General features: G+C 38.4%; 17 protein-coding genes and 1 long non-coding RNA gene across 22 annotated transcripts; 11 read left to right on the forward strand and 7 right to left on the reverse strand.

The window, feature by feature from the left end:
• Positions 1-3,740: 3,740 nt before the first annotated feature.
• LOC103437767 (protein EDS1L-like) lies at positions 3,741-6,498 on the forward strand. The gene is made up of 3 exons (XM_008376268.4): positions 3,741-4,141; positions 4,614-5,366; positions 5,489-6,498. Exons 1-3 carry the CDS (start codon positions 3,776-3,778, stop codon positions 6,215-6,217), a joined length of 1,848 nt encoding a protein of 615 aa, XP_008374490.3. The 5' UTR covers positions 3,741-3,775; the 3' UTR covers positions 6,218-6,498.
• A 3,767-nt stretch (positions 6,499-10,265) lies between these two features.
• On the forward strand, positions 10,266-12,919 carry LOC103437766 (protein EDS1L-like). The gene is made up of 3 exons (XM_070823821.1): positions 10,266-10,777; positions 11,217-11,969; positions 12,049-12,919. Exons 1-3 carry the CDS (start codon positions 10,409-10,411, stop codon positions 12,775-12,777), a joined length of 1,851 nt encoding a protein of 616 aa, XP_070679922.1. The 5' UTR covers positions 10,266-10,408; the 3' UTR covers positions 12,778-12,919.
• A 502-nt stretch (positions 12,920-13,421) lies between these two features.
• On the reverse strand, positions 13,422-14,253 carry LOC139197126 (uncharacterized). The gene is made up of 3 exons (XR_011582253.1): positions 14,117-14,253; positions 13,959-14,016; positions 13,422-13,850 (listed from the first exon to the last, which is right to left on the reverse strand). It is a non-coding gene; the product is annotated as an uncharacterized lncRNA (long non-coding RNA).
• A 91-nt stretch (positions 14,254-14,344) lies between these two features.
• LOC103437765 (uncharacterized) lies at positions 14,345-16,050 on the reverse strand. The gene is made up of 3 exons (XM_008376265.4): positions 15,813-16,050; positions 15,633-15,696; positions 14,345-15,494 (listed from the first exon to the last, which is right to left on the reverse strand). Exons 1-3 carry the CDS (start codon positions 15,891-15,893, stop codon positions 14,617-14,619), a joined length of 1,023 nt encoding a protein of 340 aa, XP_008374487.3. The 5' UTR covers positions 15,894-16,050; the 3' UTR covers positions 14,345-14,616.
• A 13,289-nt stretch (positions 16,051-29,339) lies between these two features.
• Positions 29,340-32,659, forward strand: LOC103437770 (TORTIFOLIA1-like protein 3). The gene is made up of 4 exons (XM_008376271.4): positions 29,340-30,556; positions 30,669-30,777; positions 30,922-31,493; positions 31,706-32,659. Exons 1-4 carry the CDS (start codon positions 29,774-29,776, stop codon positions 32,105-32,107), a joined length of 1,866 nt encoding a protein of 621 aa, XP_008374493.3. The 5' UTR covers positions 29,340-29,773; the 3' UTR covers positions 32,108-32,659.
• A 1,320-nt stretch (positions 32,660-33,979) lies between these two features.
• Positions 33,980-37,176, reverse strand: LOC103437769 (uncharacterized). Its single transcript, XM_008376270.4, has 4 exons — positions 36,999-37,176; positions 36,705-36,881; positions 35,133-36,359; positions 33,980-34,250 (listed from the first exon to the last, which is right to left on the reverse strand). Exons 1-4 carry the CDS (start codon positions 37,011-37,013, stop codon positions 34,215-34,217), a joined length of 1,455 nt encoding a protein of 484 aa, XP_008374492.3. The 5' UTR covers positions 37,014-37,176; the 3' UTR covers positions 33,980-34,214.
• Positions 37,177-37,460: 284 nt separating this feature from the next.
• LOC103437768 (pentatricopeptide repeat-containing protein At1g74850, chloroplastic) lies at positions 37,461-41,467 on the forward strand. The gene is made up of 4 exons (XM_008376269.4): positions 37,461-39,475; positions 40,026-40,340; positions 40,423-40,530; positions 40,785-41,467. Exons 1-4 carry the CDS (start codon positions 37,608-37,610, stop codon positions 41,122-41,124), a joined length of 2,631 nt encoding a protein of 876 aa, XP_008374491.3. The 5' UTR covers positions 37,461-37,607; the 3' UTR covers positions 41,125-41,467.
• A 10,424-nt stretch (positions 41,468-51,891) lies between these two features.
• MYBR9 (transcription factor MYB1R1-like) lies at positions 51,892-53,910 on the forward strand. The gene is given in 3 exon segments (NM_001294074.1): positions 51,892-52,262; positions 52,593-52,801; positions 53,296-53,910. Coding segments are annotated over 3 exon segments (903 nt in total). The 5' UTR covers positions 51,892-52,000; the 3' UTR covers positions 53,728-53,910.
• A 2,218-nt stretch (positions 53,911-56,128) lies between these two features.
• LOC103437772 (serine/threonine-protein kinase AtPK1/AtPK6-like) lies at positions 56,129-58,901 on the reverse strand. The gene is made up of 6 exons (XM_008376273.4): positions 58,035-58,901; positions 57,472-57,554; positions 57,255-57,375; positions 56,970-57,143; positions 56,695-56,802; positions 56,129-56,596 (listed from the first exon to the last, which is right to left on the reverse strand). The coding sequence occupies exons 1-6, from the start codon at positions 58,671-58,673 to the stop codon at positions 56,312-56,314; spliced, it is 1,410 nt and encodes a 469-aa protein (XP_008374495.4). The 5' UTR covers positions 58,674-58,901; the 3' UTR covers positions 56,129-56,311.
• A 1,027-nt stretch (positions 58,902-59,928) lies between these two features.
• Positions 59,929-71,101, reverse strand: LOC103437773 (transportin MOS14). 2 transcript variants are annotated; one of them, XM_008376275.4, is made up of 26 exons: positions 70,808-71,101; positions 69,599-69,676; positions 69,368-69,430; positions 69,153-69,200; positions 68,920-69,066; positions 68,443-68,574; positions 68,283-68,323; positions 67,594-67,685; positions 66,656-66,783; positions 66,131-66,206; positions 65,880-66,000; positions 65,700-65,802; positions 65,121-65,202; positions 64,000-64,082; positions 63,545-63,661; positions 63,383-63,434; positions 63,100-63,255; positions 62,861-62,984; positions 62,687-62,768; positions 62,445-62,608; positions 62,290-62,344; positions 61,927-62,046; positions 61,732-61,824; positions 61,493-61,638; positions 60,858-61,035; positions 59,929-60,737 (listed from the first exon to the last, which is right to left on the reverse strand). In XM_008376275.4, exons 1-26 carry the CDS (start codon positions 70,928-70,930, stop codon positions 60,459-60,461), a joined length of 2,883 nt encoding a protein of 960 aa, XP_008374497.3. In that variant the 5' UTR covers positions 70,931-71,101; the 3' UTR covers positions 59,929-60,458. The 2 variants fall into 2 exon arrangements, with proteins under 2 accessions (XP_008374497.3, XP_008374496.3); XM_008376274.4 differs by having other exon boundaries at positions 62,445-62,768; positions 70,808-71,084.
• Positions 71,102-71,779: 678 nt separating this feature from the next.
• On the forward strand, positions 71,780-76,229 carry LOC103437775 (polynucleotide 5'-hydroxyl-kinase NOL9-like). Its single transcript, XM_008376276.4, has 9 exons — positions 71,780-72,078; positions 72,356-72,453; positions 72,597-72,630; positions 73,238-73,407; positions 73,696-73,879; positions 74,317-74,497; positions 74,767-74,866; positions 75,178-75,305; positions 75,906-76,229. Exons 1-9 carry the CDS (start codon positions 71,891-71,893, stop codon positions 75,957-75,959), a joined length of 1,137 nt encoding a protein of 378 aa, XP_008374498.3. The 5' UTR covers positions 71,780-71,890; the 3' UTR covers positions 75,960-76,229.
• Positions 76,230-77,597: 1,368 nt separating this feature from the next.
• Positions 77,598-80,429, forward strand: LOC103437776 (probable myosin-binding protein 5). Of its 4 annotated transcripts, none has more exons than XM_070823823.1 (4): positions 77,868-78,774; positions 78,930-79,706; positions 79,821-80,083; positions 80,191-80,429. In XM_070823823.1, the coding sequence occupies exons 1-3, from the start codon at positions 78,012-78,014 to the stop codon at positions 80,051-80,053; spliced, it is 1,773 nt and encodes a 590-aa protein (XP_070679924.1). In that variant the 5' UTR covers positions 77,868-78,011; the 3' UTR covers positions 80,054-80,083; positions 80,191-80,429. The 4 variants fall into 4 exon arrangements, with proteins under 4 accessions (XP_008374499.3, XP_070679924.1, XP_070679925.1 ...); XM_070823824.1 differs by having other exon boundaries at positions 80,195-80,429; XM_008376277.4 differs by having other exon boundaries at positions 77,598-78,774; positions 79,821-80,429.
• Positions 80,430-80,542: 113 nt separating this feature from the next.
• LOC103437777 (serine/threonine-protein phosphatase PP2A catalytic subunit) lies at positions 80,543-83,770 on the reverse strand. The gene is made up of 6 exons (XM_008376278.4): positions 83,306-83,770; positions 82,460-82,574; positions 82,073-82,181; positions 81,909-81,986; positions 81,034-81,225; positions 80,543-80,953 (listed from the first exon to the last, which is right to left on the reverse strand). Exons 1-6 carry the CDS (start codon positions 83,556-83,558, stop codon positions 80,780-80,782), a joined length of 921 nt encoding a protein of 306 aa, XP_008374500.1. The 5' UTR covers positions 83,559-83,770; the 3' UTR covers positions 80,543-80,779.
• Positions 83,771-90,030: 6,260 nt separating this feature from the next.
• Positions 90,031-92,787, forward strand: LOC103437782 (5-formyltetrahydrofolate cyclo-ligase, mitochondrial-like). Its single transcript, XM_008376284.4, has 8 exons — positions 90,031-90,395; positions 90,486-90,626; positions 90,746-90,910; positions 91,596-91,637; positions 91,752-91,797; positions 92,000-92,070; positions 92,201-92,327; positions 92,410-92,787. The coding sequence occupies exons 1-8, from the start codon at positions 90,122-90,124 to the stop codon at positions 92,420-92,422; spliced, it is 879 nt and encodes a 292-aa protein (XP_008374506.3). The 5' UTR covers positions 90,031-90,121; the 3' UTR covers positions 92,423-92,787.
• Positions 92,788-93,860: 1,073 nt separating this feature from the next.
• LOC103428340 (protein TPLATE) lies at positions 93,861-100,926 on the forward strand. The gene is made up of 7 exons (XM_008366447.4): positions 93,861-95,185; positions 95,296-95,892; positions 96,877-97,238; positions 97,841-98,144; positions 98,259-98,381; positions 98,957-99,409; positions 99,804-100,926. Exons 1-7 carry the CDS (start codon positions 94,061-94,063, stop codon positions 100,347-100,349), a joined length of 3,510 nt encoding a protein of 1,169 aa, XP_008364669.4. The 5' UTR covers positions 93,861-94,060; the 3' UTR covers positions 100,350-100,926.
• A 707-nt stretch (positions 100,927-101,633) lies between these two features.
• LOC103428339 (coatomer subunit beta'-1-like) lies at positions 101,634-104,126 on the forward strand. Its single transcript, XM_070823822.1, has 9 exons — positions 101,634-101,747; positions 102,096-102,116; positions 102,239-102,300; positions 102,504-102,595; positions 102,698-103,023; positions 103,118-103,249; positions 103,335-103,483; positions 103,583-103,651; positions 103,759-104,126. Exons 1-9 carry the CDS (start codon positions 101,745-101,747, stop codon positions 103,826-103,828), a joined length of 924 nt encoding a protein of 307 aa, XP_070679923.1. The 5' UTR covers positions 101,634-101,744; the 3' UTR covers positions 103,829-104,126.
• Positions 104,127-115,878: 11,752 nt separating this feature from the next.
• Positions 115,879-118,334, forward strand: LOC103409739 (coatomer subunit beta'-1-like). The gene is made up of 9 exons (XM_008348532.3): positions 115,879-115,975; positions 116,313-116,333; positions 116,445-116,506; positions 116,709-116,800; positions 116,903-117,228; positions 117,313-117,444; positions 117,542-117,690; positions 117,791-117,859; positions 117,967-118,334. Exons 1-9 carry the CDS (start codon positions 115,973-115,975, stop codon positions 118,034-118,036), a joined length of 924 nt encoding a protein of 307 aa, XP_008346754.3. The 5' UTR covers positions 115,879-115,972; the 3' UTR covers positions 118,037-118,334.
• Positions 118,335-118,468: 134 nt separating this feature from the next.
• On the reverse strand, positions 118,469-121,649 carry LOC103437779 (transcription factor BHLH089-like). Its single transcript, XM_008376281.4, has 6 exons — positions 121,028-121,649; positions 120,372-120,578; positions 120,118-120,183; positions 119,804-119,872; positions 119,627-119,704; positions 118,469-118,875 (listed from the first exon to the last, which is right to left on the reverse strand). Exons 1-6 carry the CDS (start codon positions 121,370-121,372, stop codon positions 118,747-118,749), a joined length of 894 nt encoding a protein of 297 aa, XP_008374503.4. The 5' UTR covers positions 121,373-121,649; the 3' UTR covers positions 118,469-118,746.
• Positions 121,650-124,619: the final 2,970 nt, after the last annotated feature.

The following is a 124,619-nucleotide window of genomic DNA, read 5'->3' on the forward strand; positions in this document are numbered from 1 at the left end:
AAATCAAATGACACAACCGAAAAAACACTTCTCAGCCACCAAAACCCAACGAGCAAGACAAACAAACCAAATACAAAGCAATAGGAGTGTATTTTCGTCCGTTTACTGTTAGTGAAATGTTATTCATACCATGTCTTTGTACTGCATTTTCATACCATCTTAGGTGACATTTGATGTGGACAGCCACATCATTTGAATTAATTAGATTTTTAAATTTAGTTCATTATTTAATAAACTAATAATTAAGAAAAACTAGTTAATTAAATGATGATTGTGATACACGATGAGTCTTTCTCCTTCATATCCTTGGGTTTTGCAAATTTTTCAAATGATGTAGTTATCTACATCCGATACCACCTTAGGTGATATAGAAATATGGTATAAAAGCATGCTATGAATATCATTACTTGGCCTTAAATATTTGGACTTGATGATGATGGACAGGTGGACATAAGAGCTAGTGAGAGAGAGTTAATGAGAAAAATAATAGGAAACCTAATGAAAAGAGTTTGAAAACTTTGAGTTTTGATGATAAGGATAAAATAAAATGTAAAATGAATAGTATTAGGATTGACATTTTAGTGTAAAAATGTGATTTTTCGTTAAAATAAATAGTACCGGAAGTTTTTCGTTAAAGTTCCTAAAAATAATTATATATAACAACAAAACAATTACTAGTTGTTTTACCCCATGGATAAACAAATTGGTTTTTGGACGAAGAAATGATAAACAAATAGGCTGCAGGACCAAAAGAAATGATTAAAGTTGTCAAGAGTTAAACCCGGCCACATCGTTTGTGGCACCGAAAAAGATAAAAAAATGACAAAGAAATTGGTTGTAGGGAAGAAATGATTAAAAAATGTGCGTTGGGTTTAAAAACCAAAGAACCACACGTGATGGACAGGTAGATAGAAAGGGTAAATCCGGTATATTACTATACAAAAATGGAAAAATTACACTGCCAAGTCTAACATGAGGGGCAATTTAGTCAATTCACTGTTTATAAACAGCCACGCTCTCGCAGAACTATGACCATCCCCAATGTTGGGCTAAAAGCCAAATATTTTAGGCCGGAAAATTTAGCTTTTAACTCAGAAACAGTTTTTCTGCTCCAACCGTTATAGCCTAAAATTTTAGCCCGGAATTATTAAAGAATGAATTTAGGCTATTTTTTTTTGTTAAATTAATTTTTTTTAAAATAAATAAATATGTAAACTATCGTAAATTAATTTTATGAACATTTTAATCTAAAAAAATTTAAATTCCGATCAATATTGAAAAATTTAAATTCCGATTTCTAGGCTAAATTTCGGAGGGGAATCTGGCATTGGTATAGCATTTAGCATTTAGCCCAAATTTTTCCCTTGGGTTGGAGTGGGTTTGGGGGGGGGGGGGGATTTTGGGGGATAATTTGGCTTTTAGCCCACCATTAGAGTTGGTCTAACAGTGCTATTCTACTGAGTTTTAGGGCTGGTTTGGTATTGCTGCTGTGTTTTGAAAAAAAACTGCTTCTGCCGTGCTGTGACAATAAGCTCATTTTTGCTGCTTAACGTTTTTAGTTTTTTTTTTCACCCAAAATTGTGGAAATAAGCTGTTTTTAAGTGTTTATCAAACATATTTTTGAGTTCATCTTTTTTTATACCCATTTTTTATAAAAGCATATCAGTACCAAACCAGTACGTAGTACATATAAATAATGTGCGGGGTTGTATCACGGCTTTACTGCAATTAGTCGTAAAACCGATACTAGACTTTTACATTCTTCAACAATTAGAACTAAATAAAAATAGAATTAGAGAAATACTAAATCGTCAAAAAAAAATTCTTATATAAACCATGCTTAAGTGCCTCTTCAGTAGTTCTTTGGGGTTCCATTTAATTAAAAGTTTGTAATTAGTTTTATTTCTGTAGAACAAAAAACAAAAGTCGTTGGTCTCTGACTCCTACTATTCATTCGGGCTCAATTTCTCAAAAAATTCCCATGAAAAGCACAAACATTTCCTTCAAAGACGAGGAAAGAGAACATTCACAGAAAATGGAAGGAAAAGACCCTGCAGCAAGCAACAAAAAACAAAGCAGTTTAATTTTCACCAATGGCAGGAATATTTACTGCAGAATATTCCAACCCTTAAGAGTTAATTAGGACATTAAACAAAAACTAACTTTTAGGATAGTTCCTAGAAGTTTAGAGAAATGCTAAAGAGAGACTCTCAAAAGTTTATGATCTTTCTGTCACCTCATGTTTTTGGTACAATATTTTAAACTGTCGGGATGGAATTGAGAGTTGATAGAGAGTATGAAAAGTCTGACTTTGAGATAATTTCTTTAGCATTTATTCTCTCAAAGTAGGAGACTCTGTCATCTCATGATTTTGACATACTGCTTTATAATATTAGTACAAAAATTAATGTTAAACTGTAATATGATGGGAAGTCCATAAAAAATCTCACTTTGGGAGTCTTCTTAGCATTTCTCCAAGTCTCCCAAAGTCAATAAACCGCATCGACCAAAGTTTAACAAAAAGGGATTGTTTAATGACAATAAAAAAAAAGAAAATTAAACAAATAGGTTTGAAAACTTTGAGTTTTAACGATAAAGACAAAATAAAGGTTAAACTGAATAGTACCAGGATTGACTTTTTAGTGTAAAAATGTGGTTTTTCGTTAAAATGAACAGTACCGAGAGCTTTTCGTTAAAGTTCCCTAAAAAAACAAAGTAGTTTCATTTGCACCAATAGCGGGAATATTTCCTGCAAAATATTCCAACCCTTAAAAGTTCATTAGGATATTAAACAAAAACTAATCACTTCTAGGACGGTTCCTAGAAGTTTAGAGAAATGCTAAAGAGACTCTTAAAAGTGAGACTCTCTATAAAAATTTATATCATTTCATATTTTTAACATAATATTTTATAATATTAATACGAAAATTAACATAAAACTATGATGGGACAAAGAGTTTATAGAAAATCTCATTCAACATTTTTTTGAGTCTCCCAAAGCCGATAAACTGCGTCAACCAAGTCAATAAAAAAGGAAATGTTTAAAGGAAAATTAATGAAAATGATTTAAAAACTTTGAGTTTTAATGATAAAGACAAAATAAAGGGTAAAGTGAATAGTACCAGATTTGACTTTTTAGTGTAAAAATGTGGTTTTTCATTAAAGTAAACAGTACTGTGGGCTTTTCGTTAAAACTCCCAATGTTTAATGACAATAAAAAAAACAAAGCAGTTTAATTTTCACCAATAGCAGGAGTAGTCCCTGCAAAATCCTCCCAACCTAAAAAGTTGATTAGGACATTAAACAAAAATGAATCACGTTTAGGATAGGTCCTAGAAATTGTGGTTGCTTACAGTACAAGAATAAAAAATTTAAGCCGCGTAAAACAAAGTCAATAAAAAAAGAATATTTTAACGACGTCACTCATTATTATTGTTTGATAATAATTATCTTCACTTGTAATTGAGAGTCTTAGGTTCGATTATTGTCAAAGACGGATTTGAATCATATTATTACTAACCATTATGAAACTTAACCAACTCTTGCACGATTGCATCCACTTAGTAGAGATAATATCGTTTGTTTAAAAGAAAATTTTTAATGACAATAGTGCCCATTATTATACACCCAAAAATCAGCACAAGCCTAAAGTCTTGGTCAATCTTCAAGGGCATTCTTGTAATTTGAGTCCACCCTGCATTCTCCAGCTTTCCTATAAAAGCAGCAGCATCTGCAACAAGAAACATACCAAAAACAACAAATTAAATTCAGAAAAATGGGAAGTGAAAGGCTTGGAGAGATGCTGGATATAGGGGAGGAGACTATCAAGAAAAGCTGCTCTCTTGCCTTGGAGGCACACAAATTCCCAGGTGAACCGTTTCTTGTGGAGAACTCTGCTGCAGGATCATCAGATGTTGTTATCAGCTTTCCTGCAGGAACTTGGTCTGTGGAGAGTTTGTTTTCTGGAGAAAGTGATTTTGGAGAAGCAAAAGTCGATCTCGAACTCTTTCCTTCCTTGAAAAGTGTTGGGAACTATGATCCAGCAAAGCCAGAAGAGATAGACTTTGCAATTGCAACTATCAACCAAGCATTCGTTGACAAAGTTAAACAAATATTGGACAATTCCCAGCTGAAAGTCAAGGTACTGTTTAAAATTTGAATACATTTGGCAATTGTTTAAAATTTGAATTGCCATAATGCTATTAGATATTGTTTCTGTGTTACGGTGTAGGCAATTATAGTTTTTGGACGTGCTTTTAATTTAATGCTATTAGATATTGTTTTGGTGAAAATGTTATTAGAACCTATCTTTAGTAAAAATACAACTGAATTCTAAAAAAACATTTAAAAAAAACATTTAAAGTGCTTCTTGTAAGAAGCATGTAACTGTGCTTCTTTGCAGAAAGCACTTCAAGTGTTTTTGAAACCTAAAACTATTTTTTCTAAAAGCACCTTCAATCATTTTAAAAGTACAAATCGACAAAGTTAAATTAACAGACCGGATTTAGGTTGAGCATATTACAGCAAAATTTGAGGCATATAAATGCGATGTGCTGTAGGCCAATTCAATTGTAATTCGTGTTGTCATCACTCTTAAATCTTAATTTTCTCAGGTGCAAGAGGCTATCACTGCAAAGAAGAGAATAATATTTACTGGCCACTCTACCGGCGGTGCAATTGCTGCGTTTGTCACAATCTGGTTCTTAGAAAATTGCTCGAAAGAAATCAGTGGATCTTTCTTCTGTGTGACTTTCGGATCTCCCCTTATTGGTGACCACATTATTTCTCATGCTCTTAGGAGAGAAAATTGGTCTGAATACTTCATACATTTTGTCATGAGATATGACATTGTCCCTCGGATTTTGCTTGCTCCTCTGTCATCCATTCGACAAGAATTCGAGAAAATCCTCCCCTTCTTCGATCCAAGTTCCTCTGAGTACATGAGTCAACCAATTGGATCATCCCAGGCGGCCTTGGATCTGTTTACAAAGGTGATGAGCAGTGCATCATCTGTTGCAAGCAGTGCCGCCTCTAAACTGATGGGGAGTCCAAATCTACTACTCGAAACTGTAACGAAGTTCATTAACCTAAGCCCTTACAAACCTTTTGGCACTTACATTTTCTGTACCGGGAATGGGAAACTGGTTGTCTTGAAAAACCCTGAAGCTGTGTTGCAACTCTTGTTCTTTACTTGTCAATTAAACAACGAAACTGAAAGGGTAACAATCGCCTGTAAATGCTTGAACCAGCACTTGGGATACTATGATGAACTTGAAGGTAGCTTGGACATGCAGAGTGTGACTTGTGACGATAACTTAGAAATGCTCAACTTAGCGTCAGATGGTATCTTTGATGACCTTGGCCTGGTAAGTACTTTTTTTCCTTTACAAATGTACTTAAAAATAAAAACGAAATGGTTATCACACAAGCCCTATTATTGTATCTGGGGTCTGTAACGTGTTCTGATATTTTTCTTGTAATATTGCAGAGTGCAAGAGCTAGACAATGTGTTCGCGCAGCAGGTGTATTCCAGAAGCACAAACAAGAAAACAAGGTCAAATTTGATTTAAAAAAGGGAAAAATGGAGGAAGAAATGAAAAACCTAAGAGCCTACCAAGGCTCGAACGAGGACAATAGGGGATACTATGATGCGTTCAAGCTTCAAGAGGTGAAGAGAGATTTCGAAGCGAACGTGAGTAGGCTTGAACTTGCAGCCATATGGGATGAGATTACTGAAATGCTGAAAAAATATGATCTTCCTGATGAATTTGAGGCTATGTCAGACTGGGTAAAGCTTGGAACTGAATTTCGCCACCTTGTCGAGCCTCTTGACATTGCTAACTTCTACAGGCACGGAAAGGGAAATGAGACTGGAGTCTATATGAAGAGAGGCAGACCAAAGCGTTACAAATACACACAAAGATGGCTCGAGCACGAAAAAAAACTGCCAGTAGGTTCCCGGGGGGAATCCTGCTTTTGGGCAGAGTTGGAGGAGTTGCACGCACTTTCTGACAACCTCCAGGCAGTGAACAAGGAGAAAAAGAGAGTCTTGGACCTTCAGGAACAAGTAGGGAAATGGATTGTGGATGGGGTTCTCAGCAAGGATGTCTTGAAGTCGTCCACCCTCCAGGCGTGGTGGAGCAAACTCCCCGTTGGCCTCAAAACGGAAACTATTTCAGGACTTATGAATGGTGCAGGAAATATGCAAGTGGGGTAGTACTAATTAGTAATTGAGTGATAATAAGGGGGCAGAGCTAGGGTTAGCACCATAGCCACTGGTCAGACTGCCTGCCTCCGGCTCTGCACCCAAGTTTGAATCCCCTCTCCGCGGTTTTACTGTTTGTTGTGTGTGTTTTGTTGTGTCTGTGTTTTGTTTTGGTATGGTTTTGGTTTCAAGTGCCGTTTTCGTTTGTAAAGGTTTTGGTTCCAGATATGCAATGACTGTTAAGCAAAAATAACATCTATACTTTTCTTAAGGGAACCAGGATGGTCGCAAAATCACTCGTGTTGAAGTTGTGTGGCTCGATACATGCCATGAACATATATGGCCATAAAAACAAAAACAATGCCTTCTCTCTAGCCCTATTTCGCAGTAAATTTCCAAATCAACCGAGCAAACACAATTTCCTGCAAAGTAAGAAAGAAGAAACTTTCAACGAAGTGGAAGGCCCGTCAACCAAGTCTTTAAATATTAAGAAAACATTTTCTTCTAGTCTTCTTTAAATATTAACAAAACATTTTCTTCTAATCTTCTTTAAATATTAAGAAAACATCTTTTGGAATACATCCTAGAAGGTTTGGTTGACTTATAGGCAGGGCGGATGCATATATGGACCTGGGTGGTCTCGGGACCACCCCGAAGTTTGAAGAAGCGCCTGTGAAGACCTCTAAGGATCACCCAACGGTTTGGACAGGTGGTGGAGGAGAGAAGATTTAAACCAAGAAGAAAGATCTAATTTAGACGAAGATGAGCACAAGGAAGACCACCATAGCTATGCTGTTCTTGGACCTTAGTTCCATAGAAGAAGAAAGACTCCCTCTCCATTTCCCTAGTGATCAACACCCCCCTTTTTTTTAATTGTTATCCAATTAAGTTGTGCCGCCTAACATTTTAATTAATAAAAATATGGTGTATTACTCAACAAATACTTTTTATCAAATTTATTTGACTTCTGAAGAATATTTTGCAAAGTATTACAAACTCTTAGTCACTTGAACTTTCATCTTATACCACCAAATTTACTAAATACTAAAGCAAAAATTCAGATATTTTATTTTAGGGTGTTATATGTTAAATAATAAATTTAAATTCTAAAAAATATAGTTTTTTTAGTGTAAGTGTATATGATCTCTACGCGCATAGGATTGCTCACCAAACAACGTTATGCATTTGCCCTGGCACCAATCTGCCTCTTAGACAGATTTGATTACTCCAATCAACAGCCTGTCGCCGGCAGTCTGCCTCACCCTCTGTATCAGCTGCGGGCGTGTTACCTTGTTCGAAACAAAGTGATAATGTTGTCATGAATCATGAAGTTTCCACTCCAGTGTCTACCTCCTTGCAGCTCGATTGCTTTGAGCCCGGCGCCACCATTTCTGCCTTCCCCAAAATCGCACGGCACAGCAAGATGTGCTTCAGCCCATTTCCATCCACAGCCGACCACAATGCCCTACACAAATGTTCAATACAATCCACCAATTTATCGATAAAGATGAAACGTTTCGATTTTAAAGATGTCGAACCTTGGCATTCTTGGTTCTCTGTATCCGCAACTCCTTGAGAAATTAGTACAAAACAGGACGCTAGTCATATATGAACCTGTTCTTACCAGTAAGAACACGTTCATTAGTAAAGCTGAAAATTTACACGTGTTCTTATCGGTAAGAACATGTTCATTTATAGAGCTGAAAAATTTACAATTGTTATTACCGGTAAGAACACGTATAAATTTTCAGCTCAATTAGAGAACGTGTTATTACCAGTAAGAAGACGTTCATATATAACTAGCGTCCTGTTTTGTAATAATTTCTAAAAAAATTAATTTTAGGCCTCGGGGTCTACTCCTTACTAGATTCTCTTTATCAGCTGAATGTAGGGTATGATATGTCTTGACAAGCCATGACCTGTCTTGACACGCTAACCCTCCACTAGCATGTTGAGTGTGTTAGTTCATGTGGAGATGATGAAGAAGCTTGTCCCTCGTTTGACGGTTAAGAGGGCTTCAGAACCAAAGTTCGTGCTTGTTCTAGGCATGCATATAAGGGTTGGTGCTATATGTTTGGTCCTTCCTAACCCCATGGCACGTCGAAAGCGAGTTCAAGTGGCAGCAACGAAGTTTCTTGGTCCCCGTTGAACTCTTCGGTTGACCCTGTTGCCTCGTTTACGATGGGCTCGTGCGAGCACAATGTGGGATACTACGACGCGTTCAAGCTTCAAAAGCACAGGAAAGATTTCGACGCGAATGTGACAAGGCTTGTGCTTGCAGGCATATGGGATGAGATAACTGATATGCTGAAAAAATATGATCTTCCTGATGAAATTGAGGCTATATCAGATTGAGTAGAGCTGGGAACTGAATATCGCCACCTTGCCGAGCCTCTTGAAATTGCTAACTTCTAAAGGCACGCAAAGGGAGAAGACACCGGAGTCTACATGGAGAGAGGCAGGCCAAAGCGTTACAAATACACACAAAGATGGCTCGAGCACGAAAAAAACTGCCAGCACCCCAGGCGAATCCTGCTTTTGGGGAGAGTTGGAGGAGTTGCACAATCTTTCTGGCAACGACCAGGAACACCAGGCAGTGAACAAGGAGAAAAAGAGAGCGTTGACAAGTAGGAAAATGGATTGAGGACAGGGTTCTCGGCAAGGATGTGTTGAAGTCGTCCACGGTCGACCTTCAAGGCATGGTGGAGCGAACTCCCTGATGACCACAAAACTGAAACTATTTCGGGACTTATGAATGGTTCAGGAAATATGCAAGTGCAGTAGTACCAATTAAGTGATAATATTGGGGTCAGACCTGGGTGTAGTGCCGTAGCCATTGCCATTGACGGTGTGCCAAGTGAGGTATATATGCTATGTCAACCAAAGAGTTTACCACGATGACTATTGGTTATATGTGGCAATTGTCATATCACGTTGTACATGAATGTGGTAAAAAATTATGATTTGTCTAGCATTTTCTTTTTAGATATTTTTTTCCAGTACTCACAAGCATTCACGTTTTTCTTGAACTTTGGGTGTCGTCGATGAGATTTAGCATTGACTTTTAATCCACCTAAGCCTGTAACGTAACTTGTAACGGTCAGACTCTCCTTCCTATGAAAGTGGCCCCCATGTTACAGAACGAAACGTTCCTCTGCCTGGCTCCGGCTCTTCATCCAAGTTTGAATTCACTCTCTACAGTTTTAGTGTTTTGCTTTGGTATAGTTTTGGTTACAACTTACAAGTACAGTTTTCATTTGTAATAGTTTTGGTTCCACACATGCTATATGAATGTTCAGCACAAATAACATCTATATATACTTTTCTTAAGGGAACCAGAATGGTCACAAAAATATGACAACAAAATGCAACTGTTGAGGTTGTGTGGCTCGATACAAGCTAGTGAGCATGACAATTCATTGCATAAATACCACAATAATTTACACGCCAAAAAAAAACGGAAAGAGCACTAAATCCACAATAAAAACAAAAACAATGTCTCCATTCTAGCTCTATTTTTCAGTAAATTTCCAAATCAACAGAGCAAACACAATTTCCTGCAAAGTGAGAAGAAACTTTCGACGAAAGTGGAAGGCAAGGACCTTGCATTGCAGTACTAAGAAAACATTTTCTTCTAGTCTTCTTTTTTGTTTTTTTGTCGTCAACTTCTAGTATTCTTTAAATATTAAGAAAACATTTTTTGGAATAACCAGGAAACTTACATGTGAAGTACATCAAATTCAAGCCTCGTCGTCAGCCAAGGTCAAGCATTACTTGTTTAATGACAATTAATAAACAGTTGATAGGAATATCCCAACCACGTCAATCATACGCTTGGAAGACCATGTCATCTTTACACCTACTTGCAACCAAGCGGGCCACTAATGAACTCAAATAAAGGTGCGTCCTCCTTTGTTGTGTGTGGGAGCGCAGATGACGTATATCATAAAGAAAGTTGAAGTTTTATTATAAAACTACTTGGTAATGTAAAAATAGTACAGTAATTCATACTTTGAATAGTCGTCTGCTGAAAAGTAAAAACAAGAATTCCAACCAAAACAAAACAGGAAGCCCAAGTCTTGGTCAAGACTTGAGGGCATCCTTATAATTTTCCCCACCATTCCATCCCGCCACCCCTTTAAAGCAAGACCCAAATCAAATCATCAAAAACGAGAAAGAAAAAAAATACCATAATTTAGAAAAATGGGAAGTGAAAGGCTTGGAGAGAAGTTGAAAATAAGCGAGGAGCTTATCAAGAAAAGCTGCTCTCTTGCCTTCAAAGCACACAAATCCCCAGATGATCTGTTTCATGTGGAGAAATCTGCTTCTGGATCATCAGATGTTGTTTTCAGCTTCCCAGGATCTTGGTCTGTGGATAGTTGGGCTTCTGGAGAAAGTGCTTTTGGGGAAAAAACGATCCAACTTTCACTCTTTCCTTCCCTGAAAAGCATAGGTTATTATGATGAAGCTGCAGGACCTGGTGGGCACCAAGATTTTGCAATTGCAAGTTTCAACCAAGCCTTTTTGCAGAAGTTTGAACATGTATTGCAGAATTCCCAGCTTAAAAATAAGGTATCAATTTGTTATTGTTATTCATTTGCTATAGTTGCTAATTGTAAATTTTTAATTTTGCCACATAAACATTATATGTAAAAGAATGTAAAGTACTACGTCGAATATAAGCGAGTGTATTCACAATAAAAATATATAAGTGCTAAAACTGATACGGACTTTTCATGTATAAACACTTGATAGCGTTACACTTCAAATCCAATACTTCAGAAAAACTGTCTACTGCATGGAGATTTTTCCTCCCGATGTGCTATTTAAGTGATTTTGTATATAAAGTATAGTTTTCAGAGCAATTTTCCTAGTTTACTAAACTAATAACGCTCTGACATTTTGTAATAAAACCCGACACCTATTGGCTATGCCTTAGTACGCACAAATATAATGTGTTGTGGGATGTTAATTAGTAACTCAGGTGGTCTTTCATTCCTAATTCTCCCAGGTGCAAGAGGCTGTCAATGAAAAGAAGAGAATAGTATTTACCGGCCACTCTACAGGCGGCGCAACTGCCGTGCTTGCCACAATCTGGTGCTTGGAAAATTACCCGAAACAAAGCAATGAAACATTTTTCTGTGTGACTTTCGGGTCTCCCCTTATTGGTAACCATATTATTTCCCATGCTCTTAGGAGAGAAAATTGGTCTCAATACTTCATACATTTTGTCATGAGATATGACATTATCCCTCGGATTCTGCTCGCTCCGCTCTCTTCGATTCAACATGAATTCGAGAGGATCCTTCCCTTCTTCGACCCAAATTCCCCCGCCTATGCGAGTGAGTCGATTGGATCATCCCCGGAAGCCTTCTATTTGTTTAGAAATGTGATGAGAAATGCAGCATCTCTTACAACTCATGCTGCCTCCAAACTACAAGGGAGCACCAACCTATTACTCGAAACTGTGAAAAAGTTCGTTAAGCTAAGCCCGTACAAACCTTTCGGAACTTACATTTTTTGCACCGGCAACGGGAAACTGGTTGTCATGAAAAACCCTGAAGCTGTGCTGCAACTCTTGTTCTACTCGTGTCAATTGAGCAGCGAAAGTGAAGGGGCAAGGATCGTGCTCAAATGCTTAAACGAGCATTTGGCCTACGAAAATGAGCTTGAAGGCAGCTTGGAAATGCAGTGTGTGACTTATGATGATAACCTAGAAACGCTCCCCTTAGCCTCAGATGGTTTCTTTGATGACCTTGGCTTGGTAAGTACTTTTATCGTTTCGATAATATTACATCGCTTCTTTTCAAAATTGTACGTTCTAACTTTGTCTAAAATCGCAGAGCGAAAAGGCTAGATTATGCCTTCGCGCAGCGGGAGAATTCGAGAAGCAAAAACGAAGAAACCAGGAGAAAGTTGGTTCAAAAATGGAGATGATCACGAAACATTTGAAAATAATTGAAGACTACAGGGCCTTATGCGAGCACACTGTCGGATATTACGACGCCTTCAAAATTCATAAAAACAAGACAGATTTCGTTGCTAATTTGAGCAGGATTGAGCTAACAGGTATATGGGATGAGATCATCGAAATGTTCAAAAGATACGACCTCCCCGATGAACTGGAGGCTAAGAAAGAGTGGATAAACCTTGGAACTAGGTTTCGCCGCCTTGTCGAGCCTCTCGATGTTGCTAACTACTACAGGCACTCATTGGACGAAGATACCGGAACCTATATGAAGAAAGGCAGGCCAACGCGCCACAAATGGACGCAGAGATGGCTCGAGTTCGAACAGAAACTGCAAACTGGTTCATGCACGGAGTCCTGCTTCTGGGCAGATGTGGAGGAGTTGCACAAGCTTTCCGGCAACTTTGCGGCGGTATACGAGGAAAGGGAGAGAGTTTTGAGAGTTCAGGAGCAAGTAGGGCAATGGATTCAGGACGGGGTGATCGGTAAGGATGTGTTGCTCAAGTCGTCCACCTTCGAGGAATGGTGGAGCAAACTCCCCGCTGACCTAAAAACAGAAACCATTTCGCAACTTGTGAATGGTTTAGGAAATGTACAAGCGTAGCAGCATGGTGGTGCGCGAATTTGGTTCCAACAAGTAGGAACCGAGAATAAGTTGTAGAGTCGTCTTTCATTGTGTATGTCAAAATCTACGCCAGCTCCTGTAACCCTTAAAGAATAACAGCAAAACCTGGATTTTTCGTGGATTCGTTCGTTTTCAAGATCAATCGCGAAATATAGAACTTGACACAATCCGTTCCGACGTACTCGAGATCAAACTAAAAGATTTACACAGAACGGCGCAACAGGATTCAATCTTATCATACACCCTACACCGGCACGTTAAATTTGCTCGAGTGTGCTACAAATCACTTCCAGATAATACATTAAATGTTCCGAACGAATAACATGTCCAAGACAACCAGAAGGGTCACAAAATAACATTAGTTTGCTGGACTGTCGGGAGCTTTTATAAATGGCTTCCCTACTGTACATGCACAAGAGAGATCAGTATAGTTCGCTACAACGCGTTTTCAACACATGGAGGGAGTGCACGAAAGAACATCAACATTACTAATCAAGGTCATAGTCGAAGAGAAGAAACACATAAAGGAAATCCTACTAATCACCATAAGAAATACGAATTCTAAAACGTAACAGTAAGTATCAAGCCATGAATAGTTTCGTTACGCGCAGAAGGCAGAATGATGTATACAAAGTTACAAACCATTCCATATATGAAGAAATGCAAGTGAAACAGTTGAGTTTAATTTCCTTGCTAAGGCTGCTTGAGAAACAACACAGAATCCATGCATACAGTCAAAGTTAAACAGTGATAGGAACACGAAAAGCCAAGAAAAGCACAAGGACATCCAAGTGACCGGAGTCATTATCTCCGGGTTCCTGAGGGATAAAAAGATACCCTCTGTATTTTTTTTGTCGAAAGAGATAAGGATAACTAGTACTAAATCAAATGCAACATAAGTCTAATACCTTCATGCCTTAAACATTTGACTAATCCATAAATAGAAGTTGAAAAGGTGCATAGCCCTCGACAGAGGGGTTAACACCCTCGACGATGGTACCAACACCGTCCTGAGCAAGGAAAGCTCCTAGGTTCCCTCTTGAAATTGTACCCTATTCTCTCACATGAAACAAGTTACCAGCACAAAATAATTGTAGATTAGGGTTTGCTAATATCCATGTTAACCTTAAAAGACTGATGCCCATGTACAGAAATCTTACCCAGACGAAGCTCCACATGAAAATTCTACACACCATAACCTTAGAAGACTAAGATCCCCTACATTAGCAGTATAAACAGTTAAGTGTGTAACATTGTTCTCAGAAGTTAAACAAAAATATTAATGGACCACAAACAAGATCCGAAATTTCTAGATTACCATGACTTAACAGCTGAGATTAATGAAAGAGACCTCGCGTTTGAATCCAAATCCAGCCATAGAGATGTACAATTATGAAGAAACTATAGAGTTTAAACCATTAGGAACAACTCATCCGGGATACGGATGCCGTCTACACCATTAATTAGAAATGAAAATAAACCAAAACTAAAATACGACAATCAAATACTACATAAATTAGGAAAAATTAAACTAAAAGTAGCAGCATACCAGAGAATAATTGATTCATGTATTGAATTTCTATACCACCTTATATATTCACATAAGAACACTGAGTCACCGAGCTCTCTAAATCAGCAAATGCACCATACAGATAAGAACCAACTCAAAATAGAAGCAGGTCAATTCCGGGCGCTCAAAACCCTATATACCCACATCTAACTAGCGAAATCAAATTCTAACACTGTAAAACACACAAAACCGAGGACATGAAAAACCAGAGACCAGCATACATAACTCACGAAAAGCAGAAGCTCTCCTTAAGACCTTGTGATCATGCTACAAGAACGAGGCAGCTGAAATGTGAGACTTCCTCCATGCACACTTGTCTCTGCCTCAACAGGCTCATGCTCGTATGGCTTCCTGCAGCCGGGACAGCGGCCATCCTCCTCCAGAATCCTATTGTGGCAGAAAAGGCAGAGCCGGAATCCGCACAAGCAAGGCAAAAAGCTCGTGTCCGTGAAATCCAAATCTTCATAGCATATAGGACACGAGGATGGCACGGCAACACCATTATAGGCCCAAGGAACACCACCACAACTGTAATTTTTCCGGTTTGAATTCGGCAAGCTAAGCTGCTTAGCCAAATTGGGCAGACTCTGAGGCCGAAAAGCATCGTCAGGCCTCCAAGCATGGCCATTCCCCCAAGCTTTAGGGATAGCTCTGCCGCACTGAGGGTTCAAATTCTCAACCCCATCAGACCCAATAGTCGTTTCCTGAGGAGAAACCATTTGAGCAATTGGATCATGCTCTGGGGGCGATTCTGGACATGGGATTTTCGGCTTCTCATCCGCAGCTAAGGCGTCAGCCACCGCTTCCCAATCGTCCAAGCAACCATCGTCACCACCACCTTCCTCATCCTCTGTGATATTACCAGAGCAACAGCCACCGCTGCTACTACTGCTGCTAGTAAATGTAGTCTCGGAATAGTTGCTGCCCAAGACACTACTTGTCAAACTGGTCGGACTGTTCGACTCCAAATCGCTGTCATGGTGATGGTGATGGTGGATCGATCCGTCAATCTGTCCACCTCTGGGCCTCATCCCCAGATTACCAAATGAACGGTTGTGATTCCGCTCTTTTCCCGCTTTAACGACGCCGTTCAGTTCCTCCTTGCAATCCTTGTTCTTCACAGCGCCTAAATCGCACCAAATCCAATCAATCAAATGCCAAAAACAATAAATTTTTACAGAAAACCCCACAAACCTCCGAAATTTAACGACATATTCAATCGCAAAGCAAATTAAATGTATAGATTATAAGATCGCATGCACACCTTGAGAAAGCCATTGCTCCCGACGAACATCGAGCTTGCACTGCTTCAATTTGGCAGACCTGGCCTGAAAAATCCCCAAATAAATCAACCAAATCGTCAAAAATCAATCAAGAAACAAACTTTCGCACCTAGAATCTCAAGAAAACTAAAAAAAGAGGGAATTAAAATTTGAAATCTCACCCTCTTCTTCTTCCCCAAATCCCTGCCGCCGCTGTTCGGGGCTGCATGGACGGAGGCGCTGGTAATTGCATCGGAAAGCATTGTTCCTTTCTCAACGGACGGATTCAAAATTCCAAAGATTCACAGAAAAACCCTAAAATTTGGTAAAAATCTTCGAGAGATTGAGAGAGGGAGAGAACAAGATGGATAACGGAAAATCGTAAACTTCTCTGCTCCGCTCGACCCTTTGTGCTTCTAGAAACGTCTGGGTGAGTTACATTTATATAGCTGTTTATTCACGTAAATGCCCCTGCATTTTATATAATTTTCGGGCTTGTCCCGTTGAGGTTCACAGAATTTTGATTCTTTTTTAGGGGATTATTTATGTACGGAAAGGGTTATTTTGTAAAGTGCTTTTAACGAAAAAAAGTGCATGATTCCGGTTCACGGAGACTTTAAATCCGATACGCCGTCGTTTCAGGTTTTGATTCTCTAGGACTTTTTATCTTCTGAATAATTAAAAAAAATGGTAAGTTACATAGCACATAGGTCTATTACAACCTTATACAACAACTTTAAAACATTTCACTTTCATACATCTAGTACAATTTTATTTCAAAATAACACCTCCGTTAGATTTTCCATCCATTGATCCGTTAAGCGCTGACGTGACTGTCACATTTGTGACACATGGCTGCCATCCATATGCCACGTGGCAAAAAAAATTAATTTAATTTTTTTAAAACCTGAATAGTCTCCGAAAAAAAAAAAACTTAAAACCCAGAACCATCTCCCCCCCCCCGCGCACTCACTTCCCTCTCCTGCACCCCACCCACCCACCCTCCCTCCCTCCCTCCCTCCCTCCCTCCCTCCTCTCTCCACCCACCCTCCCTCTCTCTCTACAAGGTGGCTGCATAGGCAGCCATGCGCTGCACTCTCCGACCACTCTCATGTTTCCACGCGTCTCCTTCAAGGTTCGCAGATTTTGGCAGATTTTCTTTTCAACTTTCATAGCTCATTCCGAGCTTGATTCTCAACCAAATTTGATGATTCAAAAGTCGATTTGAAGTTAGGAATGTAGGGGACAAGACCATACCAGTTTCAAGGGCCATACACCATCGGAGATGGCCGGAAAAATCCTTTGAAAGTGGCCCAACGACCAAGGTTCTAAACTTCCAAAATTTCTGGGGAATCTCCCTCGAGGCATATCTGCACCTAAACACTACCAAACATATATTCAGGGTTTTGAACAGCAGCAGATCATTGCTAAGGTCCAATGGAAGGAAGAACAACACTTACCCAGATCGAAAAGCCAAGAAATCTCACCGGAGGGCTGCTATGTTTATGTGTCTTTCTGTGCAGTGGAAAGATGGTAAAGTAGAGGAAGGATATAAGAGGGAGAGATGATAGGACATGGTGGTGTGATTTCGAGGGTTTGGAGGGCGTGGATGTTGTTTTGGTGGTGAAGGCAAGGGGGACGGATAGAGGGTGGAGGAATTAGGGTGCATATGTGGTTTTGGTGGTGAAGGGAGGGGGGACGAGGGGATGTGAGGAGGAGGGCGCCATTTTTATGGGTGTGAATTCTTCTGGGCGTCGGCTGTGGAGAGGGAAGGGAGGGTGGGTATGGTGCAGGAGAGGGAGGTGAGTCGGGGGGGGGTATGGGTTCTAGGTTTCTGGGTTTTTAAGTTTTTTTTTTTTTTTTTTTTTTTTTTTTTTTTTTGAGAATGTTTAGGTTTTAAAAAAAAATTAAAAAATATTGTTTTTTGCCACATGGCACATGGGTGGCAGCCACGTGGCACAAATGTGGCAGCCACATCAGCATTTACCGGATCAATAGATGGAAAATGTAACGGAGGTACTATATTGAAATAAAATAGTACTATGAAAGTGAAATGTTTTAAAGGTGTTGTATAGGGTTGTAATAGACTTCAAACCTGAGGGGCTACTATGTAATTTACCCTTACAAAAATATTGGTGCACGAACGTAAAAATAAATTCCATATGAGATACTCTAAATTACACATTAACATCTATAACCTTCTTAATTTATTTTTAAAAATTAAAAAAAATTAAATTAAATTAACATCGGTTGGCTCGAGTTGGAGTTGGAAGTGATCAACAATTCTTGTGGTTTGAAGACCCCCTGATTTACTTAGGGACATTTTGATTGATGAAAGTTTGTAATTTCTTTGGTTTTCATTTGTATTATCATGTGAGGATAGTCTTCTCATGTTGTGCGGGATGCTCTTTCTCCTTCGACCTAGTTGAAAGGTCCGGCAAGGTTTTATCGAGGCTCATAAAGCACATTATCCTCAGTTTGTACGTTTTCTATTCCGTTGCAATGAATATTAATTTAGAATTTTGTGTTAACTAATTTACTTTGGGTCCAAGTATACTTGGTGCCCAAGGTTTACAAACTCTATCTATAATATTATTTGTAATATGTTTAAGCTGTATAATTAAATTGATTAGAATTTTGTCTATTATTCTTATTTTTCATCATTCAGGTTGAATCCTTATTATACGAATCCTAAAAAAATGCTGATTTCACTTAGTGAGATAAGCCCTAGTTGTTATTGTTATTGTTGTATTCTTATTTTAACGACAATATCCATAGGAGAATCAATGTGATTAAGAAAGCGTGTTCGATAGCTATCTTTGCACAATTTGACCGCATCTTTGAAATTCATTGTATCGAGTATTTCATATCCCGGCAAATTTGTAATAAATAGTAATTTTACACTCGTTTTCTCATTTTGCACTTTTTTCTTGTTTAAGTTGTATTTCCATGGTAAGACTTACGGTTTGCTTAATGGGCTGCAATGCAAGTAATAATTTTACGCTTGTTTTTTCTTTCTACACTTTCTTCTCGTTTTGGACGCATTTTCATGATTGCTCAAAGTTCAGCATGAAAAAGGTTTTAAAAAAAAAAAAATTTTGCATGACAATTAACATGAATGCACGTCGTTGTTTAGGGTTTATAGAAGTTCAAGATGGTGACGTGAATTCAAATACCTAATGAAACTCAACTCCTTACAAATTTCTACTTTCTTCTGACTATTTGAATTGGATTAGGACAGAAGTAGAATTAACATAAAGACAATTGTCAAATATATATTTATATTACTACCACTCTTATCTTCCATCATAAAATGCATGCATTAATTGCTTATTTAATTCAAAATTTTAACTTGTTAGGGTATAAATAAATATTATGTGGTTGGTGTGGTATCTACGTGTTTCATACTATAAGTTTATTTATTGTTCATACGATGACAGCCAATATAATAAGTTCATATTTATTTGATGACCGCTTTTTAACCAATATGGTTGTTTGAGATTGACATAGATTCTCAATTTAGTTCTTCACAATGAAAATCGATATAAGTGGTTTCTGAGTTTGTTTATCATGAATTATTTTGGTCATTTCATGAAAAAAACTATCAATATATTTGTTAAATTGTCACATGAATGATCAGGTGACCACCTTTTTAAGGGTTTTTTTTTTTTTTTACCAAATCAACTATTCCACTTAACAAGAATATTTACATATTTTTCATGAAATGACCAAAATGATTTACGGTGGACAAATTGAAGGACCACTTCTATCGATTTTCATTGTCAGGGACTAAAGTAAAGAATTATACCAATTTTAGAGACAGTTTTGACTAAAAAGTCATTTGATGACACATAGTGTGACAATAAACTTATGTTGGTTTAGTTATATTATTGGGAAATATTTAATTTGATCGTTGCTATCAATTGTTGATCAAGATTCATCAAGATATGCTTCTTCAGACTCATTGACATATCTACATAAAAAGTCGATGATATTCTTATTTCTTTGATGTTCTTAATCAACTAGGTTGCCATGAGGGCAAGATGCTAGACAAAATGCTTCGTAAATGGTTCAGGAAATGTACAAGCGTAGCAGCACGGTGGTGCGCGAATTTAGTTCCAACAAGTAGGAACTGAGAATAAGATGTAGAGTCGTCTTCATTGTGTATGTCAAAATGTTTGCCAGTTCCTGTAACCCTTACAGAGTAACAGCAAAACCTGGATTTTTCGTGGATTTGTTCGTTTTCAAGATCAATCGCGAAATATAGAACTTGACACACCCCGTTCCGACGTACTCGAGATCAAACTAAAAAGATTTACACAGAACGGCACAACAGGATTCAATCTTATCATACATCCTACACCGGCACGTTAAATTTGCTTGAGTGTGCTACAAATCACTTCCAGATAATACATTAAATGTTCCGAACGAATAACATGTCTAAGACAACCAGAAGGGTCACAAAATAACATTAGTTTGCTGGACTGTCGGGAGCTTTTATAAATGGCTTCCCTACTGTACGTGCACAAGAGAGATCAGTATAGTTCGCTACGACGCGTTTTCAACACATGGAGGGAGTGCACAAAAGAACATCAACATTACTAATCAAGGTCATGGTCGAAGAGAAGAAACACATAACGCAAATCCTACTAATCATCATAAGAATTACGAATTCTAAAACGTAACAGTAAGTATCAAGCCATGAATACTTAATGTCTGATTATTTAATTGTTTATTTGTTACTTAATGTCGCTTTTTAGTGCTATCATGTCAGATTTTCATGTCGCTTAAAAGCGACGTAAGGGACGATGTCGCTTTTAAGCGACGCTGTTTTTTATTTTTAATTTATATTACTTTACTTCTTGGTGGCGGATTAAGAGGAATAAGCGACGTCATTACCCTTTTGTGACGGTAGTATTGGTGTCCGTAACTCTATCCGACATTGTGTGATTTAATGTCGATTTTTTACCAAATATCCGACATTAACTAGTGTTTCTTGTCGGTTTTAAAACGCCAGTGATATCCCCTTTTGTAGTAGTGGCCATGAATAGTTTGTAATTTCAGATGATATTCTTATTTCTTTGATGTTCTTAATCAACTAGGTTGCCATGAGGGCAAGATGCTAGACAAAATGCTTCGTAAAACTGGAACTAACCACATGTTGTACGTGCACATTTCATGCATCAAACCAATTATACAGAAGATCAACATTTCATTAAAATATATGTACACATATCTTTGATGCATGTATATTTGGATATGATTTGACGATCTAATGAGATGACGTCTAAACTCTTAAAGCTATATTTAAGTGATGATTAAGAAGATGATTAGTCAAAATTATAGTACTAAACCAACCTTAAAAGTTAAAACCCATCACCATATATATTGACGTCACACCATGTGGAATTCCACCCCTATCAATCATATATGTAGTGAAGATGTCGAACACGATATATAATATTGACGTCGATCAAAATATTTAAGATTCCAAAAAATACGTTGCCTAAAAAAATATTTATAAATATGCATAAATATCGAGGGAAAAAATGAAGGAATCGGCTTTTTGCTTTGAGATAGTCTTTGACTAGCAGGCAGGCATATAGCCATATTGTTTTTTCCAATTCAAGAAATCGAGCTGTTGGTAGCTGCGGCATAATCGTGTGTTAATTAATATGCATTGCAACGTGAACAAAATTTCAGAGCAAATTTAAAATTTGTATATGACCTCCCATCGTGTTTAGAATTCGTTCCTTAACTTAATAAAACATGTAGCATTGATCTTTGCTGTCAACTTTCATAAAATAACTGTTAGTTTGATGATGTGTCATCCATGTAGGTCCCACATAACCAAAATCTTTCACCATCCAAACGATAGAATAGTGATATTCTTCTTCACTTGTAAGTGATAAGTTTTAGTTCGATTCTCACTACGACGAATTGAAACTGAATTATTGTGGTTAGTTTACTGTAAGGCTTAACACACTTTTCACTCAATAATACAAATAATATCGTATGTGTAAAAAAAAAAACAAAAAAAAAAGACCTTTTGGAATTCAATCAATAACAAAGTTACAAAAAATGGCCTAAATTCATTGCTCTACTCCAATTGGACAAAAAAAAAAGGCTCTGCTCCAAAAGAAAAAAATTATATGCTTAATCTTCATGGAGATGCAGGTCCTGCAGGGCATGCCAGTGCTTATTGGCTCTAATGGTCATGTACCAGGCCACTTATTTTCAGCTCCATCAACTAAAACAAGTTTAGGTTCCATTCTAATACATGCAAGATGTTCATTCAGTTTTTAATGTAGAATCACATTCTCAATGCACGCTAACAAGGTGCATCATTATCTTAACGCATAAGCAACATATATTGAGTGACGTGAGAACACATAGGTTATTGAGCTCAACACGTGAACTTAAATGTTTCACTTTAAAACATATTGGCACTAGGAGAGCGGCTAAACTCCTTACAAGCACATGCAGTGCAACGTCTTTCAACATCAACACGATGACTATGAATAAAGAGTGTAAGTCAATGCAAACATTACAATTTGTAATTCAATACCTGAATAAATAGAAATTAAATTGATCATTGGGAAATTTAAACCAGTAAACAATCGTTGTTCATAAGTAAACCATCCAATACAAATCCAGTCATTTGTGGTAGATTTTGGCTTCATTGTTGGACATTTCTTTCAGTCTATAGCTTTCGACTGAAATCTTGTGGTAGGAAGCTGTAAAACTCGTCGAGAAGATCACGATCCTGAAGAAGAAGGGTCACCTGCAACAATATTCAGCAACAGTTTCAATAATATGTTGTTTTTTTTCAGTCAATTTATGACTTACGTGTGTGTGTGTGTGTATACGGGTTGCTTGTTATGTCGTATGAATAAGAACCTCGTTTAGCAAAAGGTTTGTAACTTAAGTAATTAAGAGTGACTCACATAATTAAGAGTGATTGTGAACATATATTCATAGATGTGTGTTCAAAATCTCCATTTCTAATATATGTACAAAAATAATAACAATAATACTAACCTCGTCCACTACTTTGGACATGTCTATCTTCTTGGCCCGAAACTCATTCAGAATATGCAAGAACAACTCGTATTTTTGCTCATCTCGTTTCTGCAAAAGGAAATACGTAGAAAAACAAATGGAAAAAAAAAATTAAAACCATATATAGTTCGTGTCAAAATAAAAAATAAATAAAAAACAACACTTGCAAATTTGTTGCTCTGAAACGTTGTACCTTGACATTATTTACTAAATTTAACGCGTCTTCAAAGTTGGCCTCATAAAGCCAAACGGGTCTTGCAACCATCTTCTATTTTTTTTTTTCTTTTTCAGCAAGAAGCTGTCCAAAACTAAAATGCTCATAAAAACCAACAAATTAGGGTTTACGCAAGGAAAAAAACTTGCTCAAAAAAATATCGAGAAATTACTCGGAGGGTCATATGTAAAAGTTTACAAGCATTTTTTTATATATATTTAAAAAAAAAAAAGAAAAGAAGGGCAACTCTATTTTAGTAAGCAGTTGGAGGACATGTACGAAGGACAACTCGAATTTTCAAGGGGGCATCACCCAAGTCATTTAAGAGACTCATTGGAGTTTGGACGATCAGTTGAGAGTACTCGTCAATTGACCCTCTTGTCCCTTGATAGGTCTGACACTGAACCAAGTAATAATGCAAAATATGTAAAATATATTACCAACGGTGAGTTTCATATGAATCTCACACCAATCAACGATTTATTCATGACCCGTGGATTAAAAATTATGACAGGGTTGAAATTTGTTAATTTGATTATAGTTGTTCTACAAACGATTAAATACAAAGAAAAAGGAAGAAAAAAAAAGTAACAAATCGAATCGAAAACTCATTCAGATATGCAATTTCTAGGGCATGATGATATGGTTGAAAAGTGAGCATACTAATTACCTCAGTTTAAACTCGAAGCACCAGTGCTGAACGAATATTGAAGATCGCGTTTAAATAGGGCGAGACACTCTTAATGTGTTCAAGTTTGACACAAATTCCTTGTTTAGCGAAACACTAATCTATTTAAATTAGACTAATTAGTTTGATTAGAACACTGTTTTTGCAGTGGCGTGAGTTTTTGTTACCCCAATCTTTATCGGCCAAACTGTTTGATTCCTATACAATAACAAAGTTTATGGTGATAAGAGTCATACTAACTCAGGAGATAAATATATAACTCAAAATAAATATTAATTAAAAATTTAAACTCACATGTACTTATTGCAAACTTTTCGACTACTGTGTGAGTTTACAACAACAATAATACAATCTTATCTCATTATTTAGAATTTGTTGTACAAATTTTAAAACGTGACTGGGCTCGGTTTTGCACGAAGTCTTCCGTTTGTGACTAGCGCTTGCCATGCTAAGAGCATAAATCGGGCCAAGATTAAACAAGGTTTTTGGACTTGCCACAACAAAAACCCAATTAGTCCCGCAACTAAGAAAGTAGAATTATTGATTAAATCTTCTTGATGCTACTGGAGCTCTTACGAACAATGCTTAGCTACATAATAATGAGTAGGAACTCTAACTTAACAATTTTTGTCTCTGATTTATAAAATTTCGTGCCTATAATAGGAATTATTCATATTATAAATCACTATGCAAAGATCATTCTTGCAAAAGTTGAATATAAAATAAGATCGTTTAGTCAATTAATTATATATATAGACGGTTTGTAATGCTTTTACTATTTTTATCCATCTGTTTTTACATAGTTCACTGACTAAATGAGCTTTGAGCATTCACTATACTAAGAAAAAGTGGGCTGGACTTATTTTAAAGATTTGCATTGGGCTAAAACTTAAGCAAGTTTTCGAAATATTTGGATGGGCAAATTATTGAGGGCCCAAAAAACAATTCTTGGGTGTCCATAAAATCAGCACCAAAGGAAGAATGAAACCGTCCCTGTCCTATTTAGTTCACCTTTCCATTTCAAATCTAACCACAAAATTATGTTGCCAACCAGCTAACAAGTTCAAGGCAATTTTCAGGTGTATGCATCTCATTGCGTGGGGTTCTATGACTGGTTAGATCCGATGTTGAAGGCCTAAAGTTAGGGAACTTCAAGTTTGGACTACCATATCCAACAATCTTGTGGTCCTCAATATGGTTGACCATGGCCTAAACCCAAATTACAAAAATGATAACATCAAAGTATAAACATCAAAGTTTTGGGGTAAAAATAATGTTTAGACTGGCGAGCCTAGTAGCGTAGGCTTATAACTGAGTAAGATATTAAAGTGATTGGTGATAGAGCCTTGGTCAAGTGAGGCATGGTGTTTTAATTATGTTCATTGCTGTTGCGAAGTCACTTTAAGCTCGTCCTAAACCACTCAGGTTAGTAGGGACGTCCCACCCACTATGAGTGGGGTAGCAAACAAAAATAATGTTTAGACCTAATACGATTATACAAACCACAAATTTAGGTGAGATTGTTGAATTTAGTCGCTCATGTACTGTTTTATCATATGAGTATGAATTATGCTAGAGTTGGTCTCTCACACATTGTTTTATCAAATGAGTGAGATTGTTAAAATTAATAATCCACGCACTGTTTTATCTGATATTTTGTATAGTAAATCAAATAAGTAGGTCTAATTAAACCCCAAAAAATGTGAAGAAATGAAGACTCTAGGATTGTGCCAAGGACATTTTGTTCTTTCTTTTAATTCATTCTCTTTGAAAGCCAAAGGCCACCACCTAATTGTCCTTTTCCTTTGCATGTGGAATTATGAGGTGTGATGAATCCGATGATAGCCTTATTTTAAAAGCACATTACAGAAACAAGTTATGAATGATAACCACAACAGTGATTCAATAGTTAAGGACGAACTTTATACCTATATTTCATACGGTATATTTTGCGTTCGATTCCTGCGTTGTGAATCACAAGATGGTGGCTAGAGGAAAACTGAAATACCTTTATGAATCTTCTCAGTCCCTAAAAAAGTGCTTTGACGAAACCACCAATTGATTCCTTTATAAAAAGAAACAAATTGTGAATGATGAAAGATGATACATCATATATAGGATACAATAATTTATAATTTTAATGGCTATAATGCCACTCAAGATAATTTTGAGTCCACATCCCATGTGGTATGATGACCTTGGAACATGCACATTGCACACCTATAAGTTCAATCAAAGTCTTGTCTATAATTCTAAGTCACCCACCTATATATTAAAGCAAAAGGATATATACTACAACAAAATTCCCAAAACTTAGATATTACGATATTATAAATTCTCACACTCTATGTGAAAGAGTTAAGAAAGAAGTAGAAGGTTTTTAGGAAAAAGAATTCATACATAAGTCATCGTTATGTTAATTTTTGTTATTTTATCTTCTTCAAGTCATTCGATAACCAGAAATTTAAAATAATGTGTGAAAGGGTAAAAACGACGTGTGAATAGCACAACGCGGCATCAAAATCCTAATGATCATAAGATTGACTATATATATTAATGTGTCCAATTAATCTACATGAAAAATAAGAAAAATTTTCACGTGAAAAACAAGCATGGCAGCATGCAGTACTCTAACCAAAAGAATGTTTTGTTCTTGGCAGTATCTGCCGCATTCTCTGTATATGGTTTGTATACACACAACTTGGGGCTTCCCAACATATCTGAACTCGTTGTGCTCCACCCTTCTTCACTTAATGCCAAGATAGATGCCAACAATCAATATTCACTTTAATTCTTCAACAACTTTTGGCAAAAATTAATTCCGAAATCAACTTTTCTCTTTTGCTTCATGACCCAACTCCAACGACGCTCCAAAAAATTACTCTTTTCCTTCATAAATTGACTCTAGCAAGCCCTAATAAGTGAATTGACACATGCTTGAACTTGTTATCCTCCACCCTTCTTCACTTAATTAATGTTAAGATAGATGCCAGCAATCAATATTCACTTTAATTCTTCAACAACTTTTGGCAAAAATTAGTTCTGAAATCAACTTTTCCCTTTCGCTTCATGACCCAACTCCAACGACGCTAAAAAAAATTTCCCTTTTCCTTCGTAAATTGAATCTAGCGAGCCCTAATAAGTGGATTGACAACAATATTCCTCTCTGTGAGAGGCACGTGACATGTTTTAACTAAAATGAATGGAAAGTAACATATGTCGTAAATTTCAACGGTTAAAAGAGTCAAAGTAGTTAAAAATTAAAATTGAAAGTTCAAGTGGTACTAGCGTGCATGCTTTCAAGTTCAGGTGATACTTGTGTAAATTCCCATACATATAACATATATATATACACACACATATACATATACATATATTATAATATATTACTACTTGAATACTTAAACCGCATATTTATGTTTTGAGCTTAGAAACTTCATGTTATTTGTCGCGCTACGTACAAAGCAAATTGCACATGGCCTGCACCCTGCAAATAGAATTCACTGAATTGAGTCAAGACCCAAGTTCTCGTTCTCTGCATGAGAGACATATGGATGAGTTTTGTGCATCAACAGTCAAGACATTAGAAAACACGTTAAGGTATGGTGCGTTGTCCTTGTCGTCCCTCCAATCATACATTCAATTTTGCTTGTATGGCACCTTTTATATAAGATGAAAACTTGATTAACTCGGTTTCATGCATCAGTCGTGTATGTGTCGTGCACACACTGACACACACCTGGTGCATAAAGTCGAGATAAGACAATTCTTCTACATGTATAAATGCTTGTTTAGAGTTTATTGAAGGCTGAAATTCAAATGTCATTGTGTTGGTTTCTGTTTGTGACTCTAGCAAGAGTGATTATTGATTACAGACTCGTTTAGAGGTGCTTTTAACAAACTGAAAGCTTTTTAGCGAAAATATTTTTTTGTTCTAAAATCACTTCAATTGTTTCCCGCAAAAAATACGTAACTTTTACAAGTCTGTATCAATTTTCTTCTTCCTTGTCCACAATCATTGCCGTTCATCCAGTTGAAGTAATGAGTTCTTTTGCTTCAGAAACCATTTAGCTTTCCCATGAAAGGGTTAACTGGTTAAGACGTTAAGTAGGCAGGTAGGTGAGGAGAGAGGTTGAAAGGTTGAGACCGCTATTTTATTGTACGGTTCGAAAGCACACATTTCTTGGCCCACAATTATTTACAAATTGCATTTCTGATTTGATTTTGTTGGTCCACTAATTGTTGTCAAGCACCATAAATATAACAACCAATATTACGATTAATGGTATTCTTATCTATATTATCTATATTATATATATATATATATTATTAAGAGAACCCTCCTTGTCAAAAATTTCCCCTTTTTTTTTTCAAATTTACCCATACTTTTGATACACAATATTTACATAAGGATGACAAAATAAGAAAAAAAGGAGAAAACATTGACAAGGAGGCTTCTCTTAATTGTATAAAAAAAATGCACTTATTAAGAGAAATTGTTCACACACACAAAGTGTGTGCTCTTTGCTAGTTTACTTATAAATGAGAGATGTTAGGTTCATCTCATATGAATAACAAAGATGTATAACATTGTGATGACTAGTCCATTGTGTGACGTAACCTAATTCAACTTCTTTTAAAGTAGAATATCGTTGTATAAAAAATACCAAAACTATAGAAATTATAGCTATAATGCATTTGTGAGTTTTTCGACCTCTGAAAAGATGGATTGACGTGACGAAACCACTAACTGACCCCTTTTTGAAAATAAGAAATCAATACGTTCTTATTATTTGATGCACAAGGCCTGAAATTTTATAATTTTGTATATATTCTCATGCTAATACGCTATCCTATCGGATCTTTAATTAGTTCAACCTCTCTCTTATTTTTATTAGGTGCAACAAATAAAGGATTAATCTAAAATTTCGATTAATTAATTAATTAGTTCTTAAACATGATCAAGTAAACCAAACTCTCCGTTAACCACTATGCACTCCGTTATGATTTAGTTGAATCGCATGCACTACCAGAAAATTCGCCTCAAGTAGTTATCATTTTTTAACAGTAAAAATTGTCGGCAGTGCACAGTGACTTTGGCATAATTAACCCCGGCAAATGTCACGTGACCACCTTAATGCCAGGCCCAAAATTAACCCGCCATCTACCGCCGGTTTATGATTAGTCACGTGCTCTCTTGTCCCCAAATTTACTTCTCACCCGTCTCCCGGACCACCGTGGTCCTTCCACCTGAAATCCCTCCCATTCTTAAAAGTTCCCCAATTGGACCAATCAGCATCTAACAACGATGTCGGGCTCACGTGTACTCATCCTCATACAATCGTGAATTTCGGTCTACAATCTCGTAACATGTTTACTCGTTTTGAATGACATTTTATCAATCGAAACACCAGCATTAATGTTTTAGTGTGCGTATATAATTCGTAATATAATATTCGATCCCCGACTTAAATACCAGATTGACTCAGAGATATAGTCGATTGCATTCCCATTCTTTGTCTTCTATATTCATGACTTCCCTAAAAATATAATGTTGGATAAATAAATAAATGAGGCTTACAATACAATTCCTAATCTAAATCTCAATCACTGAATCAGATACTAGATTGATTTGGAGATATCGTCAATTGCATTCTCGTTTTTTGTCCTCTACAATTATGACTTCTCTGAAAAACAGAATGCTGGATAAAAAAATAAATAAATAAAAAACACTCATAATACAATACGTAATCTAATACCCGATTCCAAAATTAAATATTAGATTGATTGGGAGATATAGTCAAGTGCATTCCTATATTCATGGCTTCTCGATTCGATTCCCATGTTCCAAGTAAACATTCTAATCAAGGGTGATTTGGTAATCCAGCAAGGTTTAATGACTAAACATCCTAGAGTGAAGTAAAAAACTGGTAATTAACGAATAACGACTGCCTCCCTGACCGAAACGACACCGTAGCGATTACCCGCCTCAAAAGTTCCGTACACCGACTCCTCTTCACTTTCGGTTTAAAAGCACAGAGCCTCGAACCACCTTTCTCTCTAAACACACACCGACCGAACCACCGTCAGCTCCTCCGGCAATGCTGCTGGACATTCCGGAAGCTCCGCCGCCGGACTCGTAAACTCAACCCGACTCCACCAAAACCGCTCCATCTAAAATGCCTCCCGCCCACAACCTCAAGCACCGGGTCTTCACCTGCCTGAATAAGCTCTCCGACCGTGACACTCATTCCCTCGCAGCTTCCGAGCTCGAATCCATCGCCCGGACCCTCGAACCGACATCCGTACCCGTTTTTCTCTCTTGCATCCAGTCCACCGACGCCTCCGACAAGTCTCCGGTACGCCGACAATGCGTCCACCTCGTCACCGTCCTCTCTGAAACTCACGGCGACTCGCTGTCCCCGTACCTCTCCAAAATGCTCACCAGCATTACCAAGCGGCTCCGCGACCCGGACTCGGCGGTCCGATCCGCCTGCCAAAACGCCGTCGCTTCCCTCTCCTGCCACGTCACCAAGCCCTCTTCTTTCGGCTCGTTTCTGAAGCCGCTAACCGACGCGCTTTTCACGGAGCAGGACCCGAACTCGCAGATCGGGTTGGCCCTCTGCCTGGCGTCGGGCATCGACGCCGCGCCCGACCCGGAACCCGCGAAGCTGGCGAGGCTGCTACCGAGGCTCGAGAAGCTGATAAAGTGCGACGGATATAAGGCGAAGCCGGCGGTGCTGACGTTGATCGGGTCCGTGATCGCGTCGGGCGGGGCGACCGGTCACGGTGTTTTGAGGAGCTTGGTTCCTTGCCTCGTCGCGTTCCTAAGCAGCGAGGACTGGGCCGCGAGGAAGGCCGCGGCGAAAGCGCTTGCCAAGCTGGCGGTTGTGGAGAGAGAGACGTTGTCGGAGTTCAAAGCTGGGTCCTTAAGAACGTTCGAGAATCGGAAGTTTGATAAGGTAAATTTTAATTATTTTGTGTTAATTGACAAATTTAATTAATTATCGAGTTTTTAGCGTAATTAAATTTGTTTAACTGTTAATGTGGGTGATTTGGAATGGTGTGTGATAGGTGAAGAGTGTTAGGGAGGTTATGAGTCAGATGATGGAGGCTTGGAAGAAGATTCCCGATCTCTCCGACGAGGCTTCCCCACCGCCGCGATCAAATGCTTCTTCCAAAGGTATTACTAGATTCGAATCATTGATTAATTGATCTTGGTTTTATGCAAATTCATTGGATTAGTAGGTTTTCTAGTCTTTCAAATGATTTTATTTGATGTTCTTCTGTTTTTCGATATTGGTTTCGGGCTCTTTGATGGATCCAGAGAATGCAAGTGATGGTGATGGACGCCATCCGGTTAGGTCTAGAAACAGCGATACTCCTGGTTCCGGAGCTACTCAATTGAAGAAGAAAGCTAACTCGGCTAGCAGATCAACTCCGCCTCAGAGTTCTTATGCTACCACTGCTAGGAAGACAAGTACTTTGAAGAGTAAGGACAAGAAGGCGAATCCAGGGATGTTAGGGAAACCAGACGGTAAGAAGCCTTCAGATTGGGAAGCTGAGATTAGTGCGCTTGGCGCTCCCTCATCGGCTGGGGCCTTTGATGGCGGTTTTAAGGAGACGGATGTGAATATCCCAGAAAGGAGGATCAATGGGAACACAAAACGGGCCTTGTTCCGTAGGAGTTCTGAAAACAAAGTGCACAAATTTGGTGGGTCAAGGTCAGGATCTCGTGTGGCTCCGTATCATGAGGAGAGGACAGAATCTACCGTTGTTGTCAGTAATGTTACCGAGGATAATCATAAGAACAACAGAGAATGCGAGGATTTATCACGAATCCGCAATCAACTTCTTCAGATTGAAAAGCAGCAGTCCAGCTTACTTGATCTCGTGCAGGTTTGTTCCCACTGCCTGAAAATCGAGTTTACTCTTAAGTAATTTGTTTTATTTTCCTTGATAATTGCAGCTCATAATGTGCCTATATTATGATTAATCTGTTGTTAAGAAGAAGTATAATCAACTCTTGAATCGAAACTACGGTGAGTTTGTAGTGCATTTTGATGTAGGGCTGCTGCTAATCATTTTCTTCGTTTCACTTCTTACATTAGAAATTCATGGGCAACTCGCAAACTGGAATGCGTTCCTTGGAGACTCGTGTACAACGGCTAGAGCTAGCACTGGATGGGATCTCATATGATTTGGCTTTGTCAAGTGGAAGGATGACCAAAGTCAACTCACGCCGCAGCTCGTGTTGCCTGCTACCCGGTGCTGATTTTTGGAGTTCCAAGTTCTGGAGGAAAACAGAAGGCAGGTACTCAACGCCAGGGCTTCCTAATTCCAGGGGCATTGCACCGGCAGGAGCCATGCGCTACAGAGCAGATGACGGTGGCAATGCTGAAGCATTGGAGAACCTTAGGTTTCGGCTCCAGGATAGGAGTGGGTTCATTGTAAACCCTTTGGCAGAGATTCGGAGTGACTCAAGGCGTATATCAGATGCCACACGTCACTAGCGAGTTGGATTCAGAGGTACCGTACAAGATTTTCATCACATTTTCGATGTTATTTTCGTAGTATTTGGATCGTTGGCCTGGTTGCTATCAATAGATGCGATATGATCAAGGCAAATCCGAAGGTTTGTGCTATGTTATTGCCTTCTCGGTTAGCAGCCTCCTGCAAAATCACCGGCGATAGTAGACGAAGATACGAAAGGGAATATTTTGTGTTCTCTTCATTTCCTGCACCTCTCGTTGTTCTTTGTAGTAAGATTTCAAGGGAGCGTGATTTATCACCAAACGCCATTTTTCTTGGTGGTTGGTGCAGAGAATGTATTATGTACAGAGGGGTCGTAGAGTAAGAGAAATCTTTCAGTCTGCTGAGAACACGGTCCAGTATACTAGGTGTTTTGACACTTGGTATACCGGACTCTATTCCCAGTACACTGAAAAATCTCTCATAGTGTAGGGTTTTCATTCCTTTTAAGTTGTAGCTTTCTTACTGATCATTACTTGCTCTGAAAGAGTTAAAAGATGCAATGATGAAGATGAATTCTATACTCTCTGAAATGGCTGTTTGTTTCGGCGTGCGACTCGACCCGACCCATTCAAGCTTGATCTACAAGTAAAGCAATGCAATAATTAAGCATGTTTAAAAGTACTTGCAACATCATGTTGTTCCTTTAAAAGGGCAGGTATATGAAAATTTTCTAGAATGTGTCGGCCCATAGCATGGACCGGATTCAATGGTTAAGGATTCAACGGTCATGGAATCTCGATGCATGTTATGGGTCGGTCCATTCTAGACAAACTCAAGCACACGAAATGGGGAATTTTGAAAAATAATCAAAATTGGATTCAACATAGAATTATAACCGTCTTTTATAATCATAAAAAAATTGATATGAAAGTATTAATATACCGTAAAATGAGGTTTTCTAGAAGAACCAAAAACTAAAATTAAAATGAGACTCCGGTGTCTTTTGTGGCAACTGTCAAGTATGCTGGAAAGAGACAGAGTCGGAATTTGGGGATGCAAGAATTGTAGGAAGTGGAAAAAACCACGGTGCCTACTGCGACACTCCTGGTTTTTTCACGGTTAAGAGCAAATGAAAAAGTGACTTTCTCAATTATTAAAAGTATATTAGTACTTTCATCTCGACTTTTGATTATAATTATGATAAACTAATTTTGATAATTTTTCCAAATTTTCCTACAAAATGCTGTGGCTATGTTACCAAAGGAACTCAATGATTTCACAATTCAGGATAATAATTTAATAAATCTAAAAAAAAACAAATACATATTAAGGGGCTTGCTCAGCAGCAGCAGCAGCACCCTCTTTTGTCGATTTTCTGCAGAGAAAATGAAACTCTCAGTTAGGGAGCTATAAGGTGGTGACGCCGAGCCCCGCCGTGAACGCCTTGAATGCCCAATCCCCTGCCTTGCTCGCTATCCCCATCTCTCCCCCTCCGCTACTTTTCGGTATCGTCTGTGCGTGAGTGCGAGGCGCGCAAGCTCCTCGTCCTACTACTTAAGGGTTTGTTTGGAATCGGTTTTGGAACGACTAAAAGTGTTTTATGATAATAAAAGCGCTTTTGACTTTAACTGAAAAAATATAAATATTTATGCATTGTGAAAATGATTTTAGGAGAAGCACCTTATGATCTTCCTTGGGAAAATCCGAGCTTTTTAAATTGCTACGTGTTTAGAATAAAAACACTTCTAGCTGAAACGCTTATGAACAGAAGTGCTTCCAACATAAAAAGCCTTTAAGGCTTTGTAAAAATGCTATAATCTGTTGACAACCGTTTGGTGTATAGGTGAATTATGTATGTCCTAAGCTGCTCGGGTTAGTAAGCCACCGTTGCATTGTGGATGCATAGCAAATGAGTAAGAGAGGAGGTAAATCCCAATTATATAAAAAAAAAACCAATGATTTTACCTTCAATTATATATATATATGGTAAATGTTACTAGTAACTCAGGAATCTACACTTGTTCGTCGACAATGGATCTTTCCATCCATTCTTCTAAGTCTTTGTTGCAGAGGAAGATGATCTGGTTTTGTTTCTAACTCGACGTCAAAATCCTCGCCGTTGGCATGCAAAGTCCACCGATATCTCTATTGCCACCACTTCTTCTCCGACAAAGATATAAGCTGTGCAACAGAAAATGCAGGAGGCATCAGTAAGTAAAATTCTTCAGATGTTCTCATCCAATTTCAAAACAATTATTCAAAGCTACAAGATCCTCAGTCCGTTTACGCCGTCTACTAAACAAAGAAAACCTCAGGCTGAGCATTTATCAACTGTGAGAAGATATTAGGGATAAACCGAAAACAAGGTGAAAGTCACGTAGGCAACCTAACAAGGTGAAATAAAGGGTGGACGACTAGATAAGGACAATGCCATCGGAGATCCAAAAAAAGGTCGGAGGCAAATCTCTTCGAGGCATCTGAACTTCAGTGGAACAAACAAACAAGACGGACAAGTGTGATGCACTAACAGATGATCTTCGAGCATCGGAAAAACATGACAAAGAAAACTTATAGGAGATTCGTCATGGTAATTGATCATTAATGAAGGATATTAATCTCTTGGTGAATATTTTGAATCTTAATAACACATATAGGTTGATCTCTAAAACAGGGTGCATATACGACAGCACTTTTGGGGTTGTGAACAAGTTAACCGACGATCTTACACAACTACGGTCATTGGCATCTTATTCCAGGATATTGATATGGCAACGCCACACAGCATTCAACATCTAACCAGCTTGAGTTTGGCTCTAATACACAATAGCTTCAGGGTAACACAGGCATACTTAATCTTTTCGGGAAGAACAGAAGACAAACTAGGCAAGCATTCAGATTGACCTTCTCAGTATTCAGCATTGACAATTGGATTTTGCATAACTTTACTAATTCGACCTGTAGTTTTCGTGTCAAATAATGTAAGCCAGAGGTGACACAAGCACACATGCATGGAAAAAAACACACATGACAAGAAGTAAACACTAATATTATGATTATCCCTACCTGACGAGCAACCTGTGCTAGTCGTCGACTGTCCCGAGATGATTTGAGCAACAAGCTTGACTTCTGTGGCTCTAGAGAACCATTTTGTTCCTCGACTGTCTTCCTTTCCAAAGTGTCATTGTGAAGAAGGGACTTGCTTTCAGGGTTGTTTAGCGTGCCCTTCTTGCGCTTTCTGCAGAATGTATATTTGAGAAACTTATTGTTTTCAGGTTGACTAGTAGTGCCATCATCTAAATTGGATACTTTCGTATTTGACTTATGTAACGGATAATCTTTCTCAACATCTCTTTTGCATGCCAGAACCGCCAGACTCTCGGCAGAGACACATTCCTGCCCGGTCAATCTGGATTCTTCAACAAACGTTGTTGCCTTCTGACCACTATCATTTTCAGTAACATTAGCACATTCGGACCATGTACTCATTTCAGTTGTATCTGAGGGCAGTTTTGGGATTGAAATGGATGATGTGACTTTATGAATTTCATCTTCAGACTTCTTTGAAGCATTATCTGTGAGAACACTGCTATTGAGTGACGAAGCAGAAGTTCTAGAGCACGAGAAATCAGATACTTGGCGCATTTCCATCAACTGATGAGGATCAAGATACCTGCATGAGGGAGCTTTGCTTCTCCTAAATCTAGCTGCTCTCTTTCTCTTCTTCTGGAAGGACCTAAAGGCAGGTGCTTGAATATGGCTACCATCTGCCTGCATCACTTTAAGTTCTTTTGGGTTCTCCTCTACCCCATTTGTATCATCACCATTCGGTTTAGGGGTTTTACGCAGATGTTCATCATCTCCTCTGATGATTGTTACATTCTTCCCATCATCAACAAGTCCGGAAAGAGAGAATTTTTCATCCAACAGGTTGCTTTCAAATGCACGAATTCTCTGAGTGCATCCATTTCTGTATAACTCAGGCTCTTTACTTCTCACTACTAGCGAGGCGAAATCAGGATTACAAACACAGTAATTATCCTTAAGAGAATCATACGTCCCATTCGAAATTGAATTCAATTGCGATGTTATTGACCCTCGAGCAGCAGTATTACCCTGTAAATTTTGCTCATCCGACTGTCTTGGATTGCTTCTCGCCTTCTCCAGTTGAGCCTGCACTTCACTCAACTCTTCCCTAAGCTCCTTCACTATATCCTCAGCTTCCTGCAGCTGGGCTTCGAGCTCGTCAATCTTTTCTTGTTGACTCAAAGACATCGTCTTTGCCTTGTCATCCTGAACACACGGCGAAATCAATCAAACCCTCGATTAATTTCATCAGTAAATTAACAACAAGCATGTCTTTTTCTCCAAGAAATCCCCTTTCAAATGAAAACATAATATAACAAGAAATCTAACCCGTAACCAAACAACAACTGATCATACGTCGTTGAGAAAAACACAACCTTAACCAAACAACAATTCACACTAACTCACTTCACAAAAACACAACTTTGACCAATCCCAACTGCAAAATCCACGTTACTCGATCAACATAAAATCAAGAACGGTCAAACCCGACATCCAAACAGACCAAAAATAAGCAATCCCATAGTCCCCATTTGAGACAAAACATGTTACCTTGGAATCCAACATTTGTTTGAGCCTGAGAAGCATCCGAAAGGCCTCGTCTTTCGCCGAAAAGAGCTCCCTCTGAAACCGCAGAGCTTTCCTCTCCGACACCACAATTCGCGACGCCGCCTCTTTCGCCGTGTCGAGGATTATCTCGGCGTACGCCTTCTTCAGCGCCGTCAATTTCTGATACCAAACCCAGAACCCAACAAACATAAATCAAACGAAATCCGACACCAAACCGAACGCATACAAGATCATAGAACCAAAAAAAGAAAAGGTAGTTAGTTCCGAAATTACAACCTCGGACTCGCCCATTTCCGTCAATGCATACACTCCCGACGCCGCCGCTGGCTTAAAACGAAGTCGTTTGCGAGTCCTGAGTAAAAACAAGGAAGAAGAAGAAGAAGACGCGGAGGTTTTTCTGTTTGCCCCCTCGCTTCGCAGCAGCTGTCCGTTGCGAACTGAATGTCTTTACCATATTACCAATTTGCCCTCGTTACCCTCCTTGAATTGCGGTGTTTGCCACGACCCCTCGGTGCGGTTTTTTTCGTTAGTCGCATTTTTCAGTTGCGACCTTTGAGGTTTGTGGGTCCCGCGCTATGGTTTCGGTCCCACTAGTGGTGACGTGGACGTCTAGTAGGCGCGAACGTGGAGATCGGACACGTGGCTGAATGACAGGCATTTGGGCTTGTTGTGGGAAAACATAACTGGTTTAAATTTGACCCGACCCACTAACTTACCCGCCTTCTTCCCCGTATTATCCACAACCAATTCCACGTGTCCTTCTTCAAGCTCAGTCTTTCCCACCCGCTCTCCTCGTCTGCTATCTCCGGTAACCTTCTCGAGAAAATTCGCAGAGAAAAATCCAATCCGAAGCTCCGAAAGGCTCATGTGAGCCTAATTACCGAAATGTCCTTCTCCCCCACGCTCTCCATTTCCAGCTCTTCGCCTATATCCGCCTCAGTTTACAAAATTAACCCCAAGTCCCACCAGCTCACTGTCGTCACCAAAGCCCCGGACTCGTCCGTGCACCGGAGATTCTTATCCGTCCGCCATAACTTCCTCTCCGGCGACCGTCGGCTGGCGTTCTCTGCCAGGGCGAAGCCGAAGGATCTCATCCTCGGGAACCCGTCGGTGACGCTGGAGAAGGGGAAGTACAGCTACGACGTCGAGACCCTAATTAACAAACTCAGTAGCCTCCCTCCGCGCGGAAGCATCGCTCGGTGCCTCGACATTTTCAAGAACAAGCTGTCGCTGAACGATTTCGCTTTGGTGTTCAAGGAGTTCGCCGCGCGCGGTGATTGGCAGCGGTCGCTCCGCCTCTTCAAGTATATGCAGCGCCAGATATGGTGCAAGCCGAACGAGCACATATACACGATAATGATCAGCTTGCTCGGCCGCGAGGGGCTGCTGGATAAGTGCACCGAGGTGTTCGACGAAATGCCTAGCCAGGGCGTGGTCCGCAGCGTCTTCAGCTACACCGCATTGATCAATGCCTACGGGCGTAACGGTCAGTACGAAACCTCCCTTGAACTTCTTGGTAGAATGAAGAAGGATAAGGTTTCGCCGAGTATTTTGACTTATAATACTGTGCTCAATGCTTGTGCAAGAGGTGGGTTGGATTGGGAAGGATTGTTAGGATTGTTTGCCGAAATGCGGCACGAAGGAATACTGCCGGACCTTGTTACTTATAATACTTTGCTTAGTGCTTGTGCTGGTAGAGGATTAGGTGATGAGGCGGAGATGGTGTTCAGGACTATGAATGAGGGTGGGATTGTTCCGGATATAACCACGTATCGTTACCTTGTTGAAACTTTTGGTAAATTGGACAAGCTCGAGAGAGTCTCGGAGCTTCTTAAAGAGATGGAAGCTGGAGGGAATTTGCCTGATATTACGTCATATAATGTGTTACTAGAGGCATATGCACAATTGGGGTCGATTAGAGAGTCAATGGGTGTGTTTAGGCAGATGCAGGCAGCAGGGTGTATGCCAAATGCCGCCACTTACAGTATTTTGTTGAATCTGTACGGGAGTCATGGAAGGTATGATGATGTTCGGGAGCTTTTTCTTGAGATGAAAGTGAGCAATACAGTGCCAGATGCAGCTACGTATAACATTCTCATACAAGTGTTTGGGGAGGGTGGGTATTTTAAGGAGGTAGTGACTTTGTTTCATGATATGGTGGAGGAGAAAATCGAGCCCAATATGGAGACGTATGAAGGGTTGATATATGCTTGTGGAAAGGGAGGACTCCATGAGGATTCCAAGAAAATTTTACTTCACATGCACGAGAATGGAATAGTGCCTAGTACCAAGGCCTATACAGGGGTTATTGAAGCATATGGGCAAGCGGCATTGTATGACGAAGCTCTTGTTGCCTTCAACATAATGAATGAAGTGGGAAGCAAACCATCAGTTGAAAGCTACAACTCGCTGATACATGCATTTGCAAGAGGCGGATTATACAGGGAGACTGAAGCAGTCTTGTTGATAACAGGCGAGGCTGGTGTTGCCAGGAATGTCCATACAGTCAATGGCATGATAGAAGCTTTTAGGCAAGGAGGTCAATTTGAAGAAGCTATCAAGGCATACGTTGAGATGGAAAAGACAAGATGCGAACCTGATGAGTGGACCCTTGAGGCAGTTTTAAGCGTTTACTGCGTTGCAGGTCTTGTTAATGAGTGTGAGGAGCACTTCCAAGAGATTAAAGCCTCAGGAATATTACCCAGTGTCATGTGCTACTGCATGATGCTTGCTGTTTATGCGAGGAGTGACAGGTCAGTATTCACGCAATAGTTTCACAATATTTTGCTTTTGTTTGTTAAATTAAACCATCCATTTTAAGTTAATGGATAAGATGTGTATTTGCTAAAAGAAGTGGCAGTAAGGGATTTCGGATTACTGAATTTCAGTAACTAACGTACCAGTCTTAAGTTCTTAATCTATGGTAGGTTAGTATCGAAAAGTCAGTCTTCCTAAGTTCTTAATTATTAAAGAATCCATGTTATATTGGTAGCTTGCACTGCTTCAGACAATACATCCTTTACATTCTCTATCCCAGAATCTTACACCTAAGAGGACTGGCAATAAATATGTCCAGTATGGCCTCTGCAACCTTAAAGCTCAACCCGTCATTCTCCATTCACTACATTGTTAATCTTATAGCCTTTAGCAACCGGTCACTGGAGATTTTCAAATCAATTCTACTTGGATTGCTTTTGAAGCTTGCATAAGTATCGTTGGTCCATGGGATTTTGAAACTTTTACAGAAACAAAGTTTATTTGTTTGTCTTGTTATGTCTTACCGTTTAGGCTCCTTGCTTTCAGGTGGGATGATGCCTATGAGTTGCTGAATGAGATGCTTACAAACAGGCAATCAAATATTCATCAAGTGATTGGGCAGATGATCAAGGGAGACTACGATGATGACTCTAACTGGCAGATGGTAGAATATGTTTTTGACAAATTAAAATCTGAGGGATGCGGGTTGGGAATGAGGTTCTACAACACTCTACTGGAAGCACTTTGGTGGCTGGGTCAGAAACAAAGAGCTGTGCGAGTTCTTAATGAAGCAACACAGCGGGGGCTTTTTCCTGAACTTTTTCGTAAAAATAAACTTGTGGCGTCTGTTGATGTGCACAGGTATTGGAGAATTTGTCTCTTTCTAGCCATGTTCTTTCTCTTACTTAGCTTCATTTCAGTCTTGACGTTGACCATTTTGCAGGATGTGGCAAGGTGGTGCATATACAGCAATGTCACTTTGGCTAAACAATATGTATGAGATGTTCCTCAATGGCGAGGATCTACCCCATCTTGCAACTGTCGTCGTAGTGTAAGCTGCTCTTTCCTTTGTACAATTTCTTTTCTGATGTTCTTCTTCTAAAAGCCTACTTGATCAAAACTTGCTTAGGGATTATATGACCTGGGTTGGCTAGGATTTATATGGTCTAGGTAGGTGAGAATAAAAAAACGTGAAAGGCTATATTTAGGAATTACAAATCGAATTTAGGGGTTTTGTAACTTTGTCATTGGTATTGCATACTTCACCTTGTCTGACTACGGGTGATGTGTTTTTTATTTGATCAGACGAGGGAAGATGGAGAAAAGCTCCATATCACAAGAACTACCGATTGCAAAGGCTGCTTATACATTTCTGCAGGATAATATGCCAGCGTCCTTTTCTTTCCCAAAATGGAACAATGGTCGAATACTCTGCCAGCGCCCTCAGCTCAAGCGGATTCTATCAAGCATTGAACCATCCACAGAGGGGTCCGAAAGGAATAATATAACCACGTTAAGTAACTCTCCGTTTCCTCCTCCCGGAACAAAGATATCCTCCCGTGCTGTCAATAGTGGACGGTATAATGATGCCAGTTCTGATGCAAGAATTAGGACAAGAACAGAGCTTTTGACAAGCACGGTTTAAATACACACTCGATATACTCATCATCAGCTAACAGGTTTTGAAAGTTTTACCGACTTTTTTCCCAAATCAGAAGGACGGGAATGCTGCTTCACGATCAGTTCACCGTTTGATTTCTTAGAGTTTCAGTTTCAGTTTGACGGAGAATGATTTTCGGTCCTCGCTGCGACAAGGTCAGTTAAAGGTTGTTTACAGTTTTTTGATACGAAGTCAGTTTTGGTCCTTGGATTACCCGTGTAAGACCTCAAGCGGCGAGGATTGTGTTTTTGTAGGCGTAGGTTATTCCTTTTCATGTGTAAATGTACACTAGAATTTTGCGTCGAGGAAATCTTTGGAGACAAGTTAAGAGACTGTTCTAGTTCACACTTCACAATATAAACCACCTTCAAAAGCTTATGTACCAATCAGACCCAGTATATTTCTGATTAATATAGCAAAATTTGGAAGAAAAAAAATTTAGCGTGCTGAAAGTTTTTTTTTAGTTACACCGGGCTGAAAGTTCTCTCCGAAATTTGATGTATTACTGTTTTCGAGATAAAATTTTGGGCATAAATCTTAATTGACTTTACCACAGGTCCTAATTTTTCCCCACAAAGGCTATTTTCTAACCACCTTATCACTATGTGAACTATTAATCCAATTAGGACAATATTTTATCTTTTGTTTTCAAAATATATAACCAAATCTGGCAAAGAAAAAGGGACAAGGATTGTCTGCTCTCCCACTTTCGGTGCCCTCCCGTGCCCTCCTGTTTGTGTGGTCATAGTTAAGTCACGTCAGCATTTTATATTACTATTCATTTTTGTCTTATTCTCTCTATAAAAAAATTATAAAATATTGACGTAGCTTAAACGTGACCGCACAAAACAGGAGGGCACCGGAAGTGGGAAGGCAGACAATCCTTGTTCAAGAAAAAGCTAGACCCAGAAACCATTCAGCCGAACGCAGCCACCGCTCTGTACCCTAGCTAGTGTTCCCAACCATTTAGGCCAGCTTTTCAGGTGAACATCCAAGGCTTTAGAGCATCCCCTGGTGTGGGGCTCTATGTGCGGCTAGAAAAGTGGTGGATATAACATATTTTAAAGATCTGATGAATCTTTCAGGCTTTATAAAAGAATGTCTCTCAATGAGGGGCTATTAGCTCTATATGGGGTTATATATATTTATTTATACGGTAATTTGATTATGTGATTTTTTTTTTGTGTGTGTTAACTTCTCTTAAGTTGATTTTTAGACGTGTTATCTTAAAATTTTTTTATGAACCCTTCAACCTAGAAAAGTTCAAATTTTGACAAAGTTAGATTTCTTCAATTATGAACCGTTCTTTGGATTAGAGAATTGTCTCAATCTCCTCTACTTCGCTATCTGAAATAATTTGATTTTCATGTACAATACAACAATTTACCTAGCACCAATTGGAAGTTACTATCATATAATTTTGAAAAAAAAATTATTTGAAAAATTTCACCCACCAATACCATGAATGTTAAATCAATTTGAAATTTTAGGAGGAAATTGTAGCAATGGTCCCTCAACTTTAATTCAATTGGAGCGACGGTCCCTCAACTAAAAATCTATGACTAGTGGTCCTTTAACTCATCAAAATGTGCAACTATGGTCCTTTTCATCAACACCATTAAAACTTCCATCAAAATAAGTCACATGCCACACATATAAGGTTGAATCAAGGGGCAAATATGGAAAATGAAATGAAAAAAATTGTTGGTTCCTCAACTTTAATCCAATTGGAGAAATCGTCCCTCAACCTTAATCTAATTGGAGTAATAATCCATCAACTTTAACTCAATTGTAGCAATGGTCCTCCCAACATGAGTAATTTTGATGAAATTCTGACAGAGTTGACGAAAACGACTATAACTGCACGTTTTGATGAGTTAATAGACCACTAGTGTAACATCCCGGCTCGGGGTCCACCACATCCAGGGCCCGCTCCACCACCGTAGCACGATATTGTTCACTTTGGGCCTCAACTACGCCCTCACAGTTTTGTTTCTGGAAACTCACACGAGAACTTCCCAGTGGGTCACCTATCATGGGATTGCTCTCGCGCGCTACTCGCTTAACTTCGGAGTTCCGATGAAACCCGAAGCCAGTGAGCTCCCAAAAGGCCTCATGCTAGGTAGGGATGAGAATATACATATAATGATCACTCCCTTGGGCGATGTGGGATCTTACAATCCACCTCCCTTAGGGGCCCAATGTCTTCGTCGGCGCACTTCTAGCCAAGGATTGGCTCTGATACCATTTGTCACATCCCGACCCGGGGTCTACCACATCTCGAGCCCGCTCCACCACCGTAGTACGATATTATCCGCTTTGGGTCCAGACTATGCCCTTACGGTTTTGTTTTTGGGAACTTACACGAGAACTTCTCAGTAAGTCACCCATCATGAGATTGCTCTCGCGCGCTACTCGTTTAACTTCGGAGTTCCGATGGAACCCGAAGCCAGTGAGCTCCCAAAATGTCTTATGCTAGGTAGGGATGAGAATATACACATAAGGATCACTCCCCTGAGCGATGTGGGATCTTACAACTAGTCATGGATTTTTAGTTGAGGGACCATTGCTCTAATTTGGTTAATGTTGAGCGATCATTGCTACAATTTTCTCAAATTTAATTAGCAAAATTGCAAGAAAAATACTTAAGAAACAAGAATTAAAAGAAGAATATAAGGAGAATATAAGTGTATTCGCAAGTGGAGTGAGAGTGATAGAATTTTGCTCATCTGGGTTGCTACTTTTTAGTGGGACCCACTGGTTTTTGGGGCTAGATGTAGCCCAATTTTATGCTACCTAAGAAATGAAGTTGCTAGCTCAATTGGTGGATTTAGCCCCATTTTCAGGCTTATTGGGGATAAAATTTCTCACTAAAACTTGAAATATAGTAGCCTCATGAAGGATAAAGCCACATTGGAGATGCTCTTACCTCAACCCAACCGAAAAACCCTAAGGTATTTTTTTTTGGGAGATTCCAAGAGTGGAGCTCAAGGGTCGCTGGTGGGATCATAGCTCTCATACAATGGCTTTGGGAAGCATACTAGCTAGAATTTTTCAGCTTCACGTGCAGAGTATTTAAGGGAATGAAAATTAATTGTGGGGCCTACATATCGTTTTATTTGTAAATCTCGATTCATAGATCATCCTCGTAAAAATTCAATTCTATGAAGTATGATGATAGGATTTTTTACCACCTGCAAAAGTAGAGATAAAAACACTTTAAAATACTTGCAAGAGAACAAGGTAGTTGTAGTATAAACGGCTCAAGCAAGATCGTTTTCCACAGGGATTGAATTAATAATTTGTGTTTAAATCCAACTCTTAATTAATTATTTTAAACAAAGTTTGGAAAATATTGATTTTAGAATTTAATATAATAAAAACGAATTTTATAATAAAAACAATTAAAGAAATTAATTAGAGAACAATTTAAAGAAAATCAACTTGTAAAAGCCTTAGGGTTCAGCCGTCACCTTAATCCTACGTAGTTCTTCCAATTACTTATGAATTACCCATGCATATTTTGAAAGTTAGGTTTTCCTAATATATATCCTACTTGGAACCTCCAACATAGAACTTATATTTAACATGCAATCCGTCCGGACGTTCAGATCAAATATGAACATGAAAGACTCATTAAGTTTTATGAAAACCCTTTGAAAAACCATGCAACCCTTAAGACGTGGTGTTCATCTTAAGCGAAATTACAATTATTAATCACAAGAAGCCAGCGCTAATTTAAGGGAACTTTCCGGCAAAAATTGCATCAAATTACTTTTCTAAATATCCTAATAGTGGCCAATTATCAAGACAATTAGATAGTTTAAAACAGTGATTAATAATTAAAAATATGCATGCGTAATATCATAAGTAAATTGAAAAGAAACCACATATTTTTGCTAAGACTCAAGGTCTCGCCCTAGCAAAGGAAACTAGCTACGAACAATCATAAAACAAAATATTATTAAAAACAAGGATAGAAAACATCTTGAAAACAAACTTGAATAATCAAAAGTTAAGTAGTGCGTTCTCCTCCTCTTTTCCTCTTTTTTCTTCTAAAACCCTAATGGCTAAATATCTTTATTTATACTACTACAAAATAAAACCCTAAAAGATCTTTGAATAAAACTATGAAACATAATAAAATAATAAAACAGAAAATAAAATGTTTCCTATTTAAATTAAAATTCGGACTTCTCAGAAAATCAATTGTTTGACTGACCAAATCAAACCCGATTTGGTCTCAAAATGTCTCTTTTGAAATTTGGAGACGTCCCCTACAAATCCTCAGAAGGAATGTTTCTCAAAATATATCATCTTGACCTCCAAAATACCCAAAACGTCCAGACATGTCACTCTAAGAAAGCTGCGCACTGGGCCTTTATTTCATTGCCAAGGTCAAATGGCTTGGTAGAAAAATCTGGAATTTTGACACAATCATCTTGAAAGACTCACAAACAACTCCAATTGAAATCACTATAATATTCATCCGTTTGATCACTTTTTGCTCCAGAGGAACTCAAAGGTTCTACATTAGAAATATAATTCAAAATTCACACATAATAACCAATAAATTACTACTAAAATTATGGTAAAATATATAGTATAATATCAACTCATCATATAAACGATTCAGATGATTGAAGTTCTACACACACGTATATACGACACACATGGGGCTTTGTATGTGTTTTCTTTCCCCAAGGTTCATGAATTTCCTTGTTAGGGTTCAAAAAAAGGAGAGGTGTAGGTATACGTTGCTGTCGAGGTATGCAACCAGGCTTGGAGAAAGTTGAAGAAATTAAGCTACAAAAAAGTATTTGCTTCTTTAGTTTTCCTTTTGATGTTGAATTAGATTTTGTTACATTGCGAATTATTGTGTTTTTTATCCTAAGTAGGATTATTATTCATGTATCTATTATGGGGACTGTTTGAAATGCTTTTTTAAAAGGCACTTCGGCTCAAATGCGATTTACTAAAAGTTTGCACATCGAAAGTTTAAAAAATGCACATTTGTTTTAGAAAAGTATTTGAGATGTTTATTGAAAGCACTTGGAAGTATTTTCATTCGAAAGCACTTTGAAGTTTTTTTTTTCTTCTTTAAATCAAAATTACTTTTTATTTCAAACATGTTAAAACGTTTTATCTTTACAGCACTTTCAAATAAGCAAATCACATGTTGCGGCGTTTCATTTCATATTCATGAACTCTTATCAACTTTCAAATAAGCAAATCACATAGTGCGGTGTAAAAGTGATATATTTCTCTTTGGAGACTTATGGACATCTATCTCTGTTGCTCCATCATTTTCTTAGAGACAAAGAAAACACTCATGGGAACACAAAGATACCAAATGATTCTTCGCACAAAGAAAAAATAGTCAAGAAATGTCACACCGTCCAAATGCAAAGTAGTACCTACTTGCGTGGGATTGAGATCCTCTTCGAATCTCAAACTCCAGACCTTGTAGATCGAGCAATTCAGACCGTTTAATTTTAAATTATGCGGTCTTTATCAATCCATCTTATTGGTTGACCTCACACATAATATCTCGCTTCAACACTTAGATATTTTTCTCTTAAACAGTCTAGATTGCTCGATCTATAGACCCAAAGTGTGAGATCTGTAAAAAAGTATCAAGGGTTGAAGTGATGAAGTACCCAGAAAAAAGGAACACTGCAAGCGAATAACAAAAGCAAAAGCAGAAGCAGATTAAGATTCAAGCACGCTTAAGCGAATAACAAAAGCAAAAGCAGATTAAGATTCAAGCACGCTTATGTAAAAACAGTCATGTCAAAAATATATGTCCAAATTTAGAAGTAGAGACATCTGCTTCCATTGTAAGTGCTTTCTTTGATGGGATCCATCACTTGCAATCTGGCTTTTTACCCATTTCCCCTTTTATTCCAAAATTAGTAGTTTTGGTGAAGGCCTTTTATTCCAACCAATGGTAGAAGTTCAAGTCTTACACTCTACCATCTCTAGTAATATAAATAGAAAACAAAAATAGTAGTTCCAATGACGCGTGAAAGAGTTATTTGGTCATACAACAATGCATACTATGAAGAGTAGTGATACGCTTACTATGTAGTTGTATCATTATTTGTATTATTTTTTTAATAGAGATAAGATCTACCAACGCATGTGGGGCTCATCTCTATTACAGAGATAAGACAAATGATGGTACAACTAGATTGTAAGAATAACATTTTTGTACTATGAATATCAGCTTCTTTTTTGTTTCAAACGGCAATGGTCGCGGGCGAGGCACCTACTCCATCTTGAAGCAGTAAGGACCGTTACACCCATAAACCCATGCCCGTCCCTCCTCCACCAAAATTTATGGATAATAATGAAAGTAAACAAAAAAATATATATAAAAATAAAAATACAAGCAAGGGACTATGCCAAGACTTTCAAAGAAAAACGATAATAAGGATAAAATGAAACTCACAAGCATGGGTAGGGACTACAAAATCTAGAGCCAGAGATCACCAGTAATAAGCATAACTATCTGCTCTAAATGAAACTAAAATATCTGCAACCTGATTTCTTTTTTATAAATATATGTACACATAAATTGTATTTGACGAAATTGCTAGAGGCAATTCTTCAAATCCAGTACACATTAATTTGGTGTGCAATGTTCATAGACAATTGTTATCAGAAATTGCCTTAAACATATATAGAAAGTAGATAGATAAGGAGGGCATTGAGCACCATTTAAGTGCATGTGTGGAATCAAACTTTACCATCAAATGAGGTCCAGAAGAAGATAGAGCGCAGCAATGCATGATGGAGGCCCACAAAAACCTTATCTTTGGTGTTATCTTGGCTGCTCACATAAGCACCATTACCCCACCATGAAAGTGATTAGTTTATCTATACATACATACCTATATATTATATGCATAGCGCGGATTTGTGAAATCATTTTTTCTACTTAACATTTGACAATTGATTTTGTGGATCTTATTCCTAATGTATTTTAATGATTCGATCCGTTTATCTTTTAAAACATCGTTCATAGATAATCTTGTAAAAAATTACACAAATCCAAAACCACTAAGACGTTCATTTGTAGTGAAGAAAATGAACGAATACGATTCTACAAAGAAACTCAAACCCTTAATTCAGTAGTTATATGATTTCAGATTTGCGTGACTTTTTGTAATATGATTTTTAAATAAAGATCTAAAGGATAGATGTTCGCTTCGTATAAATACATTAATGAGTGACTCAACAAGACGTATGATATATATATATATATATGTATACATATGCATATATATAATAAAGTGTACGAGCTTAAGGGATAACGAAATAAAATCTACCTCTTTTTTTAAGTGGACAAAAAGCGAATATTCGAACTGACGGTCCATATAGCATCTCTTAATAATTTAACTTATAATGCATCCAAAATAAATAACAAAAATAATCATGGATTGATAACTACTATAAGCATAAAGATTAGCATTGAGCTGGTTTTATCAATAACTAATTGCAATTTGCAACTAATTTAAGATTTGGAAAGTGGGGTGTCACGTTGGGTGGTGCTATTGTCCTTCCGATTATTGAAATAATATTCCGTCACTTAGAGCATTAAATTAAATTTTTTATAATCATAATCGTATAAGCAAAACCGTAGAAGACAAACTACAACACGCGACGCTAGGGTTTCAATGGCGCTATGATTGAAATCTACAATCCTTTCCATGTATTACGAAAAGCTAGGGTTTTGAAGAGAGAAGAGTTTAGAGAATAGAATGATACGCCAAATAAATGGTTGAGGTTGAAAATAAAATATCTAAACAGCTGTTGAAATCAAATTTAACGGTTAAAACACTTGTCATTTCGACTGCCTCTTAAAAAAATAATACTAATGTTGTGCATTAGTTTGGGGTCTAGTTTTGGATGACAAGTTGGGTTGTGAATGGATAAGGAAATATTTTGTGAAATGCCATAAACCATGTGGGATGCTCTTCATCTTTTGATTCTTTTAGGGACAACATGAGTTGGTGGTTGGGTGGGTCTCATTGACTATTGCTTTTAACTCTTTCTATTTTTAAACAAGCTAGCTAGTAGCTAGGGTAACTCATATGGTATGGATGATTTGGATTGTGGAAAAAAAAATCCAATGAAATGTGGAATCTTTGTGTACAAATTTGTCACCAATAGCAACATTTGGTTGCCACATTCCTTCCATCTATTAGCATGAATATAATATAGTGAGACCATATTTTCCACTTCTTCGGAACAGTCAATATATGAATTCACTCCGTTGGTTCGACACGGAGTGAGTAAGGCGCCATTCACGCCTTTACAATAAGATCTCAAAACTTTATGATTCTCAGCAAGTACCTCTGAACCATGCAAGAAAGACGTTTAAGTGGACGGAGGCATGCTACTGACTCCAACTACTCTAATGACTTGTAGAATTGGCAGATTACTCAGAACGGCTTCTCGGCCCGTATGGGTATCACAACTTCTCATACAGGGTTGGATATTCTGAACTCTCTCAATTCACTTGTCATCCATTCCACTTATTTCCATCATTTCCTGACTTGATCGTCGAAGTGCCTACTCCGGAAATCTACCTCCCCGGCGCTTGGTTTTATGATCTTTCTTGGTTTTTGTTCTCACTGATTCATTCCTTCGCTATGTGCATAATCGAGTCCAACAAAATATCTCCCATAATTGTTAGGAGAAATCGTGATAAAAAATATACACATCTTTAGACAATACAATAAAAAAAATATTAACTCATATCAAGTGGCGTAGCTAGAGTTTTGTTACGTTGATGGAAGATTGAGATGGTAATTAGTGAAGGATAAAGGCATATAGTATTATAGGAAAACTAATGAAAAGGGCTTGAAAACTTTGAGTTTTAACGATAAGGACAAAATAAAGGGTAAAATGAATAGTAGCAGGTTTGACTTTTTAGTGTAAAAATGTGATTTTTCGTTAAAGTGAACAGTAGCATGGACTTTTCGTTAAACCTCCCGTTAGTTATATGAATTGTTTGAACTCATTTAACCCGTTTCTTGTATCCATAAATATTAAGAACTTGCATTTATTACTAGAAGGGCAATATTTAGACGGACAACTGTCCTCGTGTTTCATGTGACTAAGTTTTGTTTCTTTCTGTGTTGGAAACATCTCGAACATTTGTTAATAGTTTTGACCAATTCCATATATCTTGTTTGCTCTACCAACTCCCATTTTGGGAATTTTAACATCGCTGGATAAATGCTAATCAATTCTATTTCTTTCATATAATTTGGTTTGTTAATAATTTTAGGCCCTTATTCCACACGTTAAGTTCTAAGTTTAATTCATGGCGTTGAAGAATTTCAAGATGGTGGTCATGAGAAAGCCGAATGCCTCTATGAGTCTTCTTGATCCTTGAAAATGTTGACTACCGTAACGAAGTTATCAGTTGGTCATCTTTAAGAAAAATGAAATCAAAATAAAATAGCTCGATTATCCATTTCATGTAGGTAAACATGTAAATCGAATGAATAATACTAAACACATTAAATTTTTGCACCAAAAAATGTGTCACCAATCAAAATTTACTTTAATTCAAGTTGAAATTTGATTAATTATTGTAATAAAAATTTACATAGTGTAGAAAGCGACACATTATTTGTAGCACAAATGTAATGCATGAATTTGATGTATGATTGTATGTAGCACCATCCAACTCGAATACCCATTTTTTATAAATGAACACGTCATGAAACGACCTTAACTTATGTTGGAAAATAATAGTTTTAACAAAAATGTTAGTCATACCACATTTTTATACCATATTTGTACCATCTTTCTAATAGAGATAAAACTCACATGTGTTAGTGAATCATATTTCTATTAAAGAGGTCGTACAAATGTGATATGAAAAATATGAACTATTATTAACACTATGTGCAAGGCTGGAGACGTTTTATGTCCCATCCTAGTTGGCTAGGAGGTCTGGGACCTTGTTCTACCAGTCGACTTCTAAAAATATCATCTTACACTCATTTCAAGTGTGTTTTTCTTTCTAAAGATAAAAAAAAAACTCAAAACGAAAATAAATTTTTTTGGAGTATCAATAATAATTTTCATAAAAAATACTAGCATTTAGGCACACACAAAGTGTATGAGAAAATTTTTTATTTTTGTTTTTGAAATAGAATGAGAGAGGAAGAGAGTGATAGAGAATGTGGGGATGAGAAGTTTTTTTTTTTTTTAATTTTTTAATTTTTTAATTAGAGATATGTTATGATTACATGTAGGTGAGGTTTTGAAGAAAAAAAAGCAAAATTTGGTTGTGTGAAATTACATTTATGCCCTGTATATATTATTCATGTTCTGTTTTAATTAAAAGGTTAAACTGGCCATTTCATAGGTTTTGGTTGGCAATGAGTGTTTTATTAATTAATAGAAATAACAGCTGTAGCATTACTCAGAATTTAATGCATATAGTTTTTTCAAATAATTAAAAAATAAAACAAATCTTTTTTTTTTTTGTCAAACGATAGATTTTGTTAGATTAAAGATTAGTTACTGACGAGATTTGAACCCACATCGTCATGTAAGGATTCGATACCTTTCCAACACGTGTTAGCATCTGACGCAAATCCCGAAACTTTACAGCCTTCACACGCCGTCCGTTCGACGATCCACCACATGGTGCCACTTCATCCCTGTAGTCTCCCACGTATATATATGTACAAACCGACCTGCACAGCCCTCGCGCTGCAATCTTTTTTTATCATTCTCTCCATTCGAATCGTACAGCCTCAGATCCATCGTCGTCGAGGAAGAAATAGAGACTGATCGATTCGAAACGTCGTCGTAGTCGCGGTCGGTGAAGATGTCGTCGGGCACGTGCTCCACCGTCGAGCCCGCGGGCGCCGGAGAATTCATGCTGTTCGGCGTGCGCGTGGTGGTCGATTCCATGAGGAAGAGCGTCAGTTTGAACAATCTCTCGCAGTACGAGCAGCCGCAGGAGGCCGCCTCTAACAACGGCAATAACGGCACCGCCGCCGGAAAGGATGACGCGGCGCCCGGTTACGCCTCCGAGAACGACGTCGTCCACAATTCTGGCGGGAATCGCGAGCGCGAACGCAAGCGAGGTCAGTCACTCTCTCTCTCTCTCTCTCCTCGATAATCTCCGATCATTTATATAAAACTCCTTAAATCATTCACTTAATTATGTTTCTTGTATTCAGTTGATAAAAAAATGGAACAAATTTGAACAATGTTTTGGTCATTGTTTACAAAATGTGCTCTTTCTTTTGTATGAATCTTTTGCGAATTTTTCACGTTCTAAATTAATCAAATTGCTAATTCTCTTTTTCTGTGTGAATTGTTCATATTCGATATCGCTAAAAGAAGAAATTTCATTTGAATTTAGTTAATTTTGGTTGGAAAAATGTGTATTTATTGTTTATTGTTGTGATCAGGGGTTCCATGGACGGAGGAAGAGCACAAGCTTTTCTTGCTTGGATTGCAGAAAGTAGGGAAAGGAGATTGGAGAGGGATCTCAAGAAACTTCGTGAAGACTCGCACCCCGACTCAGGTTGCCAGCCACGCACAGAAGTACTTTCTGCGCCGGAACAACCACAATCGCCGGCGCCGCAGATCTAGCCTCTTCGACATCACCACCGAAACGGTAACAATTAAATTCCCGATGGTTCTTATAGAACTCAATCCATTTCATGTATTTTGAATTTTGTTGGAGCTTAATAAGTTTACATGGATCATAAAAGTAGTTGTTCTGCAGTCATTTGAATTGGTGGATCTAGTTTTATAAGTGCTTTAGTGAATGAAATATGTATGCAATTTCTGAAATTTTGATGCGATCCCCTAGCCGATGAGAGTGAGCGTAAGATTATTTACGTTTTGATGATATCTGTTCAAGATTCGGATTGCTTTTACTAGCTCAAGAACGTTAAGAAACCCAAATCAAATCTCATGAAGAATGCTATGTTTTGATTGTTGCAGCATTGTTTTAAAGCTGAACAAAAAGTCAGATTGTAGATTTGTTATCCTGCTGAGTGGATGCTAAAATTTCGGTTGTCTAATCAGTTCTTTTCGATGTTTTCTCACAACCACGGGAAGGAAAAAGTTGGCTTATCATGATAATATCTGTTGCTTGTGTGTTAGGTCTCTCCAACTCCAATGGACGAAGAGCAAGTACATCTTCAAGATAACGCATCTCAGTCGCATCCATTGCCTCCTCCGCCACTATCAGACCCTCGCAATGCCAGTGGATTTCCAGTGGTGCCAGATTTTCCAATGACTGTAGGTACAGCTGCCTTGCCAGTTCCCATTGAGAATCCTACGGAAAATCTAGCTCTACGACAAGCAAATCACGAGAATAGTACCTTGCCTAAGCTCGTCCATCCAGCTGCCCTTCATTCGGCCCCTCATGCCGCTGCAATGTCTGATCTAAACTTGAACTCAACGATGGACCCATCAACTCTCACTCTCAACCTCTCCTTGTCAATGGAGTCGAGGGAACCGTCATCAAGGCATTCGGCTTTCCAGACAATGTCAGGATTCAGCAATGGGGATAGCATGATCAGCGTCACCTAAGAGTGTCGATATGTGGGGATGGTTTATAATTTAGAGCAAATCGGTAAGATGAAAATTCTCGGAAAAATTCGACAACGGGTTTAGAGAGAAGGCGAGGTAAATTTAGGTGACCGAATTTGTTTTAGTTTGTTGTACAGACCCTTGAAGATAATGTTATGTCCTGTTAGTGTTGTTTTTCTGCTATTCTTTCTCAGATTCTTGCTTTTCTTCTTGTTTCATTTGGATTACTGATGTGTTGGTCCCCCCTTGCTGGGGCCTGGTCTAAATTCACCAGTGTCCCTCGTTGAGGGGGAAAATATCAATTTGGGTCCGGAGAAAAAGTAATCAGGGATAAGATTGAAGAGACTGAAACGCACGTTGTGGTCATTATAGCGGTTTCTTTTTGCAGAAAATACCCCTTTCGGACCCATGTGCATGTCACCATAGCGTTTTGGACCAGTGATACAACATGTCCTAAAACTTCGGTGTGTCTTAACTTCTCCATATAGCAATTAGGCTATCTTCAATCGAAGGAAGGGCACAGGGGTCGTTTTAACCCTCTGGCCATCCAAGAAATTAATATTTTAATGAACAGTGCATGATCGTATTTCTTACCATCTCCAACCGAAGGTCAAAGGGTCATAGGGCCAAACATAGCCCTGTGACAAAAATCATCTCCAACTGAGAACCAAAGGGTCATAGGATCAAACATAATTTATTATTTAAATTTAAAAACTACAACTTAATGTTGTTTCATGTTACTTAATGTTATTTAATGGCTTAGGAAGTTATAGGAAAAAAAAATAGAATTTTTAATTTTAAAAAAAAAACTGTAAAAAAAAAATCAAATATAACGGCTAGTTGACATTAGCTAGCTCGTTGCATTCAAATTTGTGGCCCGGCCTGGGATGGGTTGGTTGGCTTACTGGGTTAGGCCAACTGGTTGGCCCTTTGGCTCTTTTTGTTTCGTGGGGCCCAAGAGCCCTTTGGCCTAGCCCTCGGTTGGAGACAATTTTTGGGCTATTTTCGGTCCTCCGGCCCTCTAGACCCTTCGGTTGGAGATGGCCTTTAGGGACCAGTGATACAACACAGTCTTCTTCTCCATACAACAATTTAAAATTGGCTTGGGACATTGTCACGTTCCATCACATTGGCTTGGGATATTTTTGTTATAGCTAGTATAAAAAATGGTATCGATAGAAATATTGTTATGCAAATTTGTGGAATTATAAGTGGATATATCGATATGGATTGCCGTCGATGGAAATGGTGGAAATTTGCTCAAAAACATGGAAATTAAAATGGAAACTTTAGGCATGTCATATGGTAGTTTGTCGATATATAACCGATATATTAGAGATATCAACGAAATCTGTCAATTTTATCCAAGATTTAAGAGTTTCTCCGATATGGGGTCAAGTTTAGACTTCACTCCTATTTCATATATTTCTATGTAAATATATCAACTATATTAAAGAAATTTCAAACACGGCAGGATTTTTTATCCTTTATTAAAGAAATTTCAAATTTATTTTTGTTATTGTGGGCAGAAAGTGGCAAGGCCCTCAATAATGGATCATGGTTGTTGTAGGCACATTATAATATAGAAACGTGTACGTGACATTGGTGGTCGGAATGGCTATATGGGTTTCAAGGTGTCAACTTTTATGAGTTTGGTCGGCTTTTGGCACTCGATGGATTGGGTGTTTAATTAGGCACAAAAATGGTTGCTTCACCGCCACTTTTTGAATGGGATGGGGAAAGCTTTAGCTAGGATGGCTGAAAATAGCTAAAGTGCTCTTGGATTTTAAAAGTACTTGTTGCTGCTTTTTGAAAAGCACTTGCTTTTCAAGAAGCATTTTCTAGTGTGGCAAAGAATTATTTTGATAATGATCATTATGAATTCACAACACTGGTAAATAAAATTTTCTGTTTTTCAAGTCGAAAAGGGTAGTGCCACGCTCATTTTTACTTCGTACATGCCCCTCTCACTTTTCGGCTCTCATATCAAATGTATTAAGAAGATCAATGATAAAAAATTAACAAGCGTGAGAGGTAAAAATGGGATGTGAATATTCCGGTCGAAAAATGGATACATTGTGACAAAGATACATGATCATTCACCATAAAATTTGATATCAAGAGTTGGAATTAAAATAGTAAAAACATACATATTTATTCTCCACCCTTGATATCAAATCAAAGGTCGAGAAATATCTATGTACCTGAAAAACAAAATGGTACACTACGTACTATAATATAGATGGATGGCACGGTTAATATGTTCCACTATAGGTTATATTTTTTCATTTCCCTCCACTAATATTATACCACGAGCTGTGCCGCCTCGTGTTCTGAGCATATTCCGATAAAGCCACACTCCTTTCCTCAAACATAAAGACTCTTTGATTTGTTAATACAATTGGACATGAAATTATTTATTGAAAATGGAACAAAATGTGCATGTGTTAAAACATACTGCAAATTCAAACTTTCACCGTTACATGGAGAACAATTTGGAAGATGATCTTCACTTCATCTAGTTTTCCTTCCTGTTCTTTCACTCTTCCAATTTTCTGCTTTCGAGCTGAGCCTTCAGTTCAATTTATATCGACGAAAGCCACGGGTTAGGTGCCACGTAAGTGTACCCCTGGAAATGCTCACCCGCAGTTGGTGTAGGAGCGGGTGAGTCTTCCAGAGGCATTGTAGTCCAGCACCGGTCAAAGTTGGCCGTGCAGTCTTTTCCGCTCACATCCGGTTTGAACTTTGGGAGCACTTCTCTGGCCTCCAACTTCTTCCAGTTGATTGATCGAAACCATTTATGGCTTTTGACGTTATCCCCTCCATTCGGCCCGTTACCTAACCTCTGTGACGGATCCTTTTGTAGCAACTGCAAAATGACGGAGAAATATTCCCTTGTTCCGAGTTGTTCATCTGACAAAATGGAAATGAAAAGGGAGAAAATATCATATGGAAGCATGTACTTACTCCTTTCAGCAGAGAGTGAGCTTCGCTGGTTAGATACGACGGGAGTTTAACTTTCTCCTTGATGATTCTCTCCTGAAGTTTCTTTCTGTTGGCGTGTGTAAATGGTGGCTGCAGTAAAGCGGCAAACCAAATTTTGAGCAGGCGAACAAGAGTTCGACAAGCTTCTAGTTTGTCGATAAACATACCCATGAAACGACACAATTTTGAATGTCAACGTTGCTTACCAACGTTGATATTCAACGTCAAGCTATCTGGTAGGGAAATTACAAGTTTACCTGCCCCTTTAGCATCTCATACAAAAGGATACCAATGCTCCACCAATCCGCATCTTTGTTGTGGCCTTTAGACAGCAAAATTTCTGGAGCCATGTACTCTGTGGTGCCACACATTGAATTCGATCTGCTGGCTTCGTCAATTTCCTTTGCTAGCCCAAAATCAGTCAGCATGACCTGCATCACAGGTACCAATTTGAGGAAAAGTAGATGTCTGAGCAAGAAAAGGATATCTGAATACGATGCATGTTCCTACGACAAGAGTGAGTAAATAAGCATGGCCATTACATGCCCATCAGAATCCACAAGAACATTTTCAGGTTTAAGGTCCCGATGGACAATCCCGCACTTGTGAAGATGTGCAACAGTAGACACTATCTCAGCAGTATACAATCTCGCCTGATCCTCGCTACTCAAACAAACATCCGAGAAAGTTGAAATCAAAACATACGAAAACATAAAGCGAGAGTATAAGCAATTTTCAAGCAATTCAAACACAAATTACCTGAAGATTCCCTGCCGGTATAGATGAAAGAAGAGATGCCCTCCGTTTATAAAATCCATGATCAAATAAAGCTTAGAGTTGGTCTGCAAAGTCAATACAAAACATACACAATCTTAAGAGCCTACAAGTATCCAAAACGAAATTCACATAAAATGGTTCACAGGGTAAGCAATCAAAAGACAGTCACACAAATTTTCTAACATCTAATTTCGAAAGGAAAGTAAAGACAGGATCTTTGGTACACAAAGGCCTCCTTTGGCGTCCATTCGATCGCTTAGACAACTCACTAGATTTGATATAGGTTCCCTTACAATTCTACCATTTGTTCGGGATTCGAAGGGATAAGTTTCCTTAACAAGTAATACATCTATTACAATAAGCTGGGACAAAATATGGAAGTTGCATCCATTTCTTCCTTCAATATACGAGTTATTCAATCCAATCCGAGACACCAAACGAGGCCAAAAAGACCGAGATTTGAAAACCCAGCAAGTTTTTCTATCAATTTTCAAATTAAATTCAATAAATTAACTAAAAGAAAATGAAAATTTAAAAAGTAGTACCTGGAAAGAGTAGCGGAGCTGAACAATGAAGGGGTGCACAACCTTAGTGAGAATATCTCTCTCAGCTTTCATGTAATCAACATGGTTCTTCTTTATGATTGTGTCCTTCCTCATAACCTTCATGGCAAAAAGCCCATCACCGCCGTCACCGCCGCCGTTACTGTCGTCGTCGCTCTTCTTTCTCACTTGAAAGACCTTCCCAAACGCGCCCTGACCCACAACTCTCAGCATCTCAAAATCCGCAGGCCCAAACTTCCGAGCTCCGAGCTCGGTCTTCTCTGATTCCCCACCATTCCGATTCTCGGTTCCGACTGGGGTTTCCGCTTCGTCGTCATCGCTCTGGGAATCGAGGAAGTCGGAGGTGAAGGGAAGGGAGGAGGGAGTGGGAGTGAAGCGCGGGGAGGGGCCCACGAAGGAGTGAGAGCGGTTGTGGATGACTAGCGGCGGAGGCGGGAATGAGGCGGCGGCGGAGGTTGATGAGTCGTTGGGGGTGGTGGCTGTGGGGCCGAAGATTTCGTTAAAGTCGAAGTCTTGAGGTGGGGATGAGGAGGATGGGGCGGAGGACGGCGGGATTGTGAGGCTGCTGAGCTTCGCGGCCAGCAGGGAGTGGAGCGTTTTCTTCTGAGATGAGGTCACCATCGTTCTTCTGCGAGCGCTCTCTCTCTCTGCTTCAGTGCTTCTACATCGTTGAACAGCGGAAGAGAGAGAGAGAGAGAGAGAGAGAGAGCAGCTGAGTGTGTGAGGATGTCAGCTCATTGAAAGGAAGAAGACGTTGACACGTTTGTGGCGGCGGGCATTTGGTATTTGTTACCGACACGTCGTTTACCCTCGACGACATCGATGTCACGCTTCGAAACGTTGAGTCGCAAACGACACATTTTATTAGACATGTAAAAGAGTGAATTCGGTTCGGGTCGGACCTTAATCCAAAAACAGAAGTCACTTGCGTAGAATAGATTCACCATCACGTATTGTGGCGGTGAATCTGTTATCGTCACCTATTGTGACGGTAAACTAGTTTCTTATAAGTCATTCTTTAAAATTAAATTATTTATAATTGAATTTGGAAATAGATGTTTACTTAGGACATCTCCAAATAAGATGTTATATGTAAAACATTAAAATGATATTTAATGGTTTATATAGCAATTTGATATTTTATACAATTTTTTGCTTCACCCGACATGTTTAACAAAACGTCATTCTATAAAAAAATTCATCTCTTTGTAGGTTTAATTATTGAGACAATCAATCAAATACTTGGAACACACAACAACATTTATTATGAATATAACATCACACCTATTAAAAATTATTAAACCAATTTGACAGTTGTTGATAAAAATGACAGCAAAGGAGTTTGTCTTCAATTGACTCAGCTCCACATAAGAAACCAAAAGGCTCGGTTGGATAGGATTTGGCTGCCATTTTTACTGTTGTATGTTTATGTGGCAATTTTGACATCTCATTTCAAAATGCTACTGTAAGTTATAGATTTGTAAGGAATTCATTGCTGAGTTGCTCTTAATCTCATAATTGTTACAAAAAATTAAAGAATAAAAATGTTTAATAAAATCAAGAAATTGATTACATCGGATAACAAAGAGGGGTTATTTATTCATCCATTCTCTTACCAATTCATGGGCTCTCGAATTTCAAGTAAAAAGAATAATACTTGAGTATTCACTAATGAGTATCTCAGGATGCATTCAATTTTTAACAATTATTTTTTAAAATGTTGGGATTTGACAATTTTCAAATTTAGAAAGGATCTTTTCGAATAGGAGATAAGAACACAAAATAGCAATGCTATTCATACTCATTTTTACTTCACACACCTATTTTAATTTTTAACGTCGGATCAAATGAATCAAATAATATCAATGACAAAAAATTAACAAAGACGTGTGAACGTGAACTATTCAACTGTCTAGATTACAACACATGAATCAAACCAACAAAGCTTTCAATATAATTTGTTCTTTTTTTTTTTTTTTTCTAGCATCGCAAACCAATTGAAAACAAAATCTGAAACCTGAACAATGCCACTGTTTGGATTACAATATATTGAAGCTTTCAATATATTTTGTACAACCACCACCACCACCACCACCACAGCTTCCGATATCCGACGACATGAAATGACGGAATACTCCTAAAGAATGCCTACATTTTTCTTTCCTTCAGTAATCTACAACTCTATACCACCATGTCATCCTACCCCAAAAAATGACAATGCCAAGGAAACCAACCACTCAAATACAGAAACCGTCTCTTCTCTCCGATCGATGTGAAGGGCATTGATTCTCCTTAAAAATTGGAGAACCAAAGTAAAACACTGAAACAATGAGGAAAATGCACAGTAGACAACCCATTTTACTGCTGACAGGGTGAGGCCTAAGCAAAATGGCCGCCATCTCTCGTTTATGATCCCGGTGCTATGTTCAACTCAAGTGGCCTCAAAGATTGTTGAACAATCTCCATAACTGTTCGATTACGGCGGCAAACATCCGATAGGTCCTCAATTGGAACAGACAGGGCATTAACGTTAGACCCAGACGCAGCATCTGACAATGCCTTCAAGAATCTCGAACGCTCAACTTCTGTCACAGCCGTCAAAGGAATTAAAGAAATACTCTCCTTGGCCCACTCCACTGACTGTGGCCCATAAGCTCGAGATAAAGATAGTAGCGTGTAGGTTACCTGCGGGATGGGAGAGCAGTGAAATTCCAGACAAATATGGAGCACGCGTACAGCCAAATACTCATGCAGTTAACAGTGTGACTGTAAGAGTCGATGCTGGGGATACATGCAAAAACTTACCAATTCTAGTCGGGAACTTGGAAGTGCTCCTGTTAGTGAAGCAATTAAAATTCTTGTGATGCTGAACCCTCGAGGAATAATGACACAATTCCTGATTGGTAAGTATTGTTCTCCCCCAGCAGAGTTTCCAAGATCAAATATATCAGATAAGAACGTTAATATTGAATTTGATGCCTCTCTGCAAAGAAGAGAATGTAAAGGTAAATAGCCACGCTCATAAAAGGTTAAGCCAAGAAGATAAATGATATCAAACACGGAAAGAAAATGTCTATGACATTTTAATGACCACTTGATACACGCAGATTCAGAAATCCGCCAAGGCTAAGTAAGAAGCTTCAACAGAGGCAAACTTTCAAATAAATAACGAGAGGAGAGAGGGAGAGGAAGAGGGGAGGGGGGGGGGGGAAGGAGTTGTGAAACAAAAAATAATTTCTTCAACAAAGATCTCAGACTCAACTGCAACCAGGTATTTAACAGAACATGGTGAAAAATAATTTTACTTGAGAAGTTGAGTTGAAATTACTACGCATACAGCTTTGCAATCTCCTGGAAATTGTTTGAATTTTCAAACTTTTATTTACATGAGAGAGAGAGAGAGAGAGAGAGAGAGAGAGAGAGAGAGAGAGAGAGAGTACCTGTGCTGCACTGTAATCCCAATCAGCGAGCAATCTACTAATGATGGAAAAACAGCTGATGGAATAAATAATTGAGGACAATAGCGAATGCATCTTGATGCCAACAGAAAACAATCATCTGCTATATCAGGTCTGGCAGTAAATTCCTGCAATACTAGTGTGTGTAAGTTAATAAGAAAAAAGATAATACTTGAAAGAAAAAACAATTTCAGGCTCCAGCCCAATGAAAACTAACTTACCTGAATGCTCGTGAGAAGATGTGTTGTGTGCATAAAAAGTGCTTCAATCAAACTTTTCAAATAATTTGCACAAGATGGGTCAGAACCGAATATCTGCAGCATAAGAAGCAACAAATGCACCATTTTAAATTTACAGAAAACAACTAAAAAGAAGAGGAAAAAAAATTCAGGTTTTTGGGTTTTAGGATAGCTTGCCTTTATAACTTCACTAGATAAATAGAGGAAGCACGGTTGGTGATGCTGTTGATATAAACCTTGAATCTCTTCTAGCATTGCTCCAATTGTAATTCCCATGCACCTTCCAGAAGTCCGCACCTAAAGAAGGACAAAGAGTAAGGCAAGAAAGATTTCAATATAAAATTATCAGAGAATCAAATTTGTATGGCACACACAAAGCCGCTAACGATAGAAGAAAGGAACACTATCTAGATATATTATTCATCATATCACGTAAGGCAATGACAGGCGGCAGGCAAAAAGACAGGAACCCATAGTTGCATCACATGATAGCTTTAAACATTTGAGCTTAACATTTAGAAGCGGGATCTACAAACTCACAGCGTATTTGCAAGCTCGGCACAGAGACTCCATTGTCCGCATGTCCCAAGCACGACTTCACCATAAACATTCAAATCATGCATTAGAATAAAGAAAGGAGATTAAGATATATATACTGAAATATGTTACACAGCTAGGTATGTAGAAACACTTACAGATCAAATATGGCTTTAAAAATTGGCCAAAGTCTTTGAATTGCATCTGCCACAGCTTCTGCATGATTCACATACCTAAAGATGTATCCAAATCGATCGATGTGAACTGTTAAATCACGAAAAGGCTTGCTATTTAGCGTGTCTGGGCCTTGGCTGACAATTTCCTGGTTGTTGACAGCAGTAATCAGCATATCACCAACAAAAGGATTCATACGTAGATTTTCTTCTAAAATGAAACACACCTGTAGAGGAGTAACAACGGGCAAGCACAAGGCCTCCAAAGCCCTCTTAGCATGGTCTGGAGGAAGTTCAGTAATGACCTTGCTGCATGCAACAGTTCAATAGACACTTGGATCAGTTGTATCATGCAAAATTTCATAGTTCATGCAACAGTAGAACATGGAGAAAATAGTTACCTTAAGGCTTCAACTAGATGTAGTGAATCATCAGCAGAGACCTTGAAACTGCCTTCACCACTCACTGCCCTATGGTATATATGGAAGAGTCCATCCAAACATCCACAGAGCTTTAATCGGCAATCTGCATCCAAAAATAAAAGCATTCAGAGTTATTAACTATGAGGCTAACTAGGTTAGAAATCAAAGAGAGAAAAAAAAAACGTAAATTTTTTCCTTAAACATATGAGATTTAGTACCGTCACAAATCTGTCTAAATGCCACAGCTGCAGCTGCTGCGGAATCTTCAGATATACCCATGCCACTCATGAGGATATCTAGAACTGAAGGCAGTATGGACAGTCCGCCTGATGCAGAATCAAGCCACTTTGAATACGCTCCAATAGTTAAGCAAACTGCAACACTCTCCACATGCAGGTAAAATGAATTCAGTACATCATATTAGACAGACTAGTGAAATACAACTTCTATTAAACATAACCATTCACAACAGAGGAACTACAACTAATATAAATACATTACCTGTCTGAAGTAGTTGAGGATGTTGAGGCAATTTAAGCAACCTATCCATAACCTTTGCGAATCAAAGAAACCAAAAAAGAAGTGAGTTTTGTGAGATCACAACTTAGGCATGACTTCAGTTTCAATTTCTACAGGACTATTGGGCACAACACAACATCGTACCTTGGGCATTACTTCAGCTTCAACTGCTGAAACATAACTTGATATTGCCCGGATGCCGAACAAAGCAGCTTCCGCTGGGCGCCATTCACTTTGTTCATTGTGACAGCACGCTGCAGCCTTAACAAATTGAAAATATTCTGTTCAGACCGTAGTGGAAAAATGACAAGGTGAATCTTACACAAAAAGAAACTAAAACTGCTAAAGCAGTAAAGGACCACTCCGTGAAAGAGAAGATTAAGCAATCCTTCAATGCATTAAATATTTCCAAACATACAAGTTCTTTACAGGTTAATAAGATTTCAATGGACTCACGTTTAATTAAAATATCAAAAGAATATTTAATGAACTTGAAAATAAAAATATGGCCAAATAACTATATTTTATGCTCTAACTTTCAGAGTTTTGGACCAAAATTTCATCCCACTGGAGTTACAGTGAGAAAAATCAATACATACCTCATCAAGCTTCATGTAAAGAATTCTAAGTGTGGCATCCCCCCCTAAAACTGATGCTGCATCAATTAAGACATCCGCAACAGCTGGAAACAATATAGAATCAGTTAGACATGAAGCAATGTTACATTCAGTGTCTCACAAAGAAGAGTATGACTAAGTAAGAGGCATATAAACTGACCAATCACATATAATAAAAATAAACAAAACAAAAGACCAACTTTCTAGTGGCACTGTGATCTCCAAACCCAGTGGTTTGGAAAAGGACTAATATGAACATAACCTTACAGTACAAGACATTTACACATGGATGAAATTTAACTGATGAACCAATAGAGAGAGCAGGTTGATAGATTGACACCAATAGCTTAACTTATAGGCTTTGCAAATAGTATAACTTGCACCTATAATATGCAAATCTGGGACAAATTACATCAGGAGGCATTAACAATGAATGCAAATTGATCAACTAGAAGTTTCGTCCTATGCTTTCTAAATGCTTCAATAATGAGAACAATAGCATACAACAGACAAAATTTATGAGTGAAACTATAAGACAATGATTGTCACGTCCCAGTCTCGACTCTGCCGTAGCACAATATTGTCCGCTTTAGGCCCCGGCCACGCCCTCACAGTTTTGTTTCCGAAGCCAGTGAGTTCCCAAAAGGCCTCGTGCTATAGGAGATGGACATGTACATATAAGGCACATCACCCACCCCTCCGTTGGTCAATGTGGGATGTTGTAATCCACCCCCCTTAGGGGCCCGACGTCCTCGTCGGCACACTCGCACCAAACGGCAGAGTGGCTTTGATACCATTCTGTCACATCCCAGTCTCGACTCCGCCGTAGCACGATATTGTCCGTTTTGGGCCCCGGCCACACCCTCACGGTTTTGTTTCTAGGAACTCACACGAGAACTTCCCAGTGGGTCACCCATCTTGGAAACGCTCTTGCCCGAACTCACTTAACTTCGGAGTTCCGATGGAATCCGAAGCTAGTGAATTCCCAAAAGGCCTCGTGCCATAGGAGGTGGGCATGTACATATAAGGCACATCACCCCCTCTCCGTTGGTCAATGTGGGATGTTACAATGATGGACACCCAACCAAACAGCTAGGAATTACCATATCTAGTCTGCTTAAACTCCTTAAGATCCTCATGTGAAAGGTCTTGATAATCTTGAGGATATTGAATCCGAAAGCTAACCTGTCAAAAGTATCAGCCTCTCAGAGTTTAGTACAATAAAAGAATGTCAAAATGCATGTATGTGGTATTTCATTGCTTTCATCATGTTGAAGTTCAGTTGTAGGATAATTGACCATTTTCCCATAATAATGTACTTTTTATGATATGAGGAAATTAATTCTCCAATCGTTTCACACCCATTTAATTTATGTGACAAACGGTAACCATGGTGGATCCCTGTATCAGATAATCATTTCTTTCGAAATCCACTAAGCATAACACAAATACAAATATCAACAACACTAAAGAACATATGTGATTGTCTTTAGAATCATGAATCCCAGGATAAGAAGCTAAACTATTAACTTGGTAAAAGCACTTAATTATCATGACATCAATCCAAAAATGTAGGGTGATATCATTACATTAAGAATACAACACACATCAGATACCATCAATTGGTGTTTGGAATGATGCAACTAATTACAATTTTAAAGCTTCTAAGAAAAAGAACTTACTAAGGATACAAGTGACTCATAAGCTGGACGAAAAACTTGCAGCCTTCTATTTCTCTCAGCTTCAATGGAAGATGATTCATTCACAAACGAAATATACGATTCCCTGGAAGATTAGAGTTCTTATACTGAATGTCTTGTTTTAGACAAAATCAAGTAGACTGTAATTCTAGGATGACTAACCTTCTGGTCAAGTTCACCTGAAGACTGTGCCAAAAGTTGAATGTCATGGAAGCAATATAGTACTCTGGGTGTGATGCAACTTCCAATAACGCATGTACGATTAACATTGATTCATCTGAGCCTGAAGAAAGGATGATATCAACCAAAAAGAAACAGATCAGAGACAATTCAAAAAATTCGGAACTCATAAGAGACAAAAAGCATCCAACAAATCCTCAGAGAAGTTTTTGATAGCTTCTAAATAAGTATACCAGTTGCAATAAGTTCAACATATGAATCACCCATGTCAGAAAATAAGCGAGCAATGGCCTTCACATCTTCCTCATCCTGAAAACAAGCATAGAGATAGGGTAAAATAACCATCAATGAAGTTATTATTTCCCACTTAAATGTAATGATTAAAGAGTTGTTAGTTGATTCTTTTCTTGTAGGTAAAAATCACTTTTAACGCAAATTAGAATCTACTGTGATTGGCAATTGATGAAAAAAGAAGGTTCAAAGTTTATATGAAGCTCACCTTCATATCTACTGTGATAAACAAAAAATAACTCCTTATACTTTGACATCAATGAATAAATAAATCCTTGAAAAATACAAATGAATAATGTTTAAACAGAAGACTATGTGTTTAGACTCTTTAAGTAAACATCTTTAAGTAAACAATCCAGTATAACTTAACTTTATGAAATTATACACCCCCTCAACCCTCAGAATAAATAAAAAAAATAATAAATAAATAAATAAAGGAAACTTGTACAACGCTACACATAGAATACCTTTGAAGAATCTCTTAGCTGTCCCTTAAGATTCATTACTTGAGGGACAAGAACTTGAATTAAGGGCATCTGCACAGAGACACCACCTGAGCTTCCAGCTGCTGTATAGTGGATCAACTCAGATATAACTGCAACAAAAAATAAAACAATGAGGGGAAACAAAGTAAGAAAATCCACCCGAGGGTAAGGCATCAATTGATGCAGTAAACACACAGTAAATGCATAAATAACAATATGTTATTGACAGAGAAACAATATGAAATGAAACAAACATAGAGCTGAGTTAACAGATTTCAATAGAAACTACACCATCCATGCTGAGAGAAATGCTCAAACATTGACATGAAATAATTTGTAAATAACATTGAACCAAATGTCAGAACATAATGATTTTATAGACAACTTCAAAAGAAATATAACTAAAAACATATTCTATTCAAGGAAACGTAATATATTTACAAGAGTTACTTTCAGTCCCATATTTTCCACGGGTTTGATGTAAGAAAAATTAATGTATGTTACCTATAATTTCATGACAACTATCTAGATAATACGTACTTCAAAAGATTTATTGTACTATCTAAGCAACAAAAAACATTCAAATACCCTTTTAAATATCTTTCAATATAGAACCTCCAAATGTTGAAACTGAAATCCTAAAAAGCCAAATTGATCCAAAAAAGTCCGTTGGAAGTTCTACCAGGAAATCTACACCTCAACAAATTATAGAATTACATCATACTCAAACAAAGAACAACAAAACTCTTAAAGAATTTTCACATACAGCAAGCCTTTGAAAGAATTTTCAAAATTGAAACAAATTGGATTTATTGGGTGCTTTTATCACTGCCATAAAATCGCCATAGTAAAACCAACCGAAAACACAGATTTATCATACAGTTCCCTAAGAACCACCAGGTTCGTAAAGTTGTTTTTACCATTTACTGCGGCCTCTGAAAGTAGCTCAGAATTCAAGCTTGAGAGAGCTGTGAGCACCAATGGATGGGATGCAAGCACAGATCCAGGGATCCTGAAACCCACATAAGTTCATTTAAGTACCATGAATTGCTATCATTTATTTAGTCTCCCTATAAAAGGAAAGTCAGACAACTGCACAAGATGTAATTCAGGACTACCATATCAACACCCACAAACAATACCAAATTATAAGAAAAATTACACTGACAGCAACTTGTGTAGGCATGCAACTATGTATATTAAAGAAAGAACAGCCTTCATCTATAACAAGCATTGCGTAAATCAAAACTTGCAATGTCTGATACCATAGGGAAAATAAATGCACACACATAGATGAACTTGAAGGACTTTGTCTCAAGTTTATTGCCTTAAGTTGTACGATCAAAGTATTATGCATTCTCATATAAGCTAGAAGGATGTAATATATGATCCACACATTGACTACTGGTGAATCCTGAACCACAGACTCAAGGCACTCCACATACAAAAGTTCAGAGTAAAACTTCATATTGCAGATTGTTTGTCACTTGGGTGGCATTGCGAGGCCCTAATTAATATTTCCAATAGACTATACATCCTCGAGAAACGACTCACTCAGAGAGAGAGAGAGAGAGAGAGAGAGAGAGAGAGAGAGAGATAGAGTTCATACCCATGTTTCAGTCGAAGCCAAGAAGCAAACGCTTCAAGAACCTGAAAAACCAACCAGCTAAAACGATTAAAAAATGGCACTCTAGCAGCCATCAGAAAAAAACTGGCAAGTCTCAAACATCAGCATAGAGTAACTTATAAAATTATGAAACAATAATTACCTGCTCCTTAAGCTCATTAATATTCAAACAGGCAGTCAGGATGTCAAGAGCAACCTCAATTTGTGAAGTAAGCTCCTTTTCAAATTGGCGGCGTCTTTCCGGGCGAGCTGCAATTTTGTAGTTGAATACTTCCTGAATTTAAATCCCAGAAGGAAACGAACATGGTGAAAAGGTAGCCATCTGTCAATCAACTAAAGTTTTAAGAAAACATACATTGTTTCGGCTAATATATGAGACCACTACATGAACTCCCTCAAGGAAAAAGTAATGAAAAGACCGAAGAACATGATGCTGAACAACTTAGGAATCATTAGGAAGGGAAAGGTATGCTTTAGAAACGACATGCATGATTTCTAAAGTGTACAAAACACATTCACCATATTACATGGAGAGTATTTAAATCAGCCTTGTCACACACAGTTGCACACTACAGTGCAAATATAAATTCAGCAAGCATCATATCTAATAGTTATTTACCTCAGGCAAAACTGTTAGTAACTCCAAAAATCCTGGTATGTACTCTGGATGCAAATTCATCTCATCACGAAGCCACTTCACAATCCCACCATCCCCCCAATCTTCAGCGCGAACATGTACAGCCAAAGCAGCCACAGCAATGCTAATCTACAAAGATAGATAATTGAGCTTAATATCCTCTTGGGATCCAAAAATCTGATGAAAGAGTGTCAAAGAGACTTCTGGGACACTACCTGAGTTCTGACTTTAGGGGGGCCTTTGTGGAATTTTCTCAATAAGTTCTGCATTCAAAATATGCAAGAACAAATAACGTTCAATATTGTACAGAAACAATCGAATCATTCTTCATATAAATAAAACAGGTCCATGACACTGTCAGAACACACTAAGGTGTAAAGCTTACTCAATTCTCACTCAAATTGTCAATGGATAGTGGATACTCACTCACATTTAATGAATCACGTAACGGGCGAAAAGCTTCAGAAGGTAGTTCTTCAAAATCTCGTTGTACCTAGACAAGATACAAAATGAACTAAGAATCTACACACGCAACCAGTACAACATAAACAAGGCTTAAATATTTGAACATAAGATCTTTTAAGCTTCCATAGAAATAGGACGTAATAAATAAACTAACTGCATGATTACAGGCAGCCAGCTCTAAGGAGAAGAGAATTACCTTGCTTCTAAGGGTCTGAGAACAAAATATCAATGTTTCTAGATTGCTAGTTGCATCATGAAGCAAGTTATCAGCAACCTAAGAAAAAGAAGCAAATTAATGTTCAGAAAACTCAATAGTGACAAATTCAACATACAAGACCCATATACAAAAATGAAAAATAGGAAGAATAAGTTCAACTTTTGTTTTGGCCTAAGGTAATTATTAAACTTAGAGAGCAAAATTCAGTACAATCTAACAGGTATAAGAATAGAATTAGAACACCAATAACTCATAAAAAAGTACTTTGGCAAGAAAATTTACATGGAAACCATACAAAAAAGACTAAAACTGCTGGTTGACTTTTACCCTCATATGCAAAAAGTGAAAATCTTGAAAGAAATATTTATCATTGATTAAGAAAAAGGTTAAGGGTATAGATTTAAAGCTTACTAGCTGCTAGATAATTAAAAAACGCCAGATACCCTATCTTGTAAGTGTGTGTGTGTGTGTGTGTGTTTTTAACTTTTACGCGAGTACTAAGCACAGGCATGGTTTAGGAATGTGATGTCCTACTGTCTTGGACACTTTTCAACACATTGCAGACACAGGGAAATTGTTTTTGTGTTAAATTTTATGATCTCAAATAGATTTTTTTTCTTTTCAAAAAGTTCAGATTCATTTTGTAGTTTACACTACAATAACATAACTAGTTCACACTGCAAAAATACACGTATACTCATATCATCTTTGTTTATTAAGCTCAGTATTTGAGTATTTATCATTTGACGCTGTTGTCTGGATCATAGATGAGCTTCCTATTCCAGATAAGAGAGATGCCACAAGCAAAAATCAATCAATTTTCGCAAGGTAAAACGAAATTTTCTCACAAACCGACCAAGACCTACAAATTGCTTCCCTCTGGCATATTAAAAATGAAATACATAAGAAAATAAGTAATGCTTCTGACCCAAAGCATACCACTCAACTCAGATTATTGACCAAAAACCCTAAAACTGAATTCATCTAATTCAAATGGAATGAACTAGGGATTCCAAACCACTCAAAATCCAATTTCATCAAGATTGGCAAAAAACACCAAACCAATCACTGAAATTACAGCGGAATCGAACACCAAACTCTCACAAGCTACAGACAGCGATCAAAAACTTCATAAAACCGACAGGAGAATTCAAATCTACGAAAAGAGAAAAGTAGACGGAAAAGCACCTGCCAGGCGTCGAGCGTCCGCTGGAAGTCCTGCAGCCAGCGATCGGCCTGCAGGCGGACGCCGTCGTCGGGGTGGTGGTAGAGTGCATTGAGGGCTTCTTTCACTGTGTTCTGGAGCTCCATGGTTCGTCGTCACAGCAGCTCTCCGAGCTCTCTCTTCGCACTTGTTCGATTTGTTCCTTTTTCTCTATCCTTTTTTTTTTTTTTTTTTTTTGATAAAATAAAACGGGTTTTTGGCGCCCCCCAGGGACAAATCGAGGGTTTTTGGGGCTGTCTTGGCCGTCGGATCTGCCTGCCGATATTTGACTCTCGGTCAATCCGAGTAATCGGGTGGAGGGGCCGTGTGTGTAAATATGTGTTTTCTTGGGTCAAGTGTGTAAATATATTAGTTTGTTTGAAATGAAAGGGATGTCTGGTCGAATGGGACACGTGGCATGTGTGTGATTCGGATGTGACTGGGGAGAAATTTTTTATTAGGATCGGAATATGGATGGTACATCACATGTTTTTATATAAGTGGTTAAAATTTTTTTTGTTAAGTTATTAATTTTTTAGCACATATATTACATCATTTATATAGTGACACGTGGTGTATCATTCCGTGTTCCGATCACACTCACAAATCTCTCGTGACTAGGGAGAAATTTTTCATTTTAACCAGAACACAAGTGGTACACCATGTGTTTTTATATAAGTAGTGAGAAATTTTAGTTTTTAAATTATTAAATTTTTAACATAAGTATTTCACTATTTATATAATGACACCTAGTATACCATCTCGTGTACCGATCATATTGAAAAATCTCCAGGTGATCGGATTTGGGTCCCAATGTATGACTCAGGTCAGGGCTGCTATCTTACGGACTTTTTGGGCTTCGGCGGTTCGGCCCACCACTGACCAACCCGAATACGAATCCGAACCGGAACCGTCGTGGGTCAAACCAAGTAAAACGCTTTTTCCGTTGGAAAATCATGAAACCTGCGTGTGTGACATTGCAATTTTGCCTCCAAGCCGCTCTAGTTCTGCTCCAGAGCAACACACGGTAGAGAGAGAAAGAAGCCAAGAGAGAGAGGGGGAGAGGGATGGCCTCGCCGTCAGGACCCGAAACTCCGTCGCCGAACATCTACATACCGCCGGAGTGGTCCGAGGCAGCAGACTGTATAGCATACGATTCAGTCACTTGGCCGCCACCCATTGCCTTAGTATGTGGCGCTAAAAACTGCGGAAAATCCACCTTTTCCCGCCACCTCCTCAACATTTTTCTCCGGAGGTCAGTCAGCTTCAAGCTCCCTTTCCCCACTTTGTAACCGTTGATCAAATTCACGGCTCTGATGATTAGTTTTTTGAGTAAAAGTTGATTTCTTTGTGTTTGTTTTCATGTTAGCTGAATTGGGTCACTTTATTTACCTGGATTCTCTCTGTTTTGGGAGTGAATGTGTATAAATTTTTCATCTTTTAACTCGGTTTGTTTTGAATTTAAATTTTTACTACTTTTTTGGGTATGTAGGTTTGTTTTTTACCATGTTTTTCTGTAATTTTGTTTCCAGGTATAAAAAAGTTGGTTACTTGGATACAGATGTCGGTCAACCGGAGTTCAGTCCTCCTGGTTTTGTATCTCTCACTGTAATAGATGAAGCCACTCCAGGCAATTGTTTATTTTCTGCACTTACTGTGAATAATTTGCTTTAGAATTTGAAAGGATTGTTAATCATGTATTCATGTTAGAATACCGGTTTTGTTTGGTTTGATTGCTAATTGAGTTTTCTTTTCTTTTTTGGTTACAAATAGATTTGACAATCCCGCATCTGAAGACACCGGAGAGGTATGAACAGTCCTCTGCCTCGTTATGGTTTTGAACTTGTTAGCAGTAGTAGTTATAGTGCTTACCGGAATACACTCATTATTATGTAGTAGATGACAAATATGTAGGGCATGAATATTGTAATTTGACATTCCTTCGGAGCAAGGTTACGTATATTTTTTTGCTAGTTTCAAGCTGAGAAAATGGTTTATCATATTTTTTACCATAAAGATTTCAATTTAGCTCATCAATGTTGTAGTAGACGTTGATTCCTTATATAGCATTTGGAATGGAGTGTTGTTCTCAATTGAGGAATTTTGGAACAATGCAATTGGTATGAAAATTCGGGACTTAGTAAGGGTTCAGTGAAGACATTAGTTGCTCTATAATCAAAGCTGTATGCATCGGTTTTGGATCACACAGTATAAACAAGACTTGGAGTTAAAATTATAATTACAAAGCTGGAAATTTTCGGTTCACAGAATTTGAAATGGGACTAGTTAACCTGAGTTCAGTCCTCCTCTCCCTCTCTCTCCTGCCATGCATGGATTTTTTGATACTAGGTCTGATGTAATGAATAAAGGGAATCTTGGAATCTGATGACTTATAATTTGTCTCTTTTTCTCAGATGTCTTTTCTTTGGTGATGTTTCTTCGAAGACGAATCCTACAACATACTTGAATTCTATATTTTCTTTATATGATTACTATAAGAAGGAATACTGCTTATCTGACCAGAGTGATAGACCTACCAAGACTGGATTGCCTCTTGTTGTGAATACACCTGGCTGGGTGAAAGGTATGCTCTTTTACTTGGTCAATTGCTCCTCTCTTTTAATTGTGATTGAACAAAATCTTCCTATCTGTAGTTTTGTTTGCTTGTTTGTTTGTTCTTCACTTGGTCAATTGCCCCCCTCTGGCTTTTTTTCTGTAGATATTTTATGAACTAAATTTTCGCAGGTTTCATCCTAGCCATGTACCGTTTGAGGCAAAGGCCAAGTGGCTATTTTATGAATCTTCTTTTGATGGTTATCGCTGTTTGGATATGAATATTATATATGATTTCTTCATTCCTCTTGTGTGCTAGGTGTTGGTTATGATTTATTGGTGGATATGTTGAAATATATTGCCCCTACCCATGTTGTTAAAATAAACATATCAGCCAAGAGTAAGAATCTACCAAGTGGGGCATTCTGGTTAGATGAGGATCATGATGCTATGCTAAATCTGATAGAGATCAATTCAGCTCGTCAGGACTCTTTCAATAGATCGTAAGTCTTAGCGTTTTCAAGAATATCTGGAGACTTTTATTTTGGATGCAGGTTATTTGTACAGTTTTTTTAATTGCTTTTCCTCCCTTCCAGTACATTTAATTTCGTTATTATTAATTTTTAATTCGAGAATCATTTATATGATGTATAATTCTTCTTTTCTTGATTAAATACTAAGTTGCAATGGTCACATTAGTTTCAGACCAAGTGCCAAATCTCTTTAGTATGTTCCATAAAATATATGTAGGAGGTGATCACTTTTAGTTAAGCTTAGAAGAATTCATCTTTTATACAAGATTATTGAATCAAGTGATCAAGTGTCGGGAATTTACATAAATTATTTTGCTTCATAAGCAGCATATGCTGGTGGAAGAAGACAAGGAGTTATATGGATGTACTGGATTTTCCCGTGACATATTATCTTTGTTGTGTTCCAGGGTTCTAGTACAAAAGGATGCACGTCTGTTGCGTGATGTACGAATACTGGCTTATTTCAGGCAGTGCTTTTCAAGTAGCCTAAACATTACTACAATCAAAGAACTTGCTAATGCTCTGGCCTCTCAACCTCCTTATGAAGTTCCAATATCTAGCATCAAGATTAGACATCTCCATTGTCAGGTCGGTTCTTAGTTCTGACTGTTGATCGACTCACTGCAAGTTTCGGAAATTTTAAAATCTGTGTGTCTTTTACATGTACGAGTGAATTTTGCATTCTATTCCTGTTTGCTGTGAGGGTCTGTAGAAAATGTTACGGGAGAGCTTAGTGGTGATTACTTTGATACCTCATAGCTTTTGATTTTGTGTCAACAACCAAGGGACTTTTATTACTATTAATTGCTATTATAATTTCAATTAAGGCTTGTAACAGTTTAGTTCTTTTATACCAGGTCCCAGGTGCTGAGAGCTTCTACAGTTTGAACGCAACCATTGTTGGCTTGGCAGTTAGCTCTGGAGGATCGAAAGATTTACCTTGGTGTGTTGGTCTTGGTAGGTTACTCTGTTTTTCAACATTTTGTCTATTATATTTTATCTATTTTGTATAGCTTTGCTCGTAATTTTATGTTTTCTGGCTCCAATACGTGTGGAAGTGAGTTTTCAGAAAAATTAAGAAGACTTAGTTCTAGAACTTGGTTCAGGGTGCCAGGAAACTAGGTTCTTTAGTTTTTTATGTTTATGTTATTAGGGAAATCCAGATTTTCATTGTTGGTGCGATGCAGAAACATATAGATAGGTTGAAGCAATCAATTTGAACTAAGGTTCTTATTCATTTCAATTGATGCCTTTTTAAAAAATAATAGGAATTGTGAGAGGCATTGACACATTCAAAGGCTTGCTATATGTGATAACACCTGTTCCAAGAGGCACTCTGGAGAAGGTCAATCTTTTCCTGCAAGGTTATATCCAAATTCCTACTGTGTTGTTGCAGGTAACTGAACCCCTCCCATGTAATACATGTTTCAGACCAATTGTTTGCTTCTTCATAGTCTCTCACATGCATTCAAGTTTGGATTCTTTGCCCTTTTCCAAATACAATATGATCTTAGAGAAGGAATAACAGTTCGGGAAGAAACGTTCTTGTTGCATGGATAGTCAATCAGTCAGTTAACCACTATTACAGGGGTTGCTAGGTGTAGCGCATGTGCATGTGTGTGGTTTCGTTTTCAGAAACTGGAGATCTTCGATTGTGATTGAAATTTTCTCTAGTACTCTAGTAGCACCATGTTAGGGAAGTTTATACAACAGCTAGGAGAATGTTATGGGCATGTGTACAGTAGTATACGCATAATCACTCACATACACTGAACAAAATATCAGAATCTTGTCGTTCGCAGACTACTACTTTATTGGAAATCTATTGGAAGAACTTGATTCGCCACATTAAGGCTCGTTTGGAAGTGCTTTAATTCCCTTCTAACTTCCTTCAGTAAATGAAAAAAAGAACCTGCATATCGGATCACCTAACATATATTTCTATCTCATCCAATATTACCAAGTGTTATTTCTTACTGAATCTATTGAATTTCAGGTGCAGGGCTGCATATCACCTTACATGTCTGCAAATGTTCTCTCAACAAGCTAAGCTCGTTCACAGTTGCTTGGGTTTCAAACGACATCCTTTACAGTCATTAAGCTAAGTTTTATCCCACCATGCGAGAGACTGACAACCAATAGGTCAGCTTGCATATGGAATTCCAAATAGACGATAGTTTGTTATCGCATGGATTTGATAGTAAAGGAAATGTGAAATGGTTATATATGAACTACTGGATGTGGTGATTACACAATTAGCAAAATTACATTTTCGTTGAAACTCGTACACATATATCAAAAGTAATTGTTGTTGCTGTGAGTTGCAGAACTGCATTTTCAATATATGTTTCATGGAGTAGTTTGCATTGTCGAATCACGCAACAAGTATTCTGAGATTGACAGATACTCCGGTGATTCGATTTTTCTGTAGCAATCGGTTAGCAAATTACTGGGTGATACAGAAAGGCAATGTAAATGCCAGGAATGGGTCAGTTAAAGTGCCATCATCATCTACATTCTACATTTCTACAGAAGTAAATGCATGGCTGCCTGCCTTGCATAATTCCATTGGCATGTGCAAGCTTTCCAGAAGATAATTCAATGGGATCGTGGAGTTGTCTAGAAGCAAGGTTAGTGGTGTATGAAGCTTTGTTTGGAGTAGAAGCTACATAATGTGATTGCATGTTTAGCTTTTTCATTTTCGTCTTTTTTTTTCATTTCTCGGAGCTAAAGAAAGACTTGGCGCAAAACTTAACTGGCCACAGTGACGTTCTGGGATTCGTATGGCCAACCACACTTAGTGGGGTAAGGCTTTGGGTGTTGTTTTTGTTGTTGTTCCATATTAATCTTCTTAATGTCGAAGCTAAGTTGCACCGATGGTCCCCGTACTTCATCTAGATTTCACTTTTGTCACCATGTTTTTTTTTTCTTACCATTTCCATCCTCGTGGCTTTATTTAGTCCAATCCTTCCAAGTCATGCAAAACTCCTCTGAATCTAGCGTTGTCAAAGAAGACATGCACTAAAATGGATGTTGACGGATTGGACTAAAAGTGAAACAAACCAAGACTACAAGACAAAAATGCAAGAAAAAAAATTACGTGGAGGACAGTGAACCGAGGAAACTATTAGTGCAATAGGCCTAATTTCGATAAATGACACAAAACTTAAAGTGGTTATTCCATGTACGCGGAACACTATCACGTAGTATTATTATTACATTTAAATTATAACATGTGACGGATTGGACTAAAACCAAAACAAACCAAGACTACAAACGATAAAAAAACTACGTGGAGGAAAGTGAATCCGGAGAGACTATTAGTGCAATTTGGCCTACTTTCGAAAAATGGCACAAAACTTTGAGTGGTTTTTTCATGCGCGCAGAGGAAAGTGAATCCGGAGAGACTATAAGTGTAATTTGGCCTACTTTCGAAAAATGGTACAACATTTGTGCAATTTGGCCTAGTATTTTTTCATGTACACAGACCACTGTCATGTGGTATTATTATTACACTTAAAATACAACACGTGAAATGATAACACCACGTAACAATGTTTCTGGTACAAATTTGCCTCCAACTCCAAGGCTTATGATAGATAAACTAACCTACGTCCTTATCACCCCCAAGATTTCTTCTGGAACACAAAGCTATAAGTAGAACAAATCAGCGGATCAGACTCCTCTCACAAAACGCTGACGTTTAACCCTAATCCAGTTGGTTGGCAAGTGCATGATAGGCCGTTATTTCAGGTACATGCCAAGCCTAACAACCGCCATTTTTCTCCAAACCAAATTTTCTTGCATGTTTCCATGTATAGGCAGCAAAATTCCACCACCCAAAATTTAAAACCTTGCTTCGGAAAACCTTGCCCTCTCCTTCTTTTAGACATTTCACACACCAACACACAGCGAAAGGTCGTGATCTCGGAACGGTTTCGTGCTCCGCCAAGGTCATGATCTTAAGCACTTTTGAGAAGGAAGCACTTTTGACTCCATTGTCGTGCTCTCTCTCTTGTTTCCGAACGAATTCAGATAGAGAGTAGGCCGGCATTTGTTTGTTTTATGGTTGTTTTCGTGTTGGAACAGCGAAAAAACCAGTATGACGAAGCGATCTTTTACTCGTTATGTTGAGCAAGAGCTGGGGAGGGTGCCGCATTTTGTGATCTACGCTTTGCTCGAATGGACGCTGATCATTCTGCTCTTCGCTGACGGGTTCCTTGCGTTTGTTGCCAACGAATTTGCCAAGTTCTTCGAGCTGCAAATCCCGTGCTGGCTCTGCACCAGAATCGATCACATTCTGGTTCATAGGGACCAGGGTTTCTATTACAATGACTCCATTTGTGAGGGTCATAGGAAAGATGTTTCGCATCTTGCTTATTGCCACAACCACAAGAAGCTGTCTGATATACGAAAAATGTGCGAGGCGTGCCTGCTTTCGTTTGCAACCGAGAAAGAATCTGACTGCGATACCTACAAGTCCTTAGTTGGGATCCTGCACAAGGATCTCGAGTGCTTTGTCGAGGATGATCACCACCAAATTCAGCTGAGTGTGCAGGCGGCAAGGACGTGGGAGGAGACGACGGGGCAGGTTGAGAAGAGCAACAGCATTGTTCGGGTTTCATGTTCGTGTTGTGGTGTGCCATTGAAGATGAGCTCCTCTTCCAACTCCTATCCCAAGGGGAAAAATGGCAGCGCATTAGCGCAGGCGCCCACGCCTTCTCCACGAGCACCCTTGAGAAGCGATGATCGCAGCTTGGACTTGCCCCACATTCGATGCACTGAACTCAAACTCATGTCGGATCATGAGTCCGAGCTTCCAGAGGACGAGTATGGATCACAACCGCCGAATCGCGACTCACAGTGTGAGTGTAACGTAAAAACTTGTTATGCATTATTTGCTCACATCCTTGTCTATTTATATGCCTTCATTCACTTCCCAAACTTGTTTAAGCTTTCTGTTTTTTGTTTTTCGGTTTTTCGCAACCATTAACTGATTCGGAGGATGGAATTTGTGCAGCAGCCAAGGAAGATCCGAAAGCAGAAGGCGAAGATTTGGCTGATGATGCAAACAGGACACCTCTTTTCGGTAAAGGAAACAGGTTTTTCGGAATCCCACTTACAGATTCGGCTACAAACAGTCCTAGGGTGGCAATGAGGATTTCGAGGAAATCGCCACTTGAAAAAACCGGCGAGTATGCCTTGGAATCTGTCGAGGAAAGCACTCCAAATGAGGCAGAGTGCGATTCCATTTTGCACCGGTTGAAGAGGCAGGTCCGGTTAGATAGGAAGTCGCTGATGGCATTGTACATGGAGCTAGACGAAGAAAGAAGCGCTTCGGCTGTGGCAGCGAACAATGCAATGGCTATGATCACCCGGCTACAAGCAGAGAAAGCTGCTGTTCAGATGGAGGCCTTGCAGTATCAGAGAATGATGGAGGAACAGGCGGAGTATGACCAAGAAGCGCTGGAAGCTACATATGATCTGCTTGCCCAGAGAGAGGAGGAGCTCAGGCTTATAGAAGCTGAAGTAGAGGCGTACAGAGAAAAATACGGATTGCTGAAGGAATTCGCTTACGAATCTGGTGATGAAGGCAAAGGGAAAAATGAAAGTGGAACTTCTGCTGGTGAGCTCAACGGCGAAAACACACAAAATGATCAACCAAGGGAGGAGAATGTAGAGGGAGCCCTTGCTGAATCTTTGAAGCCTTTGAAGGGGGAGAAAACCTACCTCCTCGGTCGGATTAAGAAACTCGATAAGAGAAGCAACTTATCGGCTAATCATCTGGATGAGATAGGTAACACACACAGACACACGCACACACGAACACACGCGCATAAGTAGAAAAACGAGCATGTTAAATCTCTTGCGTTTCAAACAAATGACCCGATTTATGCTTCGAATTTGGCAGGAAACGGAAACAAAGCTGCTCTAACAAGGCAATTGTCAATGTTGTCTCATCTCAGTGAAAGGGTGAAGGTCCTTGAATCAGACACAGGATTGTTAGAGTATGCAGCTAAGACACTTGAGAAACATAGCGAAGGAACAAAACTTTTAACAGAGATAACTCAAAACTTACAGAAGCTTCGGCATCTCGTCATGATGCCACCGGAGGAAAACAAGGAACACAACGGGTTACCGTAGATTTTTCCAGCATCCCTAATAGTTCCGATGGTAAAATTGCTTATACCAGTTCTACATGTTTTACATTATATCACCCTCTCTCCTTAATTAGATAGCTTGAAGCTCCAATTCATCTGTAAATCTATTGTTTTTACAAGGAAGGTAGAAGAGGTGAGGTCAAAACCTCACAGCCGAGGAGCAAACCCGGCCGCGGAGGACCAGAAGGGCCGGGCGAACCTCCGCAGACGGATTGTTTCTTGTTCATTAGAGAGTTTTTCTGTTACACTAGAGTCGTTGCTTCATGTATGGATCCCAAAGCATATGAACTTCCTGTACTTTGTATTCTCTTTACCCATGAAGGAGGTTTCCCCTCCCTAAATCGATTATTTTTGTCTCAGCCGTGCCGGTCTCCCGACATGTAAATGGAAAAACCACTTGGATACCACCTAATTCGACAGATTACCAATCTTTCCGTTCATCGGAAACTGAAAGCAGCTCATAAAGAACATGTTATCGCTAATTCCGTCGTCATTCGTTTCAACTCTTTTAATACAAGACACAAGTCTTACTGAAATCATCCTATAAATCACAAGAATTAAGCAGCAGAACAACTTTAACCAAAAGAATGATATGTTTTCTTTCCGTCTCTTTCTCAACTAAACATCAAAACTCATCTTCTTTGTAAGACAAATCTACAAAAAGCAACATGACGCGAGAAGATTGCTAATAGGCGGTAAGCTATGCGGATTACAAAAAATAATCTGGAGTTCTGCGTGATGTATCAGGTTCAACCTGACGAGGTGCTGGGTCGAACTGAAGGAAATTCTGGTCCATATTCTCTCCAATCTCAAGAATTGCAGCCATATTTCCACAGCGATAGCAGTAATTTGGAGCACTAAACACCGTCACAACATTCTTTTCCTAAAATAATTAAACAAAATTCAAAACATAACTCGGAAAGCATAAATTTGATACGATACTTCTGCTTCTTATGCACTAACCTGGGACCAATTGTAGCCTTCCATAACAAGCTGGTGAGCTCTAGAAATAAGACTTAGCCCGTTAGTGTGGTTAAACTGGGCTGCTATATCTTGTCCAAATGTATACCCTGCACCCCGAGGAGATATTCCCCACCCACATCGATCATCCGGGTCAGACCACAAGAGATCACACATTGGACCCTCATGAGGAACCTGATCCATTCAAACAAGGGAAAACTATAATTACCACAGATCTTCTATGCATATACCATGAAATAAGAATGCAATACTTGTACCAAGAGATGCTTATGGCAGCAGTCCGTAAATCAATATCTTGAAATAAGTCTTACATGGAAGGCTTTAATACAAGCCTAGAGTAAGTGATGTGTTACTTGAATATGTTTGAGCGAAGTTTAGTCAGCGATTTCTCTCAACACTAATATACTTGAGGCGCTAAAAGTGTTCAAGGAACTTAAATTGCATAGACAAGCGAGTTAAATATTGGAACTCAGGACCACTCAAGTCTTATATCATATACAAGTTAACAGACAAGCAGATCCCAACAACCAAAGTAACATAGAACATGCAGATCAAAATCACAAAACAATATATAAGCATGCAATTTTGCTCTTTTATGTGGCAATTTTGCTCTTTTATGTGGCAATTTTGCCCTTTTATGTGGCAATTTTGCAAAATCACGAAAAAATATATAAGCATGCAATTTGCCCTCCTATGTGGAAAGCAATTTGTGACAACTATGTAAGCATGCAACTCAGCAATATAGTTGTGTTAGTTTGTGTAACACACATAAAACAGACTTCCTCATGAAAAAATATATTGTTATAGAATACAAAGACGAAAGAGAATTTTAAAATGAAGTTGAAACTTCTGTGTACCTCCTGTATCCGGTCCAGAGCACGAATATTGTCTAGTGTATCTAACGAAGGTGAGAGTCCACCATGCAAGCAAAAGATCTAGGAGGAGGAAACAAAGCTTGTTAAATGAGATAACGGAAATAACAAGATAATGATACAGGACATAATATCTTCAAAAGTTAAACCTGACTCTCAATCAAGGCTGTGAGCGGCAGATAATCAAAAAGGTCAGTGAAAAACTTCCAGACATTAGCATTTCCATATTTCCTCAAGCACTCATCATAGAAACCATACCTGAAAAGGCAACAGTTTACTGATATAAATCAGGATTTGATGTTTAAGAATCACTCTTACATCACTTCAACCAAATTTAGTTACTTCCTTTGAGTATTTGACAACTTAGTGAAGCGAATAAAGGTTATCTACAACTTATCAATGGCTTCCTTACATGACTAACCGAAACCTCCTCCGAATCGGTGGCAAATTCCACTAGTTTGTTTTCACTATCAATACTTGTAAGGTTGCACTTTTGGGGTTTGGAATGAAAACATTTGAAAAGAATAATGCCTTACACTTGAGTTATTTGCCGACTCTCATGATTTCCTCTTAGAATTGTAATTCTATCTCTGTAACGTACTTTCAGGGCCACTAGGAGTGTGACAGTCTCCACAGAGTAGTATCCTCGATCTGCATAAGAAAAAGGAAAGTTGCACACGCATATTCTGGTAAAAAAAAAATTGATTGAACAATCAACAATAGTGGAACATTAAATTACATCTTTTGTCATCTAAGATTGCAACTGCATGGTCAGAGACTCAAATGACATTCAATTTCATGTTTACATGAAAACATGCCTAATTATTATCTTCGTCAACTTTCAAAAAGTGACAGTATGCTCATTACTCAGAATAGGAACTAATTATAAATTCCGAAAAAACAAAGACACAAAAAACCTATGAGCTAAAACTAACTTTAAGGCTCGCATTGTAAAAATGTACAAAACTCGTGACTCGGTTAGACATGGGAAGTAGAGGAGGCCACAAATTCAGCCTAGTGCGGTAACCTGAGTAAAATCTAATAACACAAACGAGCACAAAGCTCATCCTTATAGGGTAAAGCACGCACGAAACTCATCGTCTACTGCAACAGTTCATAACCTGCCCAAATCCTTAGAATACCAAGAGTGACCAGCTAAAAACTAATTTTTCTTAAAAAAGCAACAGCCTGCTTCACCTTGCTGCATTTACATATTAACTAACTTAACCATATAAACTAAATTACTAAATTACTAAAATTCACTGAAAGAAAAACATGAACAAACCACATTATCCAAAAATTCAATCTATTTCTAAATCTCAAGAGCACATAAATTAAATTACTTAATTAAACAACAGCTATGTGAAAATGCCCAAACTGACCTACATAGTCGCCCATGAAGAGGTAATTGGTATCGGGGGCGTTGCCGCCGATCCGAAAGAGCTCGACGAGGTCGTGGAACTGGCCATGGATGTCTCCGCAAACCGTGACCGGGCACTTCACCGGCTGTACGTTCCACTCCTCGACCAAGATCGTCCTCGCCTGCTCGCACAGCGTCTTCACCTCCGCCTCCGGCAGAGGCTTGCACTGCATCAGGTGCTCAATCTGACGGTCCAGATCGGCGTGCGGTGGCATCGTCGTGGATTTTGTTTGGTGCTCGTTGATTGGTGCACGGTCTGAGCTGAACTCGACAGAAACGGAGGGGATTCTAGGTCATGTCACCGGAGCGAGGTGGAGGAAATTAGGGTTAGGGTTTGGGGAGAGGGATTTGGGGATTGGGTGCTGCAGCTCATGTAATTTTGTTGCTGGTAACTGGTGCGCACATTGTATCAGAGATTCAGAGTAGGGAGTTTCCCAGTGGCGGTCCCTATAGTTTTATGTATTTATGTAGTTGGCCTCCATTTTTTGAGATTTTTGGTTTTTGGCCGATACTGTAGTCATTAATTCCAGATGGGCCATTTACACTTTTACATATTTCAGTTTTTTTTTTTTAATAGAAGGAAGTTCGGAGCTATACAAATCCGATATTATTAATAAAATAAGGGTTTCAAACATAGTTAGAAGCGATTTTGATTGACATAAAGTACTTTTAGCCTTCCTAAAGCAGTTTTAAGGGTTTTATTGGACAGGTGGTGCATTGTTTGAACATCTAATAAACATGTATTAAACCACTGAGTCATTAGAACTTTATTTTTCTAGAAAAGAAGGGTTGTGGTCGTCATTAAAGGTAAGCTACTCATATGTTCGCAACAATGAAAAATGTATATTTTCTCATAGAATACAAAGTATGTATTACTATCAAGAGGAAATTATTTTAACTTGGACAATTTTAATAAAAATTTCAGAATTAAGAATTACATTACTTCTAACTTGTCTAAACTCTATTCGTTTTAATTTGATTATATTATATTTTTACCATGGATGTTATCACTTTTATGAGAGAAGATAATGAACTCAAATCCGATGCACAATGGGTAATAGAAAATTTATGACGTCCATACAATAATTTATTTAGGAGCTGTTAATAATTATTCTATTTTTAATTTTTTTTAAAAGACTAAAGTTACTTGGTGAGTTTTTTAAAATGAAAATGACTTGAAAATTTTGAATTTTAATGAAAATGATAAAATAAGGGATAAAGATGATTATTTTAGTGTAAAAATATAATTTTTCATTAAAATAAATAGTAGGGGAAACTTTTCGTTAAAGTTCCAATTTTAAAATTGGATACTAAACAACTAAAACAAGTGTTGAATATTACCAAAAAATAAAAAAGATTATTAAACGACTTGAATTCTAACTACTTAATTGTAAAAATGAGAAATTAAATGGAAACATTCATTATTTTTTTTAACAAACGATATTATTTATGCTAAATGGAATGGATGGGTTTAGCCTCATAATGGGCTAGCAATAATGTGGTTTAAATTCGTCTTTGGCGATAATCGAATCTAAGACCTCTCATTTACAAGTGAAGAGGAATATCACTAAATCGTAGTACTAAGATCATCTCATGTACACATCAGTTATAACAGTAAAAAAAAGACCACACTAATATTCTCTAACCGAAGTGCCAAATCCTATGTGGCGATGACATAGATTAACAGCAAAAGAGGTTGCTGTCAAATTTGACAGCAGCTTCAAATGTTTTTTTTTAATTATTAAATGTATTTTATTAATTTTTAATTAGTTTAATCATTTATTATAATTAATATTGAGTTGACCGATGCAATTATTATACTTTTTTTTCTTCTTTTCAATTAAGGAATGTGAACAGATTACTGATTAAACCTTAATTACAGGGAATTAATAATTCCAAGTGTATTCAATTGAGAATTTAAAAGACTTTATAAAAGTCTTGGTGTATTCAATTGAGATTCTTAAAGACTTCTTACAATTCCCTATAAATTTAGGCGTATTCAATCCACTGTTCTAAAAATCCCCGCCTAGCGCCGCCTAGGCCCCGCCTAGGCGCTAGGCCCCAGCCCACCGCCCTGATTAATGCCTAGGCCCCAGCCCACCGCCTAGACCGCCTAGACCGCCTAGCCCGCCTAGACCGCCTAGACCGCCTAGCCCGCCTAGGTTGCAACTCACTTAGACAGAAAATACATAACTTTCATTTTGCATTTTGTTTTTTTCTAATAAATTATAAGAGACTTGTTGCATACTTGAATGAACAAACATTATATCCTTATTTCACATGTTTTCATTATGTTCCAATACTTCATGATATATATGCATTATATTTTGTAGTTTATGATGAAATTATATATATTTCAAGTAGAAGCAAACACTTATTTACCTGAAATATGATAGATTTACTTAAATCCGCCTAAACCCCGCCTAGCCGCCTAGGCGCTAGGCCCCAGCCTGCCGCCCGACTAGCGCCTAGCGACTTTTAGAACCTTGATTCAATCATAACTTTTAGAAAGTCTCTAAAAGTTTAGGTGTATTGAAAAAGAAAGTGGATTTGAACGGATTTGTGATTTGGTGGATTTTGGAGGATTTCAATGTGATATGTATAATGTGACGACCCATCCCTAATTTTCCTATGTAATTTCTCCCCGAGTATGTGTATTGACGATTATGCCCTTATTGGCAAGTGAAGTGGACTTATTCTTATCGCTTTTCATTTTATTTCTTGCTATCGCATTTAAATTATACACGCTATTACGAGTAGGCGTAAATTTTAAAGTGTAAAAATATCAACTTCGGATAGATTTTGATTTCCTTTTACTGTAGGAAATCTAAAAACCTATCATTGGATTCCTTTTAAACTCATCTCGTGCACTTCTCTGCATTATTCCACTCTCAGCTATCTCATCCATTCTTTATTTTCTGTCCCCCTATCAGAAAAGCATATATCTCTCTCTCTCTCTATTCTCCCTCTCCCACGCCACATTTCTTCTTCTTCTTCCTCTCTGCAACAACCACAAAACACACCAAAACTCACAAACGTGACAAACCAATTACACCATTGTGATCATCTCAGTCCCACGATCACAACCATGTCCTTGAAATATGATGAAGACGAGTCTTGACTCACCAACTCGAAAGGTCGACTCGACGAGTTTGACATATCGATTTTCAGGCCATGCATGGCTTTAGTAAGCCTTGAGAAACCCTTAGAACCTTCATTTCACTTCTATGGGTTGTTATTGATCATTTGTTTATGTTTTGAACGTGTGGTTTTACCTAGAAACTCGAGAAGAATGAGAACCTGCCATTTTTCACTCAAGAACCGTGGCCATTTGGTCACTTTCAAACCGTTTTTCTGGTCAACCTCGACCACAACTGAACTTCTTCTAGGTACAAACTTGTTCTCTACATTCCTAACTTCAAAATGGCTTTTGAATCACTGATTTTGGTTAAGTAACGAGTTAGAAATCAACTTTAGAAGTTGGGAAGAAAATTTTAGTTTTCTAGAAAATTTCAACCGTGGTCGTTTGGCCATTTTCAGGCCAAATTTCTGAACAACACGGCCTATATTCAAACTTTCTGTAAATTGGGATCGGTAGATCACATTCCTAGCTTTAATTTGGCTTTTGTAGAAGTGAATTTGGTTGAGAATCGAGCTCGTTAAGGGCTCTGGAAGTTGGCCCAAAAATCTGCAAAACTGCAGATTTTCGCGAAGAAGGCGAGTACAGTGTACTCGCAGGGGCGCGTGGTTAGATCTTTAGGCGGCGCGTCCGGCCTCCGGCCGGCGTGTGGTTGACACGTGTGTGTTCGTGTCGTCGAGTAGATCAATTTCATATATTTACACCCTAGGTTTGAGCAAACTATGGGGGTTTTATTTAGGTTTCTGTTATGTGCTTTAATTAATGTTATTTAGTTATTTCACATATAGGGGAAACTTATTCTGAAGATTTTCGAGGCTAAGCTAGGCTCGGGGGCTACGACCTAGCGACGTACTTGTGAGTGGGCAGTTGTTTTATACCTATATATATTTATAGTTTCCATAAATGCGTATTTACTTCACTTTTACGCCTAACTTGCCTAGTATCATTACTGTGATATAAATTGTGATAAATGCTGCTATATGGTTGTGATATTACTGTCATGGCATTCATACATACTTATATACATGCTCATCTTGCTGCACCGGGTGTTAGTACTCGCCCCAAGGCCAGGGCCAGGGCCAATCCTTCATGTGTATGTTCACATCCGCACCGTTTGCTCACCTTGGATCCAAGTTTAGGTGCCAGTCTTGTTGGGTAGATTGCATTAGGCGATCCGACTTATATGTGATGTGCTTTTGCACCAGTCTTTACGTAATCGTAGTACTAGAGCATATTGATTACACCAAGTCCTGTTCGTGTCAGAAACCATCTGTTTGAACTTGTGTGCCAGCTTAGATGGATGAACACTTAGTTATATTGATTATCACATGATTATTACTGTGGCATATGATACATCATTTACTTGGCATATTTCTGGTTATATGGCTATTATATTGGATTTCATACTTACGTAGTATGTTTTGAGGAAACTATACTTGTTTTACGGCGATGAGTTAGTATATTCAAAGATAAAGGTTTTCTTATAAGCATTGTTTTGCTGACCCACTCAACTTTGTTTTTCGCCCCTCCAGGACCTAGATAGCTGTACTTTATGTGGCACTCGAGGAATCACGGCAGTTATGACATTTCCTTCTGTTTAGACGTACGAACTTATCACTATTATGTAATAAGTGTACTTTGGTTGCTTTGACTACTCTTTCGTAGTCTCACTGTCTATTACGCTCTGAATAATTGTAGTGGGTTCAACCCACGAATTGCGCACTCTTTCACTGTTTAGTTCAAATTAGTTTTAATTTTATTCACTTTTTTCATCACTTACCCTTATGGTTACGTCACATCACGGTGATGACCAACATGCTTCGACCTTTCCAGGTCGGGGTGTGTCGTATAAATACCAAAGAGCTTGGCAAATCTCCCCTCAACCCTAGAAACTTTGAGAGATTTTGAGCGTGCTGCTCTTTTCTCCAGAGACCGTCTTCTCCTCTCCAAAAACATTGGGCTCCAAGGTAAAAAATTTCTCACCTTGTACATGTTATCTTTTTTTCTCTCCTTCAAGCTTCATGATTTTTCTTGTTTTGATAGTGTTGTTCTAGGGTTAGGGTTTTTCTGGTTACTTTGGAGTTAAGGTTTTTCTTGTTAGGGTTAGGGTTTTTATGACCATCAAACTTTTTGAAATTCATGTATATTGTGAAGATACAAGTATTGATTTTACTGTTTTGATCGAAAAGTAATTGAGTTTCTGGTTTGATTACTTTGGAATACAAGTATAGACGTTACTATTGGGTTAGGGGGTTTGATTTTACTGTTTGGAATTCAAGTTTGTATCGGTTGTCTCCCTTCTGCATCCCATGCCAAAAAAATTTTCTACTTGTGCAGCATACTATTTGCAGTCAGAATCTTGATTTACTATAAGAGTCTTGCAATCACTAATCTTTTTCTTTTCAAGTGCAGCACTTTTGCAACCTCATTTTTTTTCTTTTTATCTTAAATAATAAAAAATTATTTCATGCCTCAAAGTTTTTTATGTTTTTTTAGCCGAAACATGGTAGGGTGAAGTTGTTTCCTTGATTTTTCAACCTTTGTATCTAGTCCGTTCCTGATCAGCTTGTACTTGGGCTCGTTCTTCTTGGCATTATTTACGGCATCATAAATCAAATCGAAACCAGTGGACTTCCCCCTCCAAAATGGGTGCAGAACTTGAATACGAAGATGGAATTTGGGTCCCTCACCTCTGAAAACATTGTCTATACAAATAATTTGTCACTCCAAAAGTTGTTGAGTTTCTGCTTTCTCTATTCTTATAAAATATTTCTTGCTCACTTATATGACTAATTAATCTTTTATTATCTTATAGGGAGTTCTTCACAAGGAATGTCGGATGATAAATCTGAAGATGAAGAAAATGATGATGAACAAGGTAATCATACTCAAGAGCAACAACGACAGATTGCTAATGCATGGAGAGATGACATAGCTACAAATATGTGGATAGATGTTGTGAGTGATAGCAATTAAAGATGAGAAATAGAATTAATTGTTTTTACGGATTGGAGTATGCAATTTGTGTTTGAAAAACTTTGATAGCTAGTTTATTTTGTAAGCCTTTAACTTTCAAGATTTTGGATGCCAATGTTTAATTTCACTTTGATAGCTACTTAACATTGCATGTGAACTTGTATTGCGATTTGTATTAGTAGGATGAGACTGATTTTGGCTTGTAAAGGGAAGGAAATTGTTGATCAAATTCTCTAACCCTATGTAAAAAATTCTCTCACAATTCATGTGAATTCTCTGGAAGTTATAATTTAATTCACTCAAAATCTCTGGGAATTCATTTTTGTTCTCTCAAACTCTCTTAAATTCCGTATATTTAAATTCCCTAAAACTCTCTTAAAATCTTAATTGAATACACCCCCTAAATGTCCTTTATTAAATTTTAATTAGTTTAATAATTTATTTTATAAAATAATAAAATAATAATTTAATTTGACATATCGGTTTGAGAACAAAACTTTAAAAAATGTCAAAGTGCCACATACGCTGTCAAAATTTGACATTTTCTTTGGAGATGGTTTAAATGGTTAAACGAAAACTTCATTAAGAGAATATAAAAAGGGATTCAAATGAAAAAAATAACTGGAAACAGAGTATTTTATTTGACAACTAGGACGCGCGCACATGTCTGGTAGGTTGGTGGTGGCGCTGATGACCAAGTGGTGCACATTACCAACCCAACCAGCCGCAGCACCTATTCCCCTCCACCTCTCCCGCCCTGCCCTCCTCCGCCCACCACCTCTATATGCACCACCGCGCGCCACCCGGACAATTGCAATGAACACCACCAATCAAGACCAAGACTCCCTCGACGCTCTATTCAAGCAGAAAAGAATCCTCCGCTCAAATGTCCGCAAAGCCCTCAAATCCATGGATCCGACACTCAGATCCCATGAAGGTAATTACCCACTCTTCACTATTTCTCTTTGCTGCAATGCCCATTTACTTGGAATTTGATAAAATTTAATTAAATTTGTTGGTTTTTTAGATAATGCAATTCAGAATATTGTATTGGAAGCTCCATGGTTTAAATCTTGTCAAAGATTATGTGCATATATAAGCTGCAGTGCTTTGAGGGAAGTTGATACTTCAAAGTTACTGTCTGAAATTCTTCAGAGTCCACTTAAAGGTCTGATTTTTTATCTGCTCATTTCGAAATTTCGGTTTTTTAGATTGATATGGTGCTTGGAAGTGATTTTTTTTGAGAAATTAATTGTGGGTTACTTGTGTTTTCTGTGTTATGTGAAGAGGGTGATGTGCAGCTGAGGAAAAAGCTCTATGTTCCGCGTGTTGAGGACAAGAACAGTCACATGAGAATGCTGAACATTTCGTGTATTGATGATCTTGTGGCGAATTCGATGAATATTTTGGAGCCTGCTCCGGTGGATTCTGGTGGAAATGAACGCGAAGATGGTAATGTTTCGCTTGTTCAAGAGGAAGAAGTTACAAATTTACTAGTCAATTTACGTGTTCTGTGCTTGATCCCACATAGACTAGCCAAGTCTTAAGTTATTTAAGTCTCAAAGTTCAATTTTTAGTGTTTGCATTGAAGTTTTTGAACTTAATAAAATGAGAGGTTACTAAATGGATTAGCATATATTAACTTTGACATTCAAAAATTCAAACTTTTGCTCCATTTGAAAGTGATTTTGTCGAACCTTCAAAGTTTCTGATTAGTGTCTTCTATCTAAAAAGCTAAAGCAAATATCTAAATCCAGGTTACGGTGGGAAAATTTCTCATTCATACAGCTTTCAAACCAGATTAGGCATCAGAATGTTCCATGGATTATTATAATTTATCAGTGACAGGATAGGGAGAGGAAACATATTATCGTTTGTTTATTCGGAACTCATGGGACAACTGATATACTCCCTTCGCCAAGACCTATTATGTGCTATCTAGCTTTTTATGCATGAGCCTTATTCCGCGCATCATTATTTGTTTGATGTCCATGTTTTCAATTAGGATTGGCTTCATAGATAGCATGAACACTTTATTTATGTTTACTAGAAGGATGTAGGATGGGTTTCATATTGTTTAGGGTTTATAGATATAATTCGTTTAAAATTCATATCTAAAAGATCTCTCTTGGTGCAGTAATGCAGGCAAGTGACCCAGTTGATTTGCTCCTCTTACCGGGTATAAATTTTCTTCCTACCTTGGATTAAATTGCTCATCCATTTACAGGATGTGTTATAACTGTCAAAGTCAAACGGTAGTTGACTGTATATGGTTATCCTTTTCTATTGATAGGACTAGCGTTTGACAGATCTGGGAGACGCTTGGGTCGTGGTGGAGGGTATGTTCATGCATCTTGGCCTATATAAAGTTTTTATTCGGTCTCTCAACTACCATGTGCTCAGTTGTTTGGAGATGTCACTGCTCCTTAAATACAAGGCCGAGAGCTGTGGATACTCTCTCCTTACATTTTTGTGAAGAAAACAAATTTAGGTATCGTAATTGATTGCATAAATGATGTTTTGTGTGGTAAACATCTACAGTTATTATGATACCTTCCTGACAAGGTACCAAGAGCTTGCAAAGGCACACAATTGGAATCAGCCGCTCCTTGGTATGCATCATTTTTTGTTTCCTCCCTTTAATTATAGCATACATGCATCTGGTACGAGTAAGTGTAATCGGTTTTCTTGGTAATGGTTTTATTGTTGGCTTTATATTTAAGATGGTTGGTGTTATTGCAGTTGCACTGTCCTATTCTACACAGATATTGGATGAAGGAGTTATTCCAATCACTCCACATGACGTACTGGTGGATGCGCTTGTGTCTCCAGCGGGTGTGATTCCCATCAGCCCAGCCGCTTTCGACAGGTATGACCAAGTACATCTTCCATTACGAGATTTATTCTTCACTTTCGTTGGGTGCAAATTGAGATTCATTTAACATATACAGAATAAAGCTTTGAAAAAAAATACTTGAAGCCTTCCAAGATCAGATCCTCGTGGAGTTTGACCCTGGCTGCCCCTGGATCTGTTAAGGCAAGTAATCGGGGTCCGTCTGAGATACAGGGCTTGGTGTTATCTGAGATATAGTTCTGGTTCCGTGTGGTGGAGACTTAAGAGGTAACCGCTGATTGTACAACCTTAAATCAAGACTCGGGAGTTATTTGGAACATCAAAGTTCGGTTTTCTCTGTTTTTGTTGTGGTCGAATCTTCTGTGTTCTTTCCCACTTACGATTAAAGTGTAATGTTATTAGGGACATCTAAATTTAACTCGAATACTGCTTTGTTGCAGTTTGAACATGTCTATCTGAAATATTGTTTGGTGTTTGTTTTCTTGTTTGAAAGTGCGTGATACCGAGCTTATCAGCTTTCCATACTCATCGGTTGTTTAGGCTCGTCGGTAGTTATGCATCTCGGTTGTTCGAGCTCGTTGAATGTCTGTGGTTATCGATTGTCTGCTCGTTGGACAAATAGTTGATCGATGGGTCATTACGAATGATTGGCGGAATTGGTCATAATCCGAGCAGTACAATCTGCCATGAGTCATGGAGTTCTTCATCATAAGTAAAATTAAGGAAGTTTTAACGAAACACTTGTACTATTTACTTTTAACGAAAAATCATATTTTTACCTTTTTTCTGATACCATTCACATTTATTTGTCATTTTAAAACTAATGTTTTTTATAACTTTTTGTTAGTTTTCCTTAAAATTTAAATGAGCGTCACATGGTAATAATTGCTTTTTAACCAAAATTGTCTCTGTGATTGATATAACTCTTCACTTGAGTCTTTGACAATGAAAATCGATAGATTTGGTCTCTTGAGTTTGTCCACTACTGTAAATCATTTTGATCATTCCGTGAAAAATTTATCAATATCTTTGTTAAGTGGAGGGGTTGGTTTGAAAAAAATACCCTTGGAAACGAAAGGACCAAAATGATATATTGTAGACAAACTCAAGGACCACTCCAATTGATTTCGTTGTCAAAGATCAAAGTAAGATGTTATACTTATTTCAATGACCATTTTAACTAAAAAGTTTTGTTTTTAAAAAGAGCCTTAGTTAGAAGAGTATTCACTAATCTTACACGAATTTCGAAGTTTGAGTCATGACCTCTTCATCAAATAAGAATTTTACAAATCATGTTTGATTCATGCTCGCATGTGGTCACAGACTCTCTGAGATCATGCTTATGAGGTCCTAGGTTCGAATCAGATCAGGTTTCGGATCCCGAACGTTCCCTCACCCAATTAAAATTAACAAGAAGGGCCCAGAGAAACATGAAAGAAAAGAATTTGGGCCTTCAAATCCAATTAAAGCCCAACCCATTACCCACAGTGTTGGGCTGGTTCGACTCGGTTGTTGGCAACCCGGCGATTCGAACCAACTGAACCAGTTGAACCGCCAAGCCTGATACCACCACCCCATTTTCTTCCTCACCACCTCTGACACTGGAACGAAATTCCAATACTCCATTACTCAATCCAAACTCTCTCTCTCTCTCTCTCTCTCTCTCTCTCTCTCAAATGTTTGAAATTCCCAAATCCTAACGAACCCTAAAGCAGGTCAGCTCATAAGAACGACGAAGTTGATCTCAGATGGACATACTCTTCGCCCAGATCCAAGCGGACCTCCGCTCCAACGACGCCCTCCGCCAGTCCGGCGCTCTACTCCAAGCCCTCCAGCAATCCGCCGCCGGCCGCGACATCTCCGTCATCGCCAAGACCGCTGTCGAAGAGATCGTCGCCTCCCCGGCCTCCGCCGTCAGCAAAAAACTCGCCTTTGACCTCATTCGCTCCACCCGCCTCACCGCCGACCTCTGGGACACCGTCTGCGTCGGAATTCTCACCGATCTCGACTTCCCCGACCCTGACGTCAGCGCCGCCGCCGTCTCCATCCTCGCCGCAATCCCTTCCTACCGCCTCTCCAAGCTCATTACCGACGCGCAGAAAGAAATCAACAGTTGCTTCGATTCGCCGAGCGACAATCTCCGCTTCTCCATTACTGAAACCCTCGGATGCATTCTGGCGCGCGATGACCTCGTCACGCTCTGCGAGAACAACGTCAATTTGCTCGACAAGGTGTCGAATTGGTGGTCCCGCATTGGCCAGAACATGCTCGACAGATCCGACGCCGTTTCAAAGGTCGCGTTCGAGTCGGTGGGCCGGTTGTTTCAGGAGTTCGATTCCAAGAGGATGAGCAGACTTGCCGGTGACAAGTTAGTGGATAGTGAGAACTCCCTGGCGATTCGATCCAATTGGGTGTCGTCCATGGTCGACTTCGTGTGGAAGAAGCGGAGTGCTTTAATGGCGAGGTCGTTAGTTTTGCCGGTGGAGAGTTTCCGGGCCACTGTGTTTCCGATCGTTTATGCGGTCAAGGCCATTGCTTCGGGCTCAGTGGAGGTCATAAGGAAGCTGTCAAAGTCGTCTAAGGGGTCCAGTGGGACGGTTGTGGATACCAATGCGGAGAGGTTGGTGGGAGTTTCAGATGTGGTCACGCATTTGGTGCCATTCTTGGCATCGTCATTGGATCCGGCTTTGATTTTTGAAGTTGGGATTGATATGCTGTATCTGGCTGATGTGCCTGGTGGGAAACCCGAGTGGGCTTCGCAGTCGATTATCGCAATTCTCACACTTTGGGATAGGCAAGAGTTTGCTTCTGCAAGAGAGAGTATTGTTAGAGCTGTGGTTACTAACCTGCACCTGCTTGATCTTCATATGCAGGTATATATGATTACTTCCTTTTAGTTTGTTTTGCACACTTATGCACCATTTGATTTGTTAGTTTAGTTCGCATGAGTTCTAGTTTTAAGGAAGGAATTGTGCATGTGTAGGTTTCACTGTTTAAGAGGTTGCTTCTTATGGTGAGAAACTTGAGAGCAGAATCAGATCGTATGCATGCGTTAGCTTGTATTTGTCGAACAGCTCTTTGTGTTGATCTCTTCGCAAAGGAGAGTGTAAGAAGAGGCCAGAAACCTCTTGCCGGAACTGATATAGCTTCACTTTTTGAGGACGCAAGAATCAAAGACGATCTTAATAGTGTGACAAGCAAGACCTTATTTAGGGAGGAGTTAGTGGCATCATTAGTTGAAAGTTGTTTTCAGTTGTCTCTGCCTTTACCTGAACAAAAGAACACAGGGATGGAGAGCAGGGTTATTGGAGCCTTGGCATATGGAACTGGATATGGTGCACTAAATTGGACAGAGCCTGCTTTGGAAGTGGTGGAGGTTTGCCGGCCTTGTGTCAAATGGGATTGTGAGGGCCGGACCTATGCAATTGATTGCTATTTGAAGTTGCTTGTGAGGCTTTGTCATATCTATGATACTAGGGGAGGTGTAAAAAGAGTTAAAGATGGGGCTTCCCAAGACCAAATTTTAAATGAGACAAGGTTGCAGAATTTGCAGCGTGAACTTGTGAAAGATCTACGCGAGGTATGCACACTCTTCTTTCATTAATATGGTTTAGCATGTTGGCTCTTCATATATGTTGTAGGCAAGGACAGTTACTGAATTATGTTTTGCATTATGATGGAACTGTGTTTATGTAGACCATTTATGAGTTTCAATGCATTAATATGATTTTTTTTTCTTTGCTGGGGCGGTGCTTGGGTGTGAAATTTGTAAAAATATGATTTAAACCATTGCATTAATATGATAGGTTAATAGAATTTGGTAGTTGGTAGCACTTGAAGTATCCGAAGTAGTTCTTTTCTTCCTTCCATAGACCTCACATACTTGAACATATTTATTTCTAGAAACAAGTCAATTTTCATTGCACTAGGGTGCATTATCATAGCATAGCATTCCACTGCCAAAGGAATGAAATTATAAAGTAACAAGAAACTGAGGCAATCTAGTATCAGCAAATGAACATTTTAACTTCAGCAGATTGTTTACATATAAGTGAATTGAATGTACAAATTTGACAATATCTACATCTGAATTCCTCTCTTCAAGATATATGAGACTGGAAAGAGACTGCAATACATGTTTGTTTCTTCTCTTTTTTTTTTTTTTTTTTTTTTTTTTTTTGAGCTAGAGCAGTGAAAGCTCCCCATACCTTTCACATAACCAGTATTTTGTGCCAGCTGAGAAAAAAGAAAAACACTGTATTTGATATTGGATCAGAGACTCCAAGTTTTGAAAGATCATAACAAATGGGCTAGATACCAACCTTTCTATATCCTGGTTATGGGCGGTTACAATGGAAGTTTCCAAGTTCTTTTCTTTTCTGACTACTGCCTCCCATATCTTTTTCTTGTTTGTTTTCTCGTTTTTCACTTCTTTATTTCTTTGTTTTACTAGAAATTCCAAAGTTCCAAGCTAATTATGCTCTTTTATCTCTTGTTTTGACAACTGGCTGATTTTGTGTTATTTTCTTCTACTTGTTATCTTACACCTCTGTCAATTTGACAGGTACATACCCCAAGAATATGTGCTCGCCTTATTTGGGCTATTTCAGAGCACATAGATCTAGAAGGTCTGGACCCACTTCTTGCTGATGATCCCGAGGATCCATTGAACATGATTATTTCGAACATCCACAAGGTTTTGTTCAATATAGATTCATCTGCTGATTCAACAAACAGGCTTCTAGATGTTCAGGCAGTTCTTTTATGTGCTCAGCGGTTGGGATCACGCAACCCCAGGGCCGGGCAGTTACTGACAAAAGAACTTGAAGAGTTCAGGAGTGGTAGTATGGCGGATTCTGTTAACAAGCATCAGAGCCGTTTGATTTTGCAGAGAATCAAGTATGTTACAAGTCATCCAGAAAGCAGGTGAGCATATTATATATTTTCGTGAACCTGTGATGGTCAGCCATGTGCCATAGATTTTGGGTCGCATGTATCAAATCTTTAATGAAGTTTCTTGTTACACCAATATCTGCTTATAGTAATCTACATTCATTTGTCTATTTTCAAGAGGTGTTCTTTGTAGTTTGTTACCCCTGGGGTCCGATGCTGTATTCGGTGATGATTTCCATTCTATGATGGGATGATTTCCATCCTATGATGGGTAGTCTTATCTCTTTCTATATCTTCATCTGTGTAGAAATATAGATCCATTGCACATAATTATATCGAATTTCCACAAGGTTATGATTCCTGGATCCAGATATAAGAAGGAAAATCTGTATAGATATATATTTTCAGCCTATGTCAAACTTACTTATCTGGAAGGAGAAAATGACTTGGATCAAAGTGGAGGCACACCTCTTCAGTATGAAATTACTCTACCATGTCTAATGCATATATATGCGTGAACACAGAATTGTGTTTTTATGTTTTCTACCCTCGCTTTACTAACATCTGTTATTTGCAGTGGCAGTTATGCATTTGTAGTTTGTACACACAAATAAAACATAATAATTGTTTTTCAGGTGGGCAGGAGTGAGTGAAGCCAGAGGTGACTACCCATTTAGCCACCATAAACTAACTGTCCAGTTCTACGAAGTAGCTGCAGCTCAGGATAGAAAATTAGAAGGATTGGTTCATAAGGCTATTCTAGAGCTTTGGAGGCCAGATCCTAGTGAACTAACCCTTCTGCTGACTAAAGGAGTTGACTCTACTTTACTCAAAGTTCCTCCTAGTGCAATTACTTTGACTGGTAGCAGTGATCCTTGCTACATCGAGGGATATCATTTGGCAGATTCTAGTGATGGAAGGATATCTCTGCACTTGAAGGTAAATTTGCCACTTACATTTTATAACTGCTGTTATATTACCTCTATGTTCTGGGCAGACTCCAGTTTCCTGTTCATAGTTCTTATTCCTTATTGATGAATCATGAATGTGCAGGTCTTAAATTTAACTGAACTTGAGCTGAACCGGGTTGATATTCGAGTTGGGTTATCTGGTGCATTATATTTTATGGATGGGTCTCCTCAAGCAGTACGGCAGTTGCGTAGCCTTGTTTCACAGGTTTCCTTCCTACCTCTATAGTGAACTCATTCTTTGCCCCCTTTCCCTTGTCTTCTATTGCAATGCATCTTGTTTTTGGTTGTAATCTGCTAGTCAAGAATCACTACTCTTCTAAACCAGTGCATTCTATAGTCAGTAATTGCCTTTACCAAGTTAGTGTTTCTGGTAGGAGAATCTATAGCTTCTTGAATACAAATGTTTATCAGCTTATTTCCCAAAGAGTGAAACTGAGATGCGTATTTTTCCCTTTGTCTAGGTATGTTGCTTGACTCACTGGATGCCCTTTTTCAGTCACCCTTTCAAACTGTTTCTCTCTTTTTATTCTCTCGCACTCCTGTTTCTGGATAAATATTCTGGCTGGAGAATCCGAGAATGGCTTTAGGATTTTAATATTCATGTGATGTAGCGCACAGCTGAACAAGATCTGTTGTTTAACATTGGTGTTCAAGAATCACTGGCCTCTCTTTGTTTTTCCTTTAATTTTATGTTTTTGTTTGCACTTTTGCCTTACGTAATGTAATTTTCTGTCTTTGACAATCAGATGGTCTGATTTTACTTGTCTTTCTTGTTACTAGGATCCAGTACTTTGCAGCGTGACTGTGGGTGTCTCCCATTTTGAAAGGTGCGCCCTTTGGGTTCAAGTCTTATACTACCCCTTTTATGGAAGTGCTGCTATAGATTATGAAGGTGACTACACCGAAGAAGATCCGCAAATCATGAGACAAAAGAGAAGTTTAAGGCCAGAACTGGGAGAACCAGTCATTTTAAGGTGTCAGCCATACAAAATTCCGCTGACCGAGCTTCTTTTGCCTCATAAGATCTCCCCTGTTGAATTTTTCCGTCTATGGCCCAGTTTACCGGCCATAGTAGAGTACACTGGTACATACACTTATGAAGGAAGTGGCTTCAAGGCTACTGCTGCACAGCAGTATGGGGCATCTCCTTTCCTCAGTGGGCTAAAATCCTTGTCATCCAAGCCATTCCACAGAGTTTGTTCGCATATTATCCGAACAGTGGCAGGATTTCAGGTATTGTCTCTCGCTCTTTATTACTGTGTGATTTGCATCTCTCTTTCGTTATTCGTTATATGCTCTATTATGGAAGTTCTATACCGTCTGGACTGATTGCAAATGTAACTGGTAAGCCAAACTTGGCAAATCATGGCCTTACCTTACTTATCCTGCTAACAGCTGGAAGAAAGAACTTATAAAATCCAGCCGAACTTGGTCATAAATTATAAACTTGAAAAAGTAGAATTGACAATCAGTTCGAGTAGATATTATATGCAAGTATCCTTAATTTTTATTGAAATTGAGCTACTGGTATCTTGGCTAGATGTAATTTGTTGAACCTTTAATGGTAGTGCTTTGGCCTTCTAATCAACCATACAATATTGATGTTGAATTCTTTGTCCTGGAACAGTTGTGTTTTGCTGCAAAAACCTGGTATGGTGGCTTCTTGGGCCTGATGATCTTTGGAGCTAGTGAAGTGAGCCGGAATGTTGACCTAGGTGATGAGACTACGACCATGATATGCAAATTTGTGGTTCGAGCATCTGATGCATCAATTACAAAGGAGATCGGATCGGATCTACAGGGCTGGTTGGATGACCTTACTGATGGGGGTGTTGAGTACATGCCTGAAGACGAAGTGAAGGTGGCTGCTGCGGAGAGGCTTAGGATCTCGATGGAACGGATAGCCTTGCTAAAGGCAGCCCAACCTAAGAAAAAGATTCCCAAATCTGATGATGAAGAAGACGAAGAAGAAGATGAAAGCGACGAAGAAGATGAGGACAAAGTCAAGAAAAACAAGGAAAAGAAAAAAGATGGCGAGGAAAATGGAAAACCAAAGGGACCTACAACCCTGTCGAAGTTGACAGCAGAGGAGGCCGAACACCGTGCTCTTCAAACAGCAGTGCTCCAAGAGTGGCATACATTGTGCAAGGATAGAAGTGCTAAAGTTAATTGATCGACCGACAAAAGAAGGGAGCACCACCAATCTCTTTCCGAGTGAATCTAACAGCCGGGAATCGCCCTTGCATTTCGCTGCTTAACACGTTTGGGATATCAATGAACAGAGTTAACTTTGCTCCGTGTGGACTGCATCCAAATCCACCACACTCATGCGCTTGCACAGGTGAGTCTGTGTGGTGGTCACTGACAACTAACCATGTGTTTAACTCCAAGGTTTTGAGTGCTTGGTAGATGCTTGCGATTTCCACCGGATTTGTTCGCTTTCGGCTAAATTCAACGGTCACTTGCCCCGGTCTGGTCATACTTTTCTTCACACCTTCAATCCCGGATCGTGCATTAACCGAGGCTTTCTACTAGAAGTAGATGTTAAATTTTAGGAAATTAGTTTGGTGTTTGTGTGAAAATTGTGCGATTAAACTGGGGTTTGTCTCTCTTCCCCCTATATTTTTGTATTTTCTGTTTCTTGGCCCATTGTTCATCATTGAATTATACAGGAGAGAATTTCAATTCTTCATGTTGTAAAACAATTTTTGTAAAATTTGAGAATAATGTATTTTCATTTAGACCATGCATTCCAATTGATTCCTGATTCCATTCTAAATTGACGTTTGAATTGTTGGACCTGGCGTGGTCCTCGTAAATAAAACGAGGATTTTGAATAAATTTCAGTATATTGAGACATATCAATCTTGTCGTTTACCCATATAACAAGTTGAGTTTTGGGACGTAGAACATTTACAAGGATCACGAAGCAAAAAGATTGGACAAGGCCCTCCTACTTCTCATGAAAATGACTGCATTCATAGTTTTTTCGGACCTAGATCCTCTCCGAGGCAAACCCTCGGAATCCTACTGAGCAACAAACACAGGCCGTTGGATTTCGATCCAACGGCTACAAATAGGGAGTCTCTCTTAAAGTTATAATAATTGTAACCATTAGATCGAAATCCAATGACCCATGTTTATCGCTCAACAGGATCCCGAGGGTTTGCCTCGGAGAGGATTCAGTTCCAGTTTCTTCTATATTCTATTACGTACGTGTTGAAAGTTTCAAAAGCACACATGCCTGCATGTATTATTATTCAACTTAATTTCTGATGATGTTACACGGTCAAAGGAAGGGATATTGAAACTCGATCTCCACCGTCAGTTTAATGTATATAATGAACGGACGGCATCTAACCAAATTGGTGACAACATAGGGATGAAACCTTGACTTTTCACCACTGGCATCATGGGATTAGGATATGATAATTTTCCTTGGCTGCTAAGCCTCACTGTGTGTATATATATATATGGAGGTTATGCATCGTCCTCCATTCACAACCAGTCTTACACATACATCAAGTTAACAATTTTCTTCATATTTCCTTCCTTCTATTTGCTCAAAATGGTGAGTTTGTGTTGTTCATTTTTCAAGATTTTATTGTTAATTATTATTATTATTATTATTATTATTATTATTTCAAATGGGAGTGCCTACTTGAATTTGTGGGTCCCATCACAAAAATATTAGAGGCGTACTATGGAAAAGGATCCTCTTCCGATCCTCTTTGTAAGGATCAAGAAGATCAATCAATTATGGTCGTTCATTATATATCCTGTGGTCATTATCTTCAATATATATACGGTTAAAATATATGACTAAAAAATTATATTATTCAGTCTCAATTTTTTTTTTTTTAATATTGGCTGACATTTTGACTTGCTATTGCTTCTCTCTGCATTTGGTGGGAAGCAGGCTCTTTCACTCACAATTGAGGTATGGCTATTCCTCTTTATTTTATTTTATTTCTTTTTTCTTTTCCTTTTCTATCTTATTTATTTTATGGAACTAAAATTTTCTGTGTGTTTCAACATTAACTTCAATATATTTTTTACCAGAAAGAATTTGCTCAAAACTCAGAAAGAATTAAGTCAGTGGATCTACATCCAACTGAGCCATGGTAATTGCTTGTCTTGGCAATTCTGTTATGTCTTCTGCATCTCCTCGTTTTGATTTTTATTTTCATATTCTTACCCTAAACCCTAAATCCTAATTGATGCGAGTGCAACCTTCTGCTATCCACTTTCGATTTCGTGTACGTTAATTGCTTGAATTCTAAAAATGCAACATAATCAAAGCTTGTTGGTAATGTTTTGCATGTAGGGTTCTGGTCAGTTTGTATTCAGGCGCTGTTTGTATCTGGAATTACCAATCACAGACCATGGAGAAGTCCTTCAAGGTCACTGAATCACCCGGTACATTATTTTCTTTCATATGTTCTTGTTGCGTGCCTACCGAAGTTTCTCTCATTTACAGATATGACTTTGCGTCTAAATTTTGTTTACATGTGCTTGCAGTCAGGTCAGCAAAGTTTGTAGCACGCGAACACTGGATAGTAACCGCAGCTGATGACACATTTATTCGCGTCTACAACTATGACACGACGGAAAAGATCAAAGAGTTTGAAGCACATACAGATTATATCAGGAGTGTGACTGTCCATCCTACTCTACCTTATCTCTTGTCATGCTCGGACGACAACGTTATAAAGCTTTGGGATTGGGAGAAGGATTGGTCATGCACTCAGATCTTCGAGGGACATTCTCACTATGTGATGCAAGTGGCGTTCAATCCACACGACGCCAATACTTTCTCTAGTGCGTCTCTTGATGGTACAGTCAAGGTATTGCAAGGATTGTTATTTGTACAAACTTAACCGTAAAATTTTCAGTGTCATGACTTCTGTGACACTCTGTGACACTCATATACTTTTGCAGGTATGGAGGATTGGGTCCGCTGCCCCGGAGTTTACATTAGAGGGCCACTTAAAAGGAGTGAATTGCGTTGATTACTTCCTTCGCGACAATAAAACATATCTATTGAGTGGCTCTGACGATTTTACCGTCAAGGTTTGTGAATAAATGCTTGTTATATATATGGTGATCATGTTAGTATATGCATGCATATGAATTTGAATATATTATGTCAATGCAGGTATGGGACTGTGAAACCAAAAGCTGTGTGCAAACCCTAGAAGGCCATGAGCACAATGTAACAGCTGTATGTGTTCATCCTGAGTTTCCCATAATAATCACAGCTTCTGAGGATGGGAATGTTCACATTTGGCATGCAACCACTTTTAGGTAACCGTCTTTTATGATTCAAAATATTTACACCAGAAAAGCAGTTAACTCGATTTCTGTTGACGTCTTCGTTTTGTAATCCATTCTTATGTCTTGCAGGCTAGAAAAGAGACTGAGCTACGATCTCGAAAGAGTTTGGGCCATCGCACACTCGGAAGGATCAGACAAGTGAGTTTTTACCTTTTTTTTTTTTTTTTTGTTTGTTATTAGGGTTCGTTTTGTTGTGGCATGTTGATTGATAACCAGTGATATAAATTGATTTCGTACTACTGCAGGGTTGCATTTGGATTTGACAACGGAACAGTTGTAGTTAAAATGAATGGTTATGTTGATCTCCAAGCTTAGAAGGAAAGGTTGAAGAAATAAAAGACATCTAGGGATCATGTGATTAATACCTTGTCAATAAATGATTTCGACACACAAGACTGTTATACTTGCTGACACATTCTCTAATATAAGTGGATTTCACCATTATATGCAAGTTTCATATTGTCAAGTGTGTCGGCAAGTGTGTTAGTTTTGTATGTCTAAATAGTGTCATTTATACCGCATACGTTAGAGGAATTATCCCAAGAACTTTACAGTGTTACTCTTATTATTGTATTATATGTATCAATAAAACTATAAAGAATGTTTCGAATGATCCCTGAAGTTGACAGAACTCTTTACTTTGACATCTGAGTTATTTTTCTTTCTTTTGAATCGTTTGACATAACTCTTTACTTTGACCCCTGGGTTTTTTTTCTTTCTTTTGAATCGTTTGAGATACAAAATTATACCTGAATTTTTTCATTGATTCCGAAACAAAAGTTCGTGGCATGAAGTAATACCATGTAAAAATAATCAGATATTTTACAAATAAAATCCAGAAATCACAACCCTGTTACATATTTCAACTACGCCTTTATAACGTATTTTCTTAGGGACTTATACAGCAGAGTAGAGTATAATAATCTAGTCAGACGATACATACGAAGATTAGATGTTCCTACGGTTAATACCCCTGATTACAACAATAAGAATGATCATGCATTTAGCAAACACATTTATGCACCAGATGTAGAACCCTAATATCACATCTGCCACCAATTACGACTTGAACAATAATCCCCTGAATTTACGTTGCTCTTTCGAAACTACCACCAACCTGGAGAAATTTTTAGTTGTGACGAGAACACAAGTGGTACACCATGTGTTTTAATAGGAGTGATGGGAAATGTTATTTTTTAAGTTATTAACTTTTTAGCACACATATCCCACAATTTGTATAGTGACACGTGGTGTACCACCCCGTGTACCGGTCACACTGAAAAATCTCTCCACCAACCTATGTAGCCATTCGGGCTGTGAGCTTTGGGCGTACTCCCTTGGTGTGTCCGAGCAGTGGCAGGATTTCAGGTATTGTCTCTTGCTCTTTATTACTATGTGATTTACATCTCTCTTTCGTTATTCGTTATATGCTCTATTATGGAAGTTCTATACCATGTGGACTGATTGCAAATGTACACTAGAAGAAAAAAGCTCATCTATCACGGTGAAAGCCCGTGATAAATTGCAATCCACCACGGATACTATGCCCATTAGTATTCTGGATGTGATAAAAAGTTTCAGTTTTTACCACGGGCAATGCCCGTTGTCAAATGCAATATAACCACGGATTGTACCCGTTGTAGATTGCGATCTAACACCACGTGCTATGACTGTTGTCGATTACTAATTGACCACAGCTAATGCCCGTTATAAATTATTTTCCAAAATTAAAAAAAAATAAAACTATATAACAAATATATATATATATATATTTTTTTTATTACAGAATAACCAAGAAAATTGCATATTTACTACAATATAATAACTACCTAAAAATTACTTGATAATATTATAACCTAATTTAAAAATACTTGAGTTTCCAAATGAATACATAAACAATGGAAGTCATAAAGTACCATCCATGTAGTGCCTAATGAATACATAAACAACAGAAGATCTATACTGCCTCCCTGAGATCTATAAAGCCCCAAAATCTCACCCACAGGCCGTGCATTTTGTAACTGCCTCATCGGGGACATAATAACAGCAGTAACGAAATAAGAAAGAAGGCCAAACAGGCGTTGATAACAAAATGATTAATCCAGCCGACCTTCAGTAATTTTCACATAGAACAAAAGCATCATATACATCTCAAAACAAGTATCAATGTTTATACATCTCAGTAATTTCCAACCTGTATAGTTGCAGCAGTCACTGTATCCAAAAAGGCGTTGGTAGTGTAACTATTTGACTGCAATTAATTAAGCTAAAAAACACACAGTTGCTCCAACTGGGACTATGTTAGAATCAATTCACCTTCTTTTATCCAATTTTGGTACTAAAACTAAAACTACAGATTAACTGATTCGGAAACTCGAAACTGCATGTTTAGTAAACAAAAATTGTTCATCTTTACAAAGCATCTGTTGCCCGACTAATCCCTTATTGTTTTAATCGTGATTTTTCAAATAGATAACAGATCAACTACCGAACACACATGCAGTGTAAATCGTAACACAGTGAATCCATACGAAGCAAGAAACAATATTTCGAATACAATAAGATTCCAAATCACATACTAGAAAGCATATATAGCCATAACATGAATTTTTCACTTGAAAGAAGTTAATTTTTAAGAGAGATTCCCAAGTGGGTAAACTTTGTACCAGAGATTTCATCAAACACGTAAAGAAAAAGATTGATTGCTGCGAAAGATAGATAAAAAAATACAGAAACTCAATACAAAGAAATGCCTGAGAATTCAGAAAACATCAATATTTTTTGCAAACCAATGATCTTTCAGCTAAAAAATGTAACTCAAAGAACCCAGATGTGAAACCGCCCAATATAATACTAATGGATTGAAATCCCAAAATTTAATCAGGACGTACGTATATGATCAGAAGCATCGTATACAATCAAAACATGGAAGGAAGATTTAACGAACCTGGAGCGAGATTATTAGCCATTGCAGGAATAGAATTATCACCTCCGTAAGCATAAACACCGTCGCCCTACCCGCATCGGGACCTGCATCATACCAATTCCCATATGGATCCGAACCCAAATCGGATCGGCTTCGGTTGTATCCCCCATACCTATCATCTAAATAGGAGCCGCCGGAGCCACCGCCGTGATCGAATTTCAGAGAATTCTCATATGGATTTTCATATCCAGAACACATGGTGGAGGCGTTTGGAAATTTCTGAAGAGGAAAGGCAGAGAAGTTGTGAGAGAGAAATGAAAATGAGGAGGGAGAGCTAACGTGATCTCTTTGAAAATAGGGAGTTAGAGATTTTGGGCGCTATGCCAAAATTTTGGCAGCCCTCCAAATTTTTAATCTCCCGCCTTCTCCAAAAGTTTTCAATTATGAAAATAAAATTAAAAACATCTATCACAGGTCAAAGGCGTGGTGAATTCACAAAAGACGATGTGGTAGTTTGAAGTAACCACGAGCATATTTGGTGGTAATTATGATATTCCATCACAAATATAAATGTCTGTTGTAGATTATTCGTTTTTAACAACAGGCCAAAATTTGATCGTGATGGATTAATGTTATCTACCACGAGTTAAACTTGACCGTGGTAATTGAATAGTTTTTACCACGGGTTATATATGCCCGTGATAGAATTGATGTGGTGGATGAACTGTTTTGTTCTAGTGGTAACTGGTAAGCCAAGCTTGGCAAATCATGGCCTTACCTTACTTATCCTGCTAACAGCTGGAAGAAAGAACTTATAAAATCCAGCCGAACTTGGGCATAAATTATAAACTTGAAAAAGTAGAATTGGCAATCAATTCGAGTAGATATTATATGCAAGTATCCTTAATGCAACTGGTATCTTGGCGAGATGTAATTTGTTGAACCTTTAATGGTAGTGCTTTGGCCTTCTAATCAACCATACAATATTGATGTTGAATTCTTTGTCCTGAAACAGCTGTGTTTTACTGCAAAAACCTGGTATGGTGGCTTCTTGGGCCTGATGATCTTTGGAGCTAGTGAAGTGATGGGGGTGTTGAGTACATGCCTGAAGACGAAGTGAAGGTGGCTGCCGCGGAGAGGCTTAGGATCTCGATGGAACGGATAGCCTTGCTAAAGGCAGCCCAACCTAAGAAAAAGATTCCCAAATCTGATGATGACGAAGACGAAGAAGAAGAGGATGAAAGCGACGAAGAAGATGAGGACAAAATCAAGAAAAAGAAGCAAAAGAAAAAAGATGGCGAGGAAAATGGAAAACCAAAGGGACCTACAACCCTGTCGAAGTTGACAGCAGAGGAGGCCGAACACCGTGCTCTTCAAACAGCAGTGCTCCAAGAGTGGCATACGTTGTGCAAGGATAGAAGTGTTGTACTAGGATAGCACCAAACCTTTTAGAACTAACTCTTGATAACCCACAGGAAATATATTAAATGAAATGCAAGAACAAAACATTAAAGACACCAAGATTTTAACGAGGTTCCTCAACAGTCAGTGTAACTGGAGTACGTCCTCGGAGCAGTAGGAGCTCACCCAATAATCCACTATCAACCAATTGAGAGTTTACAAAGTGTTGGCAATCTCACAACCCAAATAACCCAATACACCCAACAGCTCTCACACACCACAGAAACAAATAGAGAAAGAAATATAATGAATAATTTCTTCTCTATACATATAGCTCAAAGCTATTACAACAACTACTTTGGTGGATGATTACTAACCAAATGAAGCAGCAGCTTCTCTTCCTTTTGGGCTCTTTGCAAATCTCCTTGCTCTCGGCAGCTCTCACTTCTCACTTCAGAAAAATGAGCCCTTTTCTTCTACCTTTTTTCTTCTGCCCGAAACCAATAATTATGGCTTTGAAAAAGCCACAAAACAAGGAAACATAATCATGTTGTCATTTTTTTCTTTTGCTTTGTTTAATAGCCGAAAGCATTTTGTTTTGTTGTCCACTTGGCCACTTGGCCACTTATTCAACAATCTCCACCTTGGCCAAGTTCCGAAAAATGCCATGATAAGCCAACCAACACAATTAACACACAACATCACTCCCAAACACTAGCAAGAGAACAACTCATGCTGAGCCAAATGCTCCAAAACTCTTACTGCTCATCGCCTTCTTTATATAGGCAAAATGTGAGCCAAGTTCAAGCAATGAACAAACTTGGCTACACCAACAACCTTAGTCAACATATCAGCGGGGTTGTCTTTAGTTAGAATCTTCTGGAGAATGATTTCTCCTTCACCAACAACTTCACAAACAAAGTGATAACGCACATCTATGTGCTTGGTCCTCGCATGGTGAACCTGATACTTAGCCAAATAAATGATACTCTGACTATCACAATGCACCTCCACCTGCTTCTGATCAACCCCCAAATCTCTAATCAGCCCATGTATCCAAATGGCCTCCTTTATAGCTTCAGCAACTGCCATATATTCAGCCTCTGTAGTAGACAATGCAACAGACAACTGCAAAATGGACCTCCAACAAATTGGCCCTTTAGCCATAGTAAACACATAGCCTGTAGTAGACTTCCATCCATCCAGATCACCTACATAATCTGAATCAACATAACCAACTGCAAAATGACCAATACCAGAGTCATCTCTCTCAAAGCATAAACTAACATCTCGAGTACCATGGAGATACCTCAATATCCACTTAGCTGCTTGCCAATGCTCTTTACCTGGATTATGCATATATCGACTCACCATGCCAACTGCATGAGCAATATCCGGTCTAGAGCATACCATTGCATACATCAAACTACCAACCAAATTTTCATATGGTATATTTTTCATTTGCAGCTTCTCTTTATCAATTTTAGGACATTGTAGAGAACTCAATTTAAAATGAGGAGCCAAAGGGGTACTAACCGGTTTGGTTGAATCATGAACTCCAAACTTCCGAATCAACTTCTCAAGGTATTGTCTTTGATTCAAACTGACCAAACCCTTCTCTCTATCTCTAGTGATCTCCATGCCAAGGATCTTCTTCACTTGACCAAGATCCTTCATCTCAAACTCATTCTTCATTTGCTTCTTCAATTTTTCAATCTCTTCAACATTCTTTGAGGCAATCAACATATCATCAACATATATCAACAAATAAATGAAAGACCCATCTTACAACTTCTTGAAGTACACACAATGATCATATTGACTTCTAGAATAATTTTGGCCCCTCATAAATTTATCAAACCTCAAATACCATTGCCCTGGAGACTGCTTCAAGCCATAAAGTGATTTCTTCAATTTGCAAAACAAATTCTTCTTCCCTTTCACTATATACCCATCCGGTTGACACATATAAATCTCTTCATTAAAATCACCATGTAGGAAAGCCGTCTTCACATCAAGTTGCACAAGCTCAAGATCATACTGTGCAACAAGAGCTAACATAATGCGAATTGAGGAGTGTTTCACAACCGGAGAAAAGATTTCATTGTAGTCAATGCCCTCCTTTTGTGCATACCCTTTAGCAACTAATCTTGCTTTGAATCTCACATTACTTTTCTCATTAGCATCTTCCTTCTTGGCATACACCCATTTGCAACCGATAGCTTTCTTGCCCTTAGGCAATTTAGCTAACTCCCAAGTTTTGTTCTTCAAAAGAGAATTCATCTCATCACCCAGGGAATTGCACCACCTCTCATTTTCTTCACTCTCAATAGCTTCCTCAAAATTGGATGGAATCTCATCAGTGATAATAGGAAGAACAAAAGAAACATAGTCACTATACCGAGCTGGCTTGGTAATTTGTCTTTTTCCTCTGTTCTTGGCAATAGACTATTGAGGTGAAACTTCCTCTTCAACTTGAATGGAATCTTCAAGTTCAACTTCTTCAACATCCTCATGGTCTTCAACTTCTTCACTTGTAGTGGCTTCGACATCAGCGGAAATATGATTTGAAGTACCAGAGGCAACTTTCTCAAGCTCCACCTGTTGGACATCTTTCACATTCTTCTTAGAGTCTTTGAATATACTTTCTTCATCAAATGTCACATCTCTACTGATTATAAGTTTCTTCATCTCTGGGCACCACAACCTGTAACCTTTGACACCACTACTAAAACCAAGAAAGATAGCCTTTTTGGCTCTAGGATCAAGTTTACTTTCAGTCACATGAAAATAAGAAGGTGAACCAAAAATACGGATATAGTCATAATCAGAAGAAGGTTTTCCAGTCCATACATCCATTGGTGTTTTACCCTGAATAGCAGCTGAGGGTAACCGGTTGATGATGTGACATGCATAATTAACTGCCTCTGCCCAAAATGACTTGCTTAAACCCGACTGAGACAACATACATCTAACCTTCTCAAGCAAGGTTCGATTCAATCTTTCTGCAACTCCATTTTGTTATGGAGTTCCCTGAACACTAAAATGTCTCACAATCCCTTCCTCTTTGCAAACTTTAAAGAAAGGGTCGGATGTGTATTCTCCACCATTATCCGATCACAAAATTTTAATTTTTCTCCCAGTCTGGTTCTCAACCATTTTCTTCCAACTCAAGAAAATGTTCAACACCTCACTTTTGTGCTTCATAGTGTAGACCCAAGACATTCTTGAATAATCATCAACAAATGTCACAAACCAATGTCTACCACTAAAAAAGGGAGTCTTTGTAGGACCCCAAACATCCGAATGCATATAATCAAGAATGCCCTTCGTCTGATATACTGCAGTACCAAACTTCACTCTAGTTTGCTTTCCCAAGACACAATGCTCACAGAAATCAAGCTTACAAGTCGTGGCACCTTTTAGAAGACCTTGTTTCACAAGCCCTTGTAGAGCTTTCTCACCGGCATGACCTAATCTCATATGCCACAGTCTAGTAGTATCTGAATCAGATGTGCCCATATTTTCTGAGACTACAGACGTTTCATCTGTCACGGTGCTTCCTTGCAATAGATACAAATGACCACATCGAGGAGCTTTCATCACAACAAGTGCACAATAGGTAACTTTCAATGTCTGCTCATCTGAATGAAACCTGAAGCCCTTGGATTCCAAAGTACCCAAAGCAATAAGATTTTTCTTCAAATTCGGTACATACCGAACACCTGCCAACTCTTTAACCATGCCATCATGCAACTTCAAACGAACTGTACCAATCCCTTTTGTTATGCAAGGATTGTCATCTCCCATGAAGACAACGTCACCATCAAACTCTTTCAAGCTTGAAAACCAATCCTTGTGAGGAGTCATATGATGAGTACAACCCGTATCCAACACCCACTTAGTAGCACAATCAAATGATGAGGAAGTGGTTAAAGCAAAATCAGAAAAATCTGTTTCAACCTTAGCAACATTAGCTTCAGAACTTTCTTTGCCTTTGGTTTTCAATCTAGGACAATCTTTCTTCCAATGGCCCTTATTACGACAAAAGGCACATTCATCCATTTCCAAAGGTTTTCTACCTTTAGAGTTTCCTCTAGGTCGAGACTTTGATTTTTTTTCTACTAGAAGATGATATTCTCTCCGATGATCTACCTCTAACAAATAAAGCTTCAGAGGTACTATCATGATTTTTATCTCTATGCCTCATTTCATAATTCATCAAGGCATTTGACACATCTTCAAATTTCACAGTTTCTTTACCATGCATAATAGTGGTAACAAAATGCTCATAAGAGTCTGGCAAGGAATTCAACAATATTAAGGCTTTATCTTCATCCTTAATATCCTCATCTAAATTTAACAAGTCGGCAATCAACTTATTAAAAGCATCAAGGTGTCTAATCATTTTTGTACCTTCTTTGTATTGGAAGTGGTAGAGTTTTTTCTTCAAGTGTAGCCGGTTCTCTGCACTCTTCGTCATATACTTGTCTTCCAATTTTTGCCATAACACATTTGCCAATGTCTCCCGCATCACAAAATACTTATGAGTTTTTGCAAAGCACAATAGAATTGAAGAGCAAGCCCACAAATTTAATTTCTCTCATTCCAGCTTCGACATAGCTTCCGGCTTCTCTCCCAAAGCGGCAAGTAGATCTTGTTGAGCCAACACATCTTTGACCTCACATTGCCACATCCCGAAGTTGTTTGTGCCATCACACTTTTCCACTTCGAACTTTGCATTTTGCACCGTAGTTCTTGCAAACCCGGAGCTGCTTCCAAAAGGATTCTCATCTTGCCCGTCTGACATCTTTGGCAACTAGACAGTACCTAAGAGCAACGAGTGCTCTGATACCAATTGTTGTGCTAGGATAACACCAAACCTTTTAGAACCAACTCTTGATAACCCACAGGAAATATATCAAATGAAATGCAAGAACAAAATATTAAAGACACCAAGATTTTAACGAGGTTCCTCAACAGTCAGTGTAACTGGAGTACGTCCTCGGAGCAGTAGGAGCTCACCCAATAATCCACTATCAACCAATTGAGAGTTTACAAAGTGTTGGCAATCTCACAACCCAAATAACCCAATACACCCAACAGCTCTCACACACCACAGAAACAAATAGAGAAAGAAATATAATGAATAATTTCTTCTCTATACATATAGCTCAAAGCTATTACAACAACAACTACTTTGGTGGATGATTACTAACCAAATGAAACAGCAGCTTCTCTTCCTTTTGGGCTCTCTGCAAATCTCCTTGCTCTCGGCAGCTCTCACTTCTCACTTCAGAAAAATGAGCCCTCTTCTTCTACCTTTTTTCTTCTGCCCGAAACCAATAATTATGGCTTTGAAAAAGCCACAAAACAAGGAAACATAATCATGTTGTCATTTTTTTCTTTTGCTTTGTTTAATAGCCGAAAGCATTTTGTTTTGTTGTCCACTTGGCCACTTGGCCACTGGCGAAGCCACGTGAGGGCGAGGAGTGGCGGTCGCCACTCCCCTCACCGGAAAACTGGACTGGATATATGGGTCAGCCCCTCCCCTTGCTCGCCGGAAAACCCATTGGTTCAGTGGTTCAGTGCTCCCTGCTTCGGTGATGTCTGGTGCGCGCAGCAGACTGAGTGTCTGCGTTTTAATTTTTTTTTTTAAAGTAATTGAAACGGCACCGTTTCGTAGGTTTCAAAATAAAAATATATATATTGGGGGGACCCCGTGTCCCCCTTTCACTCTTAATCCCTCTAAGACCTCAGTGCAGGACACGTCCCCTTTTGTTTTTCAACCTTTCTGCCAGAGAGCACAGCAAAGCTACCCCCAAAGTCCCATCAGCAACAAAAAGAAATATTTTTTAATTCGAATTGAATTGTCAACCTTCTTCCAGGCTCCAGCCACTCTACACTTCTCCAGCAGATGAGCCATCGGCTTCAGCCTTCTAAGGTAGTTTTATTTATTTCTCAAATTTACAATCCTTAACCTTAATTAATTATTTAATACACATTTTGTTTGATTGGCATAGAATTTTATGGTAATGCACTAATATGATTATCGATTATTGATCTGATTCTATGATTTTTTTATGTGAAATTAAAATTATTTTTTTGGGTGAAAATTAAAATTTGAATTCTTGATTATTTCATATGATTAGTTGAATTGAATATTTATTTATTGAATAATTTGTATGCTATTGGTATTGCTTAATTGAATTGTTGGTTGGATTAATTATGATGCATATTAGTATAGTCTACTTTAGGATTAAGAGTGTAAGAATTTTTTTTCCTCTCCATTTTACAGTTACGTAATGGAACAATATTATAAAAAGCAATGCTTAAATCCTCCTTCAAACATTTGAGGTAGTCCTTCTCCTTCAAATATTCAAAGTGGTCCTCCTCCTTCTCCTTCAAATATTCCAAGAAGTCATCCTTCAAGTATTCTGAGTAGTTCACAACAAAGTGAGGTCACTGAGATAGATGAAATTTTGGCTAATCTTCCTGAAGATCATGGACATAGACGTCAAATGCTTGATTATCTACCTAATTATCGTGAAGCAATCGTAGACACTATCTCCAAAATGATCATTGTCAACCTAGAGACCACATCATGCCAAGAAGAGTTAGCGACAAAAGATGTTTTATCATCGGTTGGTTTGATAAGTTTCGCCCCTCCCCCAGTCAATTCCTGGCTTCGCCACTGCACTTGGCCACTTATTCAACAAGAAGTGCTAAAGTTAATTGATGGACCGACAAAAGAAGGGAGCACCACCAATCTCTTTCCGAGTGAATCTAACAGCCGGGAATCGCCCCTTGCATTTCGCGGCTTAACACGTTTGGGATATCAATGAACAGAGTTAACTTTGCTCCGTGTGGACTGCATCCAAATCCACCACACTCATGCGCTTGCACAGGTGAGTCTGTGAGGTGGTCACTGACAACTAACCATGTGTGTAACTCCATGGTTTTGAGTGCTTGGCAGATGCTTGCGATTTCCACCGGATTTGTTCGCTTCCGGCTAAATTCAACGGTCACTTGCCCCGGTCTCGTCGTACTTTTCTTCACACCTTCAATCCCGGATCGTGCGTTAACTGAGGCTGTCTAGTAGAAGTAGATGTTAAATTTTAGGAAATTAGTTTGGTGTTTGTGTGAAAATTGTGCGATTAAACTGGGGTTTGTCTCTCTTCCCCCTATATTTTTGTATTTTCTGTTTCTTGGCCCATTGTTCATCATTGAATTATACAGGAGAGAGTTTCAATTCTTCATGTTGTAAAACAATTTTTGTAAAATTTGAGAATAATGTATTTTCATTTAGACCATGCATTCCAACTGATTCCTAATTCCATTCTAAATCGACGTTTGAATTGTTGGACCTGGCGTGGTCCTCGTAAATAAAACGAGGATTCTGAATAAATTTCAGTGTATTGACACATATCAATCTTGTCGTTTACCCATATAACAAGTTTAGTTTTGGGACGAAGAACATGATTTACAAGGATCACGAAGCAAAAAGATTGGACAAGGCCCACCTACTTCTCATGAAAATGAAAGCATTCATAGTTTCTTCGGACCTAGATCCTCTCTGAGGCAAACCTTTGGGATCCTACTGAACGACAAACACGGGCCGTTGGATTTTGATCCAACGGCTATAAATAGGGGATCCCTCTTAAAGTTATAATAATTGTAACCATTGGATCGAAATCCAACGGCCCATGTTTATCGCTCAGCAGGATCCCGAAGGTTTGCCTCGGAGAGGTTCCAGTTCCAGTTTCTTTTATATTCTATTACGAACGTGTTGAAAGTTTCAAAAGCACACATGCATGCATGTATTATTATTCAACTTAATTTCTGATGATGTTACACAGTCAAAGGAAGGGATATTGAAACTCGATCTCCACCGCCAGTTTAATGTATATAATGAACGGACGGCATCTAACCAAATTGGTGACAACATAGGGATGAAACCTTGACTTTTCAGTACTGGCATCATGGGATTAGGATATGATAATTTTCCTTGGCTGCCAAGCCTCACTGTGTATATAAATGGAGGTTCTGCATCGTCCTCCATTCACAACCACTTTTACACGTACATCAAGTTAACAATTTTCTTCATATTTCCTTCCTTCTATTTGCTCAAAATGGTGAGTTTGTGTTGTTCATTTTTCAAGATTTTATTGTTAATTATTATTATTATTATTTTCAAATGGGAGTGCCTACTTGAATTTGTGGGTCCCATCACAAAAATATTGGAGGCGTACTATGGAAAAGGATCCTCTTCGGATCCTCTTTGTGAGAATCTGGATGATCAATCAATTATGTTCGTTCATTGTATATCATGCGATCATAAACTTCAATATATATACGGTTAAAATATATGACTAAAAAAATTATATTATTCAGTCTCAATTTTTTTTTTTTTTAAATATTGGCTGACATTTTGACTTGTTATTGCTTCTCTCTGCATTTGGTGGGAAGCAGGCTCTTTCACTCACTATTGAGGTATGGCTATTCCTCTTTTTTTTTTTTTCTTTTCCTTTTCTATCTTATTTATTTTTTGGAACTAAAATTTTCTCTATGTTTCAACATTAACTTCAATATATTTTTTACCAGAAAGAATTTGCTCAAAACTCAGAAAGAATTAAGTCTGTGGATCTACATCCAACTGAGCCATGGTAATTGCTTGTCTTGGCAATTCTGTTTATGTTTTCTGCATCTCCTCGTTTTGATTTTTTTTCATATTCTTACCCTAAACCCTAAACCCTAATTGATGCAAGTGCAACCTTCTGCTATCCACTTTCGATTTCGTGTACGTTAATTGATTGAATTCTAAAAATGCAAGATAATCAAAGCTTGTTGGTAATGTTTTGCATGTAGGGTTCTGGTCAGTTTGTATTCAGGTGCTGTTTGTATCTGGAATTACCAATCACAGACCATGGAGAAGTCCTTCAAGGTCACTGAATCACCAGGTACATTATTTTCTTTCATATGTTCTTGTTGCGTGCCTACCGAAGTTTCTCTCATTGACAGATATGACTTTGCGTCTAAATTTTGTTTACATGTGCTTGCAGTCAGGTCAGCAAAGTTTGTAGCACGCGAACACTGGATAGTAACCGCAGCTGATGACACATTTATTCGCGTCTACAACTATGACACGACGGAAAAGATCAAAGAGTTTGAAGCACATACAGATTATATCAGGAGTGTGACTGTCCATCCTACTCTACCTTATCTCTTGTCATGCTCGGACGACAACGTTATAAAGCTTTGGGATTGGGAGAAGGATTGGTCATGCACTCAGATCTTTGAGGGACATTCTCACTATGTAATGCAAGTGGCGTTCAATCCAAACGACACCAATACTTTCTCTAGTGCGTCTCTTGATGGCACTGTCAAGGTATTGCAAGGATTGTTATTTGTGCAAACTTAACCGTAAAATTTTCAGCGTCATGACTTCTGTGACACTCATATACTTTTGCAGGTATGGAGGATTGGCTCCGCTGGCCCAGAGTTTACATTAGAGGACCACTTAAAAGGAGTAAATTGCGTTCATTACTTCATTCGCGACAATAAAACATATCTATTGAGTGGTTCCGACGATTTTACTGTTAAGGTTTGTGATGAAATGTTGGTTATATATATGTACTGAATATGATGATATGTGTTCGTCTTTGCGTGCATATGAATTTGAATGTATTATGTCAATGCAGGTATGGGACTACGAAACCAAAAGCTGTGTCCAAACTTTAGAAGGCCATGAGCACAATGTAACTGCTCTATGTGTTCATCCTGAGCTTCCCATAATAATCACAGCTTCTGAGGATGGGAATGTTCACATTTGGCATGCAGCCACTTTTAGGTAACCGTCTTTTACGATTCAAAATATTTACACCAGAAACGCAGTTAACTCGATTTCTGTTTACGTCTTCTTTTTGTAACCCATTCTTATGGTCTTGCAGGCTAGAAAAGAGACTGAGCTACGATCTCGAAAGAGTTTGGACCATCGCACACTCGAAAGGATCAGACAAGTGAGTTTTTTTCCATCTTTTTCTTGTTGTTAGGATTCGTTTTGTTGTGGCATTTGATTGATTACCAGTGACGATATAAATTGACTTCGTACTTCATTGCTCTGCAGAGTTGCATTTGGATTTGACAAAGGAATAGTTGTGGTTAAAATGAATGGTCATGTTGATCTCCAAGCTTAGAAGGAAAGGTTGAAGGAATAAAAGAGATCTAGTGATCATGTGATTAATACCTTCACCTTGTCAATAAATGATTTCGACACACAAGACTAATATACTTGTTGACACGTTCTCTAATACAAGTAGATTTCATAGTTGTATGCAAGTTTCGTATTGCCAAGTGTGTCAGCAAGTGTGTTAGTTTTGTATGTCTAAATAGTGTTACATTTACCACGTATGGAATTATTCCAAGGACTTTACGATGTTACTCTTATTGTTGTATTATATGTATCAATAAAACTATAAATAATGTTTCGAATGATCCCTGAGTTTGACATAACTCTTTATGTTGGCTCCGGAGTTTTTTTTTCTTCTTTCTTTTGAGTTGTTTGAGATGCAAAATTATACCTGAATTTTTCCGCTGATTCTGAAACAAAAGTGCGTGGCATGAAGTAATACCATGTAAAAATGATCAGATATTTTACAAATAAAACCCAGAAATCACAATCCTTCTGTTACACATATCAACTACGCCGTTATAACGTAATTTCTTAGGGACTTATACAACAGAGTAGAGTCTAATAATCTAGTCAGACGATACATACGAAGATTAGATGTTCCTACGGTTAATACCCCTGATTAGAATGATCATACATTTAGCAAACACATTCCAGATGTAGAACCCTAATATCACATCTGCCACCAATTACGACTTGAACAATAATCCCCTGAATTTACGTTGCTCTTTCGAAACTACCACCAACCTGCATATGTAGCCATTCGGGCTGTGAGCTTTGGGCGTACTCCCTAGGTGTGTGGGAGCCAAATAACAACCCTGCAGCGTCAAATGGCTGTGCACCGAGCTGAAACACCAGGTCAACACGTAAGAAACTCATACAGCACATACCTTGGCTTTCCGTGTTTTGAAGGAAACTTTACTTGTTCAACCGGGGAGATAGTAGATAATTGCAATATGAGTTAACGGGACGAGAATCTAAACAAGGATAATGTCATCATGATGATAGAAAAGAACTGTGATCCTGAGAATTAGGAGGCAGCAGAATGGTGATAGCATTTAAATTCGAGATGGAAAATGGAAGAGGACTTCACCATTCCTGGGAAATCAAGGACTAAGAAAATATCATTACTATCGTATTGTTATGCTCAAATAGATGACATGATGCATTAATGTCATCGCAAATAATACAAGAGATTTTCCGGAATCTTTATGCGTATAGCAAGGGTTAGGTTATAGAAAAAGATGAGCATAGAAGGAAGTGCCTTGCTGTTCTTTCCCTTAACAATGCCACAAGAAATGCACAACTGCAAATCTTGGGAAATCAAGAGCAACACTGTGGTGTCCAGCGGCCAAGCTTACAACAAACACACTCCTCTGTTGGCAGACATTTACATTCCTTGATGCATCTCCAAGATTGAAATGTTGTACCCAAAAAATCCCTAGACGAAGGTTTACATTCTAAAAAAGCAGTAGGATCTTCAGAAATTTATTTAACCGGAAATAAAAATGCATTTCAAGGATTATATATTGGAAATAGATCCAGAAAGAGTAGTTCAGTGGATTTTATGTAGGTTATAGAAGTGCAGCTTACTTACATCTTTTGGAGGAAACGCTTCAATAGCGGGATTCATGTTCATCCTTGAATTGACTGCTTCAAGCTTCATTGAAAGGAACTACAGAATCGAATAAACAGATTACAGACTTGGGTTAAACAGTTTAAAGCAAAATCGTGTAACCAAGTACCACTAGATAGAGTCAAAAGGAATAGATACCTCGACCTGGTGCTGCAGTGATTGGATGTAATTAATAATCTCGTCAAGGACAAGTGCTTTCCCAATAACCTTTTTCAGAAAAAAAAAAAGAAAAAAAAAAGAAAGTTAACATATGTAAGGGAAACATACTTGGTGAAACAAAATTGATTTCAGAATTCGGATCACTAGATAATTACCAAGATGTTTAGAATAAATCTAGTAATGAAATTGGAAACAACATAGTACATAACAAAGATTTCCTTTACAAACTACGTTGATCATATGCTAAGTAAATATTATGACAAACATAAAACCAACGAGACAACATTGAATACCTTGTTGCATCCAGGAACCAAATCTTGGAGAATTTTCATCCTCTCGCTGATCTTCTCTCTCCTAGCCTGCCAAAACGAGCATGGTACGCAACATGTTCAAAGAGTGAATGAATCACACTGATTTACCAAACATGTCAATAAAACAGAAACCTATTCCCTATCGATAACTACAGAGCTTGATTAAGAACAGGCAAACCGTAATAGATGTTCTAGATTCTTATATTGAAATTTTAAAAGGACGAAAAGTGCATTACTCTCTCGGCTAGACTGTGGCTATCTGTAGCTTGTCCCCTTCTTGCCCTCACATGGATAAAGTCTTGCTTGGGTGGCTCGGAAGGTTTAGTGCTTTCTTCAGCTGGCTTCTTGTCACCAGCAGCTGAACTTTCTTCAACTTCAGCCTTCAAACTGCCATTTTCGTTACTGGATCCCGCTAATTTCATCCGTTTTCCACCCGAATATTTCTGTTCGAGAACAAACAGGGCAAAGAAAACAATAAAAAAAATTCAAGAACAAGCAACAAAATACAAACATACATCAATAACTGAAAATCATGTAGCTTAACTTGCTTAACGACACACATCACGCCAATTTCGGATGCATTAACATTCAAATCAAGTCTTTACACATAGCTGAGATAGCATAATCACAATTTCACAAACTTTACTACTTCACTCAATTATTTCCCAACAAATAGTTCACTAAATTAAGTTCAAATATAAAGGCCCCCGACTAAAATTCGTTCCTTTTTTCCAATTATTTCCCTCCATTAGCCATAATTCAGCTAAATTATAACAAAAACACATACAAAGTTCATTGCTTTAGCATTAATTTGCAACATTTTCTCAGAAAACCAAACATAAAATCGAGCCAAGCAATCAAATTTCACTTGAAGGAGTGAAAAATTACGAACCAAGCCATTGCCACTACTGGTGGAAACCTGCTTCGAAGACTCGTCCTCAGAGCTCACATCCCTTCTCTTTCTTCCGCGGCCGCCACCGCCACCGCCACAGCCGCCGCCACTTTGCTCAGTCACAGTCGATTCCTCCAACGACCCATCTCTGTTCACAGAGCTATCTCCAAGCCCACCGAAACTCTGACCCAAGTTACCCATTCGGAGCCCCAACCCGCCACCGCTGCCACCGGGTTCGCCGCTGATGGGCCAAATCTCCGCCAGGCTGTAGGATGCTGGGTTAGCTGCTGAGAAGGAAGACTCGTGGATCAGTGGAGGATCCATTTTGTCAACAACCGAATTCATTCGAACCGACCCGACCCGGTATCCGTATCCGAATCCGAAACCAAAACTTGAGGTTCCCACAGAGAGAGTAGAGTAAGCTTGTGGGGGAGTGAATGCGGGGTTTAGTGAGCTGATGGGTTATTTAACAAGTGATGTAGAGAGAGAAAGATTTGGTTTTTAGAGAGAGAGAGGCATTAATGGATGATGATGAAAGTTAGAGAGAGACGGACAGAGAGAAGCGGCTCCGTTTAGCAAGTGGACATCCAGAAGGGGAAGGAGGTGGATTGTCTGCCCTTTCATTTCTATACTCTTCTCATTTTTTGTTTGTTTGTGTAATCACGTTTAAGTTATTTTAATATTTTATATTGAAGGCAGACCTTCCATCCATAAATGCTACCATCGGCGTGTTAAGGTACTCGCTCTTCTGCACTAGCCACGTGGCACTCAGTCTGAGTTTTATTAATTTATTAATTAATTTTATGTGTGAGTTGCTTGATTGGTTGTTCTAAACCAAATATGGGATCAAGTGCCTAACCAATACATTATTAGAAGGAAAGTGGGGATCAAAAGGATCCAAACCCACTTCTGTATTTCAAATTACTTGAAGATTCCATTGGCTATATTTCCCCTTTTTTTTTTTTTTTCTTTTCACAAATTGATATATTAATATCTTCTGATTTAGAACGAAGAGAAATGAGATTTTGGTACAAAGGGACGCACATGCTATTCTGATCAACAAATTTAATTCACATCTGCATACTTGATGATGTCATTTGCTAGAATTTTTTATTCTCCAAGAAAGTGATATTTTAATATGTTCTAATAGACGATGAAGAGGAATCATATTTCGATGCAATGAGACAGACGCATTGCTCTGACCAATTAGCCTAAATTTACATATGTGCAATTCACAACTCTGTTAATGTGGTTTGAACATGTGAACTGAAGAACTACACATGTTTTGGTTAGCATATGCGATTATGAGACAAAAGCTAGGGACAAAAGAGGTAGAGAAAGACCTAGGAAGACTTGAAAATAGACATTAAGAAAAGACATGGAGTACTTGGAGCTAACGAAAGAGTTGGCACAAAACCGTGACCAGCAGTGTTTTAAGATACATATAGCCGACCCCACTTAGTAGTATAAAGCTTTGTTGTTGTTGCAATTTACTTTGAAGAAATAATATGTCAAATTCCCATAGTAAATGATAAATACCCAATTTAAAATAGTGCCTAGAAAGTGAAAGTAACAGTTCATGTGAGGAAGATTTTCAAATTGGGGCATCTTATTCTCTTTCAAAAGAGAGATTGGGTGGAAACAATGGTTGGTGGGTGCTTGCACTAGTGAACAACACAAACCCTCCAAATTAAATGCTCAAATAAATTTATGTTGGGGAAAAATGCTTTTCTCTTTCTAACTCCCTTTTTCTTAAGAGCTAAATAGCATTGATAAATTGGATTATAGCACCATCAAGACCTAACCCTTCTTTTTCTCATTTGTCACAATTATTATTGGTGGTGCCTAACTTGCTTAGCAAAAAAATGGTACCCAACCAAGCAAGATTGGTTACACTTGAGAAAGTGTGTTTGAGATTATGCCCAATATAGTTTTGCATTTGGCCAAACTCATGTGCCTTGGTGGGATCTTGGGCATTTGCCAAAGTTAACTTGAGTGGCTTAATTTCCCTCTTAAAGCCTTCTACTCCTAATTTGGTTATCAAAACTTGATGCATTGTCTATTTGGAAATAGGGTTAAATGGCCATCTGCCCATTTCATTTTCATGTCCACCTCATATATGTTGCACCAGCCTTTCATCAAATGACCCCGCTTCTTTGCCCTCCTAGTTCCCATACACTCTCATCCCCTCCTAATTTGTACGGTCACGGTTAAGCTACGTCAATATTTTATATTGATTTTTTTTATAAAGATAACAAGACAAAAAGCAATAGTGATATAAAATGTTGACGTGACTTAACCGTAACCGCACAAATATGAGGGGATGAAAGTGTATGGGAACTGGAAGGCCAGAGAAGCCAAGTCCTTCATCAAAAGTGATGTGTACCACTCAAGAGAGACTTACATACACGTTATTTGATGTTGTTGTAGCGTTTCAGACTAATAGTACAATGTTGTGTGTTTTAAATTTCTCACACAAATCGCTCTATTGATTTGGGATGCTCTGGTGGCGTACCCAGAGGTGCAGGGAAGTCTCCCTTCTATTCCTCGTGTCAATTTTAATGTTTGCATTAAGGCATCAGTATGTGTTAGCTGAAACTAAATATTGAAATAAATGTTGAAGAAAGTTGTTAACTTTTATTTTTGTCTTTTTAGTAACTCATTACAGTATGTGATTGTACGCAGTGAAAGATTATTATTCCTTATCAGCAAGGAATTGAAGAATGTTCGTTTTATGGTTATTATTGAGTGAAGCTCAACTTACAAGCTGGAGTAGGACTCTACCCCTCCAAATTTTCATGAAGCAACAAACTTGGCTCTATTGAAGTTGTTATAAGATAATATTTGGCGTTGAGTGAGAATATGATTCACTTTGCAACCCTATGTCTAGAGTCTATCGATCCAAAGATTCTGACTATTCAAGATCTAGGCTGTTCAGGTTTTTGGATTTTTATGAAGTGGGATAGGGATATAGACTAAGAGGGGCCGTATAATTTAAATTGAGATGTCTGAATCTCTCGGTTTGCAAGCTTCGAGCATAGAGATCTTGAGTGAATCTCAATTCGCATTTGAAATGGCTTCACAGTTTTGAACAGAAAAGACAAAAGTAAACAAAGAAGAAAATAGTACAAACTGTACCATGACAACTATTTTGTGTAAGAAGTTCAACTTCGTGTTCAGTTGGGAAAGAACTAGGTCGCCTTTTTTCTGCAGTGACTAGTACGTGGAACTGTTACAAAAAGATGGTCCGGTACCTTTTGCTCTTTGTGGCTACTTTTTCAATGCTCTCAAACAAAGCCCCTGCATTCTGCATGTGATAGCCGTAAAATCTACCACACTCAATTTCTTCCTCTCAATCATTGTTCCTTCATTTTGGATTTTTTTTGTATGAACCGAAACATAGCATGCAACGGAATCTTTAACCGCACATCCAACCGTCTATTCATCGGTTCCATACCAAGCATAGAAGGGTTTGTTTGTAAAATTATCAATTTCCAAACTGCCATTTATGTCCACCAATATTAGGAGTGGTTTGGGAGTGAGGTGCTTAAAAAAAAAGCACCCATGAAAAAAAGCTGTGAGGGTTTTAGGT

This window comes from Malus domestica, chromosome 06 (genome assembly GCF_042453785.1).
Source record: "Malus domestica chromosome 06, GDT2T_hap1".
In the NCBI taxonomy this organism is placed as follows: domain Eukaryota; kingdom Viridiplantae; phylum Streptophyta; class Magnoliopsida; order Rosales; family Rosaceae; genus Malus; species Malus domestica.

Coding starts and splice junctions, on each gene's coding strand:
- LOC103437768 (XM_008376269.4), top strand. CDS start 37,608: ATGTCCTTCTCCCCCACGCTCTCCATTTCCAGCTCTTCGCCTATATCC. Junction 40,341..40,422: donor GCGTCTGTTGATGTGCACAG/GTATTGGAGAAT, acceptor ACCATTTTGCAG/GATGTGGCAAGGTGGTGCAT. Junction 40,531..40,784: donor CTTGCAACTGTCGTCGTAGT/GTAAGCTGCTCT, acceptor TTATTTGATCAG/ACGAGGGAAGATGGAGAAAA.
- LOC103437773 (XM_008376274.4), bottom strand. CDS start 70,930: ATGGAGCTCCAGAACACAGTGAAAGAAGCCCTCAATGCACTCTACCAC. Junction 69,201..69,367: donor CGTTACGTGATTCATTAAAT/GTGAGTGAGTAT, acceptor TTTTGAATGCAG/AACTTATTGAGAAAATTCCA. Junction 63,662..63,999: donor TTTACATGAAGCTTGATGAG/GTATGTATTGAT, acceptor CAATTTGTTAAG/GCTGCAGCGTGCTGTCACAA.
- LOC103437765 (XM_008376265.4), bottom strand. CDS start 15,893: ATGCTTTCCGATGCAATTACCAGCGCCTCCGTCCATGCAGCCCCGAAC. Junction 15,697..15,812: donor ATTTGGGGAAGAAGAAGAGG/GTGAGATTTCAA, acceptor GGGATTTTTCAG/GCCAGGTCTGCCAAATTGAA. Junction 15,495..15,632: donor GGAGCAATGGCTTTCTCAAG/GTGTGCATGCGA, acceptor GGTGCGATTTAG/GCGCTGTGAAGAACAAGGAT.
- LOC103437775 (XM_008376276.4), top strand. CDS start 71,891: ATGGCCTCGCCGTCAGGACCCGAAACTCCGTCGCCGAACATCTACATA. Junction 72,454..72,596: donor AATAGATGAAGCCACTCCAG/GCAATTGTTTAT, acceptor GGTTACAAATAG/ATTTGACAATCCCGCATCTG. Junction 73,408..73,695: donor TACACCTGGCTGGGTGAAAG/GTATGCTCTTTT, acceptor CTTGTGTGCTAG/GTGTTGGTTATGATTTATTG.
- LOC103437767 (XM_008376268.4), top strand. CDS start 3,776: ATGGGAAGTGAAAGGCTTGGAGAGATGCTGGATATAGGGGAGGAGACT. Junction 4,142..4,613: donor ATTCCCAGCTGAAAGTCAAG/GTACTGTTTAAA, acceptor TAATTTTCTCAG/GTGCAAGAGGCTATCACTGC. Junction 5,367..5,488: donor TCTTTGATGACCTTGGCCTG/GTAAGTACTTTT, acceptor GTAATATTGCAG/AGTGCAAGAGCTAGACAATG.
- LOC103437766 (XM_070823821.1), top strand. CDS start 10,409: ATGGGAAGTGAAAGGCTTGGAGAGAAGTTGAAAATAAGCGAGGAGCTT. Junction 10,778..11,216: donor ATTCCCAGCTTAAAAATAAG/GTATCAATTTGT, acceptor TAATTCTCCCAG/GTGCAAGAGGCTGTCAATGA. Junction 11,970..12,048: donor TCTTTGATGACCTTGGCTTG/GTAAGTACTTTT, acceptor CTAAAATCGCAG/AGCGAAAAGGCTAGATTATG.
- LOC103409739 (XM_008348532.3), top strand. Junction 116,507..116,708: donor CTACATCCAACTGAGCCATG/GTAATTGCTTGT, acceptor TTTTGCATGTAG/GGTTCTGGTCAGTTTGTATT. Junction 117,229..117,312: donor CTCTTGATGGCACTGTCAAG/GTATTGCAAGGA, acceptor ATACTTTTGCAG/GTATGGAGGATTGGCTCCGC.
- LOC103437777 (XM_008376278.4), bottom strand. CDS start 83,558: ATGCCACCGCACGCCGATCTGGACCGTCAGATTGAGCACCTGATGCAG. Junction 82,575..83,305: donor CTTCATGGGCGACTATGTAG/GTCAGTTTGGGC, acceptor TTTCTTATGCAG/ATCGAGGATACTACTCTGTG. Junction 81,987..82,072: donor CAGCCTTGATTGAGAGTCAG/GTTTAACTTTTG, acceptor TCCTCCTCCTAG/ATCTTTTGCTTGCATGGTGG.
- LOC103437779 (XM_008376281.4), bottom strand. CDS start 121,372: ATGAATTCGGTTGTTGACAAAATGGATCCTCCACTGATCCACGAGTCT. Junction 120,579..121,027: donor CCAGTAGTGGCAATGGCTTG/GTTCGTAATTTT, acceptor GTTCTCGAACAG/AAATATTCGGGTGGAAAACG. Junction 120,184..120,371: donor GCCACAGTCTAGCCGAGAGA/GTAATGCACTTT, acceptor TCGTTTTGGCAG/GCTAGGAGAGAGAAGATCAG.
- LOC103428339 (XM_070823822.1), top strand. Junction 103,024..103,117: donor CTCTTGATGGTACAGTCAAG/GTATTGCAAGGA, acceptor ATACTTTTGCAG/GTATGGAGGATTGGGTCCGC. Junction 103,484..103,582: donor TGGCATGCAACCACTTTTAG/GTAACCGTCTTT, acceptor TATGTCTTGCAG/GCTAGAAAAGAGACTGAGCT.
- LOC103428340 (XM_008366447.4), top strand. CDS start 94,061: ATGGACATACTCTTCGCCCAGATCCAAGCGGACCTCCGCTCCAACGAC. Junction 95,893..96,876: donor TTGTGAAAGATCTACGCGAG/GTATGCACACTC, acceptor TCAATTTGACAG/GTACATACCCCAAGAATATG. Junction 99,410..99,803: donor GAACAGTGGCAGGATTTCAG/GTATTGTCTCTC, acceptor GTCCTGGAACAG/TTGTGTTTTGCTGCAAAAAC.
- LOC103437769 (XM_008376270.4), bottom strand. Junction 36,360..36,704: donor AACAAATGTTGGATTCCAAG/GTAACATGTTTT, acceptor CCGTGTGTTCAG/GATGACAAGGCAAAGACGAT. Junction 34,251..35,132: donor TAGCACAGGTTGCTCGTCAG/GTAGGGATAATC, acceptor TCTGTTGCACAG/CTTATATCTTTGTCGGAGAA.
- LOC103437776 (XM_008376277.4), top strand. CDS start 78,012: ATGACGAAGCGATCTTTTACTCGTTATGTTGAGCAAGAGCTGGGGAGG. Junction 78,775..78,929: donor GCCGAATCGCGACTCACAGT/GTGAGTGTAACG, acceptor GAATTTGTGCAG/CAGCCAAGGAAGATCCGAAA. Junction 79,707..79,820: donor TAATCATCTGGATGAGATAG/GTAACACACACA, acceptor CGAATTTGGCAG/GAAACGGAAACAAAGCTGCT.
- LOC103437772 (XM_008376273.4), bottom strand. CDS start 58,673: ATGGTGACCTCATCTCAGAAGAAAACGCTCCACTCCCTGCTGGCCGCG. Junction 57,555..58,034: donor AGCTCCGCTACTCTTTCCAG/GTACTACTTTTT, acceptor TTGACTTTGCAG/ACCAACTCTAAGCTTTATTT. Junction 56,597..56,694: donor CTCACTCTCTGCTGAAAGGA/GTAAGTACATGC, acceptor GTCATTTTGCAG/TTGCTACAAAAGGATCCGTC.
- LOC103437782 (XM_008376284.4), top strand. CDS start 90,122: ATGTCTGGTAGGTTGGTGGTGGCGCTGATGACCAAGTGGTGCACATTA. Junction 90,911..91,595: donor TGGAAATGAACGCGAAGATG/GTAATGTTTCGC, acceptor CTCTTGGTGCAG/TAATGCAGGCAAGTGACCCA. Junction 91,798..91,999: donor CGCTTGGGTCGTGGTGGAGG/GTATGTTCATGC, acceptor AAACATCTACAG/TTATTATGATACCTTCCTGA.
- LOC103437770 (XM_008376271.4), top strand. CDS start 29,774: ATGCCTCCCGCCCACAACCTCAAGCACCGGGTCTTCACCTGCCTGAAT. Junction 30,557..30,668: donor AGAATCGGAAGTTTGATAAG/GTAAATTTTAAT, acceptor GGTGTGTGATAG/GTGAAGAGTGTTAGGGAGGT. Junction 30,778..30,921: donor ATCAAATGCTTCTTCCAAAG/GTATTACTAGAT, acceptor TGATGGATCCAG/AGAATGCAAGTGATGGTGAT.